This window comes from Talpa europaea (assembly GCF_964194135.1).
Source record: "Talpa europaea genome assembly, chromosome: 8".
NCBI lineage: Eukaryota > Metazoa > Chordata > Mammalia > Eulipotyphla > Talpidae > Talpa > Talpa europaea.
In genome coordinates this window covers 82132263-82276441 of record NC_140075.1, presented here as the reverse complement: position 1 = coordinate 82276441, position 144179 = coordinate 82132263, and the positions used below count along the sequence as shown (strand labels likewise).

Below are 144179 nucleotides of genomic sequence, written 5' to 3'. Positions count from 1 at the left end.
TCTATCTCTCTCTCTCCCTCCCTCTCTAGATTAGTACACTGAAACTTAAGAGAGGTTGAGTCACTTCCTGACACCTTAAAGCTATTAGTGAAATAGAAGCAGAATTTAGTTCCAGCTGTGCTTGACTTCCTAACCATCATACCTCCCTCTTTTTTCTTAGACAACCACTTGTAAAGCTGTTTGCTACTGAGACTCCCACTAATGAGGGGCATGATTGAGGAATATGCATTCATTCCTATTTCAACAGGATACCAGTTGCTGCACTAGTTTTGTGCATGTTTGAAAACATCTATAACAAAAAGTTCTTTCATTAACATGATTTGGATGAGTAGTTCACAAGCAAAGAAAAGTTGGGCTCGTAAATTCTGTATGTGAATTGCTCAAGCAGCATCCTCCCTCTTACCTGCTTTGAAAATTCTTCCTATATGGGCCAATTGTTTAAGTAAACCAAAACGGCAGGGCTACATGTCAGATAAAATGCCCCTGAATACCAAGATACCAATGATTCTTTCAGATTCTATCTGAAAGAATAAAACATGTTTCAACCTCTTTCAAAAGGGCTGGAGAAAGAGGAACACAGGCTGAATCAACTGTAGTGAGTATATTATCTAGAATCTAAAGCCCAGATTGGTGCACCTTACAGAACAGAACCTTCCATTCCATTCTGCAGATTTTCAGGTCCAGACCCAAAATCTGTTTCTGAAACGCCTCCCACACTTGTTGAACAGCTGCTCAATCTCAAGTTAGCACCCAAAGGAAAACATAATGATATGGGTTGTTTTGTTCTTTAAGGCCTCACTTGCCTCGATTTTATCATGCTGGCATCAGCACCATATGCCTACTGGTGTGGCAAATTGAAAAGAAAATGTTTCTATGACTGTACTGTGGGTTTTAAAATAACATATCTAATGAACCAGCTGTGATTAGGCAAAAAACACTAATAATCATTTCTGTACTTTATTTTATCCTAAACAGTTGTCAAATATTACTCTATCTTTTTCAAACTGCAATACAGATATCATGCAGATGACCCATTTGATGGGTTATATTTTATTTATTTTTTTAAAAGATTTATTTATGCATATAAGAACTGGAATACAGGCCAGAGATGTGGTGGGTGAGAGGATTCACCAGATACAGAGTGGGGAACAGAATAGGTAGATTGAAATACTCTGCTGAGGGGAGCAGCTGGCGAGTCAGGAGAGGTCTGCTGCGCCATGTCAGTATCTCCCTGGGCAGAGATCGAACTCGTGCTGCAGTGGTTGTGGATAGCTTCATGGGTTGCATCTTAACACCTTGCACCACCAGGGAGACCCAAGATGGGTTTTATTTAAATAGGCCACCTGAGAGAGCATTGTTTTTATCAAAAGTTAAGAAAAATAATCTACCCTAGATCAAATGGACAGAAATAAAAATATATTATGTCTTTTTTTCTATGGAACCACAAGAGACCCTGAATAGTCAAAGTCATCTTGATTTAAAAAAAAAAAAAAAGGAAGGAAGCATTATACGCCCAGACTTCAAAAAGTATACTACAAAGGTAGGGTAACAAAAATAGTATGGTATTAGAATAAAAATAGATACACATAAACCAAAGGAACAGGATTGACAGCCCAGAAATAAGCCCACATTTAAGTGGACAGATAATCTATGACAGGCAATCAAGAGTACACAAAGGAGAAAGAAAGGTTTCTTCAACTAATGGTGCTGGAAAAACTGGAGCCACGTGCAGAAAAATGAAACACCACCACTCTGTCACACCATACAGAAAAATTAACTTTAAGTGATTTAAAGACTAGAATGTAAGAGTAGGAACTATAAAGCACATAGAAAAATTATAGGCAAAACACTCCATGATATAAGTTTGGGGGACTAAACTCCAAAAGCAAGGAAAACAAAAGCAAAAACAATCAAATGGGGCTACATCAAGTTAAAAGCTTCTGTACAACAAAAGAAACTAACATTAAAACAAAAAGACACAAAACTCAATGGGAAAAAATATCTGAACCTCATATATCTAATAAGGAACTAATATATAAGCTCTACTAAAAACTCATACAATTCAACAAAAAGAAAACCAAGAACCCAACCAAAATATGTGTCCCAAAGAAGACATACGATGGTCAATAAGTACATGAAAAATCTTATCAATCACCATTTACTATCAGGAAATGCAAGTCAAACCCACAATGAGATACTACCTAACTCCTATGAGACTGGCTCATATTAAACAAACAAACAAACAAAAAACCCCACAGAAACAACAAATGTTGGTGAGAGTGTAAACAAAAAAAAAACCCTCATACACTGTTGGTGGGAATATAGATTGGTCCAGCTCCTATGAAAAACAGTCTGGATGTTGCTCTGAATATTAAAAATAGAGCTACCATGTGACCCAGCAATTCTACTAGGAACCTACGCAAAAAAATTCAACATCACTAATCCAAAAGGATATATGCACTCCTATGACTTTTGCAGCACTATTTACAACAGTCAAGTATGGAAACAATTAGATGTCCATTGACAGAGCAGTGGGTTAAGAGGATATGATATATATACCAATGAAACATGCCTCAGCTATAAATAAAAAAAAATTCTTGCCTTTTGCAACAAATGGAAGGGACTGTAGGTTATTATGCTAAATGAAATAAGTCAGAAGGAGTAAACAAATAACAGACAATTTCATTGACAAGTAGAATACAAAAACAATCAACAACAACCAAAAAAAAAGGAACTGAAAAAGTACACCAAAATGAACTCTAGATATATGACTGCAGAATTGAGGTTATTAGAGGGAGAGGAAGGGAGGAGTAGGAACAGAGCGAGGGGGGGGCACGGTGATCTATGGTAAAGCACTGTGGGTACTTGGATGGTGGAGTGGATGGTAACAAATATCCATGTGGAGCTATTCTCCTAAATCACATATAGTTTTTTAAACCAATGTTACCTTGGGCCTCCCAGGTGGCGCAGCGGTTGAGCGCTGGGTTGCGAAGCTGCCCGCAGCCTCGAAGCTGCCCCCGCGGCCTCTGCAGCGTCGGTTCAATCCCCCGCTGCTCCCCGGCCACCGGTGGAGGGTCCCACATGGCGCGCAGACCTCTCCTGTCACCCGCTGCTCCCCTCAGCAGTGTGCTTCGGTCCTTCTGCCTGCTCTGCTCCCAGCTCTGGCGCTGGTGAATTCTCTCACCCTCCCGCGCTTCTGACTGTACCCAGTGCTTGTATAAATAAATAAATAAACCTTTTTAAAAAAAAAAAAGACTGAAAAAAAAAAATAAACCAATGTTACCTCAATAAAAAAAAAATTTAAAAAAGGATTTGCATGTACCAGTGATAGTTGCCAAGAATCATTACCCAACTCTCTCTACCTTCTGTGTGGATTAACTCCATCTCTACCACTTTCCATCATTCCTATGATTATTGTGCAAAGATGACACTCATTAAATCAGTAGGCAGGGACACTGAGAAGGTCCCCAGGGAATCCAAATCTTTACATGTCTATCAGTCTCATCTATAACAGCAGAAAACAGTGATAAGGAAGAACCAGAAGTTTCCCTTCTGATTTGTGGTTGCCAGAGGCCATGTGAAAGGGGTTGGGGAAGAGATGGGTATGGATGGTCAAAAGGTATAAATTTGTGGTTATAAAATAAGTCATAGATGAAAATTACTAAGAGAGTAGTAAGTCTTAAAAGTTCTGATCACAAGAAAAAATATTTTTGTGCAGTTGATGGATGTTAACTAGAATTATTGTGGTGATCATTTAGCAATGTGTACAAATACTGAATCATTTTGTTGACCTGAAACTCATATAATGTTATATATCATATATACCTCAATATAAAATAAAAAGAAAATGGCCTTGAAAAAAAATAGCTTTGATAAAATGTTGTACATTATATAAGAGAGTATTGTCAGTTCTTGGAAATATAATGATTTATCCCTTGGAACCTGAAAATAAGGGAAATAAGGATTGACTTAAGGGCCTCCCTGGTGGCACAAGGGGTTAAGACACAACCTAAGAAGCTATCCACAGCCCCTGCAGCATGATTCAATCTCTGGCCAGGGAGCTACCCACATGGCACAGCAGACCTCTGCTGACTAGCCTGCTGTTCCCCTCAGCATTGTATTTCAGTCAGTCTGCCTGTTCTGTTCCCCACTCTGTCTCTGATGAATCCTCTCACCTCCCCCACCTCTGTACTATACCCCAGTTCTTGTATGCATAAATAAATAAATCTTTAAAATAATAATAATAAAGATTGACTTAAGCGTTAAACCCTACAGTCAATACATAGCAATTGGAATTGAAACTGCAAATCTGCTTAGAGACCAAGCAGCTGTCAGGTCAGCAAGACTGGACCAGAAAAGGATTATGATACCTGAAGAATGTGTTCATCCAAAAGTGTATGGGAGGAGACGATGTTGTCCTGACATAAAAATACAGGGAAATAAGTGTCACTAAAGAAAGGGTTAACCATGTGCACCTAAGCATTGTTCAGGGGACAAGGAGCCTTAACCAAAAGTTCTGAGTTTACTCTCATCTCATAAAAAGACCACTCCTCCAGTGGGCCAGATGCTCCAGACTTTAGAAATTCAAAGCAGAATTTATAAACTGGAGTGCAGGACTCCAATCCAGTGCACAGATGGATTTGTCTGGTTCTTATAGGTTTTCTTTTTAATATTGAAGTTGATCAGAAACTTTTTTTTTTAAAGATTTATTTATTTTTATACAAGAGCTGGGGTATAGGCCAGAGGCACGGGAGGGTGAGAGGATTCACCAGAGACAGAACAGGGAGCAGAACAGGCAGATGGACTGAAGACACTGCTGAGGAGAGCAGAGGGCGAGACAGGAGAGGTCTGCCACACCATGTGAGAATCTCCCTGGCAGGCCGGGAATCAAACCCGCGCTGCAGAGGGTGCAGACAGCCCACAGCACTGCACTCAACCTGCTGTGCCACCGGGGAGGCCCTGATCAGAAACATTATTAACTGACTTTTTTTTTACATATCATTTACAATATATGTAAATCAACTTTCATGCTCTATGCCTTAGATTTCAACATTGATAATGGAATGTTTAACTTTATATCAGGTTATCCATTTACCGCTTTTCTTGAAAAAGTCCACATTCTCACATGGCAACAGTTAGCTAGCATGAAGCTAGAGTTGTCACCTGTGACAGCTCTCCCTCTGGCTGTCCCTGGTCTCCAACAGGACCTTTAATCAGCTCTCTTACCTACCTGGTCCCTGAAGACACCTATATTGGCTACTTCCAACTAAGCTCGTGTCATCAGTGACTTTCACTTCCTGCGTTCCAAGTGCACATGTACGTCTTAGAGTTCGAGTCCCAGTCCCCCTGTTGGTTTCACACAGGGAGAGAATGAACTGGTCATGCCAGTGTGAGGACTCCTGACTATGTGACAGGTTTATATTTCATGGTACAGTAAATGTGGCATTTTGAATTTACATTATCAGTCTCCGGTAAGTCAGCCCCCAAGACACAGATCCACTCTTGGTATAACAATAAAATTGAGTGTCATACAAAATATCAATGAGACATCACCTAACACTTGTTAAAATGGCCATCATCAAAGACAAGAGACAAAAATGCTGTTCGTGACATGGAGAAAAGGAAGCCTGTGTACTGCTGGTGGGATTGTCAATTTCCACTAGGTTCAGGCACTACGGAAAACAATAGAATCTTCCAAAAATTAAAAATAGAACTGCCATATGATCTAGCAATTCCACTTCTGAGAATATATCCAAAGAAATGATATCACTAACTTGAAAAGGTATCTGTATCCCATATTCATGATAGCATTATTGATAATAGAAGAGAGTTATAAACAACCTAAGAATCCATTGATAAGATGCATGGATAAAGAATATATTTAAAACTTGGCGGAGACTACATATATTATAAACATATATATATATATACACACACACTATATATATGACCATTATTCAGCCATAAAAAATGAGGAAATCCTACTATTTGCAACAACATGAATGGACCTTGAAGGCATTATTGTTAAGTGAAAAAAGTCAGAAAAGGCAAATACTGTATGATCTCACTTATGTGAAGTCTAAAAAAACTCACAGAAAAAGAGATCAGACTGTGGTTATGAGAAGCTTAGGATGGGGAGGGGTAGTTGCAGAGAGGAGGTAAAAAAATTACAAACTTCCTGTTATAACTAAGGACTAGGGATATAATATATTGCAAGATGATTCTAGTTTATCCTGCTGTATGATACATGGGAAAGTTATTAAAAGAGTAAGATCTAATAGCTCTTATTGCAAGGAGATTTTTTTTCCCTTTTGTCTTACTTCTTTCTTTCTTTTTTTCTTTTATATATTGTAACTACATGAGAAGACAGAGGTTAGCCAAATCTATTGTGGTAATCATTTCACAATACATGTAAATCAAACCATCATGCTGTTTGCCTTAAATTTCCACAGTACTATGTCAATTATTTCTCAATAAAACTAGAAAATAATAATAATTAAAATGAAAACAGGGAGGAAAATATCAAGTGTCAGTATTCAAGCCTGAAGATCAAAACCCCATTGCTGCTAAACTCAAAGTGGCATTTTCTCTTGGTACTGCGACTTGGGATTGAACAATCCAATGTTCCCATATGAAATCCTTCAGAAAAAGGACAAATTCCAATTTTTATCTTATACCTAGAATGTATACTTCATGCTCTAATTTTGTTTTATAAGTCACATTTGCTTCAATCATGCTTTTGTATGTAGGAATACATGTGTGTGTGCATGTGTGTGTGTGTAAAAATCCAAAAATAGGAGATCAGGTTAGCAGAAGAGAATATGAAATGAAAGCTGTGTTTCAAAAATAAAATGGTATTTGCCTCTCTAGCATTTCCTCCTGCAGAGTGCAGGGTGTATGCTTTTGGTTGCTTTATCCTTTCTATTAGTATCACATGTCATGGTTCTTTACTAATTGTGGAGGAATTACTGCCTCTGCTAACTCTCAAGCTTATCTTCTCTACTTTGTTAATGCCATTGCCTCTGCAGTCACCCATTAGCCTCCTTTATTTTATAATTTAGAAGATGTCCACCTACATATTGCACCTCAATTGTGTCATCTGCCAAGAAGCACGATGATTGGGAAAGAAAATTTTAAAAACACTTCCTACACATTCACACATTGCAGAGGCTTTCCATCACTGGCATTTGGGAGTCCCACTGTGTCTGGGAGAACTTTAGAAGAATCCATGCAGGAAGCAACTTGGAGAAAAATGAACTCTGGAAGATTCTGTTTAGCATGAATGTCGCTACACTGACTCATGGGACAACTCTGAAACATTTAAAATCCTCCAACTCTTTCCACATTTCAGCTATAAACATTAACATCTCATTCATTCATTCATTCATTCACTCATCATAAAACATCACTTCTACTGTGTGTAACTGACCAGAGATGCACCTAAAGTTAATAGAAAACAGTTTTCTGGCACTTACTTCAATGATGATAATAATGATGATGACAAGAATAAAACAGAAAAGGACATTTTTCTTTTGCAACCACCTAAGTATTTTGTTTTCAGCACTACCAGATAGAACTGTTTGACAAGAATTTCCAGAAAGTGTCAAGTAGACTTCCAATTTCTGTTTTCCTCATGTAAAGAGGAAAAGATCTTTGGAAGTCAAGTTGGAACTTACTATAAAGATGCAGGCTGAAAACTAGCAACTACTTAGGAAATGTCTCTGAACATTGCTTCCAAATAATTTTAAAAACACACCCGAAAGTCAGAAACTCATTTTCTATCTCGGTCCTCCTTATATCATTCCTATATCAGTGTTACTTATCATTGAAGCAACTTCAAATGAAATGTAAATATGCAGTATATTTAAAAATAATAAATAAATAGATCTCTTAAGATTGTTTTTGAAATCCCATATGTATTAATAAACCACATAAAAGGATCCTAACTGAGCAATCCTGAGACCTTTCATTTCTACAAAAAAGATACTTCCAAGGCTGACATTTAAATAACCAAAATATATTTCAATGACAGACGGAACATTTGAGTCAACTTTTTATAAGGGTGACAAACTTTATTTTAGATTTTGCTTTCTAAGAATCAAAGAGAATGATAGGAGAAAAATGACCATATTGTGAAGGCTGAAATATTGATGTTTTAATTACAGAAATGACAGTCCTGCTCCAGAAATTCAAGTAAGGCACCTGGCATTGGTCTCAGAAAGGGTTTTATCCCCAAAATATTATTTATAACCTTTAATGATTTCTTAGAATTCAAAAATATGATTTTAATATAAACACTATTGAATTAGTGTCTACCTCTTTTTTCTACAAAGATCTGCTTAAACAAAAACTTGTTTCTGCTCCTGTAAACTTCAACAATGAGCCAAGGAATTTAGTAACCTGACAAATAATGTTCTGGAAATTACTTGAAATTACTTTTTTAAAACTGTTAATTTTTTAATGACAACCACATTGCTTTATCATAATGACAAAAAATAATTTTGTGAGTTGTATATGGGAACTCTGTACAACCATCTTAGCCAACTACAGGTAGACTTAGAGATCTGACCACCAGAAAGGACATTTGATGACCTGAGAAGGGTGGGTTTGAGATCGCAATTTGCACTAGGAGGGAAAAAATATCAAGTTGAATGTCAAGTATTAAAATAAACACTCTAAGTATCCACAGAATGACCTACTGGGAGACAGTACATATATGTACTGTGCTACTCAAAGTCACTACCAAAGTGCTCTAAACTTGAAGGATGGAAAGCAGATGACTCCCCTGTGTGGCATTTACTGTATAAAGCAAAGATTGCAGGGAGTCTATTTTACTCCAGAACCTCAGGTCTCATAATTAGGCATTTAGGGTCTGTGTGACCTCAGTTTCCATAATGTGAGTCTAAAAATTTTATCTATAAGATTAATAAATGTAATTTACAAAAACAGAAGTACATAAAACTGTTTTAAGAGTCAAATGAGAGAATGAGCTCAGAAAGGCACCTGATGGAAAGTAAATGCTCAATAAAGGCAAGGACTTTGAGTTACCCTCACCCCATGTCTTCCAATGCCATAAGCAAAGGAACAAAACTGTCCCTTCTGGTTTCTGCTTTCTGCTTTCTGCCTAGAGGAAGAAAGTTATTTAATAGCAATATAATGTGTGTGAGCCCCCTTTCCTGGCATCAGTGAGATGTTGAGAGAGAGAGATGGTGTTCTAGAGATGGCAGATAATTGTTCGCTTCTGTGTGGCTGTGTGTGTCAGCTACCCCACCCCAGCATAGTGCAGAATGCCACTTGTGCACATAGAAAACACAGGTCAAAACCATTTTTCTCATTCACATTAAACTTCTTCTCCAATAGGCATATCTCAAGTCATTGCTTAAATATCCCCTTTTCAGTGAGGCTTTCTTTGATCCCCATGCTGAAAATAGCACCTAGCTGTTGATGCTCCTCCTTAACACTTTCTTCTTCCTTAGACTACTAATCTAATAGAAACTCCTGTTTTCAAATTTAGTATATCTATTGCTTATTGTCTGCTTCTTCCAACTAAGGTGTAATCTTTTGGGAGACAGGAATCTGTCTACTTTGTGCCTGGAAAACTTGATAATTTGTTGAATGAACAAATAAATAAATAGCTGTATTTATATTTGCTTGTATATGCATGAAGTAACTCTGGAGGACTTCTGAGAAAATAATACCAGTTGTTATTAGGGCAGGGGAAGTGGCGAGGTAATGAATTGGGGATGGGGGTGGGAAGGAGACTTCAATGTTTAATTTTTGAACCACAAGGATAATTTGATATTGATATCAGAAACCACTGTTTCTAAAGTCATCAGTCACCTCTGGCAGGCCTGACTTCCTTCTCCTCACCCTCTCTAGACAGACCTCTCTCTTTTCTCTTTTTTCTGCATCCCTATGATTTCTCTGGTAGGTATTGAAGTAGCAAATTTTCCTCCTGCTACATATGCATATATATGTGTGTATACATATCCTTTCTGTGTAAATCAATATTTTAAGAAAAGTTCAAACTGAACTTCAAATTCAAAAGAGATATCCCATCCAAATATAAAATGAACCCAAAGTCTCTAGTAAATAAAGGCTTACTGAACAAAAGTCACAACAAAAAGTTGACTCCTAAGAGAAGAACAATCAGGAAGAGCATTGGTGACTTTACTGCATTCATTAATCTACAGATAGAAAATAATGGCAGAGGGTAGATACTGCCTTGGAGGGCAATAGCCCTTGCTCCCAGGAGTCATGGGGTGGAAGTTCCATTGTGTAGCAGGGAAGAGACTTCTGTGCTGGGAATAGGTGCTCTGGGATTCTCCCTGCTGAGCCTTTTCCTGGGGCCAGGATATCTACTTCTAGGTTGCACCCTCTACCGCTCTGATCAAAAGAGTCAGTGATGTTACAGTATCTGACGGGAAACATCTCAGAGAGACTGAGGGATAACATACAACAGATCTGCAATATGGTCTCAAGAAAACAGAAGGAGCCCGTGAGTTGGGATGTATTACACATTGTGACTTCATTTCCATTGTCACTAGAGGGAATAACATTACCTAAGTCAAGACAAAGCCACCTGCCTTCCAAAATCCAGTATGTTTGAACATACGAAAATTTTTCTTCCATTCCAGCCTCTTTTGTACCTTCTTCCATGCTTTCCAGACAATTTTAACAAAGTGGATTATTATTCTGGCCAAATTCCTCCAGGAAGGAAAGAATAAGCTCAATCCATCTTCATGTCTCTCGTCTGACAAAGTAGGCAGGACAATGATACTATCAGTCTTTGAACTCAATGGATTTTGCTCACAGGGATTTAATGAATATCCCTTAATGCACTGCAATTAGCAATGCAGAAATATGAAGAACAGCAAAGTGATGAAGGCCATGAATCACAAATTCCCAAACCCTTATAATGCAGAAATCTAATTTCTTCTTACTACATTAAAATCTGGCTACACTAGACCCAGGATTTTTGTATACCTATATGAATTTTAATTATGTAAATTTCTGTATTTTTATGTAAAAATGAGTCATTTTTAATATAATGATTTATTCCTAATTTCTTACAAAATCATTTCTCTTTATTAAAAAAAGTTAGTGAGGGCCTCCCCGGTGGCACGGGGGTTAAAGACAGAAATATGAAGCTCTCGCCAGCCACTGCAGCATGAGTTCCTTCCCCAGCAGGCCAGGGAGCTACCCACATGGTGCAACAGACCTCTCCTGTCTCACCCACTATTCCCCTCAGCAGTGTATTTTAGTAGATCTACCTGTTCTGCTCCCCACTCTGTCTCTGGTGAATCCTCTCTACTCCCCCACAAGTCTGGCCTACACCCCAGTTCTTGCATGCATAAACAAACCTTTAAAAATATTTAAAAAGTTAGTGAATAATAGTCCTCCCAGGATCAAAAATTGTTAGTCACATACCACAATGACCTGTATGTTTAAAACAAAGTCTAGGAGATTTTTTTCGTTGACTTGTTAGATTGTGCATTGTACTTAATCCACTGACCTAGAAAATCATGTTAATATAATTGGAAATTGAAAGCAACATTTTCTAAATTGTTGCCTACAATTTCTCAGTGTTAGCTGGTGCATCCATTCTGAAACATTATAAATGACACCACCCCTTGAAACCCTGTCCCAAAATAAGACTGTCATGTGATTCCAGAGCAGCAACTAGTGGCACATCACTTAATCCTCTGCTGTTCCCCCACTTACTCATGTCATGACTGTAGTTGTTTTTCCACTGTAGGGGCTCCCACAACAAAAAAGGACAGACCCTACCCTACAATATCTTCCCTTTACATGAGCACTCAGCCCTAAGGGAGCAACCCAGATCCTCTGAGTACCTCCCACACAGAAAGCGCTTCAGATCCTAAATAGCAGCTTTGCCCCTTGCTGCATATATTCTGCTCAGGATATTCAGAAACTGTACACAGTCTATGAAATTGGGCTTTCCTATAGCTCTAAAAGAAGTCATGCTTCAATGGTCAAGTGCTGGAGGAAGGGACAAGACAGAACCAAAAGCTCCAGCCGTTGCCATGGCTGCAGCAACAGGACTATGAAAGGTTTCCAGAAGCAAGTCTGTCTCAAGAGTTTATAACTCAATCACATACTGTCTTAGTTTAACACAGCTGAATAAATACAGATCTAGTCATTTTCCAACTCCCTGACTCCGTCTGCATTAAGACTATCTGGTGAAATTCTGGAGAGGCAAGAGTGCTGAACTCTCTGACCCAATCTTCAAGTTAGCCTGCAACAAGAAGGCTCAAGCCTTCCTCCCAGCTTGCACAGGAAATGTAGCAGTAAGCTGATCACTGATGTACATTTAATTCCCCTAGCTGAAATTTCTGGTTGTACTCTAACCTTTACCAGTCTATAACTGCAGAGTGATTGACCTAAGAGCAAAACTGATTTGCTTGCTATGGTTTACTTGGAAATACTGAAAGCTAATTTAGATGGCACAGGGGAATATTCTTTGCATCTCAATTCATTTCTGGAACAGCAACAAAGGAACATTTCTTTTTCCTTATTCCTCTCTAATTAGCAGAGGAAAGCAAACTCTAATTGCAGATGTAAACTCTCCTCTGGAACAAGGCCAAATATGGGTCCATTCCCTCACTCCAGGGGAAGTCAAAGTATCTTGTTTTTGTAGTAAAATACACATAACTCAACATTTACCATTTTAACCATATAACCTCTATATAACTCAGTGGCATCAGGTATATTCACAATGTTGTGCTACTATACCACTATCAACTTCCAGAACTTTTTTATCATCCCAAATAGAAACTGTACATATTAGACACCAACTATCTATTACTCCTTTTCCCTCAGCCCCTGGCAACCACTGTTCTACTTTTTTTCTTGAATTTGCCTATTTTAGGCACCTTATATAAGTGTAATTATACAATATTTGCCCTTTAGTATCTGGCTTCTTTCACATAGTACATTTTCATGGTTCATCCATGTTGTTGCATATGGCACAATTTCCTTTTTTAAGGCTGAATAATATTCCATTGTATGTGTGTGCATGTAATTATATATCTATAAATATATATGATACACAAATTGTATGTATATTTTATTTATCTAGTTCCTCTGTTTCTACTTTGTGGCTACTGTGAATAATGCTACTATGAACACTGATGTCAAGTTTCTGTTTGAGTCCCTGCTTTCAATTATTTTTGTTAACATCCAGAAATAATCTTTAGGATCTTTTGATAATTTTATGTTTAACATTTTAAAGTACCCCAACTGTTTCACAGTGTCTGCACCATTTTACATTCCCATCAAGTGTCCTTACCTTTGAAATTCTGTCCTTTGTGTCATCTTCCCAAATATCAAGGTGTTGGGGGAAGTTTGCCAAAGGGCCAACACTGGGAATCAGTGTCAACAATCTTTCCCTGATGTCACCGTAAAAATCCCAAGAAGTTAAAGTTAGTAAACATTGGTTGAATACCTTCTGTGAGCCAGGCAATGTGTCAGGCATTAAAGATAGACAAAGAACTCAGAGCTTTGTGAGGAGGGTATACATTTAAACGCAAAAATATTGTGTGATGGAGCCAATAATAGAAGGATGCACTAGACAATAAAAGGGCAGGAAAAGCTTTGTAGAAAGGATGAATGAGCTGAATTTTGATGATGAATAGGAATTTGAATCCTAAGAGATGAATAAAAGTTTGATGAATAGGAATAATGATGAACAGCAGTTTGCCACAAAGGAGAAAAGGGAATAGCCCAAATAGAGAAAAGTAAATTCAAAGAATATCCAAGACCTGTGATGCTCAGAGGACAGTACATTATGGCTACAGCTTAAAACCTGGTTTCTGGCCTTCTGTTGTCCCCTCAGAAACTGTGGTTAGGACAGGAAGTCATGCAGATATGTAAGCATGTGCTCATATATGGACCTGAAGCAGTGAGGCTTCATCAGATGCTGTTCAACCTTGTGATTTGTTATCAAATTCAGGAGCCTAGAGATAGCAAGTTAGGATGGCGCAAAGTAATATTTTGACCCTTTGAGGCACTGAAGTGGTTGCTGCCAACCTAAAGATAAGAAATGTGATCCACTCAGAACTTTAGGAATCCACTTTTTCTCAGTCATTTACATATCTACATAACTTTGGGTATACGATACTGTACCTCTATATGTACACATGCTTCACTCACTCCTAATCAAAACCCTCATGCCAATGTCCTTTCAAAACTTCACTTTTAATTGATCCAATTTCAGCAATATGGCAGGCTAAGAAGCCTGAAAGCCCTCCCACTATAACCCCTAGAAAGAATTTGTGAACTATAATAATAATTCTTATAAATGCAGAGCCAAAGTAACATATACACAAAATACAGACATTTTCTGATAATATAAAAGAGGTCACTGAAGCACAAACATGACTTGAATCTGTATATATGGTAGTTCAGGGACAAAGTTGCAAGATGGATGTTGAAGGGGAAGGCCAAGTTTACTGGTTTCTTATAAAGCCAGCAGAAGAGCAAGAATGAGAGGTAACAATAAGGAATCTAGGGGCCTCCCCGGTGGCGCAGCAGTTGAGCGCTGGGTTGCGAAGCTGCCCGCAGCCTCAGCGGTACAATCCCCGGCTGCTCCCCGGCCACCGGAGGAGGGTCCCACATGGTGCGCAGACCTCTCCTGCCGCCCGCTGCTCCCCTCAGCAGTGTACTTCGGTCCTTCTGCCTGCTCTGTTCTCCGCTCTGGCTCTGGTGAATTCTCTCACCCTCCCGCGCTTTCTGACTGTACCCAGTGCATGTATAAACAAAACAAACAAACAAATAAATAAATAAACATGCCTCTATTAAAAAAAAATAAGGAATCTAATAAGGAATCTTATCTAGTGTAATATAACATGATTATGTGGGTGACATCCCATCACTTTTGCCATATTTTGTTGATTTGAAATCAGTTACAGTTGTCACACTCAGAGGGCAGATTATATAAGTCATGAATTCCAGAAAAGAGGGATCACTTTACGGCCTGCCTACCAAGGTACAGCTATTCTGTAGTGCCCACATCCCAGAGTTATCTATGCAGAGGTCTATCACCAATGTCAGAGTACAGTGCTGACTTCCACTGTCACCTCTGACAAGCTAGCTACGTGGTTTGTCCCTTAGCCATTGCCTATAAATGTTGAACACAAGATTTGTCAGTTTCTCATTTGTGTATTTTATGAGCAACACATGGTTATGGAAACATTCTAAACAGTACAGAAAAGTATAAACACAAAGGACAATTTATCTCCTCCACTCACAAATGCCAGTACTATTCTTCAGGTGCCATCTTTGGAAATAGTTTCTGAATAGTGCAAATTATCAAGACTATCACCATTTCAGGAGAACAAGAGTACCATCTGCTCAAGAGAAAATAGGAGTTGTCTTGAGCAAGGTCTGTTATTTAGTTTCTGGACTACCCAGGGTAAACCTCTATACTGCTTTTCACAAAGGCTGGACCAGTTACATTCCCACCAACAGTACACAAGGGTTCCTTTTTCTCCACACCCTTGCCAATACTTATTGTTTCTGTTCTTTTGATATAGATCATTCTCATGGATATGAGTTGGTATCTCACTATGGATTTGATTTGCATTTCCTGATAATAAGTGATGACCGATAAGAATTTTTTCACACGCCTGTTGACCCATCTGTATGACTATTCAGATCTGCACATCTATTCAGATTTCTACCCATTTTTTGATTGGCTTACTTTATAGTTAAGAGGAAGAAAGGTAACATGAAAAGAGTACAAAGTATAAACGTAAATAAAGATTACATGAAAACACATTAAAAGTTAAAAATCAAAACAAATAATTACAAAGTTAGACTTAATTTTTAAAAAAATATCGGTAAAGAGATGAACGATTTACGAGAAAGACAGAAGTCCTATACTTGTGGAAATATTATAGTTTAATCTCCCTTATAACCAAAAAAATGAATAAAATCACAAGATTCTACTTCTCACCTATTAGACTAGCAAAGATTTAAAAGTTAGGTAATTTCAGTATAAACATGAAGAGAACAGTCACTCTCAGAAACTGTTGATAGGAATATAAATTTCTATGCCCTGTTTAGGTGACAATTTGACAGTATTCATAAAAATGTATAAAGCTATTCTAAGAATGTACCTTACGTCTGCATGGTGTTTGTATATATAAATCTGTCATTTATCTTTATATGTAAAACACATATAAATATATATTTATATAGATATTCATAGATATATAGATCACCAATGATTGAAACAGGGAAAAGATAGAACACCCACAGATACAAAAACTGGAAATTGGCAACATAAAGGATTGTATCTCAAGCAAATATGACTTCTTCCCTTAATATAGCTTTCTCCCACCTGAAATGGGTTTCCTTTCATTCCTCTCCTTCAGGAAATCTTCTCAGGTTCTTCCATATTCTTAATGATGAAAATTTTAATAAACAGTAAATATCAATTTTCACTCACTTTTAAACTACCTGATGTGATAGATTGATTGCATTAATGGTCCCAGTCATATGTATGCCAAGTACCTCTGTTGTTCTGGCTCCATTTGAATCAGGGCTTCATTAGTAAATTGTTTTAGGCCAATAGGAAAACAGTAAACCACTAACACACATACAAAAACACAGAGAGTCTTGAAAAAACAGAGTGTACACTCTGCCCTCTCTGTTTATACATTTCTGCTAGATCCCTGTGATTGCAAAAAACCTGCTAGACTGGAATATGTGGGATCAAGCCCTGTCATCCCAGCTGAAGCCATCACAGATCAACAAACTGTTATCTAATTGTCAAGTCAGTGAATAAGCCCAGCTAAAATCATACTCAGTAAAGATCAGCAGAACCAACCAATCAATATATAGATTGAGGAGAAGTAATACATAGTTGTTTCAAACTACTATATTTTGGAGTAGTCTGTTACATAGTAATAACTGATATAACTGCCAATTTACCTTTCTGAAAAAAATGTGCAAATTATCAAGCTACTTGCTCTTATTCGTTAACATTCACTATCTAGCTTAAAAATATATTTAAAATATGACCTACCATTAAGTTTAGGATACTCTACTCATGGTGGTTTAGTTATTATATCTTCTATGAACCTAGATTTTTTTCCCACAATTTAGGGGTTGTTTAGTTGTTTGTTGTTTTTTTTTAATCAACCTCTCTTAGTCTTTTTGAAAGGAAGCTATCCATACTTTCAATAGTGTGGTAATCAAGAGTATAGTGATTATGAGCAAAGTAATGAGAAAAATCTTTGGAGGGGATTTCCTTAAGTCATCAGTTTGGGGGTTTGTTTTTCTCCCATCCTGCCCCAGGTTCCTCTATGAATCAGGAACTCATTTGACACAGTATTGGTTTCAAACTAGGAGAAAACTATGAGTACCCATAATCAATTACCCAAAGTAAGAGAAGTATAAAACAGTCTTTCAGATCAAGATGAATATGACTATTTTGATCTTGGAAAAAAAGTCAGTTTTTACATTGCTATGTAGTGCAAATTGATTTAACTTCATCTTCACTTTATACTTTATAAAAACCTATGAAAAAAGCTGCTACAAGGGGAAAAGATATAAATATTAACAATTTAATTCCCTAGGTTTAAGTCCATCAGATTTTCTTTCTGCCAAGTACCTTTTCTAGAACCTGTCTTTTTCTTGCATTCTGTTGTCTTTTTTTTTTTAAAAAACACACTTCAATTTTCTGAAATAAAAGGAGGATTGATTAGGCCCTCCATTCATGCTTCAGGTGCCCCATTCATAGATGAAATACTTCTTCAAAATTTCTTTCCAAACAAGCTCTCAAGTTAATTGCTTTCCTTCTTTTGGCAACATAAACTAAATTGTACCATTAGTTATTTAACACAAGCAAAATGTCTCCCTTTGTGAAAACCACCAAGTCATCTGGTTTAAAAAACTAAAAGATAAACCACCTTTACCTAATGGATGGAAATTTATGACTCCTCCATCTGTTTTTACTAAAATTGACATGGCAGAAGTTGCCAAGAGGAGGCCATAAACAGTAACTCTAAGGAGAGAAAACTAGATTATGAATCCTCATTAAACATATCTTTGTTTTAAAGTTTGATTCTACTTCCACCAGGAAATTGACGTATTTCCCCATCTTTATATTTTGTCTATAATTAACCAGTTTTAAGATAGATGTTTTCAAAATAGCTATTCCCAAAGTAGAGAAAGCAACATTTCCACATAATTTTTTTATATACTTAGGTTGCCAATGATTGTCCTTTTCATATCTAACAGAGCAACAAAAAGATGCCCATATCAGCAGTACTTGTTTTCTAGGATAAGTAATTGACCTTGGTACTAAATATCATCAGTTACACAGGAAACCAGAAGCCTCCAGAGAAAAATGACCTAAATTCAAACTGGTCTCTCAAAGTCCAACCTAAATCTTCTAAAGTCATTGTTCATATTCAAAACATACTCTCACCTCTCCTGTCAATTGTACTATATACCTCCACACACACACACACACAAAAAATCTGTGAATTTCATTCAATCTCTTTTTTGCTATTTGGCAATGGCTTTCAAAAAAAAAATTAACTGAAAACGTTACACTGGCAGCCAAAAATCACTCTTATTCAATGGCAGGATGCTGCTATTTTTTTTTTTTAATGCGGTTTTTTGGTCTCACAAGTCTCCTTTGTTTTAATCTCTTAAGCATTTTTCTTACTTAAAAAAGTGGTTTTTATATTGTTGAAAATGTCCCCTTCTATATCCATTAAAGAGAGGTGTGATTTAAAAAAAGAGAGATGTAAACTAATTTAGCAGTAACCACAAGCCAAGTGCTTTACATATGTAAGCTTATATAGTCCTCATAACCACTCTGTAATAATACGGGTTTTGTAGTTGAGGAAATCAAGGCTCTTTAATGGAGGTGATAATTTGCCCAAGGTCACATATAGAGTCAGAATTTGATACCACTTGGGTCTGAAGCCAAGATTATCCATTTCTTTTTATTACCCAGCCAGATTTTAATAAAACTTATTTGAATTACACTTATAAGTTGTCACCAAGATTTATCTAATTTAATTTTGACTTAGGAGCAAGAGAGACAGACTCTTTGAAAGGTTCATGGTTTAATTCCAGGCTCTGTCATCAAGCAGGTCTATGTTCAAATCTTCAGGGGGTTGTCCGAAGACTAAACAAGGTCATGTAGGTAAGCAGATGATAGATGTACAAGAAACAGCAACTTAATTTTACCAATACTTAGATCTATTCCCCAACCCCCAACCACATTTGATGAACCTTGGAAAGAAAGGGAATAAAAAGAGAAGGGAAGGGATTAAAGAAAAGGCAAGGGCCTCAAGGCCATGGAGCAAAATGCAATGGAGCACACAAACAAAGACCAAACCTTCTCATTTTACAAAGTCAAGGGTTGTGACTTTTAATTATATCTAGATCCTGGTAAAGTCTTCTTCTCCTCTTAGAGAGGCTTCCAATTTCCACTTGAGAGTGGGACAATCACATGTGGCAGACAACAAGCAGTTCTACAATGACAACAATGCCCAAACAACAAACCTGTTGACAGAACAAGCTGACAAGTTCATACCCTCTATGCAGGATTGTAAATTCTCAAACGTGTTTTGCCACCTTCAAGTGTGGACAGATATATTTTGAAGAAAATTACTTTCTTGCAAATTAGAATTGTCATATGTTGCTGAGCAGCTCCTGTAGTTTTGACAGGTGCAGGAGAGGCAGGGGGAGGAGGGGTAGGTTTGCAAAATCTAGCCAAAATTTGCCTCCCCAACTGTGCAAGGTGGATGATGGGCAGCATGGGCAGTACCTGGTAATACTATCACTTGTCCTGATGGACAGAGAAATGGGGGTGGGACTCATCTTTCCACATTTAAATACATGCATATTTAATGAATACCTACTCTGTGCCATGCATTTGGGGATGCAGGAGAATTCCCTGCTTTCAAGGAGCACATATTCAAGTGGAAGGATACAACTAACATATAAAAATATAAGATAATTTCAGACCCAGATAAATATTGTGGAGATGTTTAAGTAGTATCATGGGTGTGACTGAAGGGAAGGATACGTTAGCCAGGAATGAAGGCCTCTTGAGAAAGGACCTGAAAGATGGAAAGAAGGGAGCTATGAGGAAATCTGAGGATAAGTACCCCAGATATCAAGATCAGCAAACGCAAGGACCCTGTCATGGAAGACCCTTGTCATGTTTGAAGGAAAAAGTCTCAGTTATTTGCCATGACCTTGTTCGAGACTAAAGATATGGTCATGCTTCAGTGATTGTGTATGGCTCTCTGGCATGAAATACTTGGTGGGGAAGAGAAGGGCAAGGGATTTGTTCCCTCAAATTCTTTTCTCTTTTAATCTCTAAATGTGTTATGTTGATAAATGAGTTGGGGGTGGATTACACCTACTCAGACCTTTAGCATTGAGATGAGTTGAATTAATTTGCTTAGAGAAAAATATTAATTACAGCATGTCTTGCAGAAAGTGTATATCATAATATAATGGTCACCAAACGTCTAGCAGTCTAATGTTACCTCCTATAGACTATTCACAGGTTTCATAGCCTAAAGACTCTTGTGGGCTGAATTGTTTCTCCCCTAAAACTTACACCCTGGTCATTCAAAAGGCAACTATATTTGAAGATTGTGTCTCTAAAGAAGTAATTAAAATTAAATTAAATCATTGGGATGGGTGTTAACTAATATGATTGTCCTTACAGAAGAAGAGATCAAAGGAAGTTCATGTGAAAACAAAAGAAGACAGCCATCTACAAGCCAAAGACAGAGGCCTTAGAAGAAAATAACCTTACCAACACCTTGATCTTGGACATCTAGACTACAGAACTGTAAGAAAATAAATTTCTCTTGTTTCAGTTACCCAGTCTGTGATATTTTGTTACGGCAATGCTGGCCAACTAATACAAATAGCTATGGAATCTATTGAACTTATGTTAGAATCTCAAGTCTTCCATACAATAGTTGTGAAACCTCCGTCAATTAACTATTTGAGATTCATTTTTCTCATCAGGAAATGGAGATGATAATGCCTATCTCATAGGCTGAAGATTAAATGTGATGTGACATTATACATTATTTATTAGAACAGTGCCTGCATGGTAATTGTACTTAGCATTTCCTAAGTATTATTACTACTACTATTACTGTTGTACATGGAAGAAATCACTACTTCTTTGTCATCACTTGTCTTTATATAGTAGATACTCAAAAGGTATTTATTGCTGATCACACTGTAGTAATGGCTTCTTACTCCTAAGGGACACTTTATTCCCCCATAGGTAGAATCAGGAACTATAGGTGTGGTCTCAATCTCCAAAATATAGAAAGAATTGTAGAAAAATATAAATGAAGATTATTCTACAGTGGAAGAGGCAGAAAAGTCTGTCTTTTTAACAAATGAAATAAATTTTTAACTTAAAGAATGGTGAAAATTTATGGTTAAACAAATAATTAAACCATTAATACCAACAAGGAAGCTGCTTGTTTCTGATTAATTTTCTGAGAAAATTATTTCCGGTTATTTATCAGCATTAACTGGAATGCACATTCTTCCAAGTGAGATGCTCAGTGCTCCATTTAAAAAGGTGTTGAGTCTATTTCTGTTTTTAGTAGAAAGTAGAGCAAAATTGCTACCTAACAATCCTAGACTGCACTACCTTTGAGAAGTATTCTTGCACTTGCTAAAAATGGAATAAGCTGGACTTTAGGAAAGGTACCATCAATTCCTTGGACTATGTAGACCTGGGATTACAGGCTGTGACTGATATGGATTCATTCTTAAAAAGAATGGATGTTTCCCCTGTCAATCTCCAGGAACAGAAAAGGATACCCCACCAACACCCATGGAACAGAAATGGGTCTGGCAACAAGGGTGGGGGAGGGCATTTTCCCTTCTCCACAGTGAGAGTATAGACTGACCGACAAAGGTTGCTGGAACTTTTAATGTTTGAGGTTGAACCAACCTCTACTGCTCAGAGGTTTACCCAGACATCACCCTTCCAGTAGCTACTTTTGATGGCATATCTAGGCTGTATCTTGTCACTTACATCTTGTCACTATATCTTATCACTTACAAATCTTATCCTAAATCTCAAAACAGAAAGAAGTTTCTTGTTCACCTTTATATCCCTGGTATCTAGCATAGCTCTTGACACACATTTACTGGTTTAAATTTTCATGAAATTATCAGTGCATTCACATCCAGATATTCCTGATCTCAATATTCAAGTTTGTTTTTATTGCACATGGAAGCTGAAATGCAGTAACTCAGAAGACTGCAATATTTGTTGACTGAATAAATGTTGTGTTGCCCTTCCTCGACTCAACAGTGGAAGCGTGTACCCAAAAAGTAAAAGTAATTCAACTATTGGCTCTAAACTATTTATTTATTATTATTTTTTTTTAATAGAGGCATGCTTTATTTATTTGTTTGCTGGTTTGTTTGTTTTGTTTATACATGCACTGGGTACAGTCAGAAGCGCGGGAGGGTGAGAGAATTCACCAGAGCCAGAGCGGGGAGCAGAGCAGGCAGAAGGACCGAAGTACACTGCTAAGGGGAGCAGCGGGCGGCAGGAGAGGTCTGCGCGCCATGTGGGACCCTCCTCCGGTGGCCGGGGAGCAGCCGGGGATCGAACCGGCGCCGCAGAGGCCGTGCGCAGTTTCGCAACCCAGCGCTCAACCGCTGCGCCACCGGGGAGGCCCTAAACTATTTATTTTTTAAACTTCTTTTACTAAAAATTATATTGTTAAATTTCCTTTTTTTTGTCCAGATTCTGGAGAATCTCAGGTTTTCCTTAGTTAGCATGGAATTATGCTGGGTCGTTCAGAGGATGCTAAAACTCATGGAATGTTTCTGCCCTTTGGGAAAAGTCCAGCAGTTTCTTCCATCTATGTTTTTGTGTCTCATACACTAAAATAATAACTTCAGGATTGAGACCCCTTTTTATTACAAATTATTTCTTCAAAAATCCAAATTTCAACTTCTCTGCTTACTATGTACCCTACTAAACATCCTTCCCTCTCTTATACTTTCTTTTGAAATTTTACCCAGGAAGGCTTCATAACCTCACTCATGCATGCTGTCTCTTTCCTCTGACCCCAGGACACCCTGGAACCATTTTCTGGCACTTAGAGTCTGACACTGTGATCATGAGTGACTTTTATCTTATTTTCTCTAATAAAGCATTAACTCTGAGACGGTAGAGATGCTTCCTCAAGTCTTTCATAATCAACAATAAGCAATAAATACTTTAATTGAATTTTGTTATTCTTTAAAATTAGGCCCATAATTATCTTTATTCAGATCTTTTAACTGCTATTTTAGAACAGCAACTACATTCAAAACCATAAATAAAGATGACATTCAAAATAAAAGCCCCATGTTATAGTTAATTTGAATCTGTAAGAATATAAAAGAGAGTTTGACTTCAACCCATAATTAATTATTTGTCATCTACATTGCACAAAGAATTATTTCAGGAGAATTGGAGGTCACAGTGAAGAATCAGATGTACATATAAATTTGTGAAGTGTTATAAAATAATTTAATAGCTAATCAATTAAGAGGTACTGTGAGCAACTCAAAGAGATTTGAACCATGGATTTTGGGCAAGGAAAATAATTTTTTTCATTCAGGCTCTTATCAGAAGTAAAATTTAAAAAATGATGATCCCCAACCCAGAAATAAAGTGAAAATATCCCAAAATCTACACAAAAGCATTCTAACATAGTATCCATTAGCAACACTAAGAAAGAAAAATATAAATTTATTTCATCCACAGCTTACATGGAAAAGTCTTTTTTTTTTTTTTTTAAGATTTATTTATTCATGCATACAAGAACCAAGGTATAGGCCAGACATGCAGGAGGGTGAGCGGATTCGCCAGAGACAGAGCAGGGAGCAGAACAGGAAGACTGATTGAAAGACACTGCTGAGGGGAGCAGCTGGCGAGACAGGAGAGGTCTGCCGCACCATGTGGGTATCTCCACAGCCGGCCAAGATCGAACCCGTGCTGCAGAGGCTGTGGACAGCTTCACAGCGCTGCCCTTAACCTGCTGCACCACCGGGGAGACCCTAAAAGCCTTAATGGAAAAGCCTTAATTAAACCCATTTCTAAAATTCACATTTATTTACATGCCATAAAATGCACAATTAAAAAAAGCTGTATGGGGCCTCCCCGGTGGCGCAGCGGTTGAGCGCTGGGTTACGAAGCTGCCCGCAGCCTCTGCGGCACTGGTTCGATGCCCGGCTGCTCCCCAGCCACCGGAGGAGGGTCCCACATGGCCCGCAGACCTCTCCTGCGGCCCGCTGCTCCCCTCAGCAGTGTACTTCGGTCCTTCCGCCTGCTCTGCTCCCAGCTCTGGCTCTGGTGAATCCTCTCACCCTCCTGCGCTTCTGACTGTGCCCAGTGCATGTATAAACAAAAACCAAACAAACAAACAAACAAATAAATAAATAAATAAACATGCCTCTATTAAAAAAAAAAAACTGTTTAAAAAAAAAAAGCTGTATGTGTTAAAAAAATAGAGAAATATGGAGCAATAAATAGTAGCCACCTCATAAAAAGTAGCATCTCATTTTACTATGTAACTACCCTATAAATATCATTGGAGCTGAAAAAACATTGCATAGAATAACACTTTAGAAATTATGACAACAAAATGTTAATTTGGCTATCCCTTCATATGATCTGAGCTTTACTCCACTGCTATCTATGTGACCCTGGGCACATTACTTAACCTTTCAGAAACACCCCTGTTTCTTTACAGCTAAAGTCACTTACTGGGGTTATAAGGAGAAAACGACATCAAATAAGTCAAAGCATTAAAGTTAGGTATACTTCCAAAAGTATTTTATGTTTTTTTCTTAAAATTCAAACCAATATGCTTATTACATTAAATTTATATTTTAAGGTATAAACATATTTTATGCTTGAAAAATGAATAAAAGTTCATGTCAAAAGAACAGGCATTCATAAAATAGCTTAGTAGTTGCATAGTCATAGTGTAGCCATTTTCCTTCCCCAAATGGGGAAGGACATTTCACATATTCATAGGATGTTATAAGTCCTAGAACTTAAGTCTATCCTCATTCTCATTGAGGCTGGGGAGAAAATGTTTTATCTTAGAGACTGCAAAGCAGATCCTTCTCTCCACTTCCTTTTTCCCCTTCTTTCCATAAATATAATGTGGATATTAAAGTCAAAGAGTCATTGAGTTTCAAAGGATCTAAGGAAACATCTAAACATTCTTAAAAATTGAAAATTTAGGGCCAATAAGGTACAGGACCTGCACAAATCCATATAGCTCATACAATCCTGAGAAATCTAATTTTAGAACTGAAATCTGGGATTTCACTCTTCAAGGAGCAGTCAAGTTGGAAAAAATTGGTCCATTCAAATCTTCATACTCAAATCTAAGATTTTTATAAATTCTCTTACCTTGTTCTTTCTATCACTAATATATTCAAATACATAATAATAACTATATTCTTGCTTCTCCAGTAATAACTATATTCTGCTAACTTAATATCAAGGAAAGAGAATTGGACTAGAGCGCAAAAGTCCTGGCTCTACTCCTTACTGTGTAAACGTGGCGAAATCATTAGTCCCACTTTTTGCACTTATAAAACTAAGATGTCAACCTTAAGTACCCTGCAGTATTTAACAAACTAGGAAGTGAATGTGACTATCTTCTCTAAAGTTCTAAGTGAATCCAGACACTTTTGTTATATACTCTGTGTTCTACTCAAAGATTTCTAAAGATTAAGAGGGAAAATTATATTGGTGGAAATGTAAATAAACTAAATTCTGTTTTAAAATGGACAATAAAAATAATGCCAGAAAAGTGACAGAATAGGAAGCTTCAGTCCTTATTCCCATACAGAGACACTTAGGTAAAAATATATGAACCAAAACACTTTTTTGCGAACTCCAGAAATTAGTTAAGAAGTCTCAGCATCCCTGCCGAACGCATGGCTGGGAACAGCTGCACTGAAAAGGATAAGGAAGCCCTTGTATTTTACCTGCAGTTGCCCCTCACCTCAGTTGACACAGTTTAGGACAATTAAGACAAAATGTCCAAGTAGTTGTTTCTCCCTTAGGAGGGATAGAGAAGAGTGGAATGCACATTCAACACTCCAGCTTTTAGGGACTGCCCTGGGACCTAATTTGGAGTAATAATTTGGAGAACTGGCATACTTTGGATCCCTGGGGGCTTTGTTTTCAGAAGCCAATTTTTAAAAAGTAAAACAGGAATGCATTTGTCAGCGAGGAGAATGAGAAATATCAAATTGTAAAGGGCATTTAGATTTCTATGAGGTTAACAGAAAATAAAAGTCAGCACTTTCTGAAAGGTAGGAACAGAGTATAATGACACCATCATGAAAGGAAAAAATACATATATTTTTAACCTTAATAGATGTTCCTATACAATTTGTTTAGTAATCTTTACTTAAAATTAATTGACCATGGATACATTAATCTGTTCCTAATTTATTTTCTGTTTCATCGATCTATTCTCAAGACATTTGACACAATAATTTAATAACTAAAACTTTTGTAGTCTTAAATCAGTTAATGTAAATCCTTCAAGTAGGATCTTTTTTTTTTTTTAAAGATTTATTTTTATTTATTTATACAAGCACTGGTTACAGTCAGAAGCACGGGAGGGTGAGAGAATTCACCAGAGCCAGAGCGGGGAACAGAACAGGCAGGCTGAAGCACACTGCTGAGGGGAGCAGCGGGTGGCAGGGGAGGTCTGCGCGCCACGCGGGACCCTCCTCCGGTGGCCGGGGAGCTGCCGGGGATCGAACCGGCGCCGCAGAGGCAGTGGGCAGCCCTGCAACCCAGCGCTCAACCGCTGCGCCAACGGGGAGGCCCCTCAAGTAGAATCTTTTTAAAAATAGTTTTGGCTGCACAAGCTTCTTTGCATCTTCAAATAGGTTTCAGAATCAAGTTGTCAATTTCTATCCCAAAAGAAAAAAAAAATCCTTTTGAAGTTTTGCTAAGAATTGCATTGAATCAGAAGGAGGAGATGGAGGAGGGAGGCAGATGGGGTTTTGGTACTGGTGGTTTGGTAGAGGGTGAGTGGAACATGTGAACATATGGAAGAGCAAAAATGAAACCACACAAATTAAAATAAATTTTTTTTAAAGAATTGCACTGAATCTATAAATCAATTTGGGGAAAACTGCCATCTTAACAATACTGACTGTACCAATCTATGAACATGGCATATCCCTCCATTTATTAACATTGCCTTTAAATTTATCTCTGTAATGTTTTGTGGTTTTAGTGTGTAGGTCTTTTGCATATTTTGCAATTAAACTTCATGTAGTTGATGATGTTGTTAATGGTAGTATTTTTTATTTTAATTTTGATCAAATCAAAATTTTTTTAGATTTTATTTATTTATTTTTGCATAGAAGACCTGGGGTGTAGGCCAGAGGTATGGGGGATGAGAGGATTCACCAGAGACAGAGTTGGGAGCAGAACAGGCAGATTTACTAAAATACACTGCTAAAGGGAATAGCAGGCAAGACAGGAGAGGTCTGCTGCGCTATGTGGGTTAGCTCCCTGGCAGTGATCAAACTCGGGCCTTTATGGTGGGCTATCATGGTAATAGTGCAAAGACTTAACCCGTAGGCCACAAGGGAGGCCCCAGTGGTAGTATTTTTAATATTAATTGCTAATTCTGGATAGCCATTATAGGCAAATTGATGTTTGTATAGTTGAGTTCTCTTCTTTCTGGCTGAAGGAAATATAAATGATTCTTCTTTCCTCAAAGTTATTATTGCTATTTACCTGTTAGAGGTTCATCCTATATAAGTACTCATTGTATTTAAAAACCTAAGCCAACTCCCATGCAGATACATGAAACTTTGTTCAGCTCTTTTCACTCTGGACACTGGACTTTCCTTAATCATCCTCAAAGCCAATCTCTGCATCCTCAACCCAGGGAGACTGATGAACAGTTTAGTCTTCCCCTTTATACCACAGTCTGAAGGTATGACTCACTTCTTCGCATTCTCTTAGGAATTAGACCTATACTTCCTGAGGTCTACTATCCAAGGTATGAGAATAGTTGTTTCCTATAATTTAATGATGCTTTTCAGTTAGGTATGGCAAGAGGATTCCTCCCATGTGGCCAAAAGAGGGAATTCTGTCCCTCTTTGTGTAAAAAATTGTTTTGATTGTTTTCTGAATGTTCAAACAAATAAAAAGGAATTTCCTAGAGAAATCCCTACTTAGTCATAGTTTATTAATCTTTTAATACAATGCTGAAATTTATTTGTTATTATCTTTTAGCAACTGAATAGTGCTAAAAGTGCCAACATCCACTACTGAGATAGTTTTGGTCTGTAGTTGTTTGTTATATTCTTTATTAACTTAATTGTCATATATTGTCAAGATTATGCTGGCTTCACAAGATAAACTGGGATATAGTCTGTATTTTTCTTTAATTTAGATTATTTCAATAACATTAAAATTATTTGTTCTTTTATTTTTTTTTTAAAGATTATTTATTTATTTATTTATTTATTTATTTATTTGTACAAGCACTGGGTACAGTCAGAAGCGCGGGAGGGTGAGAGAATTCACCAGAGCCAGAGCGGGGAGCAGAGCAGGCAGAAGGACCGAAGTACACTGCTGAGGGGAGCAGCGGGCGGCAGGAGAGGTCTGCGCGCCATGTGGGACCCTCCTCCGGTGGCCGGGGAGCAGCCGGGGATCGAACCTGCGCCGCAGAGGCCGCGGGCAGCTTCGCAACCCAGCGCTCAAACGCTGCGCCACCGGGGAGGCCCTAAAATTATTTGTTCTTTTAAAGTTAGCTAGAACTCATCTGTGCAACCATTCTATCCTTAAGATAATAAATTTGAAATTATCTTTCAAATTTTACTTATGGAGTTTGGTCTATTCAAGCTTTCTACTTTGAGGGATTAATTCAGTTAATATGTATTTTGCCAGGAAAGTATCCATTTCCTCTGGATTTCAAAATTCGTTTTCATAAAGTTTCACATAGCATTTTCCTAACGTTCATTAATTATGGGTTCTATTGTACTTCCCATTATATTAGTAGTTATATTTCCTTTTCCAGGGTTCACAATACACATATTTATTTACTAGTATGTGAGAAAAAATGATACCAAACAATATTTCAAAACAAAATATTCTAATTCTCATCTCCAGTAATAATGGATCCTCAGAATACTTTTACTTCCCCACTTGTTTCTTATCCATCTTGAGGACTCTGTTAAGATTCAGTCATTGTTCAGCTGAAAAGTCTTTCTATAGTATTTTTCTTACAGGGACGATGAGTGCTATGTTCTCTGAATTGCAAATTCTTTAACCTGACAAAAAGTGGTATTTTGATTTAAGTAGACTGTAGATTTTATTCATTTTTTTCTTACCTTTAGGCTGCAGAAAGAAGTCCAATGCCAATTGGATTCATTATTTCTTTATAATTAAATTCTTATTGTCTAGGGGCTGGTTAAGATGTTCTTTTCTTGGAGCTCAAGAATTGTATTTGTATATGTCTGGGTCTTTTTCATCAATGTCATCCATAATTCTAAAATTCTTTCAATCTTTAATCTCTTACATTTCTTTAGTTCAAGAAAGTAATCTTTTCAATTGTGTTTTTCCTCCATCTGTGCCTTTTTTCTTCCTCCCTCCATTATTCACAAATTGGTGCTGGTTTATCCAACTCTACCTTAACACAGGATTTATTATAAACCTCCATCTTTCCAGATTATCTCTCCCACCCTTTCCAAAATATCAGTAACAAAGTTACTTACAGTTAGAAACACTACAGAATTTAAATAAGGTCATCTTCCATTAGTACTATATGAGCAAAACACTTAATTTACTACATTAGTTGTATAATTAAAAGACAAAATGATATCAACAATTAATATGGCAGTTACCAAAGGATGGAACAAATTGCAAATATAAAATCAAATATTAAATTATCCCCCCCAAAAGGAGTTTCTTTAGGAATTCTTTTGAAATAGGACATCAATATCTTCAAATAATACAATTTTTATAATCCACAATCTGCAGTATCCTTAATAACAAAGAAAATAGAGAATACTTGCATCTATTAGACAAATCTTAAAGTGTTAGAGCCTATAATCATTTCATTTTTTGCTTTTCCCCTTACAAATAAGAATGGGTGGCTCTAAGAAAGAATGTGGGGAGAAATAAGAGAATTCCTTCTTCTAAATTCATCATTTAGAATCAGAGAAGATGTGTTAGTAATCAAGCATGGTAGTGAAAAAGCAAAATAGAAAAGTACCAAATTTTATCATTGAAAAGCAATTATCCTTTTAAAAATGAAAAGGCTGGCAGTTCAACTCATTGCCAAATGATATCACTTGGGTGAATAGTTTAATATGTTTCAGAGGATAGCCAGACACTTTGCACATTATACAAATAAGAATATCTGTACTCACCCCCGGAATGATGAAATTACAGGACTATCAATCCTTGAGTTTCAGGACATAGGCTGATCACCAACTGGAAGAGAAGAGATATTCCCTATAGTATTTCTATAATATCATCAATTACATTCATGTTTTTATACCCCTCTAAACACAATTCACTTAGTGGATCTAAAGGGTATGATGATCAAATAGTACAACATGAGTGGGAAATGTTCAAAAGTATAGAAAAACATTTTGGACAAATTAATTCAGGAAAAATAATGAACCTTTAGGGGAAGATGAACAGAAAAGCATAGAAGTTAACAAAAATCATTTTTTGTATTTATCACACACAGAGCCTGACAGAGAGTAAAATTAAGCATATGTTGAATGAATTAATTAAATGACTGAACAAAGAAACAAACTTAGATGTACCTAGGTTCAAATCCCAGTCTAGCCAATATTTACCTTGAATATTTTACTTAACTTTGCTTATCCTCAGTTTAACCAACTGTAAATGGAGATAACTGTACCCATTTCTTGCTATTATAGGTATTGATCTAGATAGTACATATAATAAATAAATGATATGCCTAGAACAGGATGAATATTCAACAAATGACAGTCATTTTAAGAATTTACCTGGTATTAACTGATTTAGCTAATTCCTGGCCAAATACATCTAGCAATTTTAATCTTAAATCATTTCAAAATATTTTATAATAGATTAAATTGACTAAGTCTGTATTATAATCAGTCACTTTGTAAAACCAACAATTATACCTTCAGATAATCCCTAAAACTATTCTTTACTTTGAACTAAGCATAAGTTTCCTGCTAATAGGCAGATGTCGAAGATGGTGTCTTAATCTGTTCAGGCTAAAATAGCAAAATGCCACAGACTGGGTAGCTTATAAAAAAATAGCTATTTAGGGCCTCCCCGGTGGCGCAGCGGTTGAGCGCTGGGTTGCGAAACTGCTCACGGCCTCTGCGGCGCCGGTTCGATCCCCGGCTGCTCCCCGGCCACCGGAGGAGGGTCCCACATGGCGCGCAGACCTCTCCTGTCGCCCGCTGCTCCCCTCAGCAGTGTACTTCGGTCCTTCTGCCTGCTCTGCTCCCCGCTCTGGCTCTGGTGAATTCTCTCACCCTCCCGCGCTTCTGACTGTACCCAGTGCATGTATAAACAAAACAAACAAACCAGCAAACAAATAAATAAAGCATGCCTCTATTAAAAAAAAAAAATAGTTTAAAAAAAAAATAGCTATTTAATTCTCCTAGTTCAAACTGGGAAGTACAAAATCATGGTGATAGCAGATTTGATATGTAGTAAGGGCCTGTTCTTCATAGAAAATGGTCATCTCACTGTAACTTCATGCGGTGCAAGGGCACAAGGGCATTTTCTCAGGCTACTCTTACAAGGGCTTTAGTCACATTCATGAAGGTTCTGCCCTCATGACCTAAACACCTCCCAAAAGGTCCAACTTCAGGAGGTGTTTAATGTCTTCACTTTGAGGATTAGGAATTCAAAATATGAATTTTAAGGACATCCAATCTATAGCAGATTGTGACTGTGATGAGCAAAATTTAAACTCCTAAAAGGACTGGACACCTGCTCACCTTGGGAATATCCAAAACCCTGCCCCAAGGCTACTGTGACTTTCAACCAAATACATACAAGTCATAAAAAGGATTGTAAATTATGAGTGGTACTGACTCTAACAGTTTTTTAATTAACTACTTGTTATTAACTTCTCTTGAGAACTATAAATTAGATATACCCTCCAGATATAGATAATGATTCCACTTCCGTACATGTGTTTACAGAGTATATATCTGCCTTAATTTTGGACACTCTGGACTCAACTTGCTAAAAGTCAGGTTAAAAATAAATCACATGGCATTTGTGTTTAGCATTACTTTAAATAACAAAGAGAACATTTTGTCCCAGGACAGTGATTGACTCCTGTTTTATTGTAACTGAAAGTATTAGGAAAATAACCTAGTTTATTGGACTATTTATCCAGGGGCAGGGTTATAAAAAGTTCATTTTTATAAAATGCACTGGGCTGTAGCTTTAAATTATAAATGTAGCTGCAGAGAATCAAGTTGTCTCTTTTTTAGAATATGGAAAGTTGGTAGATGTCTTAGAATTTTTGTCACTTCATGAATCACTCAGCAAAGGGTAGCCACGTACTATTTCAAATGTTACCTCAGCATATCACTTGACACAAATATTTTTTTGTTTTTCATTTTTGAGCCTCCATCACCAAATCAACAGTTCTGCAGCAAGGAACAGAACTAGGTATCTCCAGCAATGTTTGGCGAGAGAGGGAGAAGGAAGCTTAATATTTCAGGACTATCACTAGACCCACTCCCCACCGCAACCTGCACCACCATCATCCCCACGCACTTCACAGGGAAGAAACAGAAAAAAACCCACCATTCTGGAAGCTGTGGTGGGCGCTCAGGCCACCTGACACTGGAGTCAAACACTGAAACTCAGCAGTGGCACAGTGATTCATCCACAGAGCTAAGTTGCTAAACTCTGGCATTCCAGCCTCCACTGAGTCCAGGGTCTTGCCAGCCGTGGGGAAGGTGCTGCCAGCACAGCTGGGGTGCATGGAGATTGAAGAGGGCATAGAAACACACTCACACCACAGCCTATACGCCTCTGGGCCGAGCCTGGAATTTTAAGCGTGAAAAGAAGGGGAGCATAGCTTTTAAGTATATACTGAGCTTTTTCATCAGTCAGTAGGTCTCATGGCAACACCTGGAAATCCATGTTATTCATCTCCTTTTAGGCGCCAGGACTGAGGGTGAAAGAGGCGAAGAGGCTCCCGGCAGGACCCACACTCGAGGCGGTCAGGCTCCCGGGAGGAGGGCGCGCCAGGGGCGGGGTGATGGGGGGCGCTTCAGCCGGTTGCTCGGGAGGGGGGCGCGCGCAAAAAGCCTGGTTGCCATGAAGAACCTCGGCCTGGTAAAGCGCCTGCCCAGGCAGCCAGCAGCGGCAAGAAAAGGGGGTCTCCGCGCCGCGCGGCCCGTCCCCAGCGCAGGGGGGCGGGGGGACCCCAGCTGGAAGCCAGACGCAGGCTCCGTCACGAGCGCCCCAGCGCCAGCCCCCTCGCCGCGGGGAGGGCTTTCTCACGCCCCCCGCTCCCGGTGACTGCGCCGGAGGTCGGAAGGAAGCGGGGCGAGGAGTGAGTCATCCCGCCTCAGTCCTCCTTCCCGGCCCCCTCGCCTGCGCGCGCCGGCCCCCTCCCGAAACCCGGCCGCCGGGAGCGACGCCTCCCCTTCGCCTCGCCTCAGAGAGCGCCGCCAAACCCGCCGGGGCCTGCGGAGGAAAAGAGAAGGACGGGCCCGTGGCCAATGAGAGCGCTGCTCTCTCGCCCGCCGTCCAATGAGCGTCTGCCTACAGGCGAGGGGCGGGACAAAGGGGGCAGGAGGGGGCGGTTCCGGGCTGGCGCGCGGCGCCGCGGGTTTGAGGCTCGGGGAGAGCGCGCGGCTGGAAATCGCGCCCCGGCGACGCGGGAAGCTGCCTCCGCCGCCGACGCCGCTGCCGCTGCCGCTGCCGCTGGCCAAGGTGCTGGCCACGACAGGCCGACCGGCCACCTCGTCAGCGAAGGCTCCCGCTGCAGCTGCCGCTGCCTTGCCCCCGCCCGGTCCCCATGGAAGAAATGGAAGAAGAGTTAAAATGCCCGGTGTGCGGCTCCTTCTATCGGGAACCCATCATCCTGCCCTGCTCTCACAATTTATGCCAGGCGTGCGCCCGCAACATCCTGGTGCAGACCCCGGAGTCAGAGTCCCCCCAGAGCCGCCGGGCCTCGGGCTCCGGGGTCTCCGACTATGACTACCTGGACCTGGACAAGATGAGCCTGTACAGCGAGGCGGACAGCGGCTACGGCTCCTACGGGGGGTTCGCCAGCGCGCCCACCACCCCGTGCCAGAAGTCTCCCAACGGCGTCCGTGTGTTTCCCCCGGCTATGCCGCCACCGGCCACCCACCTGTCACCGGCCTTGGCCCCGGTGCCCCGCAACTCCTGTATCACCTGTCCCCAGTGTCACCGCAGCCTCATCCTGGATGACCGAGGGCTGCGCGGCTTCCCGAAGAACCGCGTTCTGGAGGGAGTCATTGACCGCTACCAGCAGAGCAAAGCCGCGGCCCTTAAGTGCCAGCTTTGCGAGAAGGCACCCAAGGAGGCCACCGTCATGTGCGAACAGTGCGATGTCTTCTACTGCGACCCGTGCCGCCTGCGCTGCCACCCACCCCGGGGACCCCTAGCCAAGCACCGTCTGGTGCCCCCGGCCCAGGGCCGCGTGAGCCGGAGGCTGAGCCCCCGGAAGGTCTCCACCTGCACAGACCACGAGCTGGAGAACCACAGCATGTACTGCGTGCAGTGCAAGATGCCTGTGTGCTACCAGTGCCTAGAGGAGGGCAAACACTCCAGCCATGAAGTCAAGGCTCTGGGGGCCATGTGGAAACTGCACAAGGTGAGTCCTAAGAAAACCCGTCTGTAACTACTGGCGCCTCGAATCCTGGGATTTTACAGCAGACATGGTCCCTTCTCTTTTGCGCACAGTGCATCCCAGCAGGGGCGCAATGCAGGTGCCTCCTATATCTGCTTCCCCCGTCTGGTGCATTGCAGGAAGCGCAGGGGAACCTTAAAGGGCGCACAGGAGAGTTGAATGTCCCCAGAGAGTATCTTGGTTGCCTCACGTTGGGTCTTCCGTGGCGCGCTGCCTGCGAGCCAGGCGCTGGCTCCCTTCCTTGCTGCGGTTGTGCAGCCTGCGGCCGTGGCTAACTTACAGAAAAGCGTTGCGTAATTGCACAGAACCACGCCAGAGCTCAGGGCCACCAGGCATTTTCCAGGCTAGAATCGGCTGCGCGGCTCCGGACGCGGTCCCCGGGGAGGAGATGGCGCGGCTGGGTGGTGAGGGTGGAGTGAGGCTGGAGCTGCTGGAGAGAAAGGGCATCAGCTGGGTTGCGGAAGACGTCGCCGGTTGAATACTAATAGGTCAGCGCGGGCCCAGACCCTGCTCCCCAGCTGGAGGAATTGCAGGTCAGGGTACCTTGAGTTCTGGAGGCAGAGTTCCAAGGCCAAAGCCGAGGGGGGTGGGGTGGGGAAGGAAAACAATCCTCTGGTTGCCATGGTAACACGACTTTAAGGCTGTGGTTCTCACGCTATAGGAATGGACCTGAGGCCTAAGGACTGGAGGAGCTTAGTTTCGACCTAAAAGCTAGGCAGGTTTATCAATTACGGTAAGCCCTTCTCCCAACCACTTCTCCCATCCACACACACTTCTCCAGAATTCAGCCCTTTTCTGCTTTCAGCAGTTGTCTGTGCAAACTTTTGAGACACCTGTTATTGGATTATCCTTTTGATAGCTTTTGATCCTTTTGGCATCCACCAAAACTAGCTTCAAGAAGAGTGCTTTAAGTACAAGTTAGGTCAGGCCACTCCTCTGCTCAAGTCCTCCAATTGTTTCCCACATTCTTGGAGGATTCTTAGAAAGGTTCGCCAAACCTTCATAACCTGCTCCTCTTCTGCCTAGTGGGTCTCATTTTCTCCCACTTATTCCCTCTGTTTCAGTCCCTCTTGCAGGTCCTCCACCAATACCAGGCGCCTGGTGTGATCTACCCCCAATACCCTACATCCCAATGACTCACTCTCTTGTGTCCTTCAGATCTTTGTTCAGATGTCACCTTTGCCATGAGACGTTCCTGACTACAGTGGCTGCTGTCCATCTCAGACACACCTTAGTTCCTTCCCACTTTAATTTTCTTAGTAGTACTTATCACAATCTGGTATGCTATGTATTTGAATTATCATATCACTTTTGTATTTATCTATTGCTTCCTCCCCTCCTCCACTTCAGGAAGATAAGCCTCTGAGGAAAGAGATCTTGATAATATTATCCCCACACTACTTAGAAGGAAGGAAACCACTCTTGAGTAAATGTGCAAAAATTGACATTTTTATTTCAAATAATCCATTTAGTTAGGGGTGTGAAGGGTAGAACAGGGGTTCAGAATTATTGCAGGGATATTTTATACACATCATGGAGTTTCAGACCCAAGGGTGAGGCAGAACAGTAAAAATGATGGTGTTCAGGTCTCAGTTAATGCCCCCATTCAGCTTCCAAGCATTCTCTAGAGGCTAGAAAGGCTGGCTTTTGAGAGAAGTCAGTGATATTTTATTACAGCAAGAAAAAAGTATCACTTTTTCAGGAAACAGGGAGGTTTTCTTAACTCAGTATTGAGAGTCCTTTGTGTTTTAATCGTTTTGTTACCATCATTTGTATTCTTACCTATAACCTATTAAATCATATTTGTCTGATGGAGATATAATTCAGCATAAATTTAAGCTTCACTAGGCACACCCCAATATTTATTAAACACTTCAATTAAAAATATTTTAATTATATTTAATTTTAAGTTTCCAAAACTAGTTAATGACTGATTTTTTCTTCATATTATTTCACTCTTAAGGTGCTAACTACAGTCTGTGTTGAGTTGCCCTACAAAACTATCCTTGGAACTAAGAAATTAATCATCCTGTCTGAAAGAAGAACTTAGAGCCACACACTAATTAGGATGGCCAAACTACATTATTTTTCTGTGAAGAAAAGTCTTAATTTGTCCATTTATGCCAAAAGAAACATCAAGTTTCTGTCAAACCCCATATAGATTTGGAATGTTAAATCATTTGTTTAATGATAGATACTGTGGTGCAAACTGGATTGAAATTTGATGTCTGTTAGAAAAGAACAATTTTAAAACCCTTGACATATGACATAGTAGGTTAGGAAGGGAGTGCTGGGTCATTAAAAAATAAATAGAACATTTCTTCTCTAATCTCTTACACAAAGTTCCAAAATAGTAAATAGGTATAAGTTTTGTTCACTCAATCTCAGGATTATTAAACTTCCAAGAAAAAATAAGGCAAAAGTGACAGATTTTAACTTTCAGTTATCACCTGTCACATGAACAACAAACATTACTCCGCTACTTTATCTCCTTAGTTAGGTTATTTCATTTTCTGGTACTTTCAAGTGAATGAAACCTGTATCCCACAAAAGCTAATGAGCCAGAATTCCTAAGCCCTTCAAAACATAAACAAAGAATTATGCCAGTAGTTCTCCCAAATTTGGGCAAATAATTATCAACACAGGTTATTTCTAGACCTTAATTTTTTCACTAATCTACTATATTAGTCATTTCTAGTAATAATGAAAATCCTGTGAACAACAGTTTCTCTCGGACACTAAACCATTATCTTTCACATTCAAGACAAAATGGCTGAAGTTTATTTATTAAGTGGTTTTAAAAACAACAGTGGAAATTTATTAGTTCTCAATTGACCAAATTAAAATACTTTTTAGATATATCTGGCCTTCAAACCCTATACAAAAACTTCGTGAAGTGGCCTTATAAGATAAATAAATACCTGATAATTTTCATTTGGTATCAGCACTCACTGTATTCCTTTACCAACCTTGATTTTTATAAAGAAATGCTATATCAAAATGATTTGATAGATAGTCTCAAATAGGCAATTAGAACCATAAATATTGCTTGTAAATCTAGCAATTCATATTCCTAAATCTAACATCATTCTGAATTCCTGGTATGTTTTATCAATCACTGAATCAATAGTATATTTATAGCCTTTTTTGTTTTTGTGTAATTGAATAAAGATTTCCTTTTCCTTTCTATCCTAAGCACTGGATTTTCATTCTGAATCTTATCTCAAATGCTATTTCTCCCTTGCCTTCTTGTTTTTAATGAAGGTTTGCAATTTAAATAACATTTTGACATAAACCATCTATTGTTATGCTTTCGTTTTCAAAGTATTCTGGAAAACTATCTGTTTATAATATGGAGGCATCTTATCAAGTATTCAAGGAGCAAAACGTGTGTTATTTAATGAAATTAAATTGGTATTCAGTTAATTATGCATCAGTAGTGAACACAATATAATCTAGATGTTCCTGTGGTAAATGTACAGTATGTTTTCATGTTTTAAATTTTTCCTTTTAATTTACTTCTAGTACAGTCAGAACATTCTATGTTCAATGTAAACATTCTTAGAGCTATTAAGAAGAATGTAACAGAGAAGCAAATTGTTCTCTTGGCATTGAGGCATAACAAAAGAGCTACATGACATGCCATCCAGATTGCAGAATAGATGCTGCCACTTACTCACGAATAGCTTTAAGCAAGTCTCATAACCTCTTTATGCTTCCTACCCACAGATGTCAAGAGCTCAAACTGTATTTGTGAAAGTAATTTGAAAAAAATAATTGAAGTGTTTATGTAACCAGTTTCAGTCTGGCATGAGTACATTTTGGGGTTAAATAATATTTGTCTCACTAGTCAACAATTCCTGCATGAAAATATCATCCCCCAACTTAGGGTGCTTTACTTGTTGCTTTCAGAGTACAAAGCCACACTGGAAGGTGATCTAAAAGAGTGATCCATATCCTCAAGGGTCAGAGGGAATGCTCAGTTGAATTAAGCTCAAGGAATAAGAACACTACATTAAGATTCATTTCTACATTAAACACAGGTATTTTTTTTTTCAGTAACAAAACTTAAATGAAAACTGATATGACTCAGTTTTTTTCAGGTTCTCCAATCAAGATATTATCACCTTGAAGTAGCATAAATTGTTCTTCCTACAAATACCATGAAAAGATACTATTAATTGCAACTTCAGATCAAATCACAGTTTTCATAAAGTAACAGAAGAATGATCACAGCCATCTGTTATTGATTAATAATAAAGACACACAGGCAAAAATTATCCTTACCATCAGTATATTAAGTTGTATTTCTCACACTTACTTTTTTGTGCGTGTGTGTGTGTGTGTGTGGCATGGAGAAGGATGGAACCCATTATATGATAAATGTTTAACAAAATCATTGTAAACAATGTCTTTTTTTTTTTTAGTTTTATTAGGGATAGTTATTTGTAAGAAACAGAAACCCATTTTTAGGTGATCTCAAAAAACTTAAAGGTGAATGAAATTGGGAAACTAGAAACTAAGTTCACTATCAGTCAGCTTGGACTCAGTTTTGCTGAGGTAACAATCTCTAAATTTCAGTGCATTACAACAGCATCTAATTCCTTTTATTTATCTACTGAGAGTCAGATGTGGCCTTCCTCTAGATCCTTCTCATGCTTACACTGAAAGAGCATATTTAAGACATGCCAACCTTATGGCAGAAGGATGGAAGCAAAGCAGAACCAATCAATGGCACTTAAGGATCTATTCTGATATGGCATGTTACTTCTGCTTACATTCCATTGGCTAAAACAAGTCATGTTACCAAATCTGATGTCGGGGCTATGGGAAGTTCACTGTTCCACAAGCAAAGGATTCTAGGGAGGGGTAGAAAATATTCTGAACAAAGAACTCCTCCTCCACTCTTCCTCTGCTTCTTTCTTTCAGAATGGATCTTGTTAGAACAAGGTCCAACATGACTCTTCCAGACCCTACTCAACTTGACATTTCAGTTTAAGTGTTCGTTATCATCTTCCTGGTGTCTTCCTGAACTCCCTGAGTTCACATTTTCAAGACTAGAGAAAAAATTCTTATTGGCCTAGCTTGGTCAGGTATATAATGGTGAACATGTGGGCCACGGCCCACCCCTTTGGCTAAGTGGATCCAGGAATCTTGGGCAAAGCCAGTGAGACATTTACCTCAGGTGCAAAACCTGAGGGTACCAAAAACTTGGTAATAAGATAAAAAATATTGTCATGCAATATCTTAAAATGTAAAATTACATGTAAGAAATCTATGATGAGCAAAATATCATCATTTTAAATAAAGGTAAGATCAGTTAACAGTCCCATGCTAAGCTCCCTTGGAGTCTGGGTACAAGGAAAACTCAATACCTATGTTTGAGCCTATCTTTGTTTAAGAGGTTGATCTTTTGTCCATCATGGACTTTTTGCATTAATTTTTATTGTTAAAAATATTGCATTAAATTATTGTTTGTGTTGATTGCTAATATATTGGCACCCCCTTAACTTCTGCACCTCAAAAGAGTGCCTCACTCACCTCACCCTATTCCTAACCCTGATGGACAGAGTCACTGATGCAGACCAGGCTACTGATCTCACTGTTCAGCAGTAGGAAAACCCAGGGCAGAATGCCTTTGAGAACAGCGAGGGTGGGGAGGCACTGACCAGCACAGGCTGTGCAGTGTAACAGGATGCCTTTCTGGGTGCAGAAGAAAGACCTTGTGCTCTACCTGCATCATCTGTACTAATTCCTAGAGTTGCTTTGAAACTGAAGCAACAGAGTGGGTGATGATGAAAAAGAAGACAGAAGTACAGAGAATACTGACAACTCTAGTTCGGTGAGTCCTCTCTCCAGCAATGCCCCAACACCAAGTGGTTTGTGCTGTTTCTGATTCCTATTTCTATCATGCATTATGGTCAATGTGGGCAGGTGAAAATGGTGCCTAACTCTGCTTGTGTAGGACTGGAGGCAGGAGGACAGACAGTGTTAAAACAGGATTTTGTACTAACTTGGGGCTTTTAAAGTATGTTGTTGGGTTGTTAGTGAGAAGAAAATAAAACCATATAGTTTCATTCAGTAATTCCATCCATTTTTCAGAAAGAAAGAAGTTTTAGTAACCATGGAATTTAGTGGGGTTTAGTTTTTGTGTTTTGTTTTCTTAACAGCAGTACTCTTCTTATGTTATCTAAGTGTTTCCCTCACCATCACTTTCCTGCCTCTGCCCAGTCCATGTGATTCTGCTAAGATGCCAATTCCAATCACTTGCATTATCTGGCCGAGTGGGAGGCCAAGTCACATAGTCCTGGCCAAACATTATACCCTATCTCTCTGGCCAACATTATTAATTCAAAGGATCAGCACAAGACCCAAGCCAATTTATTAAGAGTCCTTTGTAAGGTTTATATATACTAAATTAGGGCTAGGGAGCCTCGCTTGCCTCTGGACTTGTTACAGCTGCAAATAAAAAAAGCCAGGAGGTGTCTGTATCCATACGTTTTCCTCCCCCACTACATTAGTAGAAGAAAATAACCCAACACGGAGATACCAAGAAAAGAAAAAATACTGAGAACATTATTTGAACCCTGGAAGCGGTCATGACTGAAGACACTTATCCATTTCTTCTTGTCCAGTTATGTGACTCAACAAACCTATCCTTTTTCACTTTAACTAGTTTGGATTCATTTTCTGCTACTTTCTTTTTTTTTTTTAAAGATTTATTTATTTTTGCATACAGGAGTTGGGGTACAGGCCAGAGGTAAGGGGTGGGGTGTGAGAGGATTCACCAGAGACAGAGTGGGGAACAGAACAGTCAGACTGACTGAAATACACTGCTGAGGGGAGCAGTAGGTGAGACAGGCGAGGTCTGCTGCGCCATGTGGGTTGCTCCCTGGCCAGCCAGGGATCAAACTCCTGCTGCAGAGGCTGCGGATTGCTTCATAGTATGGGGCTTAACCCCTTGCACCACCAGGGAGGCCCTCATTTTCTGCTACTTTCAACTAAGAAGTCCTGACTTAAAAAAAACATATAGATTAACACATATAAACATTTGTATTTGAAGATGCTAATTCTTATCAATTCTAGATATTGTCTTTAGATTTCTAAGAAGGCTGCATTCTGATGCCACAAATACAAATGGGTATGAAGTTTTGGTTCAGTGAAGCAAAAATCATCTATTTCACTTAACACTGTCCACCCATTCACCACTATGTAACAGGTTTTTATTAGCCCCTTGGCTGATCTCTTCCATTTTTATTGAAAGATTGCTTACAAAGAAGCTTAAGGGGATTTTTTTTAAACTAACTCTACTTGGTTTATGTAGTGATGGCACTTTTAAGTATAGGGAGATTCTGAAATTAAACTTCCATCAATAATCAATTTTGTTTTCAAAGACAAGAAACCTCATAAGCATGCCAGAATTCATTTTAGTTTAACCCATACTCTAGGTTAGAATTTCTCAAACTGTGTTCTCATAAAGTTTCCATAGTTAAATAAATTTGAGTCTCTCTACTCTAAATATGTGCCTGGTAGCTCACATTGATTGCTATACCAGTGAACCAACCCATCCTGCAGCAAAGACCCTGCTTGATTCAACCTGGCATTCTCCAGATATTCAACTTTGGAAACCCTTTTGTTTGTTTATTTCCTTCATTTTTTCCAACATTATTAAGTTATTGACATATAAAACAATGTAAGTTTAATGTGTACATCATGATGTTTTGTTATACATGTGTATAATGAAATGATTACCACAATAAGGTTAGATAATACTTCTGTCCTCTCACATAATAACCCTTAGTGTGTGTGCTGGTAAGTTTTAAACTCTATTGTCTTAACTTTAAAGTATATAATACAGTATTGTTAATTATAGTCATCATATTGTATATTAGAGCCCCAGAATTTATTCATCTTATAACTGGATGTTTGTACCTTTTAACAAATATTTCCCCACTTCTCCCACCCCTAGCCTCTGGCATCTACCATTCTACTCTCTGTTCTATGAGTTTGACTTTTTAGATTCCATTATTATGTCAATGCGATTATACAGTATTTATCTTTAATTTCACTTGAGATAATGTACTCAGGCTTCATCCATATTGTTGCAAAGGGCACAATTTCCTTGTTTTTTTATAGTTGAGTAGTATTCCATTGTTTATAGTATCCAATATCACTTAATGATGAGAATGCATTCTGAGAAATGTGTTAGGTGATTTCATTGTTGTGTGAATATCCTAGAGGGGTAATTATACAAACCTAGATGGTGTAGCCTCCTATACCCCTAGGATATGTCAACTAGCCTATTGGGACCACTGTCTCATATGTGGTCAGTCCTTGACCTAAATGTCATTAAGCAACATGTATATCACATTTTATATCACATTTTCTTTATCCATGCATCCATTGGGTTGTGCAAACTTTTCTTTCTTTTTTTTTTTTTTTTTTGAGTGCTACACAAGTTTGGGAAACACTTTTCCAGGCAATGATTAAACAATAAGTCAGTAAGGAGATAATTATTCTTAAAATTTTGTTATGCACAGTGGACTACCCTAGAACTATAACCTGTAGATAAATGTCCCTAGTAAGCTTATTTTTAAGTCTTATGTTAATTTTAAAAATAAATATTAAAAGTTAATTTTTGTTATTCTTTAATTATTAAAAGTCAGAGGTAAAAAGTAAAAGTTTTTGTAGTACAGATACACATGAAATTGAATATGTGTTGTTTCCTCCCAGAAATAACTGAAAAACAATTTTCAACATGAGACTGATATAATTAAAAATAACTACTTTGATCTCCTATGACTACTTTTAAATTTTGTATACATGATGCTAAATGACTGGTTTGATTGAGTTTTTCATTAAATTGAGGTGGATGGAAATAGATTGTTTTAATATTTCTTTTGAGAAAGCAAAAAAAAAGATAGTATTGAAAATTTAAAATGTTAATGTTGCTTCTGTGATAATATAGCACAGTTTAGGAAAGTTTAAGGGGAAGGGGAAGTTCTTTGCCTGTTACATTCTAAGCTTTGCTAGTATTTTCATATTGTCAGATTTTCATTACATTCAGAGTTAACTTTTAACCTTAGAAGAAGAGCTCGGTAGCCATGTGCCTGAGTTAACAGAGACCATCTAGATTTTGTCAGCAGTATGTCAAATTTATCCCAAGAGCCATTTCAAAGCTAAAAACACTTCCCTGGAGTATTCTTGCAGCAGCTGTATTCCCAACCCCAAACTGGGTCCTGTTTTAAACTGAGAGCTATCTAAGTGGGATTACTCAGAAAAACCCAAGTAGCACTCATAGAATGCATTTGACATCATTGTCAGGGAAATCATCACAGTTTCATTTCACTTCTAGTTGATCCTAGCTTTGCCATCTTTTTAACTTTCTAGCTTAAAGTGCAGCCCAGATCTAGTCATAGGTCTCTTTCTGTATAAGTTACCTCTTCCTTCTTGACTATCTTGGCCTTCCAGCTCCTGGCTGGACCCTCTCCCTACCCTCCAGGCTTGCCTGCCACTGTTTTCTTAAATTACACGTTCAGGTCACCTGACCAAGCTTGCCAAGACCAGTTTACATGAGCCAGCCTGGACAATCTGGCATCAGACTGACCTGGCAACCAGGAGCCTGTGAGCTGCACCCCTCCCCACCAGAACCACCAGGCACCACAGCAGCCCTTCCCCACTGTGCTTATTTATAGACAATTTTTAAAAACTGTCAAGATTTTTCTTCATTGTGACTGATTCATTTGAAGTTGAAAACACAAAAAAACCTTACTTTTTATTTCTACTCATGAACAAATAAATATCACAGCTCTCCTCCCATCCTCACCATGCCTATCTCATCCACCCCATGGTTTAAACTCCCGCTTGTACCAGAATGTCTGAAACAGAGCCCATCACTTCAGTCCCCTACACTTGCTCTCTTCTATCTTCTCTCCACTGCCCTCCAAAAACCCCACCTCTGTGTACCAACACTAAACACCCTCCCACTATCGTAGCCTAGTACCAATTAGAATCTTCCACAGGACCCTAATTACTTGGTCATAACTTTCTTACATATTTCTGATTCCTCCCTATCTCCCTTTAATAGATGTTAAAGAAAGATTTATTTAATGAGGAGAAGAATGAGTAAGAAGACTAATTATTATCAACATTTACCTATATTTTAAGTTTCTCAAATTAGCCTGACAGTAATCATTAATTTTTTAAAGTTTTATTTCATTCTTTCCCCTAAAAACGTAGTGAGCGCTTACTCTGTGCTGGGTACTGTTCTATGTCCTTCCCAGGCACTTTCTCATCTAATCTTCAAAATACACACTATGAGAAAGCTGGGGACAGAAAGATTATAAAGTCATACCCATAGTAAGGGGCAAAGCCAGGGATTGAATACAGGCCCTCTGACCCTAGAGCTCATGGATTGAACTGCCCTACCCTTCAATAATCACAAGAACTATGTGATCTATAAAGCATAGGTTTATGGTCTTATAAATTAAAGTGACATACAAAATAACTGATATCCTTTAGTTCTTATGTAAGAAAATTGCTGAAAAATTCAAAGTCATGTTTTTTACTTTCTTGTGACAAAATAAATTTGAATAGGAAAGTACATAGTGGAATGAAGGGAGAGACCAGTGCGTTGAGTGTTTCCCAGCAGTGTGCTAGGGAGGCCAGGTTGCCTTGTGATGGTGGATCCTGCCTCCTTGTCAGAACCAAACAAATGACAGATAAGTAGAAGATTCCATTGGCTCAGCCATGAAAGTGGCTTCATTATCCTTCCCTTAACAAAATAATCACTTGAAAAATTATATATAGAAATGACATAGGAGAATAAGTAGAGGGCTTTTTGGCATTTTAAGAGTGATCTTTATTTTTGCAAACCTAAAACATTTTGTAATGTCTATCTTTGTGAAGGCACAAAAATCTTCTAAACCTCTAAGCCAGCATTTGCCCTGTTTGCTGTCAGGTTTTTTGTTTGTTTGTTTCTTTGGGTATTTCTACTGAGGTGGTTAAAAGGAAAAGATATATTTCTGTTCAAGAATATATCCCTGATCCATCCCTTACCAAAATATAACAAGAAATATGTGAAATGGAAAAGCCTATGTTTAGGAATGTATTTAAGCACTGCCAAATCAAACTGTTTTTCATAAGCCTTGCATAAGAACCAGAACTAATAGGTCTGATCAAAGAAGAAACTGTTCTTTGAAGACTTAGCTTTGGAAGTAGAATGCTAAGCATGGTTCTGTGGTGTGGGAACAGCTACCTTCTGTCATTAGCCAGTACAAATAGATGGTTAATTCTCATCCACTGTTGATTTATTCATGTGAAGCTGACTTTCTAGCCAGATAGAATCAATTCAGCTTTATTGAGATTTTTGTTCGTCCTCTTTTTTTCTTACTTTGCATTTTAAGCTTGCATTTTAAGAAGCAACTGTTTGCCACCAAATACCTCTCTCTCTCTGATGCCCAAGAAAAACCATGGGAGAGCCATGCTGCTCTGAACAGTGCTGCACATCAGTCTAAGATATGTTCTAGTCTCTGGAAAATTCAGATTGCAGAGATGAGTAAAGGTGAATATGGGGCATTAAATGGTTTCTATTTAAGACTTTTGGATTTTGTAGAGAACAAACATTTAGAAAGTCAAATATCTACAGGTTCAATTGTAATTACAACCCACCCAAAGCCAAGAATGACTTTATAACATTATCTACCATTTTTGATCATCATCTTTATTTCAGATTCTTTCATCAGTGCAAACAACCAACTGATTTTGTTATAGATGTGTACAGTCCATCACATGGTAATAGTGAGATATTTGAGCCATGCCTGGTCCCATCAATTCATGAACTAGATAAAATACTTGTGTCATGCCTTCTCCCTGCCACATCTATGGAGTGTTATCCCAAGAGCATTAGTCACATAAGAATCCAATGTAAAATTTGACTTCTGTCCAATCTGACAATCTCATGTGGCACAGATATATCCATGGTGCTTTTAACAAGCAATTGTTATTGATTATATTGACCACCAATCATCTGGCCAAGACTTAGCAAGGAAATATGATAAACAGCTTTCAGCACACAATCAACAAAGTATGAAGAAACTTGACGTTTCCATTCAACTCATGTTATCTGGCTATCTCTTGCCATAATGGAAATGAATCTACCACTGGTACAACTAAAATATTCATTGTTAAATAAAATGCTCTCTATTTTCTCCTTTGAGAAACAAGAAATATGTAATTTGGAAACTTGTATGAGCACTGAATTTCTAATCTGGCTTCAACAAGCATGATAAACAAAGGTACAAAATATAACTCCCTCTCCCTCCCATTTCATTGAAAGGGTACATTTACACCTGGACTAGGACATGGATTTCTGATTGCTCTGGTCACTGCATATAAAAATTTTGTGGAAAACTTTTTGAATTGATAGCAAGATCCTGCTATGCAGGTAGAAAACATATTACTAAGCATTGATATTAATGAGTAAATCAGCACATAAATATTTTATATGAATTTTTTGAAGGTCCAGCCAAAGGGAAAATTAATGTTTCTAGCATTAAGATTGAGAATATCTTTGGTTCTTGTTTTCAAAGAGACTGCACCATCTAACATTCCTAGCAGCAATGTATAAGGGATTTCAAGTTCTCCATATCTTTACTGACACTTGTTATTACCAATTTTTTTGATTAGAGTCATCTTTGATTTGAAGGATTGTCTCATTGTGGTTTTGACTTACAATTCCCTAATAATTAGTGATCTTGTGTGTATTGACTATATTTATATCTTTGTTAGAGAAAATGTCTATTTTAAATCCTTTGACCCATTTTTAAATGGGATCACTTCTCTTTTATTGTTATATTGTAATTTTTTATATGTTTTAGACATTTTTAAAGTAGGAGGGAAAGAGATGTGAGTCTCATTTCTCAGAGACACAATAGAGAAAAAATAGACACAGAGCTAAGGAAAAAGTTCAGTCTGAGAAGGATCTACTGCTAATTCCTTGCCCAGTTATCCCATTAACCAATTCTGAGATATACTTGAATCATCTCTACCAGAATTGGCTCAAGAGTAATGGAAAACATGTAAAAATACAAAAGCAGGGGGAAGAAATGATTTAGTTATCAAGATCCCTGGCTACGGTGGCTATGCCTCATCCCCCTTACTTTGAGCTGCTCTTCCCCCAGCTGTGGAGATGGAGTACAGGTTTATAAAGTTCCAGGGCTGCCATCATTTCTGTTACTTATGGGTTACTGTCGTGGTTTTTAAAAAAAATCATTTTTAAGGTGTCAAATTGGTGAGTTCTTCCCCTCCATTTCAGTTATACATTGATAGTATTAGGACACTGAGTCTTCAAGAGCACTCCCAACTCCCTCCAAAGTCAAATCCCAAAACATTTCAGCAAATTTTAAAAGTCACCCAGTACATAGTACCAAAAAAAAAAAAAAAAACCAATGGGAATTCTGAATATCAAAGGACCCATTTTCAGTTGTATGTGTGTGCACCTCTTTCTCTTTTTGGAAGCTTTCCTTTGCCCCCAGAAAACCATAATGAGCTTTTCCACCATATTCCATGACCACATCTATCAAATTTTACCTTAATACTAATTCAATTAATATTGAATTATAAATGGGATATTCATTTTTTAGCATTGGCCTTTGTTCAAAGTATCTGTCTAATGGTAAGTGTTGAGCATGAGGTGGGAAAAGGAAGACTGTGGGCAATAGGCCTTGCTTTGTCCCTCAGACAGGGAGAACTGCTGCCTTGCTGTGTGGCTGTCCCCTTGGATTGACTATCTGATTGGTTCTGGCTCTAGCCAAAAATACAAAAGTTGTTAATGGGAGGAAGCAAAAGAATGTCCTATTGTTCCTCTTCCCATTTTGGTGCAATACCTGCCAGCTTTGTGGGTATCTTAGAACTCTCTACTCCTTCCATCTTCTCCCCCTGTAGTATCCTGTGAATCTTTTGCTTACCTCTCTGCAAACCCAGGTTTGATTGTATTGTATGTCCCCTCTTTCTGGTTATCTCCATGCCTTGTTCTGACCAGAGTGTGACCAGTCTGCTCATCCACCTCTAGACCCTTAACAAGCAACTTCTGGGCCGTCTCTCTGCCCAGCCCATCTGGCTTGTGTACCCTCTGCCTCCAACCTGACACTGGTTTTCCCAGTCTTGGCTTCCTTCCCACTGAAGGTCTTGGTACTGGCAGCTCCTCAAATTATACCTTGTGGGTAATGGCTTCAGGGTTGGCAGTGCTCCCTGTAGATTACTATAAAGTACTCGGCCAATAGCCTGTAATGTTAAAATAAGATTACATCGTATACATCTGGATTGTGTCACGCTTTGCTTTTGAAACATGTCATTAGATGATTTAACTAAATACAAACACAGAATCCCTGAAACGTAGCCACCACTGAAATAATGGATACTCTGCTTACATTGAGTATAGGAAGTAAAGAATTTTTTATAATTTTTATCTGTAAAAATATTATCTGAAGGAATGAATTAGTAGAGAGAAGATTATTACCCAATTTGGAGGCCAGCCAAAGACTGACAGTCAGTTCTTCTCCTCTGAGTGGGGCCAAATAGATAGTTCAAGTATGTTATAGATTCACTCCCTTAAGTCTTCTGCTTACTTTTATGAAAACAAAGTCATCAATTTAACACTTAAAATATTTAATTTGCACATTATGATGATTTTTTGGATTATGGTCATGGTTACTAGTTCTCCTAAAACTATTTGTAGAAAAAGTTATTATTAAGATATAGGCATCAAAAATTAACTCAGGGCCTCCCCTGGTGGCAAAGTAGTTGAGCGCTGGGCTGCAAGGCTGTCCGCAGCCTCTGCAGCGCTGGTTCAATCCCTGGCCATAGGCGAGGGTCCCACATGGCGGCAGACCTCTCCTGCTGCCCGCTGCTCCCCTCAGCAGTGTATTTCGGTCTGTCTGCCTGTTCTGTTCCCTGCTCTGGCTCTGGTGAATTCTCTCACCCTCCTGCGCTTCTGACTGTACCCGTGCTTGTATAAATAAATTAATTAATTAATCTTTAAAAAAATTTAACCCAGCATTTTTAGACAAAGTCTTTAATTAATGTAGTTGAAGGAATTGTTTTAAAAGGTGCATAAATATTAAATCTGAAATTAATTTCATTAGCATATGTTCATATCATGATTTTTTCCCTCATATCATATTTAACAGTGGTATACTAAATCCACTTCTGTCCTACTGTTTTTTGTCTTCCTAGCCAGTTTAAGGAATTTAAAGGATCTGTAGTCAGAGCTTCATCCTCCTATAACTACCTCAAGGTCCCATGTGGACTGAGTGAGGCCCTTACTGTCGTTGATCAGATTCCAGCTACTGGCAGTGTGACCTGACACCACTGACTGCTCAGTGGCGCTGAGCTCCAGTTTATCCAGCTGCTCAGCAGGGCGAGTCCAGACACTGAGGGAGAGTCCCAGGTTGATCACATAAACAAAGTATTTTATATGCCCTCACAGAGCACAGTAGTGGTTACACAGATAACATGTATGACCATTTTCGTTCCCAAGTGCCTCTGAGAACTAATTCTTGGGATATATTTAAAACCAAGGTCATGGAACAGCTTTTGCTGGAACGGGGTTTGCTGTGTGAGCCCAAGGGTTACTTTCCTTCAACATTGCTACTGATATTGGGATGTTGGATCAGAAAGTGACAGGCTAAGGGTGACCTGGAGGGAGCAGGTGCTGGATCAGTGTTTCCTTTTGCTATAATGGGAGAGAGGTAGAGAAGGAGAGGTTTAAGCTGAAGATATGAGGGTCTGTCAAGGAATTTAGAATAGGAGGTACAAATATAGAAAAAGCAGAAGACTCAGAGTGAGAAGCTCCTGTTCTGATCTCGTCTTCCTGTTGGCGGGTTTTATGTTTTGGTCAAACAAAAAATTAAATAAGAAAGTCAAAATCTAGTTAAAAGGTGACCTATGCAAGATCTTGGAGTCCCACCAACCTGGCCCCCTCATTGGTACATAACTGAGTGGTTAGAGCAGTAGATCTAGGGGCCCAGTGCAAGGTTTTACCAAGAGAGTGTTCTGCCTGTAGAGCACCTCCACGCAAGGTCATATATTTGGGTTATTTGGTATTGACTATGCTAGGAAAACTGTTAAAAGGTGGGGTGGGGTATTTTCAAGTGGATGTTGCTGGAATGTTGGGGTAGCCATCATCAGGAGGCTTGCAGGCCTAGTGAGTGGCTTTACTCCAATGAAAGTTAGGGTCAAAGCACTAGAACACAGATGAAGAGGCCTCTTTTATGATAAAACTCTAGTTGGCTGCCTCCAAGGTATTGTGCCTCTTGCTTGTGGAGGACCAGAAGGGCCAGTTTCTGTTCCTGCTTCTACCAGCATCCAGGCAACACAAAGAAGGGGTTAGCGAGCAACAAACTGCTGTGTTATTTCTCCAGAATGCACCCCAAGTGGGCATGTGTTCCTGAAAACATTGTATAAGTCAAATCATCTTAAATACACTGGAGATGTTTTCAATATTACAAAATCTTTGGTATACATTTTTCAAGTGTAAATATCTGTTATAAATGTCTGCTATGAATCTACGTTGTCTAGATTTCAGGACACCAACAAGTTAATAACAGTCTTAATTGTTGTTGTTGTTGTTTTCTAAAAAAATAAATAAATAAATAAGGAAAAGAATTACCCAAAAAAAAGAATTACCAAAAAGAATTATAAGGTATACCCCAATTTCAGAAACATTAACCTGCAGAAGAATTGAGGGGTCTGTCAAGGAATTTAGAATACTGGGTACCATGTCATCCTGCTGTGCAACCCACTCAACTCCTAGGGTCTTCCAGCTTTTCATATAAAGAATAAGGATGTAGAGGGCCTCCGCAGTGGCGCAGAAGGTTGAACGCAGTGATGTGAAGCTGTCCACAGCCTCTGCAGCACCAGTTCCATTCTCGGCCAGTCAGGGGGAATCCCACATGGTGCGGCAGACCTCTCCTGTCTCGCCTGCTGCTCCCCTCAGCAGTGTATTTCGGTCTTCTGCCTGTTCTGCTCCCCGCTCTGTATCTGGTGAATCCTCTCACCCTCCCACGCCTCTGGCCTATACCCCAGGTCTTGTATAAAAATAAAAAAAAAAAAATCTTTAAAAAAAAAAAGAATATGGATATAGGATTAGATGAGAGCTAAGGTCTCAGTCAGGGGCAGGTTTAATTGGAATCTAGATTTATTAATGCTTCTCTGGCTCAGTTCCTGACAAGAGTCTCTTGGATAAAACTGTCTGCTACCTGCTGCTTGTGACTTTGTGAGGAGATTTACTTTAATTTCCTCCTGTTTCAAGTTTCTCAGCAGTTGGGGCTTCAACATTTGGGGAGCAGAGGAAAATGGACCAGGTACCTGCAGCATCTTCCATTCCCCTCATTTTACCCTTGCCTTGAAAGTGCCCCAGGGGGCCCTGAGCCTTGTAAGAGAGAGGCAGACGGTGCAGGGTAGAATAAACAGAGGCAGCTGAGCCTGGAGAGGGAGGAGTGCTGCCCAGCCCAGCTTTGAGCTCTCTTCCCAACCCCTGTCCTGTGCAGCAGCCCCTGGAGAATCTGTAATGACCCTTTGTCTACAGATGAGATTCTGTCTCATTTCCTTGCAGAGAAAGAAAAGGAAAGGGCAGGGAAAAATAGTTAAGAATTAAAAGGCAGTTTTTGACCATTTAATTCCTAAAATGAAAAGCAAGATTTGATTGGAAGAGATTAAAGGTGATAGCAAAATGGATATATATGCCCATGCCTCCTCACTCCCCCATGGAAATGGGGATTTTGAAGGATGGCTGGAACTGGCCTGGAGTTCCTTATCTCAAGAAAAGAGCCAGTCTGATGTTAAACTTCAGGGGGAGTGTATATTCATTTCAGATGTCAAATTCCTTCCACTTTAAGTGATTACTATTTATGCAGAAGTAAGAGACATTTGGCTTATGGTGGTTTGTTGTTACTCCTAAGATTCAGTGGTTTACTCGTAAATATGTAATTATGTAAAGTCCTATTGTATTTGCTAGGGCTGACTTGATGCCACCCTGATCCGGGCACTAACCTTGAAGTGGGAAAGAGTCAGTAAGCCAGTTCCAGCACACCATCACTTGCTAAGTCTTTTACTTTTTGTCAGATGGCAGGAAATGACAGATTGCAAGTTTTCTAAAATAATTCCTAACATTATTTAAGCCTGCAGCTGCAATATATATATATATGCATATGTATGTGTATATATATATATATATATATAGAAACATATAGTGTAGAAATCATGAATGTACTGTTCAATAATTTTTTTCCAAATCTGTGTCCTAAGTCAGGACACAGAATATTATCAGTCCCCGGAAACCTTCCTCAAGTTCTCTTCCAGTCAATAGCCCTCCCCGCCAACCTCTGCCAATAGCAACAGGTATCCTGACTTCTAACAGCATATGAATTTTCCTTGGTTTTGTACTTCCCATGAATGTGATCAGACAGCACACATTGCAGCATGATTTCTTTTGCTCATATTTATTTTTGTTGAATTAATTCATATTGTTGCATGTATTTTTAGATCATTCATTCTCATTGCATAATATTCCACTTTAGGGATATCCCACAATCTATCCATTTTATCATTTGTTGGGCATTGGGGCAGTTTCCAGGTTTGAGCTATTCTGAATACCACAACGATAAACATTATAGCGTGTGTTCTTTGGGGTACTAATGTGAGCAGTACTGTTGTGTGTATCACTGCAAGAGGAATGGCCGGGTGGAGGGCATCAGCTCAGCATTAGTACATGCTGGCAAGAGTGCTATAAGCGGGGGGCCTCCTGGTGGTGGCTGGGCTGTCTCAGAACCACCAGCATGAAGGCCCACTGCAAGGGACTGAGTCCCATCCCAGGCCAGGGAGCTATTTCACATAGGGCACAGTAGACCTCTTCCCTTAGTAGTATATTTCAGTAGATCCACCTATTCTGCTCCCCACCCTGTCTCTGATGAATCCTGTCAACTCCTGCATCTCTGGTCTACACTGCAATTCTTGTATGCATAAAAAAATATAAATCTTTAGAAAAAATACTGCTGTCAAATGGTGGTGCACTAGCATATTTCCACCAGTGGTACACCTCATTCTCACCAACACTGACTATTATTTGTGTTTTCACTTTTGCTATTCTGCTGGTTATAGAGTGGTAGTGAAGTGTTGTGATAATCGATGATAATGAGCAACAGTACATTTTCTGGTCATTCCAATATCCCCTTTTGTTTGTTGTGTGCTAAATCACTTGCCCACTTTTCCTTTGGCTTGTCTGCTTTGATCTTACTGACTTATCTTTTCAACTTCTTTTATCCACAAATTCTAAAAACAAAAGAAACCTAATTCTAAAATAAGTCGCTTTTACCTATGGACCAGAGGTACCCATTAGGAAAGAGTTGCCACTTCTGCTTTCTCTGGTAATCATTTCTTAATGCAGACCTTCTCCAACACATTGCTCTCTACATCATTCTCCATCGAGTCTTTATCAGATTTTGTGCATATTTCATAGCTCCACTTAGATATATTTTAAAGCAATTTTAGGGAAAAGGATTTTCTAAGAACAAACAGTACAAATGCAAATGTTTTCAGTAGAGAACAATTCTCTTTTTTAACCAATTCATTTTCCTTCTTTCTTTATTTTAATTAAGATTTTATTTTATATAATTCTTACATCATTTTTCATTTTTGCACAATGTATGCATTATCGTTTTGGTTATATTCCCCATACAATTGCTCCCCCCCTTATTTTGACCCTAGTCCTTCCTCTCCACTTCCCTCCCCCTGCCCGTGGTATGTCTCTGGTTTATAGTTGCTTGTTGATTTTGATTTTTACTTTGTATTAATTAGTCTTTTTTCTTGGTCCCTTATTTAGGTTTTCTAAATTCCTTCTATGAGTGAGACCATCTGGTATTTATCTTTTTCTTTCTGACTTATTTCGCTGAGCATGATCCCTTCTAGCTCCATCCATGTTGAGAACAATTCTCTCTTAAATGAAAGTAAGAACTCTTCAAATAGTCTGCAAGAAAAACAAAAAAACCGAAACCTCAATAAGCTCAAAAAAGTAATTCTGATTTCATATTAAGTATGAGTTTCAGCAAGTTTCCAGAGAGAAGATTTCTTTTTCCTTTCCATTTTCTCAAAAGAAAAACCTTGTTTCTTATCTACTTGTCTTAAAAAAAAAAAAAAAAACCTTGTCCACTAGAAATTGAATTCCTCCTATGTATTGTATAAACTGTCTTTTTTTAAAAATCCTTTTTCAATAAAGGAGTACAATCTCTTAATCCATAACTGATTCTATGGCAAGAAAATAGAAAATTTTAAAGAATAATTCACTATTTCAGAGGTGAATTATTTCACCTTTCCTTGAATAGCTAGATGTGGGTCAAATATACAAATAACTTTCTAATAGAAGCTTAGCTGTCTTAACGTCCTTCAGTATATAGTAAACATTTTAAAGATAAAGTATGAAAACTATGATTTCAGAAAAGAACTATCGCCCTGTGAAGAAGAGGAAAGAAATTTCCTGAATGTCCCAGAAAGAATCAGAGATATTCCCAAAATCTTCTTGAGAGGCAGACATATTTCCCCCAAAGGCCAGATTTGCCAGTTCTGCTATGAGTGCCATTCTTCTTCACCCAACATGGGCAGCCCACAGCAAACCTGGGGAAAAGGGGAAGTTTCCCTTCCATAAATTCTGCTTCCCTTGTCATTATGCTGTTCCTTCAAGGTGCTGCCTCTCATTGCTGAGACCATGAATGATACATATGTAATACCTTCCCACTCTGTTCTGAGTCCTTGGCATCCATCACTGTCAATCATGGCACTTTTCCCCAGTGAGTCCAGGTATAAAGCCAACACAGCTCAGAATTATTAACACAGTGCTCTAAGAGACCAATACCAATTGATCCGATTTTTAAGATGGCTCCTACTTGTCATCATTTTCTTAAGCATTATTATTCTTATCCCATCTTCCTGTCAACCCCAAAGTAGAAATGTATTCCAAAGATTATATGCATCACCTTATATGACAGTCCTTATTATCTGAATCTCTGACTCATTGTTTTCCATCCTGGTTCTGGACACTTTCCATCTCCATCAAAACAAAAGTGTTAGGGGATTTGGGAGACGGGGGTGGGTGGAGGAGGAATGCAGTTAGGACTGAATCAAATGCCTGCAGATGATACAAGCAAGATTTGCACATTTAGTCCACAAGAACAACAACAGTACTTTTCACCTACATTTATGAAGTGAGATATGGCCCTCGGTCTATTGTCCACCCTAAAAAATAGCATTCAGTTGATTCTCATTATTCGAGGTAGTTATTTTCTGTAAGATCAACACAAACACTGAATTAGCAAATACTGTACTGAACCTTTGTTCCTAGGGGAAATGCAGGACTAGGTTCCTTCAAGCCTCTGGTCCTAAAATTTTTGTGAACCAACCAGTATATGACTTTGTTTTATGTGTGTTTCTGTTTATACAGTTTATTTAAATATATTGCTAATTCATTATCCTTGAACTAAAGGCCACAGCACCATAACTTATGCCTGAATGAAACTTACCTAACTCATGCATTTTCTCTTAAGACACATCGCCACCTCCATACACTAAAGAATAGTAAACAGCATTTAAGCACTCCACCAAGGTCATTTTTAAACAGCAAAATCACCAACAAAAAGCACAGAAATGCAAAAACCTAAATGCATATGGAAGGACACTTGTGCAGTTTGAGAGCGGACACAAGAAAGTAAGGCATTGGATGACAGATTTTTCACTGTTCTAACTGAATGATCCCCAATGTGCTATAAATGTTTATTTGGAGAATACAAATAAATTTTATCAGGTAGGCAATATTATAAAAGCAGAATTTACATGTAAAAGTATCTGCTGTGTTTTTCTACCATGAAACAATTAATAACACAAGCACAAAGATAAATGGCAGCTGAGCTTGATCTGAGTAATAGGGATAAAATGGGTGTTGCATTGTGAGACTGGAAAACCAAGGAGGATGCCATCAATTACAGTCAGGTATTGCCTGGAAGAAATTTGGGCCCAGGATCGACAGATCTTCCAACAAAATCCTGCATCTGAGTAATTTTAATATGAAGTCACCTGGTTTTAAATGTTAATTTATGAAGTCTTCTGGTTTTAAATGTTGATTTAAGTGAAAAAACAACACCACCACCATGGAACAAACTAAACACATTTCTTTACCATGTTGGACAACTCAAAAGGCATCAAAACACTGACTAGGAAAATTTTTTAAATCTATCAAAGAACTTGAATCCAGTTTATGTGTAGTTTTCATTGCTTAATGATGGGGATATGTTCTGAGAAATGTGTTAGGCAATGACATGATTGTGTGAACATCAAGTGTACAGATGGTATAAGCTACTGTACACCTATGCTATGGTATAGCCTATTGGTACCACCATCATCATATGTGTGAGTGACACATGACTATATCCCTACAGCAAAAAGCAAGCAGTTTCATTTAAAAATTACAAAAAACATGAATAGGCATATTATGGTCATTAAGCACCTGAAAAGGGGCTCAACATCATTAATTATCAAGTAAATGTAAATTAAAACCACAATAAATCACCATATTACATTAGATAGCATATATTGTAATTAACTTGCATGTTAAAATCACATTGTGCATTATGCTATTTTGTACCTTTTTTATTGTAAATAACATATTAGAAGTGCTATTTCTGAAATATTATCCTGATAGTCAAGTGATTTAGAGCAGGAACAAAAGGAAATCTAGGAAAAGTATTACAAATTCAGAAATAGTCCAGGCAAGAGATAATTCATCTATATATTCCAGCTTGATGGATTCTTTCAAGTGAGAGACCTAAGAAAACCTGAAAATTGGTACAAGACTGTGGTTGTAGAATTTATTTTGTATTTTCCACTTAATGCATTGTTTTGAACATGGCTTTAGGGCCTTGCTAGTAACCAATATTCAAAAGAAGCTGCACTAATGTTAGATGCCCAAAGCTGTAGTACAGAAAGGGGGCTATATATTTTTCCCCATTCTTTTTATTGAGCATCAATTTGAATATTGGTGAACAATTAAGCACAACTGTATAAGAACAAGACAAGCCTCAGCATGTGTATTCTTCGCAGATGAGGCTCTATTTCCTATAATTAAGGAAGGTACCTGTATAACTTATATGTTTACTGGCTTCCACAATGCTGTTTTGTAGAAATGAATTCAAAAGTCATGAGGTAACCATGGTAACATGAGAAAAAGTTGTGGGAGTGGTGTTAAGGGAAATGAAAAATCTCTGTCCTTCCTCTCCTCTCTGATCATTTGTGTCCCACTGTTTCCCTTTTGGGGGGAAAGTTGATTTCCCAAGGATCCTTATGTGTGGGCGGGGGAGGGAAGCATGTGCTGATATTGGGGAGGGTCTTAGGCCAGGCAGACACTAAACCTCCATTTCATCAATACATTCTATACAATGTACATATTCTGACTTGCCCTAGAGAATGTGGAAAACTGTGTAATCAGCAGGAGGACTCCAAAATTCTTGTGTCCTACCACAGTCTCTGGAGAAAAATGCAAATCAACACATGAGAATTCTTACTTGTGTATGGAGAACTAAGCTTAGGAATCGGCAACATTTTTCTAATTGTTCCAGCATCTCATAACAAATCCCCATCCAGAATCTTCAGGGCATTTGTCATTCTGAATTGGTGTGATCAAGAGATTTAACATGCTGCTGAATTGTAGGAGCTTAAACAAAGCAGAATTTACCTCTTTCACATAAAAGTCTGAGTTGAGTGTATCTGCTCTGCTGAAGCAGTCACCAGGAACGTAGCACCTTTGGTCCTGCTGTAGTCAGTCATTCTCATGCCTGGGTGGCTCCTCCCCACACTGCGTACTCATTTCCACCCTCAGTGGGAAAGATGAAGGGAAATTATGAACTGGAGCATGCTCACTTGACTTTCCCTCACATCCAAATAGCCAGGGTTGGTTCTAGGGTTACATCCAGCGCAAGAAAGGCTAAGAAATGCAGCCTTTGTTCTGGTAGAGAAGGATTCACATGCAGCTGAATCAATAACCTACCTAACTAGATGTGATCTTATTTGGTCTTTCCAATCAATTATGTTAATAGAATAGGCAAGGCACTCTGTGAATGTGAGGCTCACAGCTCCTGAGTGTTTATTTGCTCAAGGGCACTCAGATAATAAGTGGTTTTATGGGGACTAGACTCTGGTTTGGCTCTGAGTTCCAGTTCATGCTTGTTTTGTGCTATAATACAGGGTCACCCTCAGGCTCACTGTGGGAAGCTGAAGTGTATTAGCCTGGGCCCCTCTATTACCATGGAAACTCATTTTCGCTTGTTTTTCAGTCCCTTTACTGATAGGCTCTTACATGCTGCCTTTTCAATAATGTGTTTATAGAAGCATCACTTTCTGTGAGTTTTAGACTTAGAAACTAAATAATCAAGGTTGTTAGAATTTAATTTAAAATCAGAGTAAATTGGCTTGGAATCAAGCCCCAAAATTCTCTCCTTCCAGTAAATTATCTTTAATCGATCATTAGTGGATAAACTTGTATATTGACTTGGTTCTGCAGACACATTTTTCAGTTACCTCTTCATTCGTCTTTCAGAGATGGTTTTGTCTTGCACAAATGTTTTAGTCTCAAAAAAATTTTTTTAATGTATGGATTTTATGAACCATCTATTTTTTAAATCATACACTATATTACTAGAAGAAAGATTAACTCAACCAGATTAAAAGACCACAATTTTGATCTAACAAAAATAAAACATGATTATCATATCACCTGAAAATTCTGATGTACAATGACATACTGCCCATATATGTCATATTTTTAGTGGGTCACAAAAGAATAGTTGACAAGCAGATTTTAAAGATTAAAAAAATAGGGAAATTTTTCATATGTGACATTGTATTTTAAGTTCAATGTTTTATATCTTAGCAAATAGGATATTATTATTACAGAAAGAAAACTCAAGCTTTAATGACATTAACAATGATGACTTCTAAATAACAAATTTCTTCATCTATAAGAGGAAATATACATATGATATATATATGTCATATATATATAGAGAGCTTACATATAGCTCATGTATATAGCTTCTTAAAGACAAGAAATATCCGTACACATCTTTGGTTATTTTAGAAAACAGAAATACTTTAATTCTGGAAAAAGAACAGCACTCCTAATAATCAGGCTAATAACAGTAATAGAACAATTCATTAGCTCAGCCATTTACTGGCATGGCCCAAGTAATTTGCTTCCCATTGAATATGTGAGCAGCAATTTCTATCAAAGGGTGATGGAGTTTTAGGGTAATGAAACATGAGTTGAAAGACAGCACAGCATCCATGGCGATGCCAATATGTGTCTGAGGCCTTAAGCTGGCTACCAAAAGAGACTTATCAATGAATGCTTCCAAAATAAAAAGCTCCAGAATAATTCTGTTAAAGAATGAGAGATGCATTCATTTATTCTTTCTTTTGTCTGATCAGCAGAAGCTAAGCAAAGCTAGATGAATATTAATCGGTATAAGATATTGCCTTAAATCTCTATTTCAACTTAATAAATATTTGCTTCTTGACCCCAGAAGCTTGAAATACTGACCTTTGATTTGAAGGAAAGGAAGGGAAAACTTGGGAAAATTGTATTATGTGTGACATGACAGCAAGAATAGAGGAAACAAAGAAATAAAGTTTTCAAAAAATTTTTCACCAGAAAAGTCAAGATTTTGGACTAGTTGCAATTAAGATCCTGGATTGTAAAACTGGAAAGAAGAATGATGTATTAAGAATAGCAAAATAATGGTTTTCTTGATAGTTTCCCAAGCTGTTGGTCCAACCCACCTGCCTGAGTCATCTATTTTACATTCAGAGTGCTGTGCCCTCTGATGGATAGCTCTCTGTGCACACGTGAGGTGACATTTCCAAACTGTCTGGAAAATGTGAGACTCATTTCTCTAATGTCAAGGCTTTGTATGTGAGTTATGAGATCTGGGATCTTGAGATAGCATATCTGGCACTGGAGATTATTTCATGAGTTTGTTTATTTTGTTTTGTTTTTAGAAATTCAGTGTTGGAATTAGATAACACAGCTGCAATTTATGCATGTGTGTAGAATCTGTGTTATATGCTAGACTGAAGGCTAACACAAAGAATTTGATTTTTTAAATTGTAAGACCAAGTAAATATCAGTTAATGTTTTTTATGAAACATCAGAGATCAGAATGGAGTGTTGACCAAAGAGAAGATGGTTTTAGACTTAATTAAGCCTTTCAGATTGTTTAAAACTATTCAGGAATAATAATTGAATGATTCTTATGAATTTATGTATCTGGCAAAAGATTATTATTTCAAATCTGTAAAAGTTATATTGTATACATGGATTGTAAGATTTACTGTATTAGCTTCCTATCCCTGTCATAACAAATTATACAACCTTAGTGTCTTGAACCAACACAAATTATTCTCTTCCACATTTTTGTAGGTTAGAGTCCCACACAGATCTCTCTAGGCTAAAATCAAAAATTCATTTCTTTGCTTTTGCCAGCTTCCAAGGGCCGTCCACATTTCTTAACTCCTAGCCCCTTCCTCCAAGGCTTGCTTCTCTCAGACCACTTTTCTGTAATCACACATCCCTCTGACTCTTCTGCCACTGTCTTCCATGTTAACGACCTTATGATGACATTGTGATTACAACCCAGGATCATCTCCCCACCTGCTGATGGTACTCTCACATATTTATCAGGCTCTTAAAGGTGTCAAACTGAGTAATTCCCACTCTTGCTCATAGACCTTAATGCCATCTGCAACCTTAATTTCCTTTTGCCATGTTCCCTAATATATTCATTGTTTCTGAGCCTCAGGATATGTTTGAGGGTCATTATTCTGACTACCACACTCATTTTTTCCACATTTTACCATCTCTGCAATCAGGATATGTCTTACAATCAATGTGATAAGAAAATCTTTTCATTGTTTAATTGGCAATGCTTTTCTTTCTTTTTGATACATAAAATAATGGTGCTTCTTATAATTGATGGCATTTAGATTTAATGAAATAATAACATGTAATTTCAAAGTAATAAATGAAATGAATATAAATAAGATCCAATCCTTTTTCTTCTGTGTGTCATAAATTATACTCTCAAAATGATGTTAAAATGATTTATAGAGCAAGATTAATTATTTCTGTAATCATTTCTGGACTTCAATTACTACATTTTGAGATAATGAATTTTTAAAATTCAGGTTAACCATTCATTTATCTTTAGAGATGGTGGCTGATTTAATTGACATCTTCATTTATTAAAGATTTTAAGACAGCTGATCCTTATAGATTCATCCTTGCCCATAAATATTTCCCTTACATTTTATAGTTTTTATCATTGGATAATTTGTAATCTCTCCCATCTGTGAGAATATCTAGTGTGATCCATTTTACAGTTGAGCTTGTATGACCGTGACACTCCCAAGGAGTGTGAAATGCGAACTAAAACTGAGTGTTGAATGAACTTTTCTGTATTTGAATAGAGGCATCGCCTATTGTCAGTGTGCACTACATATGACCCCATCGTTCAGAGGCAACCCCCTCCTCCCATAAAGAGTCAAGTCTTTTATGAGGACAAATCTAGAAAACTGACCAGGGATCTGAGACATTCAGGGGAAGGGAGGCAGGAGAGAGGATGGGAGAGGAGTGAAAACAGGAGGGAGAAGAGCACAATGGACTCTGACTAAGGACTATGACTCTATGTGGTAGGGTGGGAGCAAAGGGAAGAGGGGGGTCCACTGGAGGATTACTGGGGCTTTGGTGGTGGGTGTGGTAAAATAACATACGATTGTAGAGGGGTGAACCTCTACTCCTAAGACATAGACTGTGATGTAAATTAACATTATCACAATTTAAAAAAAAAGATGTAATTCTTTAATAATTATACTGACATTTTAAAAAATGAAGAAAAAAAGATTCAAGTCTTTAAAAGAAAAGATTTTCTTTAAAAGTATTAGGAAGAGTGGGCGGAGCAACATGGCGGCGAGGAGACGCTGCAAGTAAGATCTCCCATTAAAAAAAGTTAATAGGGAGGAAAAGCGGCAGGTCCCAGTGAGAACTGGGACACGGAAGATAAACGGACGACTCCAGCAAACTGCCCGAAGAAGAAAGTTGCCATAAAAGAGGACGAGAAGGGAGGGAAGCGCAGAACCCTGCTCCCCTCCCCCGCCCACAAAGTCGGCACTCTCCGACCGGCAGAAAGGAGGGAAACAACAAACCAAAACGGCCAACAAGAAAAACGGACGCAGCAAGTGGGACTGTGAGTGGAAAGGAACTATTTCAGCCACCACACCCCGTGAACGGGAGAGGCGAACCCTGCAGGATCCGCCGCGGAGGTGAGCTCCAGGCGCCATTAAAGAGAGCCACGCCCCCCAGGAGGAGACCAGCACCAGCACACAGCCCCGGCCGCCCGGTAAGGTTGCATGCGGAAAGCGGTGCGGATCCGGACCGGATCGCAGCTGCCCAGGTCCCCGCGCCTGCGACCTAGGCTTGCGGGGAGACGGCGGAGGCCCTCCCTGAGTGAGCAGGAACAAGGCACCCAGGCAGGGGAGCGGGATTCAAAAGGCGCCATTCCCGCGCCACTGATCTGGGCTACAGCCTGCGTCCTGGAACTGAGGGCTTTGGAACTGAGACCTGGGGCACGAAATTAGGGGGAGACTGCGGAGGCCCTCCCTGAGTGAGCAGGAACAAGGCGCCCAGGCAAGGGAGCTGGATTCAAAAGGCGCCATTCCCGCGCCACTGATCTGGGCTACAGCCCGCGTCCTGGAACTGAGGGCTTTGGAACTGAGACCCGGGGCACGAAATTAGGGGGAGACTGCGGAGGCCCTCCCTGAGTGAGCAGGAACAAGGCGCCCAGGCAAGGGAGCTGGACTCAAAAGGCGCCATTCCCGCGCCACTGATCTGGGCTACAGCCCGCATCCTGGAACTGAGGGCTTTGGAACTGAGACCCGGGCACGAAATTAGGGGGAGACGGCGGAGGCCCATCCTGAGTGAGCAGGAACAAGGCGCCCAGGCAGGGGAGCAGGATTCAAAAGGCGCCATTCCCGCCCCACTGATCTGGGCTACAGCCCGCGTCCTGGAACTGAGGGCTTTGGAACAGAGACCCGGGGCACGAAATTAGGGGCGTGGGTTCCCCACGACGGTGGGGCACAAGGCAGACACAGCACCCCAAAGCCGTTGAGGTGTACCCTACCATCCCCGCTCTGCTCCCTGTCCCACGGGGTGGAAAATCAGCTCCCCAAGGGCTCTAGGAGAGATCTCTGGCACCACCTAGCGACTTGAAGCCAGCAGAGGCTCCTGAAGGAGCTAGTGGCCAGCTGGGGAGTTTGCCCACACCGGGCCCCTTCCGAACAAGTAGTCTGAGCCCACAGGGAGAGCGAGCACCCACAGCCGGGGCAGACCAGGTGCACAGAAGAGTGTGCCTGAGACCAGACACGCAGGGAGTGTGTCCCACATCACCATTTTAGAACAGGGACATTTCTTCAGTAAAGACTACCTGCAGAAGGCTTCCTCAGGAGCCAGAGGTGAGCGGGGGAAGTTCGCCCACGCCAGACCCCCTCTGGCCTGCAGTCCAAGCCCAGAGGGGAGCAGGAACCCACCGCCGGGGCAGACCAGGCGCACAGGGGAGTGTGTCCCTACATCGGCATTTTAGAACAGGGACCTTTCTCCAGTAAAGACTGCTTGAAACTGACAGATGACTCCTGGAAGAACCAGAGGGGAACAGAGAAGCCCACCCAAGATGCCGGCCAGTCCCAACTACACAGTGTCCCAACGCATACGGCAAATTAGAAAACAGACAGTAGGGAAGAGAAGAACCACACGCAACCTAGCAACTCTCCAGAGAAAAAGCACACCACAAAAAGAAAGCCAGCCCCCAGATTGCAAAGACAATAACTTGGAAGAATTTCTGAGCCTTCCAGAAAGAGAATTTAAAATTGCCGTGATTAAAAAACTAACAGAAGTCATAAAGGAAAACAATGATAAGGGAAAAATAATCAACGATCAGAAGAATGCAATTGAGTCCCTAGAGAGGGAAAACAATGGTCAGAAGAAAGAAATTGAGTCCCTAAAGAGGGAAGTAAAAGAAATGCAGGAGATCAAAGAATTAATGGAAGAACTAAAGAATTCTGGGAAAAGCAATGAAAGCAGAATAGATGAAATGGAAGAACGAATAAGTAATCTTGAAGACATAGAAATAAAAAGAACCAAAACAGAAAAGGAAAGAGAAGTACGAAGGAAAAAGAACGAAGAAAGACTTCGGGAACTATCTGACTCCATGAGGAAAGGAAATATAAGAGTTATAGGAATACCAGAAGGAGAGGAGAGAGATGTAGGAACAGAGAAAATATTCAAAGAGATAATTGAAGAGAACTTCCCAAATGTGAAGAAGGAGCTGAAAATTGATATACAAGAAGCAAGAAGAACACCAAACTTCCACGACGAAAGGAAAAATACAGCAAGACACATAATAGTAAAGCTCCCAAGAATCCAGGACAAGGAAAAAATAATGAAGCTGGCAAGAGGGAAGAAACAGATAACATTCAAAGGAAAACCAATCAGGCTGACATCAGACTTCTCCGAAGAAACACTACGGGCAAGGAGAGAGTGGAGGGACATAGTCAACAGACTCCAAGAAAACAGATGCCAACCAAGAATACTCTATCCCGCAAAGCTCTCCTTCGTCTTTGAAGAAAGAATATGGACCTTTCCAGACAAACAGAAACTCCGGAATTTCATTGCAACTAAACCCCCACTCCAAAAAATACTACAAGGAGTCCTAAAGCCAGAACCTCAGAGGGACGAATAACAATGAAAGAAGGCCAAAAAAAAAAAAGTTATTAAAAGAATAAATAAATAAAATCAAAGGAAAGACAAACACAATGGCAAATACAGATGTTAACATATCAATAATAACTCTGAATGTAAATGGACTAAACTCTTCAATAAAAAGACACAGAGTTGCAGCCTGGATTAAGAAACAAAACCCAACCTTTTGCTGTCTCCAGGAAACACATTTAGCTACAAAAGATAAAAATAGGCTCAAAGTTAAAGGATGGAAAACAATCCTACAAGCAAATGGACCAAAAAAGAAAGCAGGAACAGCTATACTTATATCAGATAAAACAGATTTCAAACTCAAAAAGATAAAAAGAGACCCCAAGGGTCACTACATTATGATCAAGGGGACAATACTTCAAGAAGAAATAACACTCATTAACATATACTCACCAAACGAAGGAGCACCAAAATATATCAGACAACTGTTGTCCTCTCTGAAAACAGACATCAGAGAAAACACATACGTAGTGGGAGACTTCAACACACCACTATCAACAATGGATAGATCAACAAGACAAAAAATAAGTAAAGAAACTAAAGCTCTAAATAAGGACCTAGAGCAATTGGGCTTAACAGACATCTATAGAACACTAAACCCCAAAAAAACGGAGTACACATTTTTCTCAAGCGCACACGGATCATTCTCCAGGATCGATCACATACTGGGGCACAAGACAAACATCAACAGATACACCAAGATTGAAATCATATCAACCATCTTTTCTGACCATGAAGGCATCAAACTAGAAATAAACCATAAAAAGAAGGCAAGGAACTTTCCTACCTCATGGAGATTAAAAACCACACTACTGGAAGACCATTGGACTAATGAGGAGATCAAAGAAGAAATTAAAAAATTTTTTGAATTGAACGACAAGGAGGACACCAATATCCTAAATGTATGGGATGCAGCAAAAGCAGTAATAAGAGGAAAATATATAGCAATAGAAGCTCACATCAAGAAACAAGAAAGAACGCAAAGAAACAACCTAATCTCGAAGCTCAAAGATCTAGAAAAAGAACAACAAAAAAACCCCAAAACCAGTAGAAGAAAAGAAATAATAAAAACCAAAGCAGAAATAAATGAAATTGAAACTAAAAAAACAATCCAAAAGATCAATGAAACCAAGAGCTGGTTCTTTGAAAAAATCAATAAAATAGACAAACCCCTAGCCAGGCTCACAAAGGAAAAAAGGGAGAAAGCACAAATAAACAGGATCATCAATGAAAGAGGAGAAATCACAACGGACACAGCAGAAATCAAAAGAATAATCAGTAACTACTATGAACAGTTATATGGAAACAAGTTCAACAATCTAGAGGAGATGGACAAATTCCTACAACTCTACAATCACCCAAAGCTAGATAAAGAAGAAATAGAACACCTAAACAGACCAATTACAACTAGCGAAATTGAAATGGTAATAAAAAACCTCCCCAAAAACAAAAGCCCAGGACCTGATGGATTTACAAATGAATTCTACCAAACATTCAGAGACGAATTAGTGCCTATCCTTCACAAACTCTTCCAAAAAATTGAGAAGGAAGGGACAATACCAAACACGTTTTATGAAGCCAACATTACACTAATACCAAAACCGAACAAGGACAACACAAAAAAGGAAAACTACAGGCCAATCTCCCTAATGAACACTGATGCAAAAATCCTCAATAAAATTTTAGCTATCAGAATCCAACAATGTATCCATAAGATAATTCACCACGACCAAGTTGGATTCATTCCAGGGGCACAAGGATGGTTTAACATCCGAAAATCAATCAACGTTATACAACACATCAACAAAAAGAAATATAAAAACCATATGATAATATCAATAGATGCTGAGAAAGCTTTCGACAAAGTGCAACACCCATTCATGATAAAAGCCCTTGAAATTCTTGGGATACAAGGAACATACCTCAACATCATAAAGGCCATCTATGACAAGCCAACAGCCAGTATCATTCTCAATGGTGAAAAGCTGAAAGCAATTCCATTAAGATCTGGAACAAGACAAGGATGTCCACTCTCACCATTGCTTTTCAATATAATACTGGAAGTCCTAGCCAGGGCAATAAGACAAGAGAAAGACATCCAAGGAATCCAAATAGGAAAAGAAGAAGTCAAACTATCACTATTTGCAGACGATATGATATTATATATAGAGAACCCCAAAAACTCCACAGAAAAGCTAATTCAACTCATCAATCAGTTCAGTAAAGTGGCAGGATACAAAATCAACACGCAAAAGTCAGTAGCCTTCCTATACACAAACAATAAATCTGAAGAAGAAGAAATCAAAAAGACCATCCCTTTTGTTATTGAAACAAAAAAAATCAAATATTTGGGAATAAATCTAACAAAAGAGGTAAAGGACCTATACAAAGAAAACTATAAAACACTGTTAAAAGAAATAGAAGAAGACACAAAGAAATGGAGAGACATCCCCTGCTCATGGATTGGAAGAATAAACATTATTAAAATGGCCATCCTTCCAAAAGCAATATACAGATTCAATGCTATTCCAATCAAAATTTCAATGTCATTCTTCAAAGAAATAGAACAATTATTGATGAAATTCATATGGAATCACAAAAAACCCCGAATAGCCAAAGCTCTCCTGAAAAAAAAAGAAGGGAATGGAGGCATCAGACTCCCAGACTTCAAACTATACTACAAAGCCATAATCATCAAAACTGCATGGTATTGGAACAAGAACAGACATACAGACCAATGGAATCGAATAGAAAATCCAGAAATAAACCCACAGATTTATGGTCAACTAATCTTTGACAAAGGAGCAAAGAATATGCATTGGAGCAAAGAAAGTTTGTTCAATAAATGGTGCTGGGAAAACTGGGTCGCTACATGCAAAAGAATGAAGCTTGACCACCACCTCACACCATACACAAAAATCAACTCAAAATGGATTAAAGAACTAGACATAAGACCTGAAACCATAAAATATATAGAAGGAAATATAGGCGAAACACTACGTGATTTGCACATCAAAGACATCTTTACAGACACATCACCCAAAGCAGTGATAGTGAAGGCAAAGATAAACAGCTGGGACTACATCAAATTAAAGAGCTTTTGCACAGCAAAAGAGACAATAACAAAAACAAAGAGAAACCCCACCAACTGGGAGAACATTTTTGCACCCAACACTAATGATAAAGGACTGATCACAAAAATCTGCAAAGAGCTGATGAGACTCAACAACAACAAAGAAAATAATCCAGTCAAAAAATGGGCAGAAGAGCTTAAAAGAAACTTCTCTGAAGAGGAAATGCAAATGGCCAACAGGCATATGAAAAAATGTTCAACATCACTTGTCATCAGGGAAATGCAAATCAAAACTACCATGAGATACCATCTTACACCAGTGAGAATGGCACATATTAAAAAAACTAGCAACAACAAATGTTGGCGAGGGTGTGGAGAAAAAGGAACTCTTCTGCACTGTTGGTGGGAGTGCAAACTGGTCCAACCACTGTGGAAAGCTGTGTGGAGATTTCTGGACCTACTAAACATAGAGCTTCCATATGATCCAGCAATTCCACTCCTAGGTATTTACCCAAAGGACACAGAAACATCAATTCCAAAGAACACCTGCACCCCTATGTTTATAGCAGCACTGTTTACAATAGCTAAGCTTTGGAAACAACCCAAATGCCCAAAAATAGATGACTGGATCAAGAAGATGTGGTACATATATACCATGGAATATTACTCAGCATTCAAAAAAGATAAACACATGCAATTTGCAGCAACATGGATGGTGCTGGAAGGGATCATGCTCAGCGAAATAAGCCAAAAAGAAAAAGAAAAATACCGGATGGTCTCACTCATAGCAGGAATCTAGAAAACTTAAATAAGGGACCAGGAAAATGAATAACTATAAGATAGTGAAAATCAAAATCAACAAAAAACTATGAACCAGAGACACTTTTAGGGGGGCGGGAGGGGAGGGATTGGGGTCAGAATGGGGGGGCTGCAATTGTATGGGGAATATAACAATAAAATTTATTTAAAAAAAAAAAAAAAAAAAAAAAATAAAAGTATTAGGAAGAAATGAAGAATTTCCCTCAGGGCCTTGGAGGAAATGAGCACTTGAAAATTGGGCTCATATTGGGACTCTTAAGAAACTTGTAAATAATGTGAGAGTACCTAAAAACTTATCTTATCATTAGTAAGATGTTTCATGAATGTGATATAAAAGTGCTCTGTGCAAGGCATCGATCAGGGTTCTTTTCAAACCTGAGTGTATTGGGTTAGTACAAGATAGTAAAATGACAAGTTTTCTCAGTGTCAGAAATGAGGTATGGGGCTTACACAGTGCACCAATAAAGTGAGGTGGCCTGCTGAACCCTAGCTCTCAACACTTAGAGATTTATAGACAATGCTGTATGTACCTGGAGACCAAGATTGAGGGCTGAAGAGGAACCTGCTTAAGTAATGGGGCCTGAGCGCACAGTGACTGCAGCTAAACTAAATGTTATAGAATCTTGCCAACCTCTGTGCTTACATCAAAACTCTTACTTGGAAGTCAAGGGCTTATATCATTCAAGAGTGAGAATATGTCAGATTGACTTTCTGCTTCAGGTAATTGAAATTGCTGTCTCCTTTCTACTCAAAATCAAATCTGTAGGGATTCACAAATTAAATGTTGCTAATAGCAGCAATAGACAAAAATAAATAATACCAAGGAACAAGGCTGTTAGTGAATTCCAGCAGACACCTAATAGTGGGGGTAAAAAAGTTTTGAAGTGTGGTTATTAACTAAAAAGTAATTCCTAGTTTGTTCACAGACCTTGGTTTTTTTGTTACTTTTAAAGGGTCTCCCCAAGTGTTGGGTAGTTTGTACTTTGCTTTACAACACTTTTAGGTATTTTTTCCACCATATTAAAGAGTTTGAATGTATATGTTGAGAGAATTAATTTAAAAGGCCAAGCCAAAGAAGGATAATAATAGAATTTAGTAGCTGGATCATTGTGCCTGTCATACAAAAGATCTTGAGTCTGGATTGTTTGACTGTTCCATCCTTTTCTCCAGGGTGCCCATATTTGCAACTCACTTGCAATCCAAGTTTAGGATGATTTAGCTGTATGCATTATGCTCCTCTGCTGATTGCACACACATTGGCAAGTTACATGAATGCATCTCTTTCTGGGTGCTTTCTGGAAAAATCTCCCAACTCCCATCCTCAACACACAGCCACCTGCCTGCCTCCACCCCACTCACCCCCAATTCTCTTCAATCCTTTCTCCATAGTAGTGATTTTGCTAAGAGAACCACAGCTCCTCCAAGTGGCCTTGGACAAACCAAGGAGGGAGGGAATGAGAGAAAGCTAGGGAGTAACAAGTAGTGAGAGATAAAGAGAGCTTAAAAAAAGAGGGAGGGAGGGAGGGAGAGAGAGAGAATGGACGTGAGAGAGAAAGAGAGAGAGTGAGATTAGAAGACTAAAAACCAGGGAAAAGCTTTATTCTTTTTTTTTTTTTTTAAAGATTTATTTATTTATTTATACAAGCACTGGGTACAGTCAGAAGCACGGGAAGGTGAGAGAATTCACCAGAGCCAGAGTGGGGAACAGAACAGGCAGACTGATGAAGTACACTGCTTAGGGGAGCAGGGACATCAGGAGAGGTCTGTGTGCCACGTGGGCCCCTCACCCAGTGACCAGGGATCAAACTGGCGCTGAGGATCAAACTGGCACTGCAGAGGCTGCGGGCAGCTTTGCAACCCAGCGCTCAATCGCTGTGCCACCGGGGAGGCCCAAAAAGCTTTATTCTTTTAAGGACCTAGCCTTGAAAGGGACTTCAGATCATTTCTGTGGTATTACATTGATTGAGACAATCCCAAGAACCTCTCCAGATTCAAGAAGAAGAAGCATAGACCCCTGTCCTGTAGGTCACATTGTTAAAAGTAAATCTAGAAAGAGATAGGACCATTTTTTGAAAACATAATCTTCCATAGGGAGAGTTTCCTGTGCATATGTAGACATAAATAGACAGGTATCATCTTTGCTCACAGCAGAATGTGAGCTCTATGAGGGCAGGAGCTCATTTTGTTCATCATATCTCCAATATATGAAAAAGTGTTCACCCCAGAGTGGGTGTTCAGTGTGTGTGTGTGTGTGTGTGTGTGTGTGTATTTGTTCAATGAGAGAATGAAAAATACAATGAATAGTAGCTCCTTCTGCAGGCCATTCCCAAGTTGTTCAGACCAGTGTGGCTGCAATGTAATAAATGTTTCTGGGAGGATTAGGAAGGGCAGGATTCCACTGAATGTACAGATTCTAACTGCTAAGAGGCATTCATATTACTGTAAGTCACAGTGATGCAGGTGCAAACTTTTCAGTCTTGATGAAAGAATAAGAAAAGCCCATAATGGTGCTTACACTAAATTATGTTAATGTAAATGTGAATGTTAAATCTGAAGTGTGATGATTTTTATTTTATGGATCAGAATCTAACTCAGTCATTGCTTTTGAATTTGTTAATCATTTATGACAAAATCAACCATCTTTGCAGCTTTTTGAAATAGTGGAGCACTATCTTAGTGATGATAAATCAAAGGATTGAAATCTCAGAGTAATTAAAATTCTATAAAGTGTTTCTAAGGTGGCTTGCCTTCCATGTCACTGGGTACAAGGTAAATTGTATTACTAATGAAATGATAGTTCAGTCCTTTTTTTGAAAGCCCTTGGGATGAAACCAAGTAATAAATATCTATGGCTGCTAATTTAAGGAATTTAGCAGCAACTTGATCCATGATGGTCATGCTTACTACAGGTAACAGAAAGCATCAGTACACCTCTGGGCCACGTTTCTTAGATCATTACACTTAATATGACCCCTATCAGTGAGGTGAAGAACTCTGCATTAAGCCTTCATTATTTAAACGAATTATGACCTACCCAAATAAATAATAATATAATTAAATTTTTCTTTTTCTGTACACATGTTTTCTTTTCTGCAAGGTTATCATGCTGGATATTATGCTAGATTCGCTCAAATGCCTGTTGAACACCATGCTGTTATATTGGTCTGGCAATACTTGTTTCCTGTGAATGATTATTGACTTCTGGAAATCAGTTTTCCTTCTAAGTAAACACAACCCTAATTTAATAATTATTTTGAGACTTCATGATTTCTATAAATTTATAATGAATATGGAATTGCCCACAAATCAAATTTTATTTGATTTTATATAACAGAAACCCTGCTTTGGTTTGACTTTTCAATAATTACTTTACTAAGATAAATTCACATACCATGCAGTGTATGCTTGTGAGCATATAGCTCAGTAGGTTTTAACATATTGACCTGTTGTGTAAACATTACTTCCTTTTTTTAAATTTTATTTTTATATTCCCCATACAATTGCAACCCCCTTATTTTGACCCCAATCCCTCCTTTCCCCGCCCCTCACCCCCATAGTGAGTTAATAGTTGTTTGTTGATTTTGATTTTTTTCTTTCTTACAGTTATTCTTTTTCCTGGTCCCTTATTTAAGTTTTCTAGATTCCTGCTATAAGTGAGACCATCCAGTATTTTTCTTTTTCTTTCTGGCTTATTTTGCTGAGCATTATCCCTTCCAGCTCCATCCATGTTGCTGCAAATTGCATGTGTTTATCTTTTTTGAATGCTGAGTAATATTCCATGGTGTATATGGACCACATCTTCTTGATCCAGTCATCTATTTTTGGGCATTTGGGTTGTTTCCAAAGCTTAGCTATTGTAAATAGTGCTGCTGTAAACATAGGGGTGCAGGTGTTCTTTGGAATTATGTTTCTGTGTCCTTTGGGGAAATACCTAGGAGTGGAATTGCTGGATCGTACGGAAGCTCTATCTTTAGTAGGTTGAGGAATCTCCATACAGCTCTCCATAGCAGTTGGACCAGTTGTAAACATCACTTCTATCTGGATCTAGAATATTTTCATCATTCCAGGAAGAAACTATATCATGAGCAATCTCTATTCCCTTTCCTCCCATCCCTTGGCGGCTCTTAATCTACAGACTTGTCTATTGTGGCTATTTCAGATAAATGGAATCATATAATGTGTAATCTTTGCATCTTTAGTTCAGTGTAATGTTTTCAATGTTTATTCATATTGTAACATGTATCAGTAGTATTGATACATTACTTTTTATTACTGAATAATATTCTATCATAGGGATATACTACATTTCATCTATCCATTTACTAGTTGATAGGCATTTGACTTCTGTGAATATAGCTGCTATTAATATTTCTGTACAAATGTTTTTTTAGACCCATGTTTTCAATTCTCTCATGTATATACCTAGGAGCAGAATTGTGGGTCATATGGTAACTGTAAAGATTTATTTATTTATTTATACAAGCACTGGGTACAGTCAGAAGCACAGGAGGGTGAGAGAATTCACCAGAGCCAGAGCGGGGAACAGAACAGGCAGACTGATGAAGCACACTGCTGAGGGGAGCACTGGGCGTGGCAGGAGAGGTCTACGCACCATGTGGGGCCGGTGGCCAGGGATCGAACCTGCGGAGGCTGCAGGCAGCTTCGCAGCCCAGCACTCAACCGCTGTGCCACCAGGGGAGGCCCTCTATGTTGAACTTTTTGAGGAATTGCCAAGCTACTTTCCAAAGTGCTACATCATTTTACATCCCCACAAGTAGTGTATTTCTCTACATCCAATACTTTTTATTCTGTGATTTTTATTATATTCATCCTACTGAGTAGTATCTTAATGAGTTTTGATTTGCATTTTAATTTGATTTTCTTAGTCTCAGTGTTCTCAGTCATTAAAGAAGGCTTAATTTGTTTATTCTAGAATTAAATGTTTCCAAACTCTTCTTATCCTTCTGTATCAGTCAGGGTTCAATCAAAGAAGCAGAACTACTAAGATTTTCAGTCAGTCAGTCAGTCAGTTAGTTAGTTAGCTAATTTGTTGATTTATTAGTAGAGCTACAAAAGGCTGAAACAAGCACAAGCTTGTCTGTGAAGATGGAATGAAACCCTCCCAGTTCTTGCTTCTGAACTTGGCATGACATGATGCAGGTATCCTGTAAAATCTGGAGCTTTTGTTATAGAACTACACACACACACACACACACACATACCTAGTCCAGGAATTAGAGATTACTGAAGGAAGGTCAGTGGGAAGTTGGAGTACTTTCTAACTCAGCTGCTGCCTTGTGCCAACTAGTTGAACCAGTAGAAAAATGACAATTTGTGTGAGTTACGAAATAACAGCTAATTCCCTTTCCCCCTCCAAATCTCCCACAAGAATCTCTCTTGTGCTTACCCTAATTGGACACACAGGAAAGGAAATTCTGGGGGATGTATTTCCACCTACATTAACATATTGCAAAACTACCACCTCTTCTCAGTTCCATTCTAAAACCAAAGAACTGAAAAGCATTCGTGTAATCACTGAACTGCCTCATTCTATTAACCATGTGCAAATGCTATAGAACGCATAAACGATCTCTAAGTCGTAAATCCTAATATTTGGTTTCCTATCCAATTTTCATATAAAACCTCTGTGGCTTTGATCCCTTCTAGTGCCTCAGGGTTAGCCTTAGCTAAGACAATACTACCTATTTGGGGGTCCACAGATGGGCCATAGATAAAACTGATCAAGAGCACTAATGCAGCCATTGAGCATTTACATTCTATCCCAGATGGTCTAATATTTGATTCTAATTTGTTCTCCATGTTTTATATATATTTACCTTTCTCTTCTCTCTATTCTTCCCACACTGCCTGCCTTCCTACCAACTTGCTAGCTCAGTTATACTCTAACCAGGACACCACACAGTCTACACACTCTGGTTTCTTCCTTCCCCAACACCTCTCTTCTCTCCATACTTCAATTAGTTATCCATTAGCATACCTGAGTTCTGTTATTTTAAATATCTAAGAAGAAATGAGCAGAAACTGAAGTTCTATATAAGATATTCATGATTGGTTCTAATAACATTCTTAGAAATTCAAAGGTAGAAACACTATTGGAGATTATAATGTATGCATTTTAGGATCTCATATAAGCAAATTTAGCCACTAATAGCACAATATCACTACCATTATTAACGATGAACGTAGATAGTGCTTTATGCTAGGAAAAAAAAATATATATATATATAATCACAGGACACTGAAAAAAAGAAAAGAAGGCCAGCCCTTGTTCACCCAGAGAAAGTTAGAGATAGGTCTGGAAGAAAACTGTTGTCAGGTGGATTGGGTTGGTACCAGAGCAGGTGAGTTTTGACTCCTGGTAAAAGCTCACAATGGGCCTCCCTGGTGACACAAGGGGTTGAGCACAGTACTATGAAGCTATCCGCAGCCTCTGCAGCACAAGTTTGATCCCCAGCCTGCCAGGGACCTACCCACATGACGCAGCAGACCTCTCCTGACTCGCCCACCGCTCCCCTCAGCAGTGTACTTCAGTCAGTCTGCCTGTTCTGTTCCCACTCTGTCTCTGGTGAATCCTCTCACACACCACCACCCCCACCCCCTGGCCCCCGCACCTCAGCCTGTATCCTAGTTCTTGTGTGCATAAATAAATAAATCTTTAAAAAAAAGAAAAAGCTCACAATGAAGTGCCTCCAGTTCCTCCCCTCCCACCTGTCAATATGTGGCCTCCAGTGGCCTCATGACCTGCACCGATCTATTCTTACCTAAGGAGGAAAATGCCCAAAGGGAGGGCTGGAAGGAGAGAAGTGTTTACCTTTCTGGCCAACAAGGTAAAACTTGTATAATTTTAAAGTCCCTTTTCCTCACCAAACTTTTCTCAACATTAGTGCAAATTCCCTTAACTACAAAACCGTTCACTTGACAACTAGAAATAAAGGATGTAAAAGGGAACTATTTAGCTTAAATTAAAATTTAATAAGAATAAATATCAGTGAAAGGGTAGTGGGTATTAGACCAGTCACCAGTGACTGATGTCAGGTTCTTCCTATGATTTGAGAGGAGGACGAAAGCTGAGTCGGCATCAGGGGACAGCCTGCAGAGCAAGGAAGGCACACATAACAGACATGCAGACTTTACCAGATTTGGCCCCTTATCTGGGTAGAGGCAATGTCAGGCTGAGTACTGAGGTTTTTGAATATCAGCTCACAGCATAATGCATCAACATACTGGGGTGAGAGGAAGTTGATGCAGTGATCATGTTTGTTTATGCAGAGGGTCCTCATTACAGTCCTGAATATTTATATCCTTATAAAAGCTGCAATTTTTTTATAGAGGCATGTTTTATTTATTTGTTTATTTGTTTGTTTTGTTTATACATGCACTGGGTACAGTCAGAAGTGCGGGAGGGTGAGAGAATTCACCAGAGCCAGAGCGGGGAGCAGAGCAGGCAGAAGGACCGAAGTACACTGCTGAGGGGAGCAGCGGGCGGCAGGAGAGGTCTGTGCGCCATGTGGGACCCTCCTCCGGTGGCCGGGGAGCAGCCGGGGATCGAACCGGCGCCGCAGAGCCCGCGGGCAGCTTCACAACCCAATGCTCAACCGCTGCGCCACTGGGGAGGCCCTGCAATTTTGTTTTGAAGCTTATTATTATTGTTGTAGCTTATCAGCTGTGCATACACTTTCCTTTCTAAGATTCCTGTTGAGGGTAATACCTCCCTCAAGTACAACTTCAGACCCAGCAATGATTCTAGTCCCACTGTTCAGAAAGAGACTTGGTTTAATGGATTCAGGAATGGAATCCACTTTCAGAATGAAAACGATTCTAATTTGTATAAATGTTATTCAGAAAATGTGTTTATAAAATATTCTTTATACTTTATCATTTTAGGTTGTGAAATGAAAATGAAAAACCTAGACATGTTTCTGTATTTTTTAATTAATAAAATAAAACATTACTAAGAAGGGGGATGATGATAAAGTGAAAGAGTACTCGTGTACAATAACAGCACCTAATTTTAACAGAGAAGTAGATAATAAGCATTTAAATTTACACCATTCCGAGTGCCTAAAGAATGACTCTGGGAGTCTTGTCTTCAGGAAACTAATAGTTTGTGAAAATAAGGAAAGACATTGGGGATGAACACTTATGGTTTGCTATGAGGTGCTTTAAAATTTATTACCTCCACTTTGGATTAAAACATCGGAATTCACAAGAAGGCCAGGCTGTGTAGCCTGCGCTTGGTGGGTGGGGGAGTGAGCTGCAGTCCAAAACAGGCATGTCCCTGCATATTGCACTGTCTGTGATGTTAGTGGCAGATTCAGCAGTCACCTCGCATAACCTGACTCATGCAAGCTTATCACAGGCTTTCTTTGGAAATGATTGCACAGTTATTTAGTCGTTTACAGAATCAACCAATTCCCATGGTTGTGGGAGTCAAATCTTAGATTCTAACTAGCAGAGCAAAAATCTGCTGTCATGGAAACCATTCCCATTTCACTAGGTTGGAGCTGCAATTCACTTGCTTGGAGACAGATTGATAATAATGCAGGTTAGAAAGGGTGAAAAGAAATCAGACATTGCTTAAATCCACTTTTCTGAACAATGTTGATGATAACTATGAATTTTATTTTGGATGGAAACAGAGCTGTAAATACCGATCCTAAAAGTCCTTTTGATAAGGGGGTAGTGGGATGGAGACCTAAATATGTTTTAGATATTTAAGATATCCAAGAGTTTTTCTTTTGCCAACAAAGAGGATCATTTATTAGACTAATATTGTGTTTTAGTTTGTTCTCACAGGAATTGAAGGAATGCAGTGAAGGGAGAGTTATTTTAAGAATAATTTAATTTCTTTATATTTAGACTTAATAAATTAAATGTTAGGGCTCTCAGAGAAGGAATATGTGGTTTTATCATCAGTACAAAAGGATTGCTTGCCCTTCAAGCTCATAATCAGAGTAAAGGAACAGAACACATCTGTACGCAAGTTCTTGCTACAAAGCTATGACATCATGAGCTGATCAGGTAGCATGCATGTGAATTACGAGCCTTAAGGTATTTGTGCCTTCCCAAAAGATGGGAAAATTCAAAGGGTAAATGAAGATCCTGGCAGAAATGGTGTGTCATTTTATTTCTTGCTCCATGACTCCAAACATTCCTGCCTCCTCTGAGGAATGGTCATTTTTCAAATAGGCACACATTTCCTTCTAAGGTACCTTCAACCCAACCTTTCATAAAAATTAAAATCCTGTCACTGTGAAAGTGCACACACACTAGGTTACCAGTTGCCATTTGACTAGATTGCAGGTGCTGCTGGGTACCTTCACTAGAGAAAAAGCAGCAACATGACCAGGGAAAGGGCTTGAGAGATTGAGAGCTAACAGTCTTCTTTCCAGGCAGCAACAGCCTCTGAGTGTAAGACTCCCAATGTCAAGTCCTAAAGAAAATTAAGTGAAATATTTCTATTGGGTGTTATGGATATCTACTTAAATTTAGAGATTTCAATTGGAAAAAGAAGACCACCTGAAAAAATGCTTTAAAAAAAAAACACAACATGGCATCTTAGTAAACACATTAACTGTATCTTTGGAGGAAATGTCTATTTTTAACAAAATTTATTGACAGTAAAATATACAAATCTTAAGCTAAATAAACTTTTACATACATGTGTATTTTTTAATTTAAGGATTAAATTTAAAAACTTAATATTTCAGCCACCAAATCAAACTATAAAACATATCCCGACCTCAGAGAATCTCTTCATGACATCTTCTAGTCTATTTCTCTACTTCCAGAAGTCCCCATTTTCCTGACTTCTGTCATCACAGGTTAGTTCTGCCTATTTTTGAGCTTTGCATAATAACAATATGTACTTTTCTATGTCTGACTTCTTTTATCCAACCTAATGTTTTTAAATGTGTGGTTTGCGTATATCACTGCCCTGAACCTTTTATTGTTAAGCAGTGTTGCATTGTATGACTATATACAAGTTATTTATCCATATTATTGTTGATAGATAGTAGGCTGTTTCTAGCTTGAGGCTATTATAAATAAAGCTGCTATGAGCATTTCATCCAAGTCCTGTGTAGTGTAGGTATATATTGAACTTTGCTATAAAATGCTACTCTTCCCAATTGGCTTTGCCATTTTAACTTCCACTAACATGTGAGCCTCTCCATCCTCACTAGCACACAGATGTCAGGCTAGGGGGACTGTGGAAATCTTTCTGTACATGTCCTTTTTTCTTTAAGATTTATTTATTTATACATACAATAACTGGGGTTTTAACCAGAGTTACAAGGGATGAGAGGATTCACCAAAGACAGTAGGGAGCAGAACAGGCAGATCTACTGAAATACATTGCTGAGGGGAGCAGCAGGTGAGGCAGAGAGGTCTGCTGTGCCATGTGGCTTGCTCCCTGGCCCGCTGGGGATTGAACTTGTGCTGCAGTGGCTGGGATAGCTTGATAGCCCTGTCTTTAACCCCTCCACCACCAGGGAGGTCCATGTGTCCTTTGTTTTTAAAGAAATCATGCTAATCTCTGCAGCAGTATTGTAGACAGCAGAAGTCAGAATTAGAATTCAGATATTGTTATTAACATTTCCTAGTATCCTAATGATCCCATACATCTGGGGATAAATAAAAGGAGTTTTTCTTAGATGAAGTATAAGTTCAAGTCAACAGAGATCTCAGGGAAACTATAAGCTGATGAACTGATTTAAGTAGGAAAGGAACACTTTCATATCTAAAACACATATCAGATAAGCCTTCTGAAATGAACAACAGCCACCTGCTCTGAAGAGACTGAAAATGAACTCCCTGTCCCAATTTTTGAGAAGTCATTGAAATTCAGTAACAGACCACAGCCTGGTGGGGAAGCAATCATGGTTGGTGATTTAGTCCTGGGGCTGTTGGAGCAGATCCATCACATAGAATTTCTACTTTATCAGGAGGTCAGATGCCTCAAACACCCCCCCCCCCATGTGTATGGAAAGAGCTGAATAGTCAACTCTTGATATTTAATTCAACCTTGAAATGTGTCTACAAGTTGCAATGGTCCACATTCTTTTTATTTTTTGTGGGATTTTGCTTTCCATCTAAAGCGCCTCCAATTTCAAAGGGCCAACAGGAGATGCTTAGTCTAAACAGTTTTACTAAACACAATGTGAAGCAGTGTGGCCCTTGCCAAAGGGAATAAGCATGAAACTCTTAACTGAATGCCTTCTTGTGTGTATTAGGTTTCTATTACTGCTGTGAAAATTACCAAAAATTTCATAACTCTGGACACAGATGGTTTTTTATATCTTTAAGTTCTGTAGGTTAAAAGTCTAATATACAGGGCTGAGTTGTCTGCTGGGTGCTCTGGGGGAGAATCCATTTCCTTGCCTTTTCTCTCTACTAAAAAACAAGTTTTTTAAGAAGAAAAACAGACTATAACAAATAGAAATATAAACAAAATAGATGAAATAAAGTTGACTATATCAACTAATAAAGTAAATGTGGAGAGCCTAAATCCAAAGACAAATATAGTCTTACAATAAAAGATAAGCAAAGTTATAAGAAAGTGAGACAGGGAGAGAATAGAGAACTAATAATTTCAGATGAAATGGAGTTCAAGGTAAAAATAACTAAGTGAAAGAAGCTTATAATCTAATGTTAAAAGGTATAATTAATGCGTACAGATGATTAAGCAAAAGTGAAAGCCACAGTTTCCATAAACTAAAAACTCCTGGAAATACATAACATTAGAACACAATCAAAACACAGTCCTTTTATTTGTTTGAACATATTCTAGTTCAAATAGACAAATACTAATCAGGAATGTAGGGTATCTGAATAACCAAGATAGCAAGTTCAATTAATGTATAAAAAAGTTTTATATTATGCATATGATCTTTATATATATCCCCTCTTGTATCAGAGAAGAATATATTCTTCTCATATGCCCATTGAATGTTTACCACAAGCTATTACATACATGTACCTATCCACAAGTGATGCTTATAAATTCTAAAGAGTAGAGATTTTGTGAACCAGATGTGACCATAATCTACCAAAACTAGTAATCCATTTCACTTCCTCTCCAGCAAACCTTAGCTGGATCTTCCAGGTCATTTTCCATTCTTTGACCCTATGGCTTTTGGTAAGCAAACACATATGAGAGGCCAGGTTTATCCACAGATAGTCATCAGCATTTGGAAGAAGCTAATTTGTTCAACAAACTTAGGTAGCACACTATGGGCTAGACCTCTTCTAATTGGTTTACAAATAATACCAGTGAGAACTTACACCTTAAGTAGAAAACAATCAATAAGAAGCTTTTGGAAAAAACTTAGCCCTGCACCATAGTAATTTTAAAATGCAAAATTAAAAATGAGATTTTATGATGTGGTACATTACCCTACAGCTTAGTCTGGCCACAGGCTTTTTGTTTTGAATCCCTGTTCTATTTCTTAACAGCTTTATGATTTTTTTAAAGATTTTATTTATTTATCTTTGCGTAGAAGAACGGGGTGTAGGCCAGAGGTATGAGTGGTGAGAGGATTTACCAGAGACAGAGTGGGAAGAAGAGCAGGCAGATTTACTGAAATACACTGCCAAGGGGAGTGGTGGGAGGGCCAGGAGACATCTGGTGTGCCATATGTGGGTTAGCTCCTTTGCTGGGGACCAAACTCAGGCAGTCACAGTGATAGCACTGAGACTTACCCTCTATGCCATCAGGGAGGCCCAGCTTTATGTTTTTTGATCACTTAGCCTCCCTTACCTTAATTCTCACCTATAAAAAATTTGAATAATAGTATACACCTTTGGTGGGTAGTTTTGTGAAAAGATAATATGTGTAAAGCATTCAAACAGTTCCAGTCACATTGTAAACGGTATCAAAGTATTATGTAACTGTTGAAAAGAGGCAGTAATGTATTTAGCCAGATTGGAAAATATGCATAGCATATTAAGTGGAAAGGGCAGATTTCAAGACAGCAATAGGTATATGACATGATACCAATTTTGTTGAAACACATTATATAAAGACATACATTTTGCCTATAAATATATACAAGACACAAAAGATAAACATGAAGGGTTCATTATCCAGTCTTTTAATAGTGTGTCTCTGGTGAGACTGAGCATTTTATTTTCTTCGTTTAAGTTCTCTAATTTTCTGACTTATCTGAAATGTGTATTTTCTGCTTCTGAAATAAGGGGTAGAACGTTCTTTCCTGAAATAAAGTATCTTGATCCCATTAGCTGTTTAGTTCTTATCATTAGAAATGTAAAGGAATGGATAAGAAGTCATTCCTGCCTTAGCACTTAACACTTGAGTCTCTTCTAAAGCATTTGTGTATTTTAAAAATCATTTCTTTAGTTTGTCACATATTTTTCTAATATATGTTTCTATCTATTTTACTTTGGAAAATAAGTGTGATTGAGAGATTCTACTGGGGTGCTTAAATACTATAGAGAACTGAAATTTTATAAAATCAAATCTGTTTTACTTATCTTAACACTGTTAAGACAAGGAAGAATGACATACCAGATCTGTAAACCCAACAGCTTCTTGGAAAAGGACTGAGCCTAGGGTTAGGACCTTAGAATTCTCCAGAGAAAAGACAGCATGTGCACAAAGGGGCTCTGTCCAGAGTCCATCTCTAGGTTGTAAAACCCAATATTTATACAAAGGTTTAGCCCAAGGAAGGCATATTTTTAATCCCGTGCTGCAAATACTTAGCAACTGCCTAACAACACAGAGGTCATGTTTTAGAACATACAGAGAAAGGCATGCTCTCTGCCAGAGCCCCGGGCCAAGTAGCAATCACCTTGCAGCTTGTGTGTCTGCTGCTATATTAAAGTGTCATGCCCTCGATCACAACTGCTGCATGAATACTTTCATAGCTTCCAGTCATAGAGATATGGCAAATCAATTTTTCCCCAAGAAGCTCTGAACATTGAATGAGGCACTAGTTGTTTTTTTTCCCCTCCTCTCTGTGCTCTGAGGCAAAACATGACTTCCCTATATTTTAGTTTAAAAAAATCTGTCCTGCTTATTTGCATCTCCAGTTTGATGGTTTGCTCTCTAAGGTGTAGAAATACCTGAAGTGTGGTGGATAAAGACTACACAGACTGTGTCTGGAATCTGAACTCTGGTCACAGCTATCTATGTCTTGCTAGGAAAGCAAATACTTCTCATTTTCCCTGAGAGGCAGAGAAGTTACATTTTTTTTATTAGTTAGAAGTTTGATCCTCTGCTTTGTTAGAGAGTCTATGGGAGAAAACTTTAAATGGACATTATCAAGCTCAGAATGGTGATGTTTGAGAACAATAATGGCTCCTAAAAGGAAGAGACTATGTCTATTTTCTTTATCATTGTTTTCCTAGCATGAATCACTGTGCTTGGCCCATGATGAAACTCTATGAATGCTGATTAATTAATAAATCATGAGGTCATTTTTAAGGCTGGTATGCCGTATCCAAAGCCAAGAGCTTCCCGATATTTCACTCATATCTTCTCACACATACTCTTCGTGTTCCATATTTGCATTCACACACATATTCACATGTACAATTTCACACACACACTGGACTGTGTATTCAGTTCCCAGGCCCAACCGATCAGTTGGCAGATCACAGCTTGTCCACTGCCCTATTCCTGCTGCTGGGCTTGGACAAGTTGGCATCTCCAGCCTCTGAGGCTTCTACTCATCCAACTGCATTGATCTTCCACCATAAGAGACATCCTTTTGTGGTGGCAGGAAAGGTGTAAGCGGGAAGAATAGAAATTTTAGCTACAGGGGCCTCCTTGGTGGTGCAACACGTTAAGCACAGCACTGTGAAGTAATCCACAGACTCTGCACTGCAAATTCGATTGCTGGCCAGCCAGGGAGCGACCCATATGCCATAGCAGACCTCTCCTGTCTCACCTGCTGCTCCCCTCAGCAGTGTATTTCAGTCAGACTGCCTGTTCTGTTCCCCACTCTGTCTCTGGTGAATCCTCTCACTGCTGTACCTCTGGCCTGTACCCCATTTCTTGTACACATAAATAAATAAATCTTTTAAAATAAAGACATTTTAGCTCAAAGGTCATCGACCCCAGCTTAAAGGTTCCCCAAGTACTAGTCACTCTGTAAATTCTTATTCCTTTACCTCCCCTAGCCCAGTCCCTGCCCAAGGCCTCAGGTCAGTAGGATAAAGCCAGCATTGGATCCAAGTCACTGACCCTCTCCCATGAGAGTTCTTTCTTTGACAGGGGTTTTATTCAAATTCACCAAAAAACTCCACACAGGAAAAAATACGTTGAACATTTCATGAGTAGCCATGCTATGGTTTATGGTTTATCTGTCTGTAAGCATAATAAAATTCCTCAAACTCAATCATGATCCCTCATCAGTTCACTTTTGGTTCTATATACTCTCATAATGCATTGTTTTTATTTCTTCCTGAATGGGTAGGAAAGAATTCTCCTTTTTGAGAAGTTGAAGCAAAGAGTATGATTTTGGAATCAGACTGGGGTTTGTGGTTCAGCTTTTCCAGGTGGGAGTAGTAAAATGTTAACTCAGGTATGTCATCTCTGAACCGTCACAAAATGGTGGGGTAGTGATTGGGATCAATTAAGTCATATTAAAAGGGCCCATCAGAGTTCCTGAATTACGAGACATAGCCAATGTATAGTAACTATTCTAATATCTTGCTCTTACTTTTCCATCATATGATATCAGTAAGGTAGTGAGACTCAAAAATCAGTATTTCTTCAAGAAAAATTGTTATCCTCAGGGGGACAGGTAGGGGGAGGAGAAAGATGCTTCCTTCAGAATCACACTGCATCCATTCTCACTTTGCTCCTTGTTTTAAGTTGACTTTGGTACCTGGGAAGGAGGTGGTGCGGGTGTAAGTCCTGAGCAGCTGCACTGTGACAAGCTGCAGGGAGAAGCAGCAAGGTTGTTTTCTGGGTCATCACTGTCCTAACTTGCTTGCCGACTCATCTACTTTGTACCAATTCTTTGGGTTGACTGTTTTTGACCCATCCCTCGCCTGTAACTTTAGATTCCAGACAGCCAGGAAGCTTCCTTTCATTTGTCCCAATTTGTCTCTGTCAGATATTTGCAGTAAGTGGCAGGGAGAGATGACACATGAATAATGTTTACAGCAGGAAATGGAAAGGAGACACTGTCTTCCATCTGGGCATGCTCGGCAGCTGGGCGGATGCACGGGCAAGGAAGGAACTGATCAGGATGGAGTGAATTCTATTACTCATTTCATAAGCCTAAATAATAATGGGTCCTGAAACATCCTCCACGTGCTCTCCCAGATGAAGCTCCTGATCTCCTGTAACATTCGATGCGCTGGGAGGCGAGGGGAGCTAGAGTCTTGGTGGAAGTTGAAAGAGAAAAGCCAGAGAGGCAAGGAGAGACGGAAGAGGCAGAGTTCTTTGTTTCTCTCCTTTACACTCTAAACAGTTCATTTTTCTGGGAGATCTTGGTTATTCAGAGCATGCCCTGAGGACTTGACTTGAAATTTGTCAGTGCTTCTTTGGCTACATCATTTTCCACTCTCATTCGCTTTTTGATCATCACACCTTTTCAGAAAATTGGAAAACAAATATCCAAGAAATCAGGACATCATTACCTAGACATTATAAACAGCCTCTAATGACTGACCGCATGATGCCAGAACAAAAACACACCCGAAATATTTGCATCTCCAATGTTCTCAGTAATAAATTTACAGGACTGCTCTGTGGTCCTGAATACAGAACATCTGTTAGCACAGGGCAGGAATTTAAATGCTTCTGGGAAACAAAATCAATCTATAATAATGTTCTTCTACATAAGCTGTAGCTTATAAATGTGATCAAAAGACTATCCTATAAAAGCAATGCAATATAAACCCTCCAATAAGAGAATTTTCTGGTGATAAATAGTTACCAGGATTTTTTCAGGCTCCTTCTTGATTGCTTCAAGTTGGTATTTATCTTACATTGCAATTATTTATCAGAACAGCCATTAGCCGGGTAGCAGGCATTTTGGGCACCAAACATAGACACAAAAGGAGGAAATCTGCAAATGAACTGATTTTTGTTGTTCACTCATTGTTTTGCTATATAAAATCCTGGGAGAGGATAAGGCCAGCATTCTTCTACAGCTACACAATAATTTTTCTCTAAGTATGCAACCCGTGGGGTCAATAATTCTTTATGATGTCACATCTGATTTATATTATATAGACAGTTAATTGCAAGGCTAGAATACAAGAAGTCAGGTAGCTTCAGTTCTGTGTACATGAATGAATTTGACTTCTGTCCTCCAATCTTACTAATACAGTATAATATAAATTTTATAATATTATATTTATATATTATACATTAATGTATTGATTAATTAATATATTTATATGTTATGTAAATATATTGGATAGATTATAATATATTATATATTATGTAATGTTATAATAATAAAAAGAGGCAGGAAACTCTGATAGCCCCACAAACTTCTACTCATTCAGCAAAGAAGAGATCTAAGTGCTAAAGTAGCAATGAAAAAACTCCTCTAGAATATATCTCTTATTTTATTGTCTCGGCAGTAAGGAGACCCTCTTCCTTCCTTCATCCCCTGGAAAAAGTTCTTAAGGAGAAAACTTTTACCCCAAATTTTGATGCAGCTGAGACCTTGTAATAAACAGTCAAGTATCCTATACCCCAAATATAGGCTCCTGGGTGCTTTTTCTTACTCAGTTGTGGGTCTAGCCTCCCAGTGTCTGGGTGCCAGATCAACATATAGGGGATGAAGGGTATCCTCCAACTGACCTTGTTCCAAATCTGCCCCAAGAATCCCCCCTTTCAGTCAGCAGGTATCTGTGAGCAGGAAGAAGGTGAGGAAGGGATATTCCAATCAACAGGATTCAGCATGTGCCCTGTGCCAGCAGGTTCTGGGCTTTAGACACAACACCTCCTGCAATACAACTTCTCATTTTATGGATGAGGTAAAACTATGTTTAGAAGGTTGAACAGCCAGTAACTGGAAGACTTTGTGAATGCCAAAGAGTTCCCTTGCTTACTACCCTTTACTAGCAGGAGCTTTCACGTGGATTAATGCGTTAAACTCTCACAGCAACCCAACTACAAAGTATTATTATTATTCCCATTTTTTTCCATTGGAGTAACTCAAACAGAGGTAATTTTCTCAATGCCAAACTTAGTAAGGCACAGAGCCAGAATCTGAACCTTTCCAATGCCTGTGTTCCTTCTACCATCCCACATTATTTCCACCAAGTGTTTGACTTGCATATTTTTAAAAAGATTCAATGCCTGACTTAGTACTTAATAGGGCAAATACAAGAGAAAAGCATTAATTGGGCCAGGAGTTATAGTTTTAAGGCTTTGTCCTTTTTTTAAAGACTAGATGAAGCATTATATTGGCAAGAAGAAGTGTCGATTTCAGTTTTCAAAGAAGGTGTTATGGGAATTGGGAGTTTGTCACTGTAGTTTAGAGGAGGGATGGAAGGAAATGCTTAGGCAGCTAAAAGAAGGAATTTTGGATCCAGTACAGTAGGATGGCTGCAAGTAATAGAAAACTCCAATATAGGGACTTAACTAAAAGCTTTTTCCCCCCATATAACAAGAAGCCTAGTGGCAGGAGATTTCAAGTGTGGCTCACTGACATAGGACTTCCTCTTTCCAACCCTCCCCCTTCCCATGCTGGTCTTGTCATGAGTGTCATAGGCATCTGCCATCCAGTCCAGTGGGAACAAAAAGCAAGAGGTTGCATCAGCCACACTGGGGCCATGTCAGTAGAAGAGCAGAAGTTTTCTCAGACTCTGCCAGCTCCCATTTGACTCACTCTTAGGTGTCACCAATCAGCAACATGTCCTGTGGCCATTCAGCAGACAGTGAGGCTAGAAAGCAAGTGCTCACCTAGCCACATTACCCTTCCCCAACAGAAGTAGTGCATCCCCACAGGATGAGATTCACCTGGGTTTAGGAGGCTGGCGTGTTGAGGAGTTAGGGCAACAGGGCTGTACTTGGGAGAAAGAAGATGACGGAGATGTCATCTCGCTCTTTATCTATACACTTATAGCTCATCAGTGATCGAGCCCTTCCCTCCCTCACCTGCTCTCCACTCCCTAATTCTTTCTGCCAACCCCAGCCCAACAGCCCTTTGGATTAAAAAAATGTTGATAATTGCCAAGTCATCTGACTTGCTGTTCTTTTGTTTAAATTCCTGGCAAATAATAGGCATTAAATAAATTATTCCTGAAATAATTACTTAAAGAGATGAGGATATTCTGGGCAGCTGTCAACTGGTGAGGGCTTTTGACTGCAGTGGTCTATGGTTGGAAGTATTCACTGCCTTAGGGGAAAAACCACTTAGGAATATATGGAAGGAGTCCAGATGCTGTTGTTCCCAGAATTCTCATGTACAAATGTCGGTTAAGTACAAATGTCAGGTACAAATGGAGGACCCTTGGGTCTTAGATCAAAACAGCCCCTTGTTACCACTTCCTGTGATTTTAGCTTTATGGTTTCCTTTGTCTCTGCAGAGTCAACTCTCCCAGGCGCTAAATGGACTGTCAGACAGGGCCAAAGAAGCCAAGGAGTTTCTGGTGCAGCTTCGCAACATGGTGCAGCAGATCCAGGTACTGGCAGTGTAGAACAACCTCAAGGGTTAAGATGCAGCTGGGGAAGGGGAAGTTTGTCTCTTTTGTCTGTTTATTTTTATGTGTTGTGGGGAATTCCTGTTTATTTTTTCTGTCTCTTCTAATACGTACAAAGACACATACAGACCAACTTTAAAGCTACCCCTTCCTGAGGTGTTGCATTTTGCCAACAAGTCAGAAACATAACCTGGTTCGCTGAATGATTTATCTTCCATGCTGAGGTCTAATTCTCTACTAATGGAGCTGTGGAAAGAGGCCTCTGTCATGTGACTCTATAAATTCAGTCATTATTGTTTAGGGTTTTTTCTTTTTTTAACTCTATAGGTTCCCAAAACACCATGCAATAATAATATCTTATTTAATGGTAACAAATTGTTCACATTTTTCTTTTTAGATCACCTACCTGTATTCACTCTGCTTTCCATCTTCCCTTCCCCAGTTCTTTACTTCTTTCCTTTCAGTCCCTCCTTTCTTCTTTCCTTCCTTCTGGTCCTATAGTAATTCTTTTCCCCTAAGCAGGTGTTAAGCATTCTTCAACCATGACCCCTGCTTACTAGAATTTCACATTGCCTTATTTGGACACAATGACCTAACTGATCAGACAGCATTTGAGAGCTTATGAATTCTCCCATATAGCTAAGGGGAAGGAGCCATAAACTGCATGAGATGCTAAAATAATGACCTTCTGTGCTATTTGCCATTCTTATGTTTTGAGGTTTGCCTCACAGAAATAACCTGAGCTCTGGCCTCCAGTAAATAGGCTTTCTGAGCTAATATTTAATCCATGTCAAGACAGAAGTGGCTTTTAAATGTAAACCAGCCTTTCAAAGCATCTCACAGTGATTTCTTTGCCATTTTTTGGCATGCATGCCCATGTTAAAACTTTTGATTCCCTAACAACCTAATAGTATACACTTCCTTCTGTTTTCCAAAGCAATAGAGTTTATCAATCAGTCCCTTCTTTGCTTTTGCTGGCATAAAATGTGCAGCCCCAGGCTTGCCTCTCTGCCTCGCCACTTCATCAGAGCAAAGCTTTCTTTCTGCTCTAAATCAGGGCCTACAAGAAGACTCCCCCACTCCCTCCCAGTATTACCCTGCATGGAACATAGAGAGCTCTTGTATGATGCTTTCCAGAGGGCTTCTCTGAGAACACAAACGCAGTTGCCATAAAAGCAAAATTTAGCATTTATTGAAGTCATTGCTCAAGCAATCACTAATGCACATCTTATATATACAAAGAAGACCTTGAACTTGAAAGCAGTTACCAAATAGCTACCAGAGGATTATTAAGAGACACAATTCTTTATATATTTGGGAATAAATTAAAATTTTATAGGCTAAGCTATTCCTTCCTTGCTAGCCCCCAAAGATTTACAGTTTACTCAATTGGATGCTGTTTTTTTAGTTGTCAGTGTATGTGTGGTACTCTGCTTTTGTTTTCTGGAAATTAATTTTTTTTCAGATTATGGTTTGAGAATTGAAATTGCAAAGTAACTTATTGAAAGGACTACCTTTAATGGACTTAATGAGATAATTGCTTAAAAGAAATACCTATAACGTGTACAGATCTAAATCAAGTAAAAAATTAGATCCATCATTCAATTTAAACAGCATGGCAAAGCTATATTTCATGGTTTAGAACATAGTTCCCTTTACTCCATGAACTGTTGGTACTTGTCTTATTTTTACAGTAGTGTGATGCCTGTTACATATAAGATTATCTACCTTCACTTTCTATTTGCTTTCCTTATAAAGTTGGAAGTACTTTTGCTTATCATTATTCTTATAAACTTCTATTATCATTTTTTTTATATATATATTGAAGATCATTGCCATCTTCTTTCTTTCCCCAGATTTAATAATCTTTGCCCTAACAATGCCCCACTTCCTCTGGCACCAGCCTTTCTGAATGCCACCTTCCATCATACACAGATGGACCTATGCCAAGCTTCCATGTCCACTCTGAACTCACGTTCAACTTTGTAAACTAAACTTTCACTTTACTTAATATGACTCAAACAGCAGAGATGATTTCCTTTTTATAAACATTAATTTATTAAGCAGTATTTATCCTTTTCTATTTAAATTTAAAGCAAAACACTAGCACTATAGAATTAAATATACCTGGCTAGTTTAAAATGCCAAATATGTGTTGAGGACAGAGTTACTTTTCATCCCCCTCAGTAGCAATTTCCCATAAATGGGGGGGCTCTGTTTCTCTGGTGCATGAGGTACACAGGTGTCTATGGCTGAGGTGTGTGCTCTCTCATGCAGGAGAACAGTGTGGAGTTTGAGGCCTGCCTGGTGGCCCAGTGTGACGCCCTCATTGATGCCCTCAACAGAAGGAAAGCCCAGCTGCTTGCTCGTGTCAACAAGGAGCATGAGCACAAACTGAAGGTGAGCACCTTGCCCTGGGGGGAGCAGAAAGCCAATAAGTAGGGCCTCCCAGCTAGAAGAATTTCCTCTATTGGACAAGGGACAAGAAACCCACAGCCTTGGCCAGTGACCTGGCTAAGCCTTGATAAGCACAACCCTTCATTGAGCACTCACTCCTGCATCTACCTCACCAATATTTGTTGAAAGATTCTTCTAGACCAGGAATAGCTCAGAGTACAGGCATAATAAAATAAATTAAAATCTCAACCCACATGGGGCTTGGCTAAAGTAAACAAGATAAGTCAGTAAAATATGCAGCATATTAGTAAAAAAGTCCTAACAAAAAAAGAGAAGTGGATGGGGAAAATAAGAACTGGGGATGGGGGCTGGAATTTTAGACAGGGTGTCCGGGGCAAAATATACACAGAGACAAAATCTATTTTTTAGTGGAGAAATGGAATCTTTACAGAAAACAAACAAGATCTGTGCTAATTTCTGAAGTATCCCATGCAACTGGACAGCAGTAAAGGCTTTTGTCATCATATAGAATCAATTGATTACAAGTCTGGAGTTCTGTTTACAGAAGGACTGGTTCTCCTGGCAATATCTAAGACCCCATGTATTAGTGGGGGGCATCAAGATGTGAGAGCAGGCTGAGTGCATGAGAAAAGCCCAGATAAAAGGATTTCAGAAACAGTGAGTCAGTAGATGTCCACATATGTGACCAGGAAGCCTGAGGGTGACTCCCAGTGGGTGGTGGGTGGGATGCAGTGTTAGCCTGGCATTGGGGCAGAGGGAGAAGTGAGGTCTGACCACAGGAAATCTGTTGGTGTCAGTGGATATCAGAGAGCTCCAGTGGGCAGCAGTGTACACACACAACCTCAGAAGGACAGGTGCCTGCTGAACCCGTAAGCTACTCCAGTTCCTGAAGATTATAAAGCCCCATTTCTAAAAGAATGAGATTCCATTAGGAGAAATAAGGATGAGTTTCAACATAAAAAAATAACAGAACACAACTTACAAGATTTAGGACTAATATTTAATGCCAGGGAAACTTCCAGCAGGCCAGCACCCAGTTCATGGTTACCAGAAAAAGGCAAGAAGCCATATGCCAACCGGGGCATGAGGTCTGGGCAAGACTTGCAGCAAGACTGGCAATGCTAAGCCTTGATCAGCAGTCTGCAATCCTTAACGTGTGCCACACACATATCAGGACCCCAGAGCTCCAGGGTTTCTTCCAGGAAAACAAGGAATCAGGCAGTCTGATGAACACAAACATGTCCTGGGAGCAGCTTTGATAGGTGGCTCCAAAGATGAAGAAAACCCCCTCTTAACATCCTTCTCCCCTGCCCACCTGCTGCTCCTCCAAACAAATGACACATTTGCTTCTTCTTTGCCCCAAGTCAAGGCAGCATTGTGACTGGAATATAAACCTTTCTCCCCTGCCTTAGTGGCTCACCTAGCTGTCACACTGAAGGGGTCTGTAGAATTGAAGTAGGCTGTGCTGTGATGATGTGATTCAAGCCAGAAAGACTTGTGAGGGCTGTGCCCCCGATGAAGTTTACCAGCCAGACCTCTGCAGGCACAGTAGCAGTGCCATGTTCCTGAGAGTTCCTGATGAGACAGCAAGAGGCTCAGCAGATTCTTTGATAAAGAAAACTGTGTGTCTTAACATTGAATCTGAACCAGGAGTTTGGAAGGAAAAGTGCCCAGGCCTCTAATGTTCAGTCTCAACCTATTGGTTTGGACAGCAGACCAAGGTTAAGCATTTTAACAACTCTTCCAGAGTGGCCATCAGTGTTTTATGGTGGTGGGTCTAACTGGAAAACCCTCTCAGTTTCACTTTGAAACAACCGCACACTTCCACACCCCATGGAGCCATCCCACCGGAACTGATGGTGATGCAGGACATTGGACTTGGGAGTGAAGGACTGGGGCCTGGGTCATACATAGCTACAAAGTGCCAAATGATAGCAAGTTTTACTTAGATGACTTTCTCTAATTCATCATTTTCCAGGCTCCTGGATACTAATGTTTGTTAGCAGACATAGAAGCTGTTTGCTTTTGAATTCCCCAAAAGGCCACTGGACTTTGTGTTTCCCAGTAACATAGTTAGTCATTCCTAAAACGTAAGGCAAGAAAGTGGGGACATTATGAAAGATAATGTTTTTTACCCAAAAACTTCTCTGAAAGTTACCAAGGGGATATCAATCTTACACACTTCACTACAACAACCTGGGAAATGGTCTTGTTCCATAAGCTTTGTCATCCAACATAGTCAGGCTAGATCTTAATGAGAAATCCTTCTAGAGTTGCCATTTCTTGTCTGAATTAACATCTAGAAATGCTGTGAGATGTGATTCTGTAGTTACCCAGCCAGCAACACAAAATGAGTATCCTTGGCGACCAAGCCCTGCCTGTTATCATAGCAGTAGGTAACAGTAAGGGACACTTTCTTTGAAGCAGCTCAATACAAATTGTGTTACAAGGATCAGCTCCTTTATTCCTCACAACAACTCTACAAGGCCATTATTACTGTTGCCCGCATTCTAGAGGACACCACACCACCATATAGTAAGAACTGGTCGAAGAATCCAGACTCCTGGTGCTGGTAACCTGGCTTCAGAGTCTAGAATCTTCTCTTCAGCACTCTACCACGTCTGGCTGATAAAAGTGTGATACAAAGAGAAGCATCTCTACCCACTCCTAGGAAGGTGGAGAAGGTCCCGGCCTTCGTGCTTCATCAGTCAGCTGGCACCTTGTGCATAGCTGCTAGGAGCAGGAAAGCAGGACTCAAAATGCCATTTGAATCCCCTAGAGCAATGGAAAATTAAATCACAGTTGTCTTTGGGAAATGAGAGAGACACTGCGCTTTTCTCTGTAAATAGCAGGCCAGCCATTTTATAAGGTTTAATTATTTCTCAATGGAAATCTCTTTTTTAAAAACATGGCAGACATTTTTCTGGCATCTATAAACAGTTTGTGGTAAGTCATTTGGAGACTGTGGTAGCAGGTTTCTACATGGGAGAGCCATAGGGTAGCAATCTGGCATTTGCCCCTATCAAAATGGAGAAGAAGGGTGTGAAAGTCCTCTAGTTCCCCTTCCTAGTGGTGCCTCTGCAGGGTGGGACTCTGTGGGAATCAGCTATGGGCTGTGCTGGGGACCTGGTGGAGACCCATAGGAATAGCCTTATCGCATCACTTGGGCTCCACGTCCGGGCCCTCTGTCCGGGTCACCTCCCTGCAGGGCACACAGATGCACCAAGGGCCTCTAAGCAGTTGGAGTTCCTGCCCCAGATCCCAAATTGCTGCAGAAACATGAGACAGGTGGCTGATAGTCCCCCATGGCAGTAAAACTGTTCTGTCTTCTGTCTCAAACGATTTGTTTTTCTACTGTTTTCAGCCAAATGTATCTGTCACTGCTTCTAAAAACAGTCAGCAGTGCCGATGCTCTGACGACGGATGCCGTCTCCATGTCTCCCTCCCTCTGCTTTTCTCCTCCTGCATCTTCTTTTCTCATTACTTCTATTGCCATGTAGATTTGTGAGAAAAAACTGGCCTTTTATAGACATCACTTCCAAACACAGTACTTCTTTCTGTCTTTGTTGGCTGACCCATCACTCACAGTCCGGAGGGAATAATCTTATGGTCTTCCGCTTCCCTTTGGCCGAGTTCTTGGGGAGCCTGCTTTTTGCTGACAAAGGGGAGAGTTGTACGTGTGTTTTTCTGGCAACTTTCTCTTTTTAAGCAATCCAACAAGCTAGGGAGGCTGGAAAGCAAGTGTGTATAAAGACAGTCTTTATAATCTACTCATGTCCCATTCTGAAAGCACTGATTGCTTGAGCAGATTGAATAGTTCTGGTTTTGAAACAAGATGGAGCTGAATAGTGAAGAACCCAGATTGTGTGTCACAGAGATGGGTGTGAGGACACAGTTTATTACTTACAAGGTTTCTAACCTTGGGTACATCTGTGGCTCAATTTCTTCCACCTGTGGGTAAAGGAATCATCACTTCATTGGATATTGTAAAGTACTTAGCACAATACTCAATGAATGTCAATTATTATTGTCATTGTCATTGACAGAGAATGAATACGAGTGTGGTTTCATTCAGCACACTGAAGAACTAACTCCTAGAGTTTATTTTCCACAATCCCAGAGTAATATTGTAGAATTAGCCTATATGCAATATCATTATCCTAGAACCAAGGAAATTCTTTAATGACCTGAGTTTATAATTCATCATCCTATATAAAATAATTCCCAAAGCATGGTGAACTATTTTTAAAAGCTAAACAAAATTTTTTGAGGCATATGCAGATGTGACCATATTTTAGGAACACTTTCAAATGTAAATTACAGCTAATACTATTCTGTAGTTTGAAAAAACACTGAGAGCCAAATATCTATTTTCAGAATGTGGTGAACTAAAGCAAATATAAGAACATTACTGGAGGGCAAAAATGCTTTTGAGCTTTTAAGAATATTATTAAATCCTCTCTGGACTTGTGCAATTTTTGCAGCCACTATACAAGAGCCCTGCAACCAGCAGAATGAGCTAGAACCTTACGTCTCTTGTCCTGTTTGTTCTGTTAGCTTCCCTCCAGGCTTTCCTTAGCTGAGCAAGGCCCTAAAAAATGCCTTCATGGGGAATATGTATCAACACAAATTAAAATGTGTCATTAACGAAATCTATGCTTTTATGAGGAACTTCACAAATATCATTTTTCTTTTGTTAAACCTAAAGAAATATCTGAGACTCACTTTATGTCAGAATTTGAAACATTCTACATCATCCTAAATGTGTTCCCACTCCAATATTTTGGAATGAATTTATATGTTGATTAATAAAAGGAGATATCTCCATTGTGCCTTTCACTTCTAGGAGTCTCTGGGAGAAAAAAAGACCTTAGTTATTCAAAAATATTCTGAAAATATCTAATCTTTAACTTCCATGTGTGGCTGATAAATTAACATACCAACAAAATTTCTTAGAAAGATGCTAAGGGATAATGATAAAGTTTATGATTTTATAGAGCTTTCCATATTTCCAGAGGGCCTACAAATCCTAATTATAGTTATCTATATAATGCTTGATTTTGAATCCTAGTGTACCATTGGGTCGTTAGAATGATTATCATTATTGTCATTATTTTATCTTTTGTGATTATTTACCATGTATTGCCTATTATATTCCCATTATAATTTTTTGAAAATAAAAATTAATTATATGACCAACCATATTATTAACAGTACAAATTTACACTGGAGATATTATTGACTTGTCAAATTGTTCACTGAAGTTATTTTGACATTGATTCAAAATAGGTGAGTAAATATTTGACCTTTTGATTCAGAGAGCCAGAGAAAAGAAAGAAAGGGAAGAAGGGATGGAGAGGAAAGGAAGGAGGGAAGGGCCTTCCCAAGTTCACAAAAGCATTTAAAAATAGTTAGATAGAATTTGGCTGGCTACAAATAATAGGCTCAATTCCAACAGAACTATTGGCAAGGACTTCAGTCAGTCCATTACAATGAAACATTTGAAAAAATTACACCTTGTAATCGCTGAAGATTCAAGATTCAAACACCCTCAGCAGATGTATTTAGAGTCCAACTCTAATAATGATTACCATCATTAATGGTGAGTTCCTTTCAGAGTTTCATTTGGCAAATTCTGTAGTCCTTTGCTTCCCACCATGTAGGAGCAAAAGTCACAGGTCTGTTTGCAGTAGATGCCCAGTCTGCCCATGAAGTCACCAGGATGCCACCTGCATAGCTAGAGCTCACCAAGGTTAGGGAACACACCTTTGAACACCCCTACTCACTTTGGCAGTGACAAAGTGCAGGACAATCAGAACTTCTTAAATTTTTTCTGCCTATACCCAGACATGAGTGATACTTCTTATGCCAGAAGGAACAGCAACTCATATCCTATAAACCACCTTATTGCAGATGTCACTCACTGTGGCCAACCATAGATGGTAAATGTCTTCCTGTGTGGGTGGGACCACAACAGCATCCTTATCTCTTCAAATGGCTGTGATTTCTTCCTTCATTTCTCTGTACAAGGATACGGTATTCTCGCCACTAAGAACATGCTTTACTTTATTCCACTTGGTATTTATTGATGAGGCCGTTTGGTGGCATTCATACTTCTGGAATATAAAACTCACAGCTTAACTGTTAAAATTTCCAGCATCTTTCAGAACAAGTACATGTTTCATTTATTTAATAGGTGTGAGTCTTTTCTTGATAAAAATCTCAAAGTCTCAGACTTGTCTTTGAAAGATTCATTGCCAGCATGAATAAATTAATAATATTAATATAGGTGGCAGTAGCAAGGGAATGGGGAAATATTTACCTAAAACAATGTAGGAAAATGGTGACATGTGAGAAATTAAAAAATTATTTTTTAATTTTAATGCCTCTGTAGAGTATGAGAAAAAAACAAAGAATTCTTAAGTTTACTAGATGAATCCAACTGCAAAACACCTCATCTATCATTCAGAATGAGTCAGTTCCAAGCTTCAGTTGGTCTTATTGCTTTAGGAGACCATGGGACATAGAGGAACTCCTCCCACTGACCAAACAACCCTGAGGAGGAGAAATTCTTCAAGTTTTCAATTTGCAAGTACATGTGTCTTAAGTAGGAAAAAATGATTAATTTATACTTAGGGGAAATTATTGTAAACTGTGATGGAAAGGTAAAGATTATATTTTGGAAAGAATTTCTTAAAATAGGAGAAAAGACACCCAAGGAAGAGTGGAGCTGAACAGGGAAGAGAAGAAGCTGGAGAGGAGACTGGGGAAGGAAGGAAGCAGGATGGAGAGCCAGAAGGATACCTGGAGGAGGCACATGGAGCAGAGAGACACGTGAAGAAGCTGTGTTTGCCTTTTGGTCCTTGACTGGTTGACACAGATGTGGTTTGTGTATAAGAATTAGGGATGGAGTCAGCATATCTTCAAAAGTATCTCGGGGCATGTCTAACTCAGGGTCTTGCAGAAGTGGCAAAAATACGTCCAGTGGATCCAATATTATATTTAGCATTGTGGCTTTACAAGTATAAGGAAAATGTGACCTCAGAGCAAGCAAGAGAAAAGGAAATGGTGGAGTTGGAACGTGAAAGAGAAATAGCTCTAATGGAGCAGGAAATGATGGAGAGGTTCAAAGCAGAGGAGATCATGTTTCAGGAACAACAACTGGCCTTCCAGCTAGAGCTGGAAATGCAATAAAAAGAGAGAGTGAGAATAGAAGAACTAAAGAAAATAGAAGAAATAATGGAGAAGGAGGCAAGAATGAATATGGAAAATATAGTTAAGGGTGAAGATGCCCCCCATTTAGAGGAATCAGGCAAAACATTAGCTGAAATTAGCATCCTGTACGGGGTACCTAACTTGAGCAGAGTGGAGGAGCTTGATGAGCTGATGCTATCTGATGTTGCGTTAAACATTGATCAAGATTTATAGTCTCAAGCAACCCAAGAGTAATAAATTTTTCTGCTTGTTTCAAGTTTAAAAAACAAAAAGAAATAGGGCCTTCCCTGGTGACGCAGTGGTTGAGCGCTGGACTGCGAAGCTGCCTGCAGCCTCTGCAGTGGCTGTTCTATTCCCGACCGCCGCCGCTGGCGAGGGTCCCACATGGCGTGACAGATCTCTCCTGCAGTGCCCGCTGCTCCCCTCAGCAGTGTATTTCTTCGTCAGTCTGCCTGTTCTGTTCCCCGCTCTGGCTCTGGTGAATTCTCTCACCTTCCCGCGCTTCTGACTATACCCAGTGCTTGTATAAATAAATAAATAAATCTTAAAAAAAAAGAAATAGAGAAAATAATTTCCAGAGTCACGTGTAGGACAGGTGAATGGAGGTGGAAAAAGGGTATCAAGGTCAAAGTTGGATAATAATGAAATTCCCCTTAATCCACCTTAGTTCTGGCTATTGGTCATATCACAGGAACTGAGTAGAGGAAGGACATTAGCCTGCTAGTGATGCAATGGGAAAATATAATGGTAGATTGGTAGAACAAAACTTCACATTTATATTTTAGAAACTACTGTTGGTTACTCTGTGCTTCTGAAAAAGTCTCAGAATTCATTCCCAGATTCTCCTTATATCCTGACCCAGGAAGTGGCCTTTATAAATTTTCCACTTAGCAAAATAAAACTGTTTAAATGACCAAAAGGTACTTACCGTCCAGAATAGATGGTGAATGCTGATAAAATTGTAATGCCTTCTCTGAAACTGTGGATTACAGATTAATTCACTGCCCCAAGAAAACTGGTATCACCACTAATGCAGATGAAGGCAGGAGGATTGTTTTCCAGTTTCTATTTGTGTCATGCAGCAACTTGCACATTTCCCAAGAAAACAGACTCGAGTCTAGCCACAAACATGGTGCCAATGTTTCTCTAGAGCAAAGAAATGTACTCAAGGAAAAAGTGGCAATGCCTGCCTTCCTAGGAATTTTCTTCCATAAAAAAGAATTAACATAGAACTAAGTCATAGTAATAATTATAAATGGTGGAAATAACAGTCTAAAGAGTTGCAATTAGAGAAAAAATTATTTGTATTCTTTAAAGATCTAGTTATTTGGCTTATTTCCATAAGGTGGAAAATCTTGCTAAATTGAAAAATTAGAACTCAGTTATCACACACCCCAAAATACTGCTTCTAGGAACCTTGGAGTTTAATATTTAGTAGCAATATTTGTCATGAGCTATTGTGATCACTCTGAAATAGTTGATTAAAATGTAAAAGAAGGCCTCCCCTGGTGGTGCAGCGGTTGAGTGCTGGATTGCGAGGCTGCCCGTAGCCTCTGCAGCACCAGTTCGATCCCCAGCCACTGGCGAGGGTCCCACAAAAAATAAATAAATAAATAATAAATAAAATGTAAAAGAATTGAGCAAAATCCACTGGAACAGCAGAGGAAGTTGCAAGCCAGGAACTAAGGGATATTGAGTCCTTCCAAGAAAATCAGCCCAGAGAATTCAGGAACCAATGACAAACCCCTGCTGGCACTCACCCAATCTTTGGCAACACAATGAAGCTTTTAAGCAGTAGTGAGAGAGGCCCAACACTCAGACAGCACCTTTGGCACCACATAAAACTTGCCTGAGAAGGAAACTTATAGATGGAGACACAATTTTATGAGGACTGAGTAATATTTTAATTTCAGCACACTTAGGGGAAAAATTATCATTGAGCTGAATACTTCAAGAAGTAAACACAACAATTCATTCTGTTTTGCCTCAAAAGCAAACTCACTTTGGATTATAATGTTCAGATCTGTTCTCTGCTTGTTTTTCAGACATTCAGAAGCAGTCAGTGACACATAGTCACAGGATAGATACCATTTGGATATTGAATAGTAACTGCTAAAATTTCTACTACTTAGCAGCATTGAAGTGGCTACCAAAATATAAAAGCACTTTCTGGGAGTAATTTAATTAAATATCATATAGCAGAGAGGAGTAGTATATTAGCTAGATGACACCTGTCTTGCATTTGATATATTTTGCATATAGCATTTTCTTCCCACAAGAACCAGATATGTAACCTGATTCAAAAATTTACAGCAAAGCTACAACAACCAAAACAGTGTAGTACTGGCATAAAGACACTTGGACCACTGGAATTTAAAAGAGATCCCAGAAATAAACTCTCATCTACCTGGTCAAATGATTTTTGACAAAGATTCCAAAAGCATTCGTTGGGGAAAGGGCTGTTTTTCAACAAATCATCCTGGGAAAATATCTATCCACATGCAAAGAATGACTTTGGACCCACACCAAGCAGCAAATACAAAATGTAACTCAAAAAAGATCAATAAGCCAGAAAGAAAAAGAAAAATACCGGATGGTTTCACTCATAGCAGGAATCTAGAAAACTTAAATAAGGGACCAGGAAAATGAATAACTATAAGAAAGTGAAAATCAAAATCAACAAAAAACTATGAACCAGAGACACTCTATGGGGGGTAGGGGGTGGGAGGGGAGGGATTGGGTTCAAAATAAGGGGGTTGCAATTGTATGGGGAATATAAAAATAAAATTTATTATAAAAAAAATCAAAGACCAAATACTTTTAAATTTTGCATTATAGGAATGAGATTATTTTTTCCCATCTACTTTTGATTGTTTTAGAAACTGTATATGATAATCTCTAATAGAAAATAAATGTATAATCAAATATGAAAGGAAACAAAAGTTTTAAGTAATTAATATTAAAACTACTTTTAGTTATTTGCCATAAAATCTGGGATGCTGGGTATTTTGGAAGTTTTTGCAAAGTGATACAAATATCAAGGATGTGAATAACTGAAGTTCCTAGAAAACCCTAGTTCAACCCTTTGCATCAAAAACAACTGAGCAGACAATACAGAAGATGAACATCTCTAAAGATAGACACCTTTCAAGAACTGTCATACATTTGACACTGAGAAAAGACAACATCCCAACAGAAACTGCATGTTTAGAGAGATGCCGTTGTAGCTGAAAGCAGACTCACAGCCTAGCAAATGAAGCAGCCTTTAAAGCTGCTTTCCAGAATGAGGTGGTGATTCTAAAAGGGCTGTTTTTAAAACTTAATTCTACATCCATCTTTCTCTGGCTTACTGGTTGTTGTTAGCTCATTGTCTTTTAGCAAGTTCCATCTCTAGCCCCACCCCACCACCCACCCAAGGAAACAGAATCAGAAGGAGGAAGAAACTGGGTTCAGATGATGACGTCTGCTATTTAGAAGAGACAGGCAGAGGGTGGGTGAAGGTAGGCGACTGCGTCACAGAGCAAAAACTGCAGCCGCACCCTTGGTTGCTGAGCTCCTTTAGGGATTCTCTGGGACCTCCAGCTTAGGACAGCTTTGCAGAAGAGGGGAGCCAGATCAAGAAAGGTGCTCGGGTAATCAGCATGTCCTTCTGATGGGTTCTATAGTTACAAGTTCCTGTAAGAGCCATTAGCCCATCTGTCTTCCAGAGCTATTGTCCACAGCAGACACTGCCACAAAACCAGTTTCATTCCATCATCCCACGATGCTCTTGGATTATGGCATGACAGATCTTTCCAGTCCCAGTTTGATTCCTTTCTACCCTTTGCCATTGTTAGACTCTTCTGTTCTCTCATCAATCCTAGGTGGTTCGAGATCAGATCTCTCACTGCACAGTGAAATTGCGCCAGACCACAGGTCTCATGGAATACTGCCTGGAGGTGATTAAGGAAAATGATCCTAGTGGCTTTTTACAAGTAAGTTTCAATGGGGTTCTGTTTCAGATTGAGTCTATAACACCAAGGTCAGACACCCAAAAGCCCTGGCTGGGTGTGGGTCCCTCCATAAAGGAACCTACTTCGTATTGTACACAGCCTCCTTATGGGTGCTGAACTCCACTGACTTCCTGAAATCTCTGAAAGCACATCACCATTTGCTACAAATGAAGAAGTATATGGGCTTTTGGTTTGTTTTCACTCTTGTGTTTAGTCACGAAAACATAAATCCCTTTAAGTTCCTCCAAAGCAGAGTTACTGCCTTATCTAAGAATTGGGTCCTGTTATACTAATACCTCTTGAATAGTTTCATCAGCTAGAAATGTCTAGGTATGCAAGTTTTCTACCTTCTTGACTCCATCATCTGGCCAATAACTTAGTTCTCAAATTAACTGAGTTTTTTTTTTCATTTCGTAGATGTTTCATCATTTCTTCAATGTTAATTGTTTCAGTGAGATGCTATGATAGCAAATAAATTCTACTTAAGTTGTGATCCAGTGATTAAGAGACCATCTATTAAGGAATAGATACATCCTTTGCAAATCACACATTACCAAACTAGCCAAGAGTGACACAGGCGAGTAAATATGAGAAATGAAAGAGTTCCCTACTAAAGAACAGAGTGATATATGAAGATGATGTGAGAAATTTCATTTTACATTTTATATGCAGCCTTTCTAAACCTTTTATAAAACTTATTTTTAAGTCTTGACCAGATACACACACCTCATATGGGAAACTTAGGGTTATTGGCTTTATTAGGATTAACCACTAACATAATGTTATTTAATGTACTTGGCTTTCAGTTGATCAGTCATTAATAGCAAGAGCATATAATAGCAGGTTTGTCTATTAGATTGGTTAACAGCTATTAATTACTTATAGTGGCCCCATTGGACTCACAAAAGTGTCCAGATTTGGTGATAAATCTTGAGTCACCCTTGTCATGACAGGATCCTCACCAGCTGCACACAGTCAGGGTAGATGTGGATCCCAAAGCGCTTCCGTGGTAATGACCCAGGAGAGCAGAGGAGCAGGGCTCTGTGTCTGGTGTGGTGTTGTATTTCTTAGGCTGTGGTCTTTGATGTGACTAGATTTCTGACGCCCTCATAAGGAGAGTGCACCTGACCGAGGACCAGTGGGGGAAAGGCACGCTCACTCCCAGAATGACCACCGACTTCGACTTGAGTCTGGACAACAGCCCTTTACTGCAGTCCATCCACCAACTTGACTTTGTGCAGATGAAAGGTACGTGCCCCAGTCACAGCAACAGCTCAAGTTGAAATCTGATACCTGAGGCAGGATAAAGGCTGTGTGTGAAATTGCCACAAACAAAAGGCAACTACCAAGTTTATAATCACCTGAGAGGTGGGAATGTAAACACACACAGACACACACACCCCTCTGGTTAATATTTCAAACCTCTTGAGTGGCTCCTATCTTATCATGTAATGGAATTGTGTCCTTGGAGCTATGTAAACTCCCCCTCTCAGAAAGTCAGATAAAATTCAGATAAACTCAATGCTTGCCTCCTTGAGAGTCATGGAGATTTCACATGTTCAGCATTATAGAATAGCTGACATAAAAAGAGATACAGAGGTATACTGCACCAAAAAAAATCTTGTTACAGAAACGAATTCAGAAATATTGATATAAATCAAAGGAGTTCAGAATTGAAATGACTGCTTCTCCATAGATAAGAGTGAACAGTCAAGTTGGTGGGGGGAGATTGGAGAGGATCACAATCCACTTGCCATACTCGTCAGGAACATACAAGCCAGGATGCAAAAGAAAAATGAAACTTTGAAATAAACTTTAACCTCCTAACTTTTTGGTTTATGTGAGTAAGAGGTACAGAAAATCTCTTTGATATTTGGGGATATAGGTACTTTAAATTATTTAAGGAAAATAACTCTTTCAAAGAAAAATAAAACTCAAGTCAAGCATGCAATGATATTTTGATGGGAGGTAAATAATATCCATTTGAAAAATATTTATGATCTTTAACTTTTTATTTTTAAATAATACATTCACAAGAAATTGCAAAAATAGCAAGGAAATGTCCTATGTACACTTTGTCCAGTTTCCATCAATGGTTACATCTTATACAATTATCACATCAAAACCGGGAAATTTAGGTCTTTTATCATATACCCAAAAAGAATCTATATTCTGTATTAGTTTAATAATGCTATTGTAATAAATGATCACAACCTAGGTGGTTTAAAAAACAGGAATGTATTGTCTCATAGTTCTGAAGTCTAGAAGTCCAAGATCAAGGTGTTATCTGGGTTGGTTCCTTTTGATGGTTTCGAGGAAAGTCTATTCCATGCCTCTGTCCTTGAGTCCTAGTCCATTTGACCTGCTATAACAAAATTCCACAGACTGGTGGCTTATAAACAATAGAAACTTATTTCTAACACTTCTGGAACCTAGGATGTTCGAGATCAGGGCAGTGGTAGATTCAGTTTTGGTGAGAGTCTGCTTCCTGGTTCATAGATGATGACCTTCTTCCACTTGGTAGGAAGGGACAAAAGACAACAGGAACTGGACATTGGCACAGAGTGTGTGTGTAGCTGGATGCCATGTTATCATGTTAGATCTGTGTACCCACCATTGCAATTAAGATACTGATCTATTCCCTCACCACAAAAATCTCTCCTGCTACCCCCTTATAGCCACACTCATGCCCCTCAACTCCACCATCCACAGTCCCTGGCAGCATAATCTCCTCCATCTCTATAATTTTGTCACTTTCTGATGTGTTTTATTTTTTTTTATTTATTTATTTGTTTTGGTTTTGGTTTATACATGCACTGGGTACAGTCAGAAGCACGGGAGGGTGAGAGAATTCACCAGAGCCAGAGCGGGGAGCAGAGCAGGCAGAAGGACCGAAGCACACTGCTGAGGGGAGCAGCGGGCGGCAGGAGAGGTCTGCACGCCATGTGGGACCCTCCACTGGTGGCCGGGGAGCAGCCGGGGATCGAACTGGCGCTGCAGAGGCTGCGGGCAGCTTCGCAACCCAGCGCTCAACCACTGGGCCACCGGGGAGGCCCATTTCTGATGTGTTTTAAAACTGAAGAATTTGATTTGCAATTGGCTTCTCCAATTTCAGTATCCACTTAACCAATGGCTTCAAATTCAGTGCTTAAATTTTATTTCTTAAGAACAATTTGTATGTTTCCATTTACCGGGGAGAACCATATAACCCAGCAATTTGTAGGACCACATACTATGGCTTATGTCACACACTTAAACTCATCCTGTACCTGGTTGATATACTTCTTCTCTTCTTTTAATGAAGTTATGATTCAGTTTTCCTATTGTTTGCTTAATATGTGTTGCTTTGAGATGATGCCTTAATTTTGGAAGTAAACAGTGTATAAATTGTAAATAAAATCTTTTATATTTCTTGACAGTTCACCAATCCAGATATTCTCCTAAGTGTTTAACATGGAGTATCACAATCCTAGTAGGCAGCTGAGGAAACTGAGGCACAGGAATTTGGGGTTGCTTGTCTGAATTCACATTGCTAAGATATGGTAGGGCCAGGATTCAAACCCAGAAAGCATGGCTCCAGAAGCCACGCCTACAACTTCTAGTATGTGCTATATTGTTAGTGTCTTCCTAAGTGGCTTCTTCAAAGAATAACTGGATTCCTCTTTTAAACTTAAACAATTTAATTTTTTTGTTGCAACCATTCTTTCTGGTTCTTTTTTTTTTTCTTTAACATTTTCCTGTGAAATACAGCCCTCCTGAATAATGGATAAAGCCCCAGATAAATTCCCCTCCATCAGCCTCTCTCTGTATCCAGTTCTTCCAATGAGGTAAAACTTTGAGAGGTTATATCCCAAGTAGCTCATAGGATAAAATATGTCACAAAAGGGTAATGTAAGGGCTTTTGATAGAAAAGAAAAAAATGAGCCAACTCAATTAGCTTTGGTGATGGGCAGGAGAGGGGTATGTTGAGGGTAAAAGCCTCAAGGCCTTGAAATGCTTTAATAAACTGGAGAGCCCATTTGTTGTCTTTCTGAGTCATGTCCATCTGCCCATCTAGAATCCAGGCCAACTGGCAGGATGGAAACAATCGTGTTAGAGTAAACAGGCCCTTCATCTGATATGGGAACTGCAGGTTCATATTCTGTCCATCATAGACTGCATTCCTAAAACGTTATCATTGGGGCATTAGGGGTACACACAGAAATAAGCGTGGGCACGGCTGTATGTGCAATCCTATCAAGTCTGCATACACAGCAGAGAATGCAAGCACTCTAAAGGCTGAGATTCAGAACACTAATGCAACAGAAATTCACCTGGAACACAAAATTATCTGGGACAAGTTATTTTTGAAGTTAATATAACAGACCATTTGGTATGAGACAGGATTATTCCATTTTCCTTTTTTTTTTAACACTTCATCTTAATTTAATTTATTTCTGATTAGTATCCCTCTGCAGAGTTAAATTATATGCTTTGTTTAGTGTCCATTACGTTTAATTAATACAATGAGAACCCATTCTCTATTGAATCTGAATAATTTTTATCTGTCAGATGCTTGCCATAGAAAGAAAAAGCCAAAAGGTCATGATGCAACAAAACTTGATTGACTGTAACTAAGACTTCTGCTGGCCTCTTTGAGATCTGTTAACATATCCACTATGGTGTCTGAGGTAGTGTTTGTCTTTTTACTTTTTTAGGGTACTCTTAGCTCAATAAGCTTGTCAGTACAACAAAAAAAATTCCAAGAAACCGCATCCCAAAATTCATGTACAAATGGCCAAAATTTCAGTAGCATTTGGAAAAGTAATCTGACTATTGTAAAATTAATAATGTATGTAATTCAATGTTCTATAACTGCTAAGTGGATTACAATAGAAGTTAAAATACTTTCAAAGTTACTTGAAATATGCAGTTAAAGTTAGGACTCACACTGACAACTAAAATAATCTGTTTACTTCTTGACTTAATGTTTACTTCAAAACATTGAAATTTCAAGACATTGAAATTGCTTTTTTTTCTTGATATCAAAGAAGATAGGTCTGTTGTTTGTTTTTAAATGTAAATAGGTCTGTTATTGGTTTCCACTTAGACCAGGTACATTTAGTAAGACTGCAGTGCCTAAAATTATTCCCATAATAGCTGTTTCCAAATCACCCTCAAGCAATTAAGATAGGAGTGTAGAAAGCTGATACCTTCTTTGTTCAAGCACCCCTAAATTGTAATGACATGTTTTCTGTTTGCATTTTGGTTAGATGATCATCTATACCTCTTTCCAGATTATTAGAAATGGTGCTTAATCTCCCTCCTTTTTCTTTTGTAGAAAACAATGAATTAAGCTTTGGTTTCTGTTTTTGTTAAAGAATAATAAAAACATTTTCCCCTTTATTCTAAGTTGGTATTGTCAATATTTTCCCAAATTGGGAAGGAAATTTTAAGATTATTTTCCTTGTCCATTAACAGCGCTAATGTTTGGTTCAGAATAGATTTCATATATCTACCCTATCCCAGAAAAATCTTAGCCCAGAATTGTCTAGGTATCCAAAGTATCCCAAGATTCATGAGTTAGTACTGAAATGAAATGCCAGTGCTTTCATTCTGAACCAGAAAAAAACAGGGACCTAATATTCCACCAAGTCTTTCTAGCACACAGATACAAGTGCTGTTAATCTCTCTAAGTGCCTCTGTTCATCTTAGCACAAATTTATCTTCATTAACTCACACTGAATGTAAAAGCCCTCAGTATTCATCAAGGTCACAAACAAGGACAGTGCGATCTAAACAGACCTCCAATAAATCATGGAGAAAGAGTGCCCAGAGGCTTGGCAGTGATGGGGATGAGCACACACACTGACTTGCATGTTATTTGTTCATGCACATAATCTGTTCATGGTTTGGGGGCCTGAAATGCATGTCCATAAAGCAAGCAAAGTGATAGCTTTCCAGAAGTGGCTTGTTTCTAAACTTTCCTCATATGCCCTTGGTATTGTTCATAAAAAGGAATATAGAGGAAACTTCAGAGAAGATGGCTCAGAAAATACATTCTCAACAACCACAGTTCTTAAGGTAAAATATGTCATTCATCTACTTGTTTTAAGTCTACCTGTAGGAAACAAAAAAGAAACTCTCCTCTTGGAAGTGGGTATGGGACTTCCCTCTAGTACACTATCACTAACCTCCAGACTGGAGAGGCAGCAGAATGCAATGCAGGCACACAGACCCAGCCAGCCTGCTTGATTTCAAATCCCAGCTCTGCCACTTACTAGTCATGAAACCTGCCTGTGTTTCCATTTCATCAGCTACCAAAAAAAAAATAGTAACAATACCCACCTTGCAGGATTGTGTGAAAATTCAGTGACTGTAATACATGTTAACTTCTTACCCCACTATCTGACATCCAGTAATTTTTCCAAGCCAGGGTTGTGAAGCCAGTTTCTTTTTCTTAACATATTCTCAGAATACTCCTGTTAACTCACAGAAGAATTCTGGATGGTTATGAGTGTTTACAATCTGAAAGATTAGAGAAAGGTATTAAACAAATATGAAAATGTGAGTTATAGCTTGAACTGGAATTGCCTTAACAAGGGGAGATACTTGAAAACCTTCATACAACAAGCCTCTATTATAGAATTTTAATTTGAGCCAAAGCTCCACCAGACCCCTTCAAAGAAGCCAGCAGAAACCGCTGTTCTGTTGTTTCTAAGAGGAGGACTTTGAGACACAGGCTTAAATTCACAGGCTAAAAGGATACTAAGTACTAGAATTCTGATCTGGTTAGAATTAGTTAAGGAAAAACAAAGATGCTCAGGAGTGATCATAAAATTGTTGAGATTAAGGTGGCGGTGGCAGTCCAGATGCCATGATAGTCTATAAGCTAAATCGTTCTTAGTGGTCAGCCCAAGAAACGTGATGTTATCAACTTCCAAAACACAAAAGATAAATTATTTGGAAATACGTCTGATTCTTGCAGACCATTTATTTTATACCTATTAAAATGAAATTGAGTAATATAACCCCATTATAAAATCTGTTTTTCTAAAATGTCAGCCTTAGCTTTGGCTAATGAGTCTGTAAATTTGTCACATTTGCCTTTCATATGCAATATCACTTGGGGTAAATAAGGACAAAAGAAAAAATGAATTATTAGCACATTGAAAAATAGATTTAGACACATGCTAGTGTCTCTGGGTTTTGTTCTCTCTCACTTTGCTTTTTTGTTTGCTTATTTGTTTAAATCTGGGACATAATAAGATCTGAGGATTAGTGAGTGGTTAGAATTTTTTCCTATCTTTTGGTCTTTTTTAAAGTATATCCACTAAGGACTGATGTGAAGTTCATATGTTTTAATTATACATGACACCATGTGTTTCAATTAATCTTTTAATTATACCTATGTCTATTCAGGGAAATTTGATTTTCTTACCAGAGACATTGCAATTATTTGTATGATTCAACTTGAAACCACTTTGTAATATTACTCTTTGATTTTAAAACTAATGAAATGTAAACTTGCCTGAAACATAAACAAAGGGAAACATAAACAAAGGGAAAATAAACTGATAGGGGAGCTAATGAAATAACGAGAATCCAAGGAATTTTTGTTTCATGGTTGGCTCTAACTGACAAGGACGGTTAGGAGAAAATATTCCCAGGGAAAATCATTCCATCTCTCTAGAAGCCCTTTGAAGAATGGTTTTTTAAACTTGTTGTATTTTACTTTTATAGTTATTATACTAAGATGTATTCTTTTTATGAAGGAAATAAGCTTTTATTACGAAGTTCATTCCTAATAAATAGGTATTAGTTGCATATATATATATATATATATATAAAAATAGGTATAGTCACCGAAAGTTAACCCTCCATTACGACTCCTAGTTGATGCCTATTTATGTGTAGATCATCATTAGAATCACCACAAGAGGTTGTATCTCCTGTCTCCGCTCTTCAAATTCTATAGTCTAGGCAATGAATTTATCTCCTTGCCTCCAAACCCAGATATTATGGGACCTCTGAGGCTACAGAAATCATGATCTTTGATAATCATATTCTTTGATAGTAATCTGCCTGGACTCTGAACTCATAATTTTCCTTCCTAGGCTGATCACCTCTAGTTAACTGGCCATAATTTTGTTTAATTATATTTGACTTAGTAACTGGGGCATGGTTTTCTTATAATGTATCACATTTTCTCCTTAAGCGTAAGACAGTTGACCTGTTCTCCATCCTATCTCCTACATTGTAGTCACAGGTTACCCATTATAGAAACTACTTTTCTGCTGCTATTAAATTAACCACCTTCTTGGCTAGGTGACTGGCAAGATGCAAATTTAATTCAATGCAAGACACTCAGAGTTCAATTTTGGTACAGCATACCAGGTGTTCCACAATTAACATTTGTTCACCTAAAGTCCTTGGATGTGGTCCAAACTCTTCTCTCCTGTTGCTAATGTGCTACAAAAAGAAGTTAATGCTTTGGTAATGAAAAAAAAAAAAAAAAAAAAAAAGGTTTGAGCAGTTGGTAAAACAATTGTTCCCAGATACATAGATTGAGTTTCTATTTTAGCAGCTGGAACCACTGGTTACCTAACATTACTGTGTCTGTGTGCCTGAAGGCCCAGCTGATCTACAGTTTTAAGTAATACAAAAGGTGCTCTGTGCAAAATGGCAGGAGGGTATTGTGACTAGTGACAAAGTTACAGAGTCTCACAAGGTCATGAGGACACTTTAACCCTCCTCCCTTAGTCCTCATCTACTCTGACACTACTCTCAGGTCCACAATTAACATTTCTATACCTACCGAAAGTGTGGACTTGAGCTCTAGTGCTGAATTTCAAGTTACCATGAAACAAAGATATCAAGTTCCTCAGAGCTTTCAAAACTGTTTCAATTGCTATTAGGGTCACTTGATACCAAATTTTCGAAAATCCATTGTTATAGTTACTTATGTATCCAAGACCATAAGTAGAAAATCTGGTAATAAATAAATAATGATAGAAGCTTAGAAATATAGTGACATCAGAGCTATTCCTAAGAATAGGCTGTCCCCAGTTTATAAACTGGGATTTAAGGCTCAGAATAAATTACTATAACTGTATTAGTCATGTATGGTTTAAATAAGCTTTAGCAGACTGGACTGGAAATTCATCCCTAATATCCACCCCACTTAAGAAGATGTCTTCAAGACTCAAGCAAGTGAGAACAAAGCAGTTGTCTCCCCTTACTACCAGCTAAGGTAGGAAGTGCCAACTTGGAAAAAGGCAGCACAGCAGCTCTGGAACTTCCCTGCAGAGGCTGGGAGAGATTCTGCTCAAGTCCTCCTGCACCCTGGTTAGCTCCTCCATCTGGTCACATGGTTACCAGTTCCTGAATATTGATGTGTTTATAACTGAACAGAAACCAGAGTTACATTAATTTCTGTCTAGCTTCCTCTCCAGTCCCAGCCACCCCCATCCTGCAGCTGGAGGAGTGCTGCACCCACAACAACAGCGCCACATTGTCCTGGAAACAGCCACCTCTGTCCACAGTACCTGCCGACGGGTACATTCTGGAGCTGGATGACGGCAGTGGTGGTCAGTTCCGGGTATGTAGAGCCTACCACTCATTAACCAAAACCAGGGTCTACCTCTGATGACCCTCCATCAGCCTCATGTCAGCTTCCCTACCTCTTATAGGGACTGATCATCCCAGTGAGGCCTGCTCTCCCCATGTACCATCAAAGATGGACAAGGGAGTTTCTGAGTAGAAACTGTCCTCCTCTTAAAAGAAACTTCCCTCATGTTTTCAAAACTGGTTTTTATGGATCATATTGATGGATGAAGAACCCAGTAGGCATAATATACTATATAAGTACCAAATAAATAATAACCATAGTGCTAACTATAAGCACCTAACTTTATTTTTTAATCCATAGGTGCTAATAACTACCATTCACTAAGCTGCCAGGACTGCAGACTCTGGAGTCAGATTGCCTGCATCCAAACCCAAATTCCACCTGGACATGTCCCTGCACCCATTACTCACCTCTTTGCTCATTCAGGTTCTTATTTGTAAAGTGGGATGATGATGTGAACATGTACCTCATGTATTATGGTTAGGAGTCAACTAGATAATCCATATAAAATTCTTAGCATGTTGTGATGGCAGACCCCAGTCTTCTTAGTACCCAACTGGAGAGTAGTCTTTTAAGGCTATGCTTTGAATGCAAATTATTTTTACTCATTACGTCATTATAATGTTGCAAAGAGTACAGATATAGAGGGAGGCAAATGCCTAACCTATGCTAAGGATGCATTATGCTAGGATTTATTTTAAGCCTTTGAAATGTCATTCTTCCTGCCTCCCATGTTTCCTCCCCCTTACCTCTGTGCTGCAATGAAACCAGACTCAAGTCTTTGAGTGCAGTCTCCGCCCCCCTTCCTGAGCTTGCCAGTGGAGTTATAAACACAACATTGAGACCAGCCTCAAGTTTTCAAACCTGGTTTTTTACAAATCACATTGATAAAGAAAATGCTCAGTAGGTATAATGTACTTTATAACTGCCAAGGTAATAATAATAAGCATAATGCTAACTATAAGCATCCAATTTTAATTTGTTAAGCCCTTGCTGTTAATAATTGCCATTCGTTAAGCTGCCAGGCCGGTATTAAATATGAGGCACCAGGCTAGTCAATTGGCTCATGTGATGTAATGTATTTCTCACTCAAACCTCATAAGGTAGGTTATTGTCCCATTTTATAGATAAGGAAACTGAGATTTACAAAAAGGTCAACAGAATGCCCCCCTCCCCAAGCACTCACCAGAGTGCTAAGTGGTCGCCTGTTATTTGTCAATCCTCAGGAAGTGTATGTCGGGAAGGAGACAATGTGCACCGTGGATGGTCTTCACTTCAACAGCACATACAACGCACGCGTCAAGGCCTTCAACAAAACAGGAGTCAGCCAGTACAGCAAGACCCTGGTCCTCCAAACGTCTGAGGGTAAGGCCCTTCAGCAGTATCCCTCAGAGCGAGAACTGCGAGGCATCTAATGTGGCTGGCAAGCCCGGAGGTAACCCCACCACTGCCCACATTCTGACGTGTTTCCATGACTTGCTCTGCATTCTGGCACAGAGCTGCTGTTCCTCTCCTGCCTTTAGAGAGCCCATGGTATGTGGATGTGATCAAACCAAAGAGGCCACAGCAGCAGTTCAAATGGCTTGGGCCTTCGGCTTCCTTTGATAACACTCTAAATAAGCTGCATTTGAAGAAGATGCAATGAAAGCCTGAAGGTGTCCCGGTGTGTGAGACAAATGTGTCTAGGCTCTAGGGCAGGCTCCTATTCTCCAAGTGCACATCATTTTCCCATTTTGCCCAACTGATTCTAAATTGCTTTATAGTGCTTGCTTGTTCCTGAGGGTGGGGCCAAGGTTCTTTCCAGCTGTGAGTTGTTTGACTGAACATGTTTCCAAGTGGTCTGGGGGGCTAGAGTTGCCTGAGAGGGCCTGTCGGCCACTCCTGGCTTAACCGGCATGGATTGCTTCCACTTCACTCCCAAAGCTGAGGCCAGCAGCACCAGGACCAGACAGCAAGAGACCTGCATCTCCATATGGCCTCACCATTTCATCCTTGCCAGTCCTTGTAGGCATGATTAGGATGCCTAAGGCCATCATACAAGGACAATCCCTAGAGAACTTTCACTTCTTGGCTATACTGTAAATATTTTGGTCATCCAAGACAAGCTGTCCATCTCAGTAGAGGGGCTTGAATTTGATGACCAGGTATAACCTCTGGGGCTTTTAACATTTTCATTTTAAAAGCAATTTCAGCACATGAAATTAACCCTATGAAGAAATATTTGTGGGCGGTGCCAAAACATTCTCAGACCTTCTAAGTGTCATTTTAGTCAAAAGAAGTCCGCCCCCCTCCACTGACATCCTCCATAGTTTCCCTCTGCAGAGATAATTATGTTGATTTTGCTCAAATTCAAGATGTCCGCTACAAGAAACTGTGGTGTGGTTGTAGTTTCTCCCCATCTCCCACAAACCTTGGCATGTGCCAGCCACCCCCAAAAATGGTTCACATGGTTAAAAACAAGCACAACTTCAAATCCGCAGCAAGGTTGTTAGGTCCCTAGTGGTGAAAACATGCTTGGGGAGCATTTGTAAGTCTGTGAGTGGCATTATTCAAAGAGAAGCATGTGTTGGAAGGGAAGAGCCCCCATGGCCCATTCCCATTTGGGTTACAGGGACATTCCTCTGAGATGGATCTAGCAACTTCTCTCTGGGATGAATGCAGCAGCTTGAGAGCAGCTGCCTCTTTTCCTAAAGTACCGCGCTAAATGCGAAGGCCCTCCAGAGTCTTTCCCAAACGCAAAGCAGAAGGCCCCTGATGGTGACAGCCTCCTTTCTCGTGCGCGTACAAGGCAGTGTGGTTGAAGAGTGAAGTGCATGCCGTCAGAGCAGGGAGATCATTTGCAGCGATGTGGCTACTCTGTGTCACCAGACCTACGAGAAAACTCTTTCTATCTGTAACACAACATGGAAATCATACTACTCTGCGAAAATCAGTTGTTAGCATAGCAGTCTGAGCATTTACGTCTCTCTTTTCATCCTGCAGGAGGATGTAGTTTCTCAGTTTCTCTAAATGTGCATAAGATTATGGTGTCTAATAAATTACAGGATTGGAACTTCGATCCTTGGTACCACAGTCACAGAACTGGGGGTCACTTGCTAAAAGCAACTAACTGGAACAAGTCCTCTTCCAACAAAGAGACTGTATTGTAGAAATTAACTTCCTCCATGATTTTTATATATTGTGTACAATATAAGGTATGTATCTAAAATACAAAGAAAACCCTATCATCGTGTAGATATCAGTATTCTCTGTTACTGCACAGAAGTGATTTTTCTCATGATGAAATAAAGTTCACACACATACTTTCTCCATAACTTTGGTTTGTTCAATTTGTTTCTCCCTCATTCTAACTCATTCAAACAGTGAGACAAGAGTCAGAAAACGAGAAAAAAAATATGTAATGGATAGTGTATTTTTTAAAAGAAGACTTTTAATCTGTAACACTACAGAAAGCCTACAGAATTAAAGAATTACATGTTTTGTTTTCTAGAGACCAGTGAGGCAAAATGCCATTAACAGAGTTTTAATGCATTGACTGAATTTATTAATCTTATTTTCAACCATTCCTAGAGAGTTGTTCCTTGGAAATTTTTTTCTTTGCTGCTATTTGAGGTGATGGGGTGGTTTGTTTTGACTTTCTCTGTAACAAAATCTTTTGTAGTCTTCTTACAAGAGTTAATCCCTTTCCAAAGTTCAAAACAAAGCCTGTTTCACAGAAGGGTATGATTTCATATATGATAGCAAGTCTAACTTGTATTTACATGCATTTAGTCTGAAACTTAAATTATCAAAACTTTTTGCTGACTTAAAGGCAAAATTTTGTAGGGGAGACTGTGTTGTAAACATCATATTGATAAGAACCTGATATTTTTTTCAAAAGCAAATTTGTTTGTTTATCTATTTAGGAAGTGTTTGAAAAGTACCCACATGAGGTATACTGTGGGGTAGTGTTGAGCAGACAGGCCCTGCTGTCACCAAGCTTGCAGTCTAGGAAGAGACACACAAGTAGTTACATACTTACAAATGTGGATGAACACTGTGAAAAAAGGGAAAAACTGGCAATTTATATAGACTAATTGGTCAGAAAAACAGAAAGGATTTTATTCAATGGAAATTAGAAAGCATATGCTGAGAAAAGGAAAGGAAAATGTATTATTATATAAGCTCAAGTTTGGCTAGCTCCCTGAAAGCAAAGGTCATGGAGATGTACTTAAGACAGCCAGGCATTTTGGTAATGTTAATTCTTCCAATCCATGAGCAGGGTTGTGGGAATTCTATGGGGACTACACCTGAGAAAAGAAAGCAAACATTGTACAAAAACAAACAATGATGTAAAATATATATAAAATAAATAATTTTTTAAAAAGACCGCTATGCAAATAAGGCAGCTCTAAACCAAATTACTCTGAATTAAGAAGAAATATAACTATAAGCAATTAAGAATTCTCAAGAAAATTTAAAAGTAAGACCCACTAGCCTGGTGGCAAATGCCTTTAAAAGTAATTCATGGAATAGTCATTGTCGCTGTGTCCCAGTCTTTGAAACCATCTGCTAGAGTAACCACTGAGAACATTAAGTAATGTCTTCATGCCTTATTAATATGCAGTGTTCTGGGATTCATTCTGTGTCTCAGAGACTTTACTCCTGAAAAAAAAATTTTTTTTTCAGATAACGTTGAGAACAGAATAGAAACATTCCTGGCTCTTTTTCCCTATTTCCCTCTACCTGTCTGAACAAACTACCTTTTTTGTTTTAATCTGGAGAGAAAAAGAAATAGATCAAAGGTATATTCCTTGCACTCAAATAATACGCTAGGGCTACTAACTGTCTGAAAGTGGAGGTCTCTCTGACGCCCCTTAGGTCCCAGAGCCAGGGAACTGCTTCCTGTAGGAGGAAAAAATTATTGATACTATGGTTATTATTGTCATCATCACATGGGGAAATTCAGCCTTTGAGAAGTTAAGACATCAGACCCAAGCCTTTCAGCCTCTAGTGCCTAGCACAGTGCACTTTGGCGCAGACATCAGAACAAAGGCTATTTGCACTCAACCAAAAGGAAGGAAAGATGGGCTATTAGCCTAAGTCTCTGTACTAGGTGTCTAGAAACAGCTTGTGAAAACAAAGCAGCATTCTTTTCTTTTTTTTTTTTTTATTTTCATCCAGAAACTCCAGCCAGAAACAGGACTTTAACACTTTCAAAGGGCTATGTTAGTGTCTGTTGGAAAGAATAACATTCCTGCTTTAAGAATGAGTTGGAGTGAATGTGATCCCAGCCCTTCCTTGGGAGCTGTCCTTTTTTCACATCTCTGCATTTCCTCTAGCTCCCCTGTCCCCTTTAAGAAGAAGGAGAAATAACATTGAAATAATGTTGAAAAGAATAACATTGAATAACATTCCTGCTTTAAGAAGGAGAAGTTAGAGAGACTGTCATTCCTAGCATATTCCAGCCCCCCACCCCTTGGGCCTGTCCTTTGTTCTCATCTCTGCATTTCCTCTAGCTCCTCTGTCCCCAGGGATAGGCATTTACCCAGACAAGCTCTTCTCCCCTTGGGGAGCAGTGGGTGCTCTTTCTGGTGGTTAGCTGCCTGGGAAGTCAAAGGAATGTGAGAGTCACATTTTCAACTTTCAACGTCCTTGAAAGACACTAAGAAAAGTGTTGTGGGACTCAGAACCCCTGTCAGGTTGCAACCAGAATTATTTATTCACAAGGTCTCAACTGTGAGGCAAAGTGGGGAGAAGGTAATTGGTGATAATTAGAGATTCAGGGTTTAGATAAGGTTTTAATTCCAACACTCCCAGCAATGGGTACCCACGGCCTGTTGAGCATTCTATTGTGAAAAGAATACTCTCAAGCATCCCCTTAGTTGAATGTCCACAGGAGCCACTTCCCAACACTCTCCAACATTGTTCTTTGTACTGGCAATAAAGGAGTGGGGATTCTTGAAATTACATCTGAGACATTGCTTTCTAGAAGGAGACGTCAAGGTGTTATTCATGACATTGCAATGCATTTTCTTCATTAGACTCTCAGCATCACCCTTCCCCTTCTAATGAGAGATCCTTATTTCACACATCAAAGGAAGCAGCCCAGAGAATATTCAGTGGTGCAGACAGAATATGGCCCCAGATGCATCTGTCCAAAAACTCCTTGAGGATATTTTATAGTGATTTTGGAGCAGCGCAGGTACTGCACCCTTAAAGCCTGATATATCGAGACACAACCCCCCTCCCCAAAGTTGTAACCTGTAGAGACCTCATCTGATCTCAGAAGAACAACAGGGAACACCTCAGCTCACTCACCCACTGTGGCCAAAATCCCAAAGGGGAGAGTGATGTGTTTGCCTTTCAATCCCCGTTAAACTACTCTCTTTAGAGAAGAAAGGTTTAGCACCAATATAGCACAAGGCTTGGAAATAATGTTAGGTCATCTTTTAATACATAAATCTGTCACCTCTGAACCAGTGAGATCAGGGTGTCCCAGGGCCTCTGGCATAAACTTCACCTTTTATATATTCCCAAGGCACAAAAGAGCAGCAATGGGCTTGTCACCCCCAAAATTTGATCCACCAGGAACTTGATCCTGCCTGGGTCCCTATCCTGTCTGTCCATGACTGGCAGTGTGACGGGGATGCTTCCTTACCCTCTCTGGACCTCAGTAGGGCTTTTTTGCTTGCTTGCTTTGGGTTTTGGAACTCATCTCTAAGTTCGTTACAATTATTATCTTCTGGTTTGCTTCTGTGGTTGCTCCAAAATTACTGCTGAAAACTTAACTTGCTGCAAACATTATCAACAGGCAGTAGTCACCCCTGCCTCCTATAAGGGTCTTAAGGTATCTTAAAGATCTACCTGTGACACTAAAAATTCAACACCGATAGGATTTAGTTGATAAAGAATCATATAAGGAAAAAATATATTGCCCAGTGAAATCATTTTTTCCTACGCTTCTGCTTTTCTTTTTTCAACCCAACATATCAGAGCCTCTTTAAAAATTGTTTAGTTAGGAAAATTTGCATTTCCAGGATAAAATCCGTAGGTAGATAAATCATACCTGAACAAATTTTGTTGAATTTTGTAAAATCCAAGGCGTGACGTGTAATAATAGTTTTCATAGCCCAGGAAGAAAAGGAATGCTTCGTTCCTTTTCATTTTAACATGTGTGATATCCCAGAGATTTTTTTGAATTTTTCTATATGCCTGAATTGGATCCAGACCTTATTTTTGGTTTGGAAAATATACTTTGCAAGCGATACACTGAAAAATAGTTTAGTCCTTTGGAATCTTTTATCTATTTGAAAATTAGGAATTTTTGGTTGTTCTGATGTAAGTTTCTTATAATGCCAAGTATTCTAAATTGGAGTAGAAGGCTTGCTGACTTAGTACACAACTGTCCCAGAGTCCATAAGAGGCTGTTTCATTTCTTTTTTTAAAAGGGGGTTTTCAAAACAGATTTGTTTCTTACTTCTCAACTGCAATTAGTGCCATGCTTAAGAAAGCTTAAAATACCACCTTTTGTTACAAATTATGTGCCAGTGGGATCTAATTGTGACTTTGGATGCTTATTAGATCGTTTAAGGAAACTCAGTCTCCTTCATTATTTCTTTGTTTCTTTTGAAATCTTCCCAACAAAAGCAAATTATTTTACAGCTGGTTTATAATTGAACTGAAACTCATCTTTATCGCTGTATGTGCAGTTCATAATGACATATCCGCCTTTACTGTGCTCTGAATACAGCCATCACATTCAGCCAGCATCTAGAACTGCTTAGGTTAGGAAACTGTTTCCAACGAGGGAGGATGATAACCCAGAATGCTAACAGGGCACAAAGGAAGCTGGACTGGTACATGCTATCGTCGAGAATCTTTGCTTTTCCTCCTGAATTCCAAAATAATAAGTCTTTGTGGTGACAAAGACTGTGTTTTACACTTTTATAATATTCTATAACATCTATAGATAGCTTTAATATTGTGTCCATGTTGGAAACAGTCAAGAAATTCCACCCCTAGAAGTGCAAAGCCAATCAATAACATAAGATATTCTCTATATTATGACCCTTCCATGGTCAGCAATCCTGCCAACATCCTGTTTCCCAGCTGCTCAGTTCTAATACGATTCCTGCGACAGGGTAGGGGCTCAGTAAATGTTAGCTAACAAACAGATAAAAGAAATACACAGAAAGCCACACAGGGAGTACATCCTGTTTTCACCTTGAACCCCAAAAGTCAAGAAATGGTAAGTGTCAGGCACCAGCCAATATTTCTTTCACAATTCTCGATTGCTTCTTTTAAGCAGAGACCCCAACTCCCAACTCCAAACTCCAGCCCATCTCAAGGGCAAAGGGAAAGCAATCTAGCAAGGGCAAGAGAAAAACTATGGTGTTTGGCAGAGCTGGTAGAAAAAAAGCATATCTTGACCCATTTCCATTGGAAACAAAGCCCCCACCCCAGAGCTATAGATAGGCCTAGATTCACCACCCCAGTATTCAGCTGATGTACTGTTTTTCCACACTGTTTTCATTCAGCACAACTCTTCAATGGGCAGGACCACTGCATGCATGCAATGGAAGATAGAAAATTAAAAATCTCTTAAGGAGCTCCTTATCTCTCTCTAATGATCAATGTGCTCAAAATTAATAATAATCTACCTGTTTGCTAGCTATGACCCAAAACATGGCTTTGTATAATGTGTTCTGAATAAAACAATAACCTCTTCATCTTGACTAGTAGAACATTAGTGACTAAGAGGCTTTCTCCATATCTCAATATTTGTGTTATAAAGAGTTGATGAGGAAGTGGAATGTACATTATTCCCATGTCCATGGACAACACACAGAACATACACTTGTGTATATGCTCAGTATGAGTAAAACATGATTTGGCTAAACCAAGAAGTGGAAATACTTTTCTCAATATTGTCTTAAATTCACATCTATGAATAAGTCCAGAAGGACATGACAAGGAGAATGAAGAACTGAATCCCTAACATAGAGGAAGGCTGAAAACAGATTCTATTTAGTCCAGAAAAGCAAAGGTTTAAAGGGTATCAAAGACTACCTCTAAATATTTGAAGAACTCATCATCTGTTCTGTATTGTCCCAGATAGCAATTTTATAGTTGATGAGCAGAGCTCCCAGAGAGGTCTGTCGAGGCCATTATGAGCAATAATTACAATCCAAACTGGCGGGGCTGCCCAGAGGTGAAAAGCACCTCCACCCAGTGGATATCAAGAGGGATCTTGATGATTCCTCCTCAGATACTACAGGGGAAAGTGACTTCCCTCTTAGACTCTTGCAGTTCAAATAATATTAAGTAGTAGAGATGACCAATTGGCACTAACCAAACATTTGCACTACGTGCCCATGGGAAGGGCATAAAGGGACTCTGGCTAGGATCAGGGATCAGGTAGGAAGTGCTCTAGCTCTTTGGAAAGTTTTCATGACAAGGTAGAAGATTTTCTTTCTTTCCTTTTTTTTTTTTTTTTTTGAGCTGCTTAGAAAAAAATGTGTTAAGAGCCCAGCTAGAAGGGTATGGGAGCTCACAGGTGGGGAAAACGCAAAGGCAAAGATGGACTGGTTGGATAGTATGGATATTAAATAAGCTTGCCTGAATAGAGGAAATAATTCAAGAGCAAAGAATCAAGGAAAACTGGGTCATTCTTTTGTGGCTAGACAAGCAATAACCATTTGAACGTCACATTATTAATCCCATGAATAGCCATAACTACCCTCAGCCCCCACCCCACTGAGTGGTGCCGTCACCAACTCTAAGTGCTTCTTCCTGGTGCTGAGAATAGAAAAGGTGAGTATAATTCATAATGGTGTTGTATATGCTCCCCAAAGTCTGTACATGTCTCTTCACTGGTTTTAAGATGATTACTTGGGGATTCAATATACTATGAAATGCATTTACATACATATATGTATATATATGTATATATCTTTTCCCTTAATTTTTAAAACAACCAAATTTCCATTATAGTGAGTTGACTGTTACCACCTGCTTTTAAAAAACATACATTTCCAAGCAAATTTGTGAAATTTTTTCAGTTTTAAAAATCCTTTTACTGACTACTATCTATAGAAGAATCTCATTTCCTTTCGCAGTGCTATGTTTTTATATTTCAGTTTTTTTAAATTAAACTGAAAGACTAATTCCTCCTTGAAGCAATAAATAAAAATCATTTCTGATTTACCATTTCTGAATGAAGAAATGATCAAACATATTAAGTCATGCAAACCATGTCAAGTTTAGGAAAAAGAAAATTTAAATTTATTATTATTGGAAACAGAGCCTTAACTCTGTAAATAGCTATATTTTCTCTCTGAGAGCTGGCTTATACTTTTCTTTAAAAAAAGCAAACAGGGGCCTCCTATCAGCACAAGGAGTTAAGTCTCAGCACTATGAAGCTATCCACAGCTACTGCAGTACGAGTTCCATTCCCAGCCAGGGAGCTGACCCACATGGCACAGCAGACCTCTCCTATCTGGCCTGCTGCTCCCCTCAGCAGTGTATTTCAGTAGATCCACCTATTCTGCCCCCCATTCTGTCTCTGGTGAATCCTCTCACTCCCACACCTCTGGCCTATACCCCAGCTCTTGTACGCATAAATAAATAAAATATTTTTTTTTTAAAAAAGCAAACAAATTTTCCCCAGGATATGTCTAAAGTCTGAAAAGTTAGCTTTAATATTGTCAGTTCAGAAATTAAAATGAGGCTCACTCTTGACTGTATTAACTTAAAACTTACCAATGTGCTTATTCTGACTCTTCACATAGATTCGTGTCAGTACACACTTGCTCTAGTTGTTTTTGTAGAATAGGCCAGATAGTGTTTTAATAGGTTAAGGGTGTGGTCAACACAGAGGGACATGTTATCAGAAAGTATTTCCAGGAACACACTCTGGCCACCAGAACAAAATTATTTTTTCAACATGAAGATGATTCCTTGGTGGTTTGGACATAGTCTATTACCATACCTTGTCATCTGTATTTGATGAATAATTACTATTAAACTGAGTTCTAATATGATCCCAACTAGTAAAAAAAAATAAAATAACTAAGGTGATCTGACTGGATCACCTTACTGCATAGAACCAACATTTGGCCAACAAGAGAAAGGAGTGAATTTAGAAGTATTTTCAAGAAACTACTACAATTCCTTCTAAAACCAGGTTAAGTAATTGAGAGTCCTTATTGAGGTATAATAGCAGACTATAGTAGACTGTGGTAAATAGAAATCTACTATAATCTGCTATTATACCTGAAAATCTGAAAATTAAGACATTTTGTGACTAGTGCACATCACCCCTGCCTATTTATTATTAGAAAACCAGACGTATTCAAGTGGCGTTTCTAGGATCTGATCATGATCTAGAAACAAAGGCAAGGCTCTTACCCTGGCTGCCTATTTAGCCCTATTTTTCTCTCATTCCAAGAGTGTGCTGGTATAGAATATCATCTCTTCCATTTAGAAATGGTAAAAAATAAAATAATAAAAGGGAGAATATGGATCTTCAATAAGGTGGTAAAAATCATCATCTACTAAACAAAAACCTTTCTAAGGGCATTGTTACACGGGTAGTAACTTTGGAGATTGCCAAAAGGGGTAAAGTATTACTGTCCTCTTGGTCATTGATGGGTAAAATGTATCTCTAAAGTTTCTAAATTCAACTCTAAAAATATTCCATTTAATTAAAAGGAAACCTTCCAAAATGCTTTCTCTGCAATTAAAAATTGGGCAGAAATGAAAATAGTTGTCAGTGATATTTGAAGTGTCCTGTGGTCTTGGGTCCTGACACCTGCCATGAATCCCCTCCCAGCACCAAGCCACTTTGGTTTAGGAAATGCCTGTGGCACCTGTGGGGATGGATGAGACTTTGTGCAAATGCATTGTTAAGGCAGATCTTGGGGGACCCTGCATGAGGAGGCAGCAGATTTCTGATCTCTAGTTTGCATTGATCTTACATTTAGACACAGACTCAGAAGAACAGACACTCCCTTTTCCAGTGCCTTCGGAAAGATTGCCGCTCCGTAGAATGAGTCCTTTCTCCTCCACCCTTAATCTACAACCCAGCTTCCCCGGGAGATCCTACTTTGATTTGAGATCCTCACCCCACCAGCTGAGCTTGCATTCCTCTTTACAGTCTCTCAATGCACCCGGTGAGCTGAGCTCCTCTGACCTTTCCTCTTGATCTCTGTGCCTTGAAGGCATCCCTGAAATACCTGTTTTGTTCTTGCCATCTATGTGCGTGGAGCGGGCCATGAGCCAGTCTCTGTGTCTGTGGCCTGCTTCTGGTATGGGGAATGTTTGGATAATGGAGTTTGTGGCATTCTTGTTTGTGTGGTGTGAGGACCAACCGTTGAGCTGTGGTCAGTGTATAATGGCATTGAAAAGTGATGAGTGAAGTTTTTCTTTTTGCACAAACTGGTAGCACCATGGATGACCCGCTGTCATCACATGCAGTGGCACAGCACGGTACCGGCACTGGCTGACTGGAGGCTGGGGCCTTAGTTTGGAGGTTTGCAACCCTGCTGTATCCAGGAAACCAGCTGTGTCTGGGAGACTGGATCAGTGCATCTAGTGCAGAGTGGTCTGATTAAACATAGACTCAAGAGATCTTTACTGAAAAAAATCAAGTCAAAGTCAAAACGCACCAAGAGCAGAATGCATCCTACAAGGCAGGTGAACCAGAGAGCAGAAAGTGAAAGTATTTTCTGCAAAAGCCTGTGCTCACTGGTAGGACAGTGGGGCTCAGGACTGATTTTTTTCCAATCAAAAGGGAGCAAATTAGAAACCCTTAACCGTGCTAACACTCAAAGAGCCCAGTTATCAGAAAGTCTGGCCTTCCTGAAGTTCCCCACGGTAGAGTGGGTTGTGACAGGATTTTTGGATGATTTCAGGGAAGCTAGACTTGTGTTACTGTGCAGTGAACTCTGTCTAGCAAATAGAATCTGAAAAAGATCTAAGATGCAGACCTATTTGATCTCTTCAGGACTATATTATAATCACGGATACACATGATGCACATTTCACATTTCCAAAGGTTTGTTTTGTTTTGTTTTTTATTCTTTTGCTCATCCCACATTCTGGAATGAAGAAGGCCACAGCATGACAGTGCAAAAAGGATGCAGGGACTTCAAGCTCTCTTTAAAATGACATCTTTTCTTTGTGCTTTTATGTTTCTTATTGTTTCTCTGTGCACTACTGGCTTTCAAACATGCTTTGTTATGAAATCTTTTCACTCGTGTCTAATGTACTGATATATTGTTATGGTCTTTGTAATGTATATTGTCTCAAGAATAAAATGAAATATGGATTTGGAGTATTTGATAGCTGTGTTTGACAGCATTGTTCTAGTTGTATCATTAAATCTTACATGTATGATGGTGTGTTTAAAGTAGCATAAAAAGATTTCAGAAAACTTGTTTTGAAAAAAAATTTGTACCAGGCATGATTCATTTAAAATTTTGAAAAGCCCTATTCAAATTCTATAAATTTATTTCCAAAACTGCATATAAGATTCAATTTTAAAACTCCATGTATTCCAAACTCACTGAGCTCTAACCCATCAATAGGAACAGAAGTGATATTTGATAGGAACTAAACATAAAAAATCAGCAGTTGGTAGAAAATTACTCATTTGTATGTGAATTATCCCAGAGTAAAATAACCAAAAGTCAAACCATCACCTTTAAATTTTTGTTTTTACTTCAAGTGTTAGTCCTTTAGCAATGTGCTGTCTTAATTCTTCTAAAATTCTTTTTTATTCAGTGTATTATCCTTCACTTGTTTTAGAAATGAGCATATAAGGGCCTTCTGAGTTCAAAAATTAAATGATTCCTTCTCTGTTCTCTAGGGCTCATCAAAAACATTTTCCAAATCAATTCCAAGTATCACTTGAAATTGTAGTTCACACATCTTTGAACCTGTTAATAGGGGACAGTTTTTTACACCCCATGTAGCTTCTCATGAGCCAGGGAGGGGTATCTCAAAAAAAGGGGTGGTCGAAATGTTCCTGAGGTGATTCTAATCTCTCTGAGACATCCCCATCCCCAACAGTCACTACCACTCCCCTAGGTGAGAAGCATTGAGGTAGTAAAACATCTAAGGAAATAAGGTAATCTGTGTTTTTCTACATTTAATGTCATTATTAATAATAATCAGATGTATTTATTAATATGTGGATTACACATTTAGTTCTATGTGTATCATTTAACTTGGGCCCAAATCACAATAAAGGCCTCTGGCATAAGCAGAGCTAAAAGAGCATAGAATAGTGATGTGGAGCAGAGTTTTTCCAAGATCCTGTGATTTCTCCATTTCAATTGGGTGAATTTTTTATCATTTTTAAACAGTAAGCCTTGTTAACATGAGAAGTTTAGTGGGAAAGATTGAAGTTGGAAGTTGATGGAAATTTACGCTATGGAGTCAATAATCAGTTGGAAGGGCTGTATTGAATAGAAAAAAACAAGATGTACTTTTTGTTTTTGAAAGAAAGAGCTGAGAAGCAATCTTTCCCCAAAAATGTAAACTAACATTAAAAGGGCTTTAGTTTTTCATGAGTCAGGCCTCGGTGACTCTATTCAGCTGGTGCTTTAAAGTGTATACAAGTGATTTTTATCAACTTGGTTGTTGTTTCATAGCTTTGATGTGTAGTATCTCTTTATAGGATGCAATTTTGAGCCACAATCTGCACCTTACTCTCAATTAGGCAAGTATACCTGTTGTGATTGTTACCTTTTACTTATGTGATTGGTATGCCCGTTTTCCTTCAAAAAATAAATGGCAGCAGCTTATTTTATGTCAATATGTTGTCTAATTGTCATTCTAACAGTTATTCAAATACTTAGAAAAGTGGAAAAGATACCTGTAGGTTTAAATTTTATACCAGGAAGATCACCCCCACCCCACTGTCTTATACATCAATAAATGTGAAGCAGGGAAGTGTGGGTAAAAGTACAAGTCAAACCAATATTGTAGTGTGTGTAGCATTTAAAATTGAGCCCTTTTTTTGGTTTTAGTCTATCCAAAGAGACATGTTTGCTTATCAATGTCACTTTTGCTTCCTATTTCTCTCTCCCATGCCTTTCACTGGAATGACAACAGTTGACATTAAAAAGCTGTTGGCAGGTATGGAATAACCTTATTCTGTTGCAAATAGCAGAGACCAAAGTGCATGTGAGGTGACTCACAGGTTCAATAACTCAGCCGTCACAGCTCTCGGGAGTGTGGTACGGGTAGGCGGCACTGAGAACCAGGCCGTGAGAATGTACACCAAGACCTCATCCCATCTCCAAAACACCTATTGCTCCAGCAACATCTTTGACATGATAGTTGTAGCAGTAACACACAAACTGTATTTTTAAGTTAGCTGAAGGAAGCAGCCTGCCTTAGAAAGTCTTACATCCAAGTCACATCACTCATGAGTATATGTTGCTGATCACTTCATAGCTTTTGAACTTGCTGTAGCACTAAGGAAAATTTCAAAATGACTAGATGTTAGCACTTCTGCCAAAGGAATATTTCCTGATTTCACTCCGTGTGTTTTATCCCTCCTCCATCTAGGACTCTAGATCCTAGCCTCCCCGCCTCAGGGTTACACAGGCCTCTTAGCACGTCCCTCTCCCTTTATGTCTCTGGTGTACTGTCCTGCCAGTCACCAGGTGAAGGGACTTGCACCTTCCAAAATCGATGCCACTTCACTCCCGGATCAACTGGTTGGGAGTGCAGTCTGAGCCAGGTAACCCCTGCTGAATCGGTCGTGTGTCCTCCATCTGCTTCTGAGAGCAGAGAATTCCAGCTCCCAGGAGGTGCCCCTCAATTGCTGACTCAGGGCCCCTTCTGGCCCTGGATGTCTCCTTCCTGCATGGCAGCATGAAAATGGGACACGAAACTCCTCACCCGCCCAGGAGTGCGTGCCGGTGTCGAGCTCCTTGGGTCTCTCTCAGTAACCCCCTTCACTTCTATTCTTCCCAGTGGCCTGGTTTGCTTTCGATCCTGGCTCGGCGCACTCTGATATCATCTTCTCCAATGACAACCTGACTGTGACCTGCAGTAGCTACGATGACCGGGTGGTGCTGGGCAAGACCGGCTTCTCCAAGGGCGTCCACTACTGGGAGCTCACCGTGGATCGCTATGACAACCACCCCGACCCTGCCTTTGGCGTGGCTCGCATGGACGTGATGAAGGATGTGATGTTAGGGAAGGACGACAAAGCTTGGGCAATGTATGTGGACAATAACCGGAGCTGGTTCATGCACAACAACTCGCACACCAACAGGTACCCTGCAGCCCCCCAACCAAGCCTTCTTCATGTTGGCTTCTGGTCAAGGATGAGAGCCCCAGTTCCAAGGCCTGTTAAAGAGATACATTCAGGAAGCTGAGCAGGCTACCTTCATTAAGTCGCTCAGGAGTTCTACCACTCCTAGCGAGGTCCAACCTGCTTTAGTTTGGTTTATTTATTCATTTATTTGCTATGTTCCACCATGGCTGGACACTAAGAACCCCCGTGCATAGCCAGGACTCTAAGACCCCGGACGTACAACTTACCAGAAAAGTACTTGCAGATGAGTTATTTAGTTTCATTGAACCATTATTTCCAAGTTGACCAAAATAGGAAAACAATGGTTTCCCTTGTTGGAGTGTTCTCAAGATGAAATGAGATGTGCCGAAATGCCTCCTCATATCAGAGACGCCTGAAAATAGAAGCCATTATTCTTATTATAATTGTTATGAATGCCACGCTCAGGATAGAAGCCTCCTTAAACTCAAACTTATGAAAGCCAATGGGGATAAATGTATACTTAAAGTATGCTCTTATTATTGTCTGAACTCAGAGCTCTCAATTTGCTGGGGGAAGAGAACAAAGTAATTTTCTTAGATCTTTCTCCAAAGGTTTTCCTTAGGCTTACACCCCAACGTAGGCAATTATAATGTAATTCAGATTGGACATTTTCCCTAGACTTTCTTTTTTATTTGGTTTGCGTTTTCCTCCTGAAATGTATTCTCGAAAGTTTCCTAGGCTCTTTCATGGACCTTGGTCCACCTTAGCAATTTCCCCAGGATACATTCTCATTGATGTATGAGAAAAAAAAAACAGTTATATTTAGTCAGTTCAAATGGAAAATGAATTGGGCAGTAGGATAATGAACTTCACTCCAGCTTTTTTGGTGCACTCACCGCTGTCCCTTCTCTAGCCAGCAGGGTTCGTAGGGTCTCCATTTCCTGTTCCCTATTTTCCACACATCTCTATTCGGGTGTGTATTATATACCCTATTACCTGAAATGACCAGGATACCAACTTGATGACAGGGCTCACCAGATGCAGATGTGCAGTTATCTTCAGGGGTTCACATTTGGGGGAGCCCCTGTCACTAGATTCCTAATGCCACCACCCATGTGCCATGCTTACTTTCTCCCCTTCCAGCCTCTCTAGGTTGGAGTGAGGAGCGAAGCATAACACAACTGTCGCACTAGGCAGAGAAACACATTCTTAAATCTGAGCGCGCCTGTTTGCATGCAAACTGCATGTCACTTGTGCTGTCATTGTTGACGCTGTGAATTAGCAAGACGCAACGTAAAAACCTGTTCTTACCAGTCATGTACAGTCTGTGTTCTGCATGCCGGGGAAAAGCACAGCACTCTGAGATTTCTTTGCTCTGCTGAGATGAGGATGAAGTTCAATATTGCTAGATTTCAAAGAAGCGAAAAAAGACAAATCTGTTCATCTATCCTTAATGTTTTTTGTGAAATCATCAATGGAAGCATAAGACACAATTCTTTATAAAACAACATCTGAATGCAGGTTCTTTGAAATCACTCTATCCCCTACAGTATGATTGTTTCATTTATAGGGGGAAAAGCCTCTTCTTCAATGCTGCCATTTTATAGAGAACCTCCATCTTCTTAATTGAAACTCAACACGCCAAAAATTGCAGTCTTTCTGAAATGAGTTTTTCTATCTAATGGCTAATAGAAGGCCCCAAATCCAATGTTTCATACTCTTCGGTTCAACTTAAATGCTTCTTTATTTTGACTTTCAAATTAAACCATTTTTGTTTTAATGATGTTTAATTCATACCATTTGTGCAAAGTGTGCAACATAGTTCTAGGCAGAGTCTGAAAGCCCAAAGGCAATATATTTTTGTTTTTTATTATTTTCTACTGCTAAGGTTCAGTGGTAGAGACCCCATCTGAATAAGCTCACTCTCAGCAATAGCAGAACCACAGGGTTGAGCCTGTACATTCTCAACATGGGGCAATACCTCCCCCAAGGGAGTGAAAATTGGTTCGGGGGGTGTGGGGCAAGCAAAAATATTGTACTCTGTTCATATGTAAAGCACAGTTATGCATACAGCACATAAACAGATATGCCACATATCTGTGGTAATAAAACTTTATGGGAGGGGTAATTAGAGGGAAAAATATTTCAAATGGCTCCTGGGAAGGGGGAGGATTGCTTTAAGCAGGTTGAGAAACATGGTTTAACCATACAAGAAGGAGAACTTCTAGAATGACAGACATGTGAAAACCAATTATTCTCTTTTCCCACAGAACTGAGGGAGGAATCACCAAGGGAGCCACAATTGGGGTCCTCCTTGACCTAAATAGAAAAACATTGACCTTTTTCATCAACGATGAACAGCAAGGCCCCATAGCATTTGAGAATGTGGAGGGCATGTTCTTCCCAGCAGTCAGCCTGAACAGGAACGTGCAGGTAAGCACAGGTCCCCCCAGTGCAAGTGCCAGCTTCTGCTGCCTCTACTGAAAGGCTGCATGGGTGGTTAATCAGTCCACGAGAGAGGGAGCCCCGTGGAAGGCCCAGGCCTAGACATGGAGCAAAAAGAGGAGGGAAAGAGGTTGGCCACCGAGATGATTCTACGCCCGCCTAAGCCCTTTATACTGGGGCACAGTCTAGAAAAAACAAGTGGGAAAGAAATTCAGTTCATGCTTTGCTGATGACTATCTGTCAGAGCCCTAGTTTCATCTCAATGGAAATGAAACTCTTGCACCCACTGGCATGAAACCAAGTGAAATGCTTAATAAAAAGCTCCATGAATGCCTGGGCAGTGAAGTTGTAGTATTAGTGAAGGTGAAGTATTAGCTCCATGATCAGAAATTTGAACCCCATCTTCATTCTTACTCTGCTTAACTAGGGTCTCTGGGGATAGAAACTTAGTCCCTGCTTATGAATTAGTTCGTTATGATTTATTGTCGATAACAGGTTCTTCTCATTCATTCAACAAATATCTATCGATGCCTTTAACATGCAAGCACTGTTACACGTATTTGGAGTTAGTCAGAGAAAACACAACTTAAAAAATATGCCTTCCTAACACTTACATCCTAGTTACAGGAGACAAGCAACAAATAACAAATGCAATTGCTATATTAATTATATAGTACATTAGAAGGCAATCAATTTGTGCAATGGAGAAAAGACTAAGGGTGGGGTAAGGGGACCAAGTGCCAGGGCTGGGAAGCAGGGGTGGTTTGAAACGGGTGGGCAGTCATGGAATCTGAGCCTTGAAGGAGGTGAGGGAGTAATCTGTGTGGAGATTTCCAGCAGGGGTATCAGTCTAGGCAAAATGTCTAAGGCATGAGGGGCCTTGCCAGGGCAAGGAAGGGCAAAGAGGCAGTGGACTAGGACAAAGAGGGGAGGGAGTGAAGAGAGGGTCAGAGTCCTGAGGAAGAGACAAGGGACTTGGTCACCTGGATTTGGGAGCCCACCACAGTGGCCAGGTTCTTAGCACAGGCAGACTTCTTCTAGAACTCTCTTCAACATCTGTGTTAAGAGTAGGGAATGAACCCCCTTTTGAGTTAGGAGTATACCTTCTGTGCCCTGGGGGGCGGGGGAGTCCAGGGGACTTCCTGCAGTGCCGCCAGATCTCACAGTCTCTCCCCCCAGGTCACGCTTCACACCGGACTCCCAGTCCCGGACTTCTACTCCAGCAGAGCCTCAATCGCCTAAGGATGTCTGTGGAGGCACCAGCTGCCTGTTCTTACCTCCACCTGAGAGCGACAGCAAGGAGCTCCGCCTGCAAGCGGATGACAGAGAGCTGGAAGGAGAGGGGGAAGGAGGAGCCAGAAGCTGGTCCTCTATGGTCTTCACACCCCGGCTCTGCCCCCTTCCCCTCCAACCTCTCCGCTGCTGTCCTGCCTGCAGCCCTTCCACCTTCAGCAGTTCTAACCAACACAGATTCTGAGCAGCCCACCGAGTCACTTCATTTCACTCCCAGATTTTGTTTTTATTTAACATAATTTTTTATGTAGGTGAGTTATATTTTGTTTCTTTCTGATCATATTATTGGCAACTTACTGAACTGGCACTGCCAACAGAAAATTCTCCTGATAACTTCTTTTCTTAAGCTTTCTGCACAACAAGGAGATTATAGAGAGAAGTAGGGCAGAAAGACCTGAATTTGGATCCTGCAGTTTACCTCCTAGAATGTTCTTGCCCTGTGTCCTCCCGTGCAGTACAGGTAGCACTGGGAAGTTTCACCATCTAGCAAAGCACAAAAATACCAACACCATCACACATAGGTTCGCAGCTGGTTAGGATCATTAGGACAGGCCAGAAAACCCGGTCACTGAATAAAATTGCAAAGTCTCTACACACAGGCAGACCAGGGGACTTAATGAGTTGGTATGTTTCTTTAAAACAAGTTTTTCACTGACAACCTACCATGGTCCAGGCACTATTCTAGACACGGGAGACACAATGGTGAATACACAGGTGTGGTCTGGACCCTCCTGGAGTTTATGTTCTCCTCGGAGAACAGACAAACAAACAAAAATTACAAATTCTATAAGCTCTAGAAAGCAAATAAACAGGGGCAAAGAGGCTCTAGAAGGCAAATAAACAGGGGTAAGATCTTTCAGATCCCTTAGCTGGATGCTAAAAATCCATGCATTCTGGCCACATCACAGAAATGAACCAACTCAATGCCTTTCAACCACACTATTTTGATTATTGGACCTGCTGCTATCCATCACAGAGCCTTTCTTTGATAGTAGTGATGTTGGCATTCTTGTTTGTTAATGCTGCAATGATCCTAAGCCTTAAAAATGGATGTAAAAACAAAATTACTGACCAGAGGGGAAGACCCCATTCTCAGTAATAGAGGATCTGAAGTTGCAGCGTTCACATTCTCAGGATAAACATGCTTGAGTCCACGCGCACTACCTGTGCCTGTTATAAATGCAAAATCCATCCACTCTGCTGCCACTCACAACCTAACTTTCTGGAGTAGTGCAAATGATGTTTGGAAGAAACTGAAATTGCAATGTCGTTGTTATGACTGATAACAGAATAGTGATGGTTAGTCCTATCTAGAGAGAAACTTATGTAAATTACCCTTCAGATTCTTTAGTTTGACATGAAGTTTTAGAAAAAAATATGAAGTTTTAGGACCTGGAAAGAGGTTCTGATTAGTTGTTTAAACAATTTCCAGTGAGCCAAGAAATCTACCAGGAAAAAAAAAAAGAATAACAAAAGAGCAGATGTAGAATGAGAAAGCTAACACATTAAAGTTTTGGCAAAAAGTAATTTATGTAAATAGCTAATAATTTACTTTTCTGCTTACTTTATTTAGATTATTTCTCCATTACAGTGTTTTTCTAGTTAAGTGTACCTAATTTATTGAATGGGTGCTATCCTGTTTATGTCTGTCTTGGTTTTTCTTGGCTACAGAAAAACTGTTGCAGGACAACACTAGTTTGATATTTGATTTACTCTCCGATGAGACTCGATGGCTGGGCCGCTGTAGACTCATAGTTCCTCTTTCTATATTAAGTCCATCCAGCTAATTAGATTTCCAGTGACTTGTAACGCGTAGTTTACACTGAATTGCAATTATAGATGCATACAGCTACCGTACTAGGGAAAACTGATATTTCCAGTGTGCCAATAAATGATTTTTATGAGAGAACATCCTATGTCTCTTTAGCATTTCTTAGCGGTTGCCTGTTGGAGGTGCTAATTCACCTTTATCATAACACTGGGTCGTTGGAAAGTCCTCCCTGGCTCTGGTTCTTGAAAGCAAGTGTTCCTCCCGCATTTCCCCCAGAATGCTCACACTGTCTCCTGGTATTACTTACCTACTGAATCTTAGCTTACTCTGAAACTTTTATAGTTTATACTTTAGATGATGTTGAGGTTCTACCTCCACACACAGGAGACTGACTTTAACAAAACTGCTCCTGAAAAGAGCCTTATGCTTGCACTGCAAAACAGAGCATCACTGACTTTTTCAAACCTGGTTCCTTCAACATTTCCTTGAATGGCTGAACAATACATTTGATATTAAATAATTAGATGTTGATCCCCTTTACCTTGTTATTACCCTTTTAAAATGATCTGCCTTTATTTTTTATTAAGAGAAAAACATCACCTAAAGTGTCTAGGTGTCAGGTGGGACACCAGGCAGTTGGCAGCCCAGCTGCTCTGTGTCCATCCTGGTTTCCCTGCTTTCTTCTCACCTCATCTATATCTACTCTGGTGTTTTTTTTTTCCCTCTTCCTCTATTGGTCCCATGTGTCCTCTGGTTTTCTTCTGCTTACAACCTGATGGAACACATTAGGCATATTTCACCCTTCTCTGGGTACTAAGGTTCATGGAACTTCCATCCCCACTATTTCCTCATAAGAGTAATTGAGTTACAAGAAATCACTGTATTTTCTGGAAGACATATCCTTTCTTTTTTCCTGCCTCTAATATGTACATTTATCTATTTAAAGAGGGCTTACTATTGAATCAGACTCACTGATTATGAGGTAGTCATTAATCAAAACACTCCCGATTGCACTATCTTAAATTTATATGAACATGCTAAAGATACCTGGATATATCCATCAAATATTTGTGCCAGCTACTTCCACAGATACTAGTGTTCAGAGAACGCTGGGCCAGACAAAATACATCAGACACAGGCATAGTCATGCCTTATCTGAAAAAGCATCTTTTAGGTGACACACAGAATATGGGGTATTGAGTAAGAGTGAATAATGGAAGCACCTAGTTAAACACATGGAAACATCAGTCTGGTCCCTTGCATTTATTATCTCTTCTGCTCTGCCATGGGTGCAGGTACAGAAGTAGATAGTGGTGATAATTGCATAACCATGTAAATACACTAAAAATCACTGACTTCTGCACTTCAAAAGGGTGGGGGCCACTTTGGACTTTCCTTACAGCTTCCTTCACACTACACCTAACAGTCTGTCCCTATTTTCCCAAACCTGTCCTCTGAAATAAAGTCCCAGCAGAGGTGGAGGGGTATTAAGCACCTAGGGTGGTCTCCTGACCCTACCTTTTCTTTCACCTTCCCACATTTCCATAGTAAGGAGAGGGCCTTGACTTGCCCCCTCCTGTCTGGGGAAGAGTGCTTTCACACTTCCTTCTCAGCCTTCCATTAGCCAGTCCCTTTCCTGGGGCCCATAGTGGTGGAGAGAGCAGAAAAGCACTAAGGAAGCAACTCAAAATAGACTTCACATACTCTTAGCAGTAATGCACAGTGGCTGAGGGCACACACAGTATCTGGCCAGAACTGCTGAATTCTGGCCCACAGCTCCATGCCTTTTGCATACCTGCTGCAACTGATGAAAACTCACCCACAGTGTGCATCTCTTACATGAACATAACAATAGTGTTCTGAAGATTAAATCAAACTGTGTATGTAAAACAATTCAGAGCAGTACCTGGCTCTTAATGAATGCTGTGGTGTGAGGTATTATTTATTTGTGTGGATCTGTTAATGATGCCATAATTCCATGCTCTCCCTTTTTTATTACTAGGATCTCAATTGAGTGTCAGCCATGATTTTACCATCCTCTTTTTGAGAAAACAACATTTTGAATTTGGCAAAATGTTTGTTGAATTCTTTTGCAAAAATTAATGAGAAAATGTAGGCCAGGAAATTTTGAGGAAAAGGAGTCACTTGAGGGCCTCACTGTGGCACAAGGGGTTAAGCACAGCACTATGAAGCTATCAGCAGCCTCTGCAGCACAAGTTCCATCCCCGGCCGGCCAGGGAGCTACCCACATGGCGCAGCAGACCTCTCCTGCTCAACCGCTGCTCCCCTCAGCAGTGTATTTCAATCAATCTGCCTGTTCTGCTCCCCACTCTCTCTCTCTCTGGTGAATCTTCTCACCACCCCGCACCTCTGGCCTGTACCCCAGTTCTTGTATACATAAATAAACAAATCTTTTTTTAAAAAATAGGTTCTTGATAAAATAAATAAATAGGGGGAAAAAAGGAGTCACTTGACCTGTATAACACATATGAAGTACACTGCTGAGGGGAGCAGCGGGCGGCAGGAGAGGTCTGCGCACCATGTGGGACCCTCACCCGGTGGCCAGGGATCGAACCGGTGCTGCAGAGGCTGCAGGCAGCTTCGCAGCCCAGCGCTCAACTGCTGTGCCACCGGGGAGGCCTGGCTTATCTATTTTTTAAAACTCCTCTCCAACTTCCATTTTACATTTTAAACCCTCCTCTGTTATCCCTGCCCATATAACATTGCCATTTCTTTCTTTCTTTCATTCTTTCTTTTAAGATTGATTTATTTATTTAAGGATACATGCACTGGATACAGTTAGGCGCGGAAGGGTGAGAGAATTCACCAGAGCCAGAGGGGAGAGCAGAGCAGGCAGAAGAACCAAAGTACACTGCTGAGGGGAGAAGCAGATGGCAGGAGAGGTCTGCGCGCCATGTGGGACCCTCACCCAGCGGCCCGGGATGGAACCGGCGCTGCAGAGGCTGCGGGCAGCTTCCCAACCCAGTGCTCAACCGCTGCCCCACCAGGGAGGCCCGCCATTTATTTCTTTTAATTAACTAGACCCACACTCATCTCATTGTCTAAATCCTTTTTTCATATTAGAGATTTATTGAATGCATTGATTTATTGTTATGCTGCCATTTGACAAATTTAACATATGAGGTATTAAATATGAACTACTCTGCCCTCTGTTTCCGGACTGTATTTTCAACTTAGTAGTTAATGAGTTTATACTGAGCAATCATCTGAGGTAAATGAGGGTCCTAATTGTTCCTTGTAATTTCTACATGTGATCTGTGAGGACACCACTCCACTCAATATACTTTCCTAATTGCCTGCTGGGCAGGGTGACTGTCAGCTGTGAGGAAATAAGTCTTCGGTCTTTCTGATTGGGCAGGCTTAAGATGATGAGCAGGGGAAGGTTAATTGCAGCGTCTCAAGAGGTTGGCCTCTTCACTGGTAATACAATAGGCTTTGCATAATATGTAACTTTTAACTATTTAGATATGGTAATGCATGCAAACCTGATACACCTGCCGGAAAAATATCACAAATACCTGTCAGAAAGAAATTAATCTTAGAAACTTCTGAGGTCCAGCCAAACTCCATGCCACTATCAAATTCCATGTCTTTATCAAATTCCAAGATTCAACTCAGACCATGAGTTGAAATGTAGTGCAGTTACCACCTACAATACCTACATGTGGGTAAGCTAGTGGCCCATCATCCAAGTGAAGGGGTTAGTTTTCCTTGGCAAAGGGAATCTGAGCATCCGCTTTCCATGCCTTAAGCATGACAGAGAACCCCAATGGATCAGATGAAGCAAAGAGGACCTTCCAGGGGTGACTAGAGATGCAGGTGCATTTCACATGGGTGCTTTCATTTATTTTCTTTTTCTTTAGAAAAAGCTTCATCCCTAATTATTTTTCAGGTCTTTGGCATAATGTAAAGATCACTGGCGCATATGCCTAATAGAAACTTTCAAAGATGCTATAAAGGACAAGTAAAGAAAATCCTTTTCGACAACCTTAGTCTGACCCAATATGATATTTTTCATAGTCTAAGTCTTCCTGAGGCTAAGCTAATAATAACAATAATGATAATGCCCTATTTTCTTATTTCTCAAAAGCAAATGTGGTTGTTTGGTTTTGTTTTTGATAGTTTAACATTCTCTACAATAAAGATATATCTTATATGTGTAAACAGAGACTCACCAGCCACTGGTAAAGTGGTGGTTCTCACCCTCCACTGCACATCAAAATCATCTGGAGAGCTTACAAAATACAATTCCAAACTACAAGTTAACTGTCTGGAATGCAGCCTGAGAATCTGGGGTTTTCTTTAAGTTTCCCAGTTGATTCTAACATGCCATCAGGGCTGACAATGCAGTGGTAAGGATGACTGGGTGGCATACACTTAGAGATAGTTACTGCCTGCACATTCGTGGAATTAATAAGATGTGGGTGTAGGGGAAAATCAGTTCATCAGTCTGTTACCTCTGTGGAACTATTTGCATTGATAGCTACAAATTCATATCCACATAATTGTCACTTAAAATGTCTTTTAAATATTCCACTATAACATAATACCTTGGGTGTACATAAAATTAATAACCATACATTAATAACCATACAACTGAAGGTGGTAAGAAATGCCAAGATTCTGAGAATAGATGATATATTTTCAATTCTTGGAAACAACTGATGTGTCAAGAGCATTCAGATGTTACATCTGTCCAAAGATTCCAGTTATGGCCCAGAAAAACTCTGTACTTATTTAAAATTCAATTAACAGCAAAGCAGCCAAAAGGGAAATGTAAACAAACAAAAGACATGCATAACCCCCCAATATTCTCTGGTGTTTAAATTAGTTGACAGCATCCTAATGATGCTAACAAAGCACAGAGCCCAAGCAGCAGTTACCATTACATCACAGATAATTGGCAATGGCCACACTTAACAGGGAGGCATTTTAGACCCAACTGTGACTGTTTTTCTGAAACACCATGCATATGTGAGGAAAAATGGACACTGCTGTGAATGAGATTTTTTTTAACATTTTCTCCATCTAATGTGTTAGGTTTTTGTTTTCTCCAAAAGAGGCACTATTCAGTCAATGATACATCTTACAATCTTTGACAAAATCTTCCTACAAATGATAAATACTCTCTGTATTAGTAGATACATGTATATATGTGTGTATATATATTGAATTTCATTGTTTTCCATACAATATATGAGGGTCTTTAAGTGAATCCTCTTACTCAATCCTCATCTTACTTACGCATCTAATATTTCTGTAGCGTAAATGAAGATTGTTTAGGCTTTTGTGCCACTGGCCTGTGTAGCTATCACCTGCGGCCTTGAATGCAAGAGGTGCTTGGGAGTGTGAGTTCGGGCTACCCACGCCTGATGATGGACACCTGGAGTATGGTGTGTGCATGTGTAAGTGGGCACACTTGAGCTGAGAGACTGAGCATATACAGGTGCAGCAGGAGACCATATGGCAGAGTGCGTTGGAGAACAGCTACGAGGGAGGATGAGCAACAGCCAAGAGACAAAAAGACCAAGAGAAAACGCCAGAGAGAGCCCAAAGAAAGAATAAAGATTCACCGGGTGCTGGGAGGCCTGCCAGCCTCCTGGCCCTGAGGGCTCCCAAACCCCCTGCCTGTTCACTCTGTCTGTTCGCTATGCCGGAGGACAGCCTATTTCATTCAGTTATAGTCCAAGTACTTCTCAGTCAACAAAGGCTAGCTCTGTATCATGAGAGCAGAAACTGAAGAACAATTGGTCTTTTCCAAATCCCCTAAATCTGCACAAAATGCTCTTTCATATCTTGTTGTTGTCTCTCTGCTCAAGATTTGCTATTTTTGCTTGGGTCCTGTGCCCCTTAGCCAAGAGAGGGCAGGACCTCATAACTCAGACCCCAGCCACTGCATCCAATCTATGTGCTTTTTTCAGGGTAATGTTTCAAATGAATGAATTCTACTTAAGTCTGTTCCTTTAATTCCTGGGGTTTTGTTTTTATTTGATTTGTTTTTACCAAAGTGAATTCAAAATGGCAGGGAACAAGGAGGCTCAACTTCAAACTCTGCAGAGAATAAACATAGAAGAGGGAAATGCTCTTCAGTATTGACTTTTTATCTTAGAATAGCAAATGCTCACAACTGATTTTGCTCATAAAACAACAGAGCTTTTACAGTTCAGGTGAAACTGAGGTGACACCAAATTTTACCTTAATACATCTTTTCCAAGCAATGAAGACAAGAAATAGTTACCTCTATGCTACTCAAAAGTGACCTGGCACAAGGATCCATACAGCCAATTTTATTTTTTTTTATATTTTTTTATTCTTTTTTAAATTTTATTCTTTTTATACTTTTTTTGAACATACAGCCAATTTTAAAAACATTATTTTTCATTCTCTGGATCTTGCCCATCTGAAAATCTGTCAACATGGATTCTCAAGTCACAAAAAGTAGGTTCCCAGCCCAGGTCAACCACTTAATAGACATGAGCTTAGACTAGTTAACCAACCTCAATCAGACTCAGTTTGTCACGAATTGTAGGTAACGATACCTACACAATAGGGTGATTGAGGACTGAGTCAGAAAATCTGTCACATGCCTAAAACAAACCATTGGGAAGTCTCTTGATTAAAGTCTTGGTGTTCCTTGTATTTGGAAAATGGTAAAGACATGGAGAAGAACACATTGCTGGTATGCTTGCAGAGTATATGTGGAGGGGGACAACTTTATAAAGTTTATAAACCCTTTATAAAGGGTTTTAGCCTTGAGTAACAGTAAAAGATTTACATTCCTTGAGTATAGTACACTACAATGTTTCTTAGGGCAAGTAGTAGTTGTTATTGTTCCTTTACTGCTCACGATGTGCCAGGCACTATTCTAAACCCCTGATATTTATTAACTCATTTATAGCTATACAACAACCTATAAGGTTGGCATTATTGTTATTATTATCTCCCCATTTTAAAATGAGAAAATTAAAGCAAATAAAGTTTGTGTATTTTGCTCAAGGTCACAATGCTAGTAGTGACAGAGCTGGGTTTGAGCCCCTCTGGGACTTTCACTATTAACTATTCTGCTCTACTTGGCAAGTTACAAAGAAGCACCAATCCACACATACCCAGTGACAGGCTGCTCATCTAACTCTTGCATACAAAGTTGGGAACTGGAGTAACAAATTAAAGTCCAGTTTTAAAATTAAGTGTGTCTTGTGGCTCCTCAAAAATTAAAGAATTTTCAAGTTTTATAACAATACTTATGTGAATATGAGTTCTTTGAGGACAGAGACCATGTATACTTCAGTATTATTTTATACACTCCCTGCTCCCTATAAGATGTTCCATGCACATGTGAGCAAACCAATCATAACTACGCATGCATGCACCTTTCGCACTTGCTATTGGTAAAGACTTCTCATTGTCTGTTCGTTATATGGAATGTATGGCATAAAGGAGATATTATCTCCTGGGATTGTTGCAGTGCTGACTAAGGGGCACTCCAAGACCCTCAAACTTGCACCTTCTAAATGAGTTTTGCCATCTGCCACATAAAGACAAAACATATTCTTAGTGTTTAAGAACTTTAATAGAATTTTAGTAGAATTAGTGTGCATAGAAACAGAATATAGGATAAATAGCTCCTATAAACCACCCAAAGGTACCCAACTCTTTGGGAGTAAATGCCCAGACAAACAGGTTTGGCCCAAAGCAGGATCCCTGAGGCCTGAAAACTTACCACAAGTCTTAGGCAGCTTCTGGTGGGAACTATAGGAAAGGGACAGAAGGGGTCAGGCAAGTCTGGGATGAAAAGAACAAGATCAAAGTACAACTCAAGTTAAAGGTTGTCATTGTCAGCCTCCCCACAGGTCTCTCACTCACTGTCTCTCCCAAGTGTCTCCTTCCAAGTCCCCCGAGTACTGGGTGCAAATCCAAAGCCAAGACGCAAGCTCACCCTCCTTCACATGTCTGTTGCATGTGTCTCCTCCAAGTCTCCTTCTCCATGTGCCCTTTTCCAAGTCTTCTTCACCTTCTCCTCCCTGCTCCGCTCCATCCTTCCTTAGGTGGGACAGGGAACATTGAATTTCCCCTTTTATGGAGAAGATCACATTGTAACAGGATCAGAAATAATTTTCCCTCTGGGAAGTAAAGAGAATTAAATCTTCTCATTTCCTGGGATAGATCAAAATGCATTATGTTCATGTGTGACTATTTTAGGTACTTTATATAAGTGGAATCATGCAGTACTTGCCTTTCTGTGACTGCTTTTTTGTTTAACTTAGCAATTAATGATGTCTTCAAGGTTCATCTATGTGGTCTTATATTGCAGAATCTACTTCTTTTTTAAGGTTGAATAATATTCCACGGTATATATAAACCATATTTTGTTTATGCATTCATCAGTCGATGGACATTTCAATTGTTTCCATAGCTCGGCTATTGTGAATAATGCTGCAGTGAAGCTGGGTGAGCTAAACACAAGGAACCAAGAGTAAAATGATGGGTGCCTGGGACTGGGGGAGCAGTGGGGGAGCAAAGGGAAGTTGTTTATCAATAGGCATACAGTGTCAGTTAAGCAAGAGGACTAAGTTCCAGAGACCTGTTGTACATTTTGCCTATGAAACAGAGTCTAGACAGTTAAATTGTTATCTGACCCTATGAGCACAAAAGAAAAAAACTTATCTAACTTTGTTCTTTGAGGCTTATATTTACAGATTAGAGAGTCTGCACATCATCTGACACAGTCTGAGCAAGTAGAAGCAAACAACCTTGAACTGAGTATCAAGGCCACTGAAGCCTGAGAATACAGAGGGGGTGGGGGCAATGGAGAGGCAGGGGAACACCAACAGAAATGCAAAACTCCTGTTATCTGAGGAAACGTCTCTTCATACTTCATGTATGAAGTGCCCTGTGACTAGCCATTGAACTTCAGCTGAGTCCACATTCATTTGTTTCTAACTCAATTTTCACCAATAAAATTTAACCCCTTTGTTCTTAACTCTAGTCCCAAAAATCTAGGTAACCTCATTTCCATTTTCAATCAGGGAGGCAGATTTATCTCCCACCTCCTTGCCAAAGGACTCAAAATTAAAGCTGATCCTTCTCAAATGCCTGATGTCACTACCTGATCTATGCACTGGATAGAGATCCCACGGCTAAGTAGCAATCATAGTGAACAATACTGTATTGTGCACTTCAGAAGTTGTCATGAGACTAGATCTCATGTTAAGTATTCTTTTACAAAGAGCTTTTATTTTAAAAGAACAAAATTAAGGTTCTTCTAATAAATGATAACCTGGTTAATGGTATACATGCAAAGCCTATTTCTCCTCTTAGTCTAAGTAAGAGGACATCCTATTACCTCCAACACAAATGTCACTGGGCCTTGCTCTCAGACGCCTCACCAAACTCCCAATCCCTGCACGCCAAGTCCTGTATTTTTGGGAGTCTCCAGAAGGTGTCTCCACATGCTCCCAATCCACTGGCAAGTCAGCCTCTGCTCACTGAGCCCAGCAGTTCCTCCAGACCTTCTTCCAAGGCCGGCAGGAATGAAGCACAAGGGAATGACTCACCTGTTCATGTTGGAAATAAAACATTCTTGCTGGAATCTGAGTGTTTTTTATAAAGCTTAGTAAAAAATCCTTTCAGCTTTTACTGACAGCTCTCTATATCCCACGGAACACCTGCTTCCAGAGAACTAGACCAGGAAAAGGACTGAA

General features: G+C 39.4%; 1 protein-coding gene and 1 pseudogene across 25 annotated transcripts; both read left to right on the top strand.

The window, feature by feature from the left end:
- Positions 1-34020: 34020 nt before the first annotated feature.
- Positions 34021-132635, top strand: TRIM9 (tripartite motif containing 9; the record flags this gene model as incomplete). Of its 24 annotated transcripts, none has more annotated exons than XM_084240765.1 (13): positions 34081-34934; positions 89321-89416; positions 91712-91834; positions 102931-103041; positions 104154-104307; positions 112482-112639; positions 113896-114034; positions 124636-124824; positions 127335-127376; positions 127772-127795; positions 128642-128945; positions 131219-131381; positions 132573-132635. In XM_084240765.1, the coding sequence occupies 13 exons, from the start codon at positions 34113-34115 to the stop codon at positions 132633-132635; spliced, it is 2388 nt and encodes a 795-aa protein (XP_084096891.1). The 24 variants fall into 24 exon arrangements, with proteins under 24 accessions (XP_084096893.1, XP_084096891.1, XP_084096890.1 ...); XM_084240764.1 differs by having other exon boundaries at positions 34113-34934; positions 112494-112639; XM_084240771.1 differs by having other exon boundaries at positions 34113-34934; positions 124672-124824.
- On the top strand, positions 98759-99280 carry LOC311174847 (DPY30 domain-containing protein 1-like; annotated as a pseudogene). Its single transcript has one exon. The product of its transcript is annotated as a DPY30 domain-containing protein 1-like (transcript).
- Positions 132636-144179: the final 11544 nt, after the last annotated feature.